Raw genomic sequence first — 144,179 nt, 5'->3', positions numbered from 1 at the left:
AATATTAGCTGCCTCGACAACACCTTTAAATGTCTATGTTTTGCCTAAAACAATGTTGATAGTTAGAGAGGCGATCTCTTGAAATTCAAATTTGCCGGGCTTTGACAAATGTTTCCCTAAAATTGGATTTGCAGTACATTTGTGTGAGCTCAGTAGCGTAGCTACCGGGGGGGCCCCACTGACCATAAGAGCTTACACTCTACAGGAGATAGAGAGGACACTGCTAACCATAACAATGTACACTCTACAGGAGAGAGAGAGAGGACCCCACTGACCATAAGAGCTTACACTCTACAGAAGAGAGAGGACCCCACTGATCATAAGAGCTTACACTCTACAGGAGAGAGAGGACCCCACTGACCATAAGAGCTTACACTCTACAGGAGAGAGAGGACCCCACTGACCATAAGAGCTTACACTCTACAGGAGAGAGAGGACCCCACTGACCATAAGAGCTTACACTCTACAGGAGAGAGAGAGGACCCCACTGACCATAAGAGCTTACACTCTACAGGAGAGAGAGGACCCCACTGACCATAAGAGCTTACACTCTACAGGAGAGAGAGGACCCCACTGACCATAAGAGCTTACACTCTACAGGAGAGAGAGGACTCCACTGACCATAAGTGCTTACACTCTACAGGAGAGAGAGGACCTACTGACCATAAGAGCTTACACTTTACAGGAGAGAGAGAGAGAGAGAGGACCTCACTGACCACAAGAGCTTACACTCTACAGAAGAGGACCCCGCTGATCATAAGAGCTTACACTCTACAGGAGAGAGAGGACCCCACTGACCATAAGAGCTTACACTCTACAGGAGAGAGAGGACCCTGCTGACCATAAGAGCTTACACTCTACAGGAGAGAGAGGACCCCGCTGACCATAAGAGCTTACACTCTACAGGAGAGAGAGGACCCCACTGACCATAAGAGCTTACATTCTACAGGAGAGAGAGGACCCCGCTGACCATAAGAGCTTACACTCTACAGGAGAGAGAGGACCCCACTGACCATAAGAGCTTACACTCTACAGGAGAGAGAGGACCTTGCTGACCATAAGAGCTTACACTCTACAGGAGAGAGAGGACCCCACTGACCATAAGAGCTTACACTCTACAGGAGAGAGAGGACCCCACTGACCATAAGAGCTTACACTCTACAGGAGAGAGAGAGGATCCCACTGACCATAAGAGCTTACACTCTACAGGAGAGAGGACCCCACTGACCATAAGAGCTTACACTCTATAGGAGAGAGAGGACCTCACTGACCATAAGAGCTTACACTCTACAGGAGAGAGGACCCCACTGACCATAAGCGCTTACACTCTACAGGAGAGAGAGGACCTCACTGACCATAAGAGCTTACACTCTACAGGAGAGAGAGGACCCTGCTGACCATAAGAGCTAGTGCAGCGCCCCAGAGTCCTGGTCGTTGCAGTAATGTCGCTCTGCCACTAAGGGGAGTGATGTTACGTCTGATTGCATTAAAGGAGTTTCTCTGACCAGGTAACACTCACACTACACTTCACACTCCGGCCACCAGGGGGGGTGGTTCTATCTAGTAGGCCACTCCTCACACTCTGGTAAAACGGGGTTGGACAGGAAGACAGGGAGAGAAGTAACTGGGAAGAGCTAGTGAGAGGACCTGTCAGGGATGGGATCCTGTCAAACTCCTAAGAGCAGAACTAACCAGTGAACAACGGGAATACAGAAAAGAGGCATTAGGACCAGAAGGAGTCGTGCTGTTAGACCGAGGCAACATCCTTCTGAGGCGCAAACAGTCGGTGGCCGGAACGCCGAGCAAGTAAGAGACTCTAAGTACTACTGCAAACCACGGCAGGACAGCCAATTACAGGTTGGCTGTCTCACACAAATCACCTAAGCAGACAACGGAGGCAGCTGTGGGAGAGGGGCGACTCTAGGGTCCCGGAAGAACTCCAGGCCTACCCCGTCATACGGGTGCGTCCTACCATATCACCTGGGGGACGGAGAGAACGAACATCAGAGACAGACAGAATCAGTTGTGAGGACTATCCCGGGAGCTCAGCAGGGAAGGACTACAATACACAGCGCTAGAAGGTAGACACTGATTCCCACCTGTAAAGAGAACTCCTGATGTGCCTTTGGACCGGCCGGTCTCAAACAGCCCTGTTGACAGCGCTCTGGACTGAGGATTCTAAAACCTTCAGTAAAGAGGTAAAGAGACTGCAACCTGGTGTCCTCGTTATTTACTGCACCGCACCACCATCCACATCCATCATATCTATCACTGTACGCCCCTCAGCAGGGTCACGGACCGGGCCTAGCCACCGTGACAACCCCAGAGCAGAGACTCAGAGGCCTGGTACCGGGTACCCCTCGGCCCTGCGGCAGTGGGGGCGCTACAACTTGGCGTCACGAACAGGATTTACTTAAGCCTGAAGAATCAGGTCATGTGTGCCTTGGAACTGTGATTTATTGTGCTTGGACTGTAACTTATTGCAAAGACTGTGCGTTGACAATTGCCGCCAGGAGTTCCCGCCACGATTCGCCATCGCAGTGTGCGGAGGGAGGAGCCTCAGCTTCGTGGGCGGGACCGGCCAAAAAGAAGCGTGGAACGAGAAAGCGCGGTAACGTGCAGATCCCGGAAGAGGAACTCCGATCTCCAGCAGGTTAGTGGAGGAAGGGTCAGCCATGTCCGAGTCGGGAGGAGCGGAGGAAGAGGCCGCAGCCGGGGACGCAGGGGCACCTCCGGGACCCGCAGCGGGCGAAGCCGCGGCCCTAATACAACCACCGGTTGCCGCAGAACCCGCTGTTCCCCTCAGCCAGTCGGACGCTGCCGCTAACACAAAAGCCATAATGCCCTTCTCTATGCCGTACCTGCCCGGAGCGGCCTGGCTCCCACGATACTCTGGGGAGTCGCATACATTCACTGACTTTAAGGAAGGGCTCTGCAGCCTGCTCGAGTTCTATCCCCTGACAGAGCCGCAGAAGGTTCATATGATAACCGGCCAACTCTTTGGGGCGGCTCTGAGAGAATTGAAGTCCTGGCCCGCCGAGGATAAGGGAACTGCACAGCAGATTTTTGCAAAGCTTAAAGCTACCTTCGATACTCGCACTGCTACAGAAATTAAACTGACTTTCTATGGATGCAAACAGAGACCGCAGGATAGCTTACGGGACTATGCCCTTAATCTCCAGGAGGCGCTGCGGGCCATTAAGCAGAGTGACCCCGGCAGCATGCAGGATGAGGATAAAATCCTGAAGGAGCGGTTCATTGAGGGGCTCCTGTGCAGTCACCAGCGGGGCCAATTGCACTTCCTGGCCATGCAAAATCCAGACTTGACTTTTGCGCAATTCAAAGATAAAGATTGCAGGAGCGACAGCCCAGCCGTGCAGCACCTCCCCGGCGTCCCGCTCTCACATACCACCAGGAGGTGGCGTCGGATGCCCCAGTCGCCGCCGAGGCCGATGCCCAGAACCTAGAGGACGACTCCCCTGCAGGACTTCGTCTCCAGATGCAGGAGCTAACCAAGAGCGTTGCTGCCCTGGCCCGGATGGTGCAGTCCCTACAGGAGGCCCCCAAGGAGAAGATCCAGCTGGCCTCCAGACCAGAGGATGTCCCTTGGATGCGACAGGGGAGGACTCCGCCGACCAGAGGCCGGAATGACGATCGCTTCCACCAGGACGGACGACTCATCTGCCGCCGCTGTCACCAGGTGGGCCACCTTGCAAGGTACTGTCCTTTAAACAAGCAACCCCTTGGGCAAAGGGCCAACCCCCAGGAGTAGGACGGTCAGGCCCGCAGCATTGGAGAACCAAGTACATTGGAGGACGACCAGTTCTCCCTGTAGTGGTTGATGGAATCCCCTTGAACGCTTTGCTGGACACCGGTTCTCAGGTGACGACTATACCTTACGTGCTTTATAAACGGTATTGGGAGGACACTGATATTACTCGTGGCCCTGATGATGATTTCACCATAATAGCCAGTAATGGTCAGCCATTGCCACAAGTGGGGTATAAGGAGGTCACCATCAAGGTGGGGCGGGTGGAATTGAAAGCCCAAGGGATTGTGATTGTTGATATTGATCGTCGAGAATGTAATCCCATGATGACTCTTGGTACTAATGTTATAGAAAATTGTCTTGCAGAAGTTATTGTTTTGTTGCAACAGGTGGCAGAAACCGCTGGCCACAGTGAGCAACGTGCCCTGCAGAAGGAAATCAGAGCTCTGATGCAGAGACAGCAGGTAGAGCTGACTGGTGGTGAGATTGGTCGTGTCACTGTGAGTGATTCAAACCCCATCGCGATACCCCCCAGGAGTGAAATGTTAATATGGTGTCGGGCAGCCATAGGCCTCAGGGGAAAGGACTACCAGGCCTTGGTAGAACCCGTATATTCAGACAATAGGCCTACTATTCTGACAGCCCGGGGGGTGGTCGACGTTCGCCAGGGGAGAGTGCCCGTACGTGTCCTCAATTGTGGGGAGGAAGAGGTTCACCTCACCAAGTATGCCACGCTCGCCAAATTATTCACTGTTAATAATAGTGTGATACAGACACCTGAACCCTTGGTCCCGTCAAACGTGGCGGAGGACAACGGTTCTGCAGAGCACTCGAAAGATTGGTGTCGGGAATTGCATGTGGGCACTGACTCTACCCCATCCCATCAAAAACAGGGGGCCTACAGGGTGGTACACGAGTACGAGCAGGTATTCAGCAAACACCCCTTAGATTTTGGGCAGGTGAAAGGGATCCAACATCATATCCCCACGGGAGATCACCGACCCATAAAAGAGAGATATCGCCCTGTACCCCCAGCTCATTACCAGTGTGCCAAGGACATGTTGCGGGAAATGAAGGAGGCTGGGGTGGTGAGAGACAGCTGTAGCCCCTGGGCAGCTCCGTTAGTCCTTGTTAAAAAGAAAGATGGTACAATGAGGATGTGTGTTGATTACAGGCAGTTGAATCGCATTACACATAAGGACGCATACCCACTGCCCAGGATAGAGTCTCTGGCTGCCTTAAAATCTGCTAACTACTTCTCTACCTTAGATCTCACCAGTGGGTACTGGCAGGTTCCTGTAGCGGAGGCGGACAAAGAGAAGACGGCCTTCACGACACCAATGGGTCTCTGCGAGTTCAATTACATGCCCTTCGGATTGTGCAATGCTCCCGGGACGTTCCAGAGGATGATGGAGTGCTGCCTGGGACACATGAACTTCGAAACCGTGCTGCTGTATTTGGATGATGTCATTGTCTTCTCTAAGACCTACGAAGACCATCTGAAGCACCAGGCCGAGGTGTTTGAAGCCCTGTCCAACTTTGGCTTAAAGGTGAAACCGTCCAAGTGTCATCTGCTGAAACCTAAAGTGCAGTACCTGGGCCATGTGGTGAGCGCTGAAGGAGTGGCCCCAGACCCCGACAAGGTCACGGTGATCAAGGACTGGCCAAGGCCCAGTGACCTTCACGAAGTCCGGCAGTTCCTCGGGCTGGTAGGCTATTACCGGAGGTTCATTAAGGACTTTACCAAGAAGGCCGCACCCTTGCAAAACCTGTTGGTGGGCCAACCAAAGAAGACCAAGGGGAGGAACACCCCCTTTGATTGGAACGAGGAGCTGGAGGGATCCTTCGCTTGTTTGAAGTCGGCACTGACGGGAGAAGAGGTACTGGCTTACCCCGAATACGACCAACCGTTTGTGCTGTACACAGATGCCAGCAATTTGGGATTAGGAGCCGTGCTGTCCCAGGTCCAGAAAGGCAAAGAAAGGGTGATCGCTTACGCCAGCAGGAAACTCCGTCCCACGGAAAGAAACCCTGACAACTACAGTTCTTTTAAGCTGGAATTCCTTGCCATCGTCTGGGCAGTGACAGAGAGGTTCAAACACTACCTGGCCTCCGCGAAATTCACCGTCTTCACGGATAACAATCCACTAACGCATCTGGATACTGCCAAACTCGGGGCCTTGGAACAGCGGTGGATGGCCCGGCTGTCCAACTACGATTTCACCATCAAGTACCGGGCGGGACACAAGAATGCCAATGCCGATGCCTTGTCCCGAATGCCCAATTTGCCAGAAACGGGAGAAGACCCGGAGGCACTTGAAGAGGTGGAGCTGCCTGCATTCCATCGCCCCTAAGCCACTCAGAACTCTCATCATGTGAAGAACAGGCACAGGAACCAACCGGATGCCACGCTGAATCCCCTGCCCCATCACGGGTGGGCGGAGACCCAGGATGGTGACCCCGCGGTCCGTCGGGTGAAAGAGCTCTTGACGCAGGCAGGGTTGCATCCCGGCCCAGATGATCCACAGGAAACCCAACAGCTGTGGAAGGGGAGAAGCAAACTGTTTATCCATGATGGCAAGCTGTGCAGGAGGAGCATCGACCCACGTACTCATGAATTGGTGTGGCAGATAGTGGTGCCAAGGCGAGATGCGCCCATGGTTCTGGGAGCCTACCACGATGGAGCCGGACACTTCGGATGGAGGAAGCTAGAGAGGCTACTCCGAGGGAGGTTCTATTGGATTGGCATGAAGAGAGCCATTGAGAAGTGTCATGGTTCTGAATGGCCGTAGTAAAGCATACAAAAGGACTAGCTCTTGGAAGATGGGAACTCGAGCTGATAGTAGTCTAGGAGCAGGAACATGCAACAGAAAGGCTTCTGGTAACATTGTTGGCCGGCATAGAAATGACTGAGAAGCAAGGCTAAATAGAAACTCCCACATCCTGATGGAAACAGGTGAACAGAGGAGATGAAGCACACAAGTTCAGTACCACCAGTAACCACCGGGGGAGCCCAGAAACCAAATTCACAACAGTACCCCCCCCTCAAGGAGGGGGCACCGAACCCTCACCAGAACCACCAGGGCGATCAGGATGAGCCCTATGAAAGGCACGGACCAAATCGGAGGCATGAACATCAGAGGCTGTCACCCAAGAATTATCCTCCTGACCGTAGCCCTTCCACTTGACCAAATACTGAAGTCTCCGTCTGGAAACACGGGAGTCCAAGATCTTCTCGACAACGTACTCCAACTCACCCTCAACCAACACCGGAGCAGGAGGCTCAACGGAAGGCACAACCGGTACCTCATACCTGCGCAACAATGACCGATGGAAGACATTATGAATAGAAAAAGATGCAGGGAGGTCCAAACGAAAGGACACAGGGTTAAGAATCTCCAATATCTTGTACGGGCCGATGAACCGAGGCTTAAACTTAGAAGAAGAAACCTTCATAGGGACAAAACGAGAAGACAACCACACCAAGTCCCCAACACAAAGACGAGGACCAGCACGACGACGGCGGTTGGCAAACTGCTGAGTCTTCTCCTGGGACAACTTCAAATTGTCCACCACATGCCCCCAAATCTGATGCAACCTCTCCACCACAGCATCCACTCCAGGACAATCCGAAGACTCCACCTGACCGGAAGAGAAACGAGGATGAAACCCCGAATTACAGAAGAAAGGAGAAACCAAGGTGGCAGAACTAGCCCGGTTATTGAGGGCAAACTCCGCCAAGGGCAAAAAGGCAACCCAATCATCCTGATCCGCAGACACAAAACACCTCAAATAAGTCTCCAAGGTCTGATTAGTTCGCTCGGTCTGGCCATTAGTCTGAGGATGGAAAGCAGACGAAAAAGACAAATCAATGCCCATCCTAGCACAGAACGCTCGCCAAAATCTAGACACGAATTGGGTTCCCCTGTCAGAAACGATATTCTCCGGAATACCATGCAAGCGAACCACATTTTGAAAAAACAGAGGAACCAGCTCGGATGAGGAAGGCAATTTAGGCAAGGGGACCAAATGGACCATCTTAGAGAAACGGTCACACACCACCCAGATGACAGACATCTTCTGAGAAACAGGGAGATCAGAAATAAAATCCATGGAGATGTGAGTCCAAGGCCTCTTCGGAATAGGCAAAGATAACAACAATCCACTAGCCCGAGAACAAAAAGGCTTGGCCCGAGCACAAACATCACAAGACTGCACAAAACCTCGCACATCTCGCGACAGGGAAGGCCACCAGAAGGACCTAGCCACCAAATTCCTGGTACCAAAGATTCCAGGATGACCAGCTAACGCAGAAGAATGGACCTCCGAGATGACTCTACTGGTCCAATCATCCGGAACAAACAGTCTACCAGGCGGGCAACGATCAGGTCTATCCGCCTGAAACTCCTGCAAGACCCGTCGCAAGTCTGGGGAAACAGCAGATAATATCACTCCATCCTTAAGGATACCTGTAGGTTCAGAATTACCAGGGGAATCAGGCTCAAAACTCCTAGAAAGGGCATCCGCCCTCACATTCTTAGAACCCGGTAGGTAAGAAACCACAAAATTAAACCGAGAGAAAAATAACGACCAGCGCGCCTGTCTAGGATTCAGGCGCCTGGCAGACTCAAGATAAATCAAATTCTTGTGGTCGGTCAATACCACCACCTGATGTCTAGCCCCCTCAAGCCAATGACGCCACTCCTCAAAAGCCCACTTCATAGCCAAGAGCTCCCGATTACCAATATCATAATTTCGCTCAGCGGGCGAAAATTTACGAGAAAAGAACGCGCAAGGTCTCATCACGGAGCAGTCGGAACTTTTCTGCGACAAAACCGCCCCAGCTCCGATTTCTGAAGCGTCGACCTCAACCTGAAAAGGAAGAGTAACATCAGGCTGATGCAATACAGGGGCGGAAGAAAAGCGGCGCTTAAGCTCCCGAAAGGCCTCCACAGCAGCAGGGGACCAATCAGCAACATCAGCACCCTTCTTAGTCAAATCAGTCAACGGCTTAGCAACATCAGAAAAACCAGTTATAAATCGACGATAAAAATTAGCAAAGCCCAAAAACTTCTGAAGGCTCTTAAGAGAAGAGGGTTGCGTCCAATCACAAATAGCCTGAACCTTGACAGGGTCCATCTCAATGGAAGAGGGGAAAAAAATGTACCCCAAAAACGAAATCTTTTGAACCCCAAAAACACACTTAGAACCCTTTACACACAAGGAATTAGAGCGCAAAACCTGAAAAACCCTCCTGACCTGTTGGACATGAGAGTCCCAGTCATCCGAAAAAATCAAAATATCATCCAGATACACAATCATAAATTTATCCAAATATTCACGGAAAATGTCATGCATAAAAGACTGAAAGACTGAAGGGGCATTTGAAAGACCAAAAGGCATTACTAAATACTCAAAATGGCCCTCGGGCGTATTAAATGCGGTTTTCCACTCATCCCCCTGCTTAATTCGCACTAAATTATACGCCCCACGAAGATCAATCTTAGAGAACCACTTGGCCCCCTTTATTCGAGCAAACAAATCAGTAAGCAGTGGCAAAGGATACTGATATTTAACCGTGATTTTATTCAAAAGCCGATAATCAATACACGGCCTCAAAGAGCCATCTTTTTTAGATACAAAGAAAAAACCGGCTCCTAAGGGAGATGACGAAGGACGAATATGTCCCTTTTCCAAGGACTCCTTAATATATTCCCGCATAGCAGCATGTTCAGGCACAGATAGATTAAATAAACGACCCTTTGGAAACTTACTGCCCGGAATCAGATCTATAGTACAATCGCAATCTCTGTGCGGAGGTAGTGAACCAAGTTTAGGCTCCTCAAAAACGTCACGATAATCAGATAAAAATTCCGGAATCTCAGAGGGAATAGATGACGAAATGGAAACCAAAGGTACGTCCCCATGAGTCCCCTGACATCCCCAGCTTAACACAGACATTGCTTTCCAGTCGAGGACTGGGTTATGAGATTGCAGCCATGGCAATCCAAGCACCAACACATCATGTAGATTATACAACACAAGGAAGCGAATAATCTCCTGGTGATCCGGATTAATACGCATAGTTACTTGTGTCCAGTATTGTGGTTTATTACTAGCCAATGGCGTGGAGTCAATACCCTTCAGAGGTATAGGAACTTCCAGAGGCTCTAAATTAAACCCACAGCATTTGGCAAAGGACCAATCCATAAGACTCAAAGCGGCGCCAGAGTCGACATAGGCGTCCGCGGTAATAGACGATAAAGAGCAAATCAGGGTCACAGATAGAATAAACTTAGACTGTAAAGTGCCAATTGAAACAGACTTATCAACCTTCTTAGTACGTTTAGAGCATGCTGATATAACATGAGTTGAATCACCACAATAGAAGCATAACCCATTTTTTCGCCTAAAATTCTGTCGTTCGCTTCTGGACAGAATTCTATCACATTGCATAATCTCTGGCGCCTTCTCAGTAGACACCGCCAAATGGTGCACAGGTTTGCGCTCCCGCAAACGCCGATCAATCTGAATAGCCATTGTCATGGACTCATTCAGACCTGTAGGCACAGGGAACCCCACCATAACATCTTTAATGGCATCAGAGAGACCCTCTCTGAAATTCGCCGCCAGGGCGCACTCATTCCACTGAGTAAGCACAGACCACTTACGAAATTTTTGGCAGTATATTTCAACCTCATCTTGCCCTTGAGACAGGGCCATCAAGGCTTTTTCAGCCTGAATCTCTAAATGAGGTTCCTCATAAAGCAACCCCAAAGCCAGGAAAAACGCATCCACATTGAGCAACGCAGGATCCCCTGGTGCCAAAGCAAATGCCCAATCCTGAGGGTCGCCCCGGAGCAAGGAAATTACAATCCTGACCTGCTGTGCAGGATCTCCAGCGGAGCGAGATCTCAGAGACAAAAATAATTTACAATTATGTTTGAAATTCTGGAAGCGAGATCTATCCCCAGAGAAAAATTCAGGTAAAGGAATTCTAGGTTCAGATATAGGAGCATGAATTACAAAATCCTGTAAACTTTGAACCTTCATAGCGAGATTATCCAAACCAATAGCTAAACTCTGAGGATCCATTTTAATCAGGTGAAATCAGAACCATTCAAGGATTAGAAGGAGAGAGAGACGAAGGCTGCAGTAAGCAGAGATGCAAGTGAATCAACTAATGAGCAAACTCAGAAAAAAAAAAAAAAAAAAATTCTCTGCAGACTTCTTTTCTCTCCTTTCTTCTGCCAATTATTTTAACTCTTGGCCGGCCAAACTGTCATGGTTCTCAATGGCAAGAGACCGTAGTAAAGCATACAAAAGGACTAGCTCTTGGAAGATGGGAACTCGAGCTGATAGTAGTCTAGGAGCAGGAACATGCAACAGAAAGGCTTCTGGTAACATTGTTGGCCGGCATAGAAATGACTGAGAAGCAAGGCTAAATAGAAACTCCCACATCCTGATGGAAACAGGTGAACAGAGGAGATGAAGCACACAAGTTCAGTACCACCAGTAACCACCGGGGGAGCCCAGAAACCAAATTCACAACAGAGAAGTGGTGTCGGGAGTGCAGTCCATGTAGCCTACGCAGGAAGGACCGTGGCAGCCAACGGGCTCCCCTGCAGCCTATCATCACCAAACGGCCGCTCGAACTGGTCGCGCTGGATCATGTGAAGTTGACACCTAGCCGGTCAGGCTATATCTACGCTCTTACCATCGTGGATCACTACTCCAGATTTTTGGTGGTTGTACCTGTCAAGGATCTAACGGCCAGGACTGCCGCCAAGGCCTTCCAGCAGTACTTTTGTAGGCCCCATGGCTACCCAGAGAAGGTACTGACCGATCAGGGACCAGCATTCGAAGCAGAAGTGTTCCAAGAGTTCTGCCAACTGTACGGGTGTAAGAAGATCCGAACCACGCCGTACCATCCTCAAACCAATGGGATGTGCGAGAAGATGAACCAGGTGGTGATCGACTTATTGAAGACCTTGCCCGTAGAGGAACGGAACCTGTGGCTGACAAAGTTGCCTGACTTGGTGGATATCTACAATCACATCCCAGTAAATTCCACCAACTGTACTCCAGAATACCTAATGAGGGGAAGGCCTAGCCAGTTACCCGTTGATCTGGACATGGGGGTCCTAGTCCCCGAAGATACCTCACCGGATGCAGATTGGGATGCAGAAAGGCAGCGAAGGTACCGCAAAGTACAGGAGTGCGTGGAAAGAAGTCTCGCCCAGGCTAGGCAAAAACAAGAAAGGGACTACAACCAGCACGCTCCTGCGATTCCCCTGTCACCTGGTGAGCAAGTACTTAAACGAAAGAGAAGACTACACAAGCTCGATGACCAATGGGAAGCGGAACCGTATACCATCCTGCCATCCGACTTCGACAACACGAAGGTCTGTCTCATCAGCAAGGACAGAGGGGAGACCTCGACAGCAGTATCCAGGGATCACCTTAAGGTCTGCCCCGATAAGTTGAGAGAGAGGGACACGGCCCCAAGAATCTCCCCGCCGGTGGAAAAGGAGAAGATGATCCATACCGTCCTTGGTGACTTTCCCCAGTCCTGGACTCAGATAAATCAGGCCATCGTGGTACCTGTTCTAACGTTTCAACAGCCGGACCCACCAGAAGCGATGGTGGTACCAGATCATCCGGCCCCGCAACCTCAACAAGCCCTACCTGAAGATGCCATGCCAACCGTTGAACCGGCAAATCCTCCCTCTGCTATTGGTGAATCTGCTGTACCCACTGTTGATAGCAGCAGCTCTGAGAGCCCCAACCTGCCAGTGCTACCCAGACTCACTAGAAGTGTAGCTAGAAGACAGTGCACTACACCAGCGGTAGCAAGCATAGCGGGCCCTGTTAGGCCAATAGCAACCCCTGCGCTGCGAAGGTCCACACGCAGCACTCAGAATCAAACTCCCCTCCGCTACAAAACTTGGAGGTATTAGCGAGGGCTGCTATTTAGTTGAAAATGTTTGTGTGCATATCTTTTGTTACAGGTTTTAAAATGGACAATAGAGTAATGGACGGTGAATTGCTCAAAAACTTTCAAAAGGGGGACCACTTTGTTTACCCGGGGTCCCCGCTGTTTCAACCAATAAACTGAGAGTCATAAACTGTGCATGACCTAACTTTTGCAACGTTCAAGAGTCCTCACCTCCCATAAAGGGAAGCACTGTTATGTTTAATTGTTTATGCTATTTCAAAATTTTGTGTGTTTTCTGTTAACATGTATTGTTGTTCTTGTTTTCCCAGTCCGGGAGTACTGGATTTAACCGGGGGGGAGTGCAGCGCCCCAGAGTCCTGGTCGTTGCAGTAATGTCGCTCTGCCACTAAGGGGAGTGATGTTACGTCTGATTGCATTAAAGGAGTTTCTCTGACCAGGTAACACTCACACTACACTTCACACTCCGGCCACCAGGGGGGGTGGTTCTATCTAGTAGGCCACTCCTCACACTCTGGTAAAACTGGGGGTTGGACAGGAAGACAGGGAGAGAAGTAACTGGGAAGAGCTAGTGAGAGGACCTGTCAGGGATGGGATCCTGGCAGACTCCTAAGAGCAGAACTAACCAGTGAACAACGGGAATACAGAAAAGAGGCATTAGGACCAGAAGGAGTCGTGCTGTTAGACCGAGGCAACATCCTTCTGAGGCGCAAACAGTCGGTGGCCGGAACGCCGAGCAAGTAAGAGACTCTAAGTACTACTGCAAACCACGGCCGGACAGCCAATTATAGGTTGGCTGTCTCACACAAATCACCTAAGCAGACAACGGAGGCAGCTGTGGGAGAGGGGCGACTCTAGGGTCCCAGAAGAACTCCAGGCCTACCCCGTCATACGGGTGCGTCCTACCATATCACCTGGGGGACGGAGAGAACGAACATCAGAGACAGACAGAATCAGTTGTGAGGACTATCCCGGGAGCTCAGCAGGGAAGGACTACAACACACAGCGCTAGAAGGTAGACACTGATTCCCACCTGTAAAGAGAACTCCTGATGTGCCTTTGGACCGGCCGGTCTCAAACAGCCCTGTTGACAGCGCTCTGGACTGAGGATTCTAAAACCTTCAGTAAAGAGGTAAAGAGACTGCAACCTGGTGTCCTCGTTATTTACTGCACCGCACCACCATCCACATCCATCATATCTATCACTGTACGCCCCTCAGCAGGGTCACGGACCGGGCCTAGCCACCGTGACAACCCCAGAGCAGAGACTCAGAGGCCTGGTACCGGGTACCCCTCGGCCCTGCGGCAGTGGGGGCGCTACACTTACACTCTACAGGAGAGAGAGAGAGGACCCCACTGACCATAAGAGCTTACACTCTATAGGAGAGAGAGGACCCCACTGACCATAAGAGTTTACACTCTACAGGAGATAGAGAGGACACTGCTAACCATAACAGCGTACACTCTACAGGAGAGAGAGGACCCTGCTGACCATAAGAGCTTACACTCTACAGGAGAGAGAGAGAACCCCACTGACCATAAGAGCTTACACTCTATAGGAGAGTGAGGACTCCGCTGACCATAAGAGCTTACACTCTACAGGAGATAGAGAGGACACTGCTAACCATAACAGCGTACACTCAAATTGTTTGAATTCACATGAATTTCAGAAAATTCGACTCAAACTTAATGCATGCAGAAATGGGCAAACATGCAGAGGATAATACTTATTAGCATAGATGTATACAAGGACAGAGACAGTATTGAGGTGCTGACATAGCGCTGTGATCACGCACTGGGGGCTTTCTTCCGAAGAGCGACCTGCTTATCCCGTATCCCATAGGTAAACATGGTGTGAATTTACAAAGCTGCATTATAAAAGCGGCCGCTCGCTCTCTAAATAACAGGAGATGTTGATTCTTCAAGTCATATTCGGTCCCGCTACGGGGAGGTTAGCGGCTTGTCCCATTTTATGCATCATTAACTAGAAGTAATAGGGTATTTGCATTGTAGATGGTACAAATAAATATCTTGAGAAGAGAAATTGGGACAGACATAATTATGCAAGAGCACCGAAGACAGATGGTGAAATGTCACAATGCACCGGCAGACTAAGCCTTTAAGGAAAGTTTTAACTACCATGACAGGCGCTGGGCGATCGCCAACATTTACTTTCAAAACATATACTCGGATTGTGTTCCTTAAAAATAAGTTTGTTAAATCCACCTCTGCATATTACTTATATTATTAGACATCGGGAATCTTAAAGCAACAAGATATTGGATGCAGTTTAAGATTTGGGGCTCAGTTGCCCCCGAAGGTTGATTTTAGGGCCAAAACTCTCTGCTGGCTATTTTCATAAAGCAGATCTGTCACCAAATTTCACAGTACAAACTACATACATGTATTGAGTAGTTTTCTTAGACCTTATGAGGCTGTTGTAGTTACTTTGAAAGTCTAAGTCAGAATGTCTGTATAATCCTAAAATTAAAAGAAACATTTTAAGCTCTGAAATGCCCTATTTGAAAGGAGTAATGTGCCTCACGTGCTCCATTCATTGTCTATGGGACTGCCTGAGCTATGACTAGCAGTCCCATAGACAATGAATGCTCCTTTCAAACAGGGTACTTCAGAACACCGTTCTCTGTATTGGTGATGGGACCATCATGGATCACTTAAAGACTATAGATAAGTGATAACCTATTACATTGTGACAACGTCTTTAAAGGGAGTATGTCATCAGAAACTATGTATTGTTTAAATCAAGTTTTTATGCTAAAAGTACTCTTAAAAATAGTTGGGTTTTTTTCCCCCAAATTTTGCAAAAATTAACTTTTTGATGATATTCAAATTTTGTGAGAAGCACCTCTATATTCTATGCATATAAGACTCATAATATTTAATAAGTCAATTATAGTTATATAGTGAGAGATATGGGATAGGAAATTTATGAATTCTGTTTTTTCTAGAGGCCAAAACTATAACTATAGTCCGAGGAGCTCATGTGATTATGACCATCGGGGGTATATGTCGCCATACCGTACAAATAAATAATATCACTATACACTACTGATCTATCACTCAGAGTGACATGGCCATCATATTTCCCCTAGAGTACTCCTTGTGGCAGTATAGAGAGTAAGTGGGGTCTGACTCCCTGTATACATACACGAGAGAGACCTGTCAATCACCCGCAACGTCCAGTGTTTCTATACGAGTGCAAACGGTGATTTTCACAGATAGCACTCATACATGTGATAGTCTATGGGGCCATTAACATGTCCATGATTTTTTCTCAGTCTACGGAGACATCTGATGGCCGGATCAGCATTGGGTCCGTGAAAAAAAAAATCGGATGGCAGTCGGTTAACAACCAAGTGCGGTTCGATTTTCATGGACTCTCAGAATGGAGAAGGTGGATAATTTTTTGTTTTTCAATTTCTCGAGAAAATAGAATGACATTTTCTCTGAGTCCACGGAGACATCTGATGGTCGGATCAAAATCAGCAATGGGTCTGTGAACAAAAATCGGATGAGAGTCGCTTAACAACCAAGTGCGGCTCGAATTTCACGGACTCTCAGAATGGAGAAGGTGGATAATTTTTGGTTTTTCATTTTCTCGACAAAATCGAATAATATTCTCACAGTCAATGGAGACATCTGATGGTCCGATCGAAATCAGCAATGGGTCTGTGAAAAAAAACCGGATGAGAGTCGCTTGACAACCAAGTGCGGTTCGAATTTCACAGACTCTCAGAATGAAGAAGGTGGATAATGTTTGGTTTTTCAATTTATCAAGAAAATCGAATGACATTCTCTCAGTCCACGGAGACATCTGATGGTCGGATCAAAATCAGCAATGGGTCTGTGAACAAAAATCGGATGAGAGTCGCTTAACAACCAAGTGCGGTTGGATTTTCACAGACTCTCAGTATGGAGGTGGAAATTTTTGGGTTTTTCATTTTCTCAAGAAAATCGGATGACATTCTCTCAGTCCACGGAGACATCTGATGGTCAGATCAAAATCAGCAATGGGTCTGTGAACAAAAATTGGATGAGAGTCACTTAACAACCAAGTGTGGTTCGATTTTTATGGACTCTCAGAATGGAGAAGGTGGATAATTTTTGGTTTTTCAATTTCTCGAGAAAATCGAATAATATTATCTCAGTCCATGGAGACATCTGATGGTCGGATCAAAATCAGCAATGGGTCTGTGAACAAAAATCGGATGAGAGTCGCTTAACAACCAAGTGCGGTTCGATTTTCACAGATTCTCAGAATGGAGAAAGTGAATAATTTTTGGGTTTTTCAATTTCTCGAAAAAATCGAATGACATTCTCTCAGTCCACGGAGACATCTGATGGTCAGATCAAAATCAGCAGTGGGTCTGTGAACAAAAATCGGATGAGAGTCGCTTAACAACCAAGTGCGGTTCAATTTTCACGGACTCTCAGAATGGAGGTGGATAATTTTTGTTTTTTCAATTTCTCGAAAAAATCGAATGACATTCTCTCAGTCCACGGAGACATCTGATGGTCGGATCAAAGTCAGCAGTGGGTCTGTGAAAAAAAATTATATGGCAGTCGGTTAACAATCAAGTGCGGTTCGATTTTCACAGATTCTCAGAATGGAGAAGGTGGATAATTTTTTGGCTTTTCAATTTCTCGAGAAAATCGAATGACATTCTCTCAGTCCACGGAGACATCTGATGGTCGGATCAAAATCAGCAGTGCGTCTGTGAACAAAAATCGGATGAGAGTCGCTTAACAACCAAGTGCGATTCGATTTTCACAGACTATCAGAATGGAGGTGGATAATTTTTGGTTTTTCAATTTCTCGAGAAAATCGAATGACACTCTCTCAGTCCACGGAGACATCTGATGGTCGGATCAAAGTCAGCAGTGGGTCCGTGAAAAAAAATCATATGGCAGTCGGTTAACAATCAAGTGCGGTTCGATTTTCAAGGACTCTCAGAATGGAGAAGGTGGATAATTTTATTTTTTCAATTTCTCAAGAAAATCGAATGACATTTGGATCACGTTCTGATCGGGATAGTCAGTCCGTTTTGTTTGTACGTGGAAAAATCGGACGTCTGAATGAGGCTTTAGGGTCCTGGGCACACAGTGAATATAATAGGCTTCACCTGTACACGCCATCTACAATATAAAAATCATCCGCCATGGATAATTTAACGGTTTGATGTTTTCAAACCGTAATGTGAACAGGCGCCTAAAAATTACTTAGGCAAGATAGTAGGAAGGTGTAGTGTTCCATATAGCCTACAAGAAAATGAAAGGTGTTTCCTGAAGGTGATGGCCCTATTAACTTTTCTACCTATCAGGACATGCATTGGGTCCGCGCCATCACCTTTGATTTAGCGTAGGGCCGCGTGAATTGAACGGTGCATTTGTTTTAGCAGATTTTCCTTCAAGATGCTCCTCTAGGGCTTTTCTTCCTCTTGATAAACACTTTAGTCAAGAACAGACATTTTTTTTGCCGGGGCTAGAAGTGACTGTCAGTTCCCATAAACTAGTTTATAAATCAACATGAATAACTGGGAATTGCAGCATGTCCCACTTACAGGCCTCTGGACGTGATACTTGTAATTCTGTCTCCGCTCCCATTTGAAGTATTAAATATTTCTTATGCAATCACCGCAAGAAGAAAGAAAACAGTTTTAAGCAGTATTGATGGGGCGCGGGTTATAATGTAGTCATAGCCGCCATCCTATCCGGCTCATCAAATTTATATCTGAAGACAATAGTCGGCCTTAAACCTTCTACGGCCATTGAAGCCGTGTGAGATGGTATTATATTATATTTTATTAGACTTAAAGGGAACCTGTCAGGGGGGATTTGTATATGGAATAAATGGTATGGATGTATGGATATATGGGGGCTTGTTTTCTCCCAACCCAACAGAATTTTTTTTATTGCAAAATTACGATGTACCAGTCATTAGAAATCCAACATAGAAACTATATGGAAATCTGGGTAGAATTGTTAAATTCAGAGTCAGAGATTGACAGCAACATTTAGTAGGTTAACAGAGACAGATGATGGCTGATTAAATCAGCCATCATCAGCCAGGAAATATGCAGGCTCGGTGTATGAGTCCTCATCAGTAGGAAGTAAATTTACATCATATGTTATGAAGGGGTTAAACCTTGTGCGTGACTTGCCTGACCACATATTCATTTCCATGGGAGAGAGGTGATTGCCAGACCCCTTTGTTATTATCAATCTTCTGTAAAAAACACATTGGATCTATTTGCCTAGCTAAATGCTCAGGAAGACGAGTGGGACAAGTTCACCTGGGTCCTATGGGTTCAGAATGTTCCCATTGCCCATCTCTGAAGTTCAGAATTATACTTGTATGATGGACAATCAATCAATTGATTTCCACTTGTCCCCCTTTTCCTATCAAACTGGCAAATTTCGTGCTCTCCACAGTGTTTATATAAACCATGCATAAAAGCCGGTGATCCCATATGTCGGTGATTCTGCATTGTTTTAGAGGTCCTGAATGAGTCTGAGGTGTTCCCAAATAAAACTTAGAGCTAGACCGAAATATACCAATTCCACCAACACCAGTGCTGGTAAGTATTATTCTTTAATGATTAAGAGGTGACTCTGCTCATTCTACCTCATTCTATACAGGAAAGCCAAATGATTTGCAAAGAACAGGAAGCATCAGCTTATTGTGTGTGAAATAAGGAATGGGGATTTTAGGAATTTTATTTTTTTTAATGGAAAGTCACATACCAAAAAAGTAACTTAAAAAAAAATAAATATATATATTTGCAACACGAAAAAGTGTTGTCCTATATAGGAGGTACTCAATGGCAACCACTAATGGATATCACTGGGATTGTTATTCAGCCATTTTAGCGTTAAGTGTCAGTCATCATGACATGTCCTACTAATAGATGAAAAATATAATTTACAATCAAGATTATAGAGTCCGAGAATCCATATGGAAGTACTAATGGTTCTTATATGTTTTCCAAGCCGGATAGGCACCATACGTTCCGTGTTTTAGGTATAAAAGATGTCTACTGTCTGTAGCTCCAAGTTCATCCATCAAACCGAGACAGAAGGCAGCACATCTACAGATGGAAAATGCCACCTATTACTTCTTCCCATTCCCTCGCCACACAGACGCTCAGCACGCAGGAAGCCAGCGCTGCATTTCATCAGCGTACATATATTAAGTCGACACGTTAAGGTCTGATGTTATGTTTTGTTCCAACAAAGTGACAGGTTTGTAGTTCCCAGATGCCAAGGCCCAGCATGTGACAGATGGGGATACCCGGAGATGGCAGAGAAAACATCTTACTTTGGCATCTTGGTGTCTTGATTAATGAAATATGTTCACCTTGTATTTTCGGTAACCCCGAGCCTGCTGAGACTTGTACACAAACACTTCATTCAGTAAGACTCTATAATTCACTGGTGTTGTCTGTGATCTCAGAAAGCGTGCCATTAAAGCGCACTTATAGGCTAGAACAGTGGGACAAAAAGATTGTCAACAACTCAATATACTGGCGCCAAGACATTTTTTTAAAGGATATCTGTCAGGGCTATTTCATTACCGAAACTAACGGTACGGCGACACAGGTCCTAGTACAACAATAAAAATGCCACCTGTCTTGTAGTAATCCTAGTTTCCAGTGCTGAGAAATCCAGCTTTGCAGCCACATACAAATTAACCTGATAGTGCATTGTTACAATCTGACGCACTCACTATGCACTTCCCACTAGTTTTCACGTGGCCTGCAAAGCTCGATTTCAAAGCGAATTACTACAAAACAGTACTAGGACCATACAGCCATACCATTAGCTTCTATAGTAAAATTGGTCTTGACAGATTCTCTTCAACCCCATCATGTTCGGACTATTTTCCATTTTTTCCTACCCTTCATCAAAGAGTCAGGTAAGTTTTTTCATTTTCCGTCACCACAGCCGTATGGAAAATGTAAGTTAAAGTCATTATTTCAGTAAATTAGAATACTTTATAACACCAGATTGAAAAATGATTTTAAAATCCGAAATGTTGGCCTACTGAAATGTATGGTCAGTAAATGCACTCAATACTTGGTCGGGGCTCCTTTTGCATCAATTACTGCATCAATGCGGCGTGGCATGGAGGCGATCAGCCTATGGCACTGCTGAGGGGTTATGGAAGCCCAGGTTGCTTTGATAGCAGCCTTCAGCTCGTCTACATTGTTGGGTCTGGTGTCTCTCATCTTCCTCCTGACAATACTCTATAGATTCTCTATAAGGTTAAGGTCAGGCGAGTTTGCTGCCAATCAAGCACAGTGATAGTGATACTGTTGTTTGTAAACCAGGTATTGGTACTTTTGGCAGTGTGGACAGGGGCCAAGTCCTGCTGTAGAATGAAATTTCCATCTCCAAAAAGATTGTCGGCAGAGTGAAGCATGAAGTGCTCTAAAATTTCCTTATAGACGGCTGCGCTGACTTTGGTCTTGATAAAACACAGTGGACCTACACCAGCAGATGACATGGCTCCCCAAACCATCACTGATTGTGGAAACTTCACACTAGACCTCAAGCAGCTTGGATTGTGGCCTCTCCACTCTTTCCTTTCATCTGAAAACAACACCTTGGACCACTGACAACAGTCCAGCTTTTCTCCTTGGCCCAGGTAAGACGCTTCTGGCGTTGTCTATTGGTCATGAGTGGCCTGACACAAGGAATGTGACACTTGTAGCCCATGTCCTGGATACGTCTGTGTTTGGTGGCTCGTGAAGCAATGACTCCAGCAGCAGTCCTCTCCTTGTGAATCTCCCCCAAATATTTGAATGGTCTTTTCCTAACAATCCTTTCAAGGCTGCAGTTATCCCAGTTGCTTGTGCACCTTTTTCTACCACACTTTTTCCTTCCACTCAACTTTCCATTAATATGCTTGGATACAGCACTCTGTGAACAGCCAGATCTTTAGCAATGAACTTTTGTGGCTTACCCTCCTTGTGAAGTGTGTCAATGATTGCCTTCTGGACATCTGTCAAGTCAGCAGTCTTCCCCATGATTGTGAAGCTGCTGAAACAGACTAAGGGACCCTTTTAGACGCTTGGGAAGCCTTTTGCAGGTGTTTTTTGCTAATTATTCTAATTTACTGAGATAATTACTTTCATTGGCTGTAAGCCATAATCATCAACATTAAGAGAACAAAACACTTGAAATAGATCACTCTGTAATTACTCTATATAATATATATGAGATTCACTTTTTGTATTGAAGAACTGAAACAAATTCACTTTTTCGTGATATTCTAATTTTGTGAGAAGCACCTGTACTTGGAAAATGTATGTAAACAAATAATATAACGCTCACAGAGGCAAGCTCCATCATGAAACACCCAGGTACAAGGTTTGTATGAAAGGGGTTTTTCTTCACGAAAACAATGACTGATTGGCCACCAAGTGGTCAGTAGCCCAGGTTAGAGAGAGTAGAGATCATGAACGCACTTTGCAGTTACATTCAAAGTCTACGGGACTGACGAGTAAAAGGGGTGTGTGGATAGGTGATAAATCTTTTAGTCGGATAACCCCATATAGTTGAGTGCTCTGTGTTTGCATCGGCAAGGTGTCTCCTCCTCAGTTCCACGGGATAAGAAAATACGTCAGTGAAGAGTTTACATGCAGATATTACGAAACCATTGTATGCCCTTTGGCGGAGGATTGCATTGTGAACCACTGACCACTTTGTTCCTCTGTTTGCCCTGCCATCCTTCCGGAATGATCCTTAACTCAATGACTCCACGTGTTCTATAAACGCAGGTGTATTGCAAAGCCGAAAAACACGCTGTAACTATTCAACATGGCAGATGGTAAATACACTCCATAATCCTTATATAATGACATAGTAAATGGAGATTAATGCACTTTACTGAACTCTTCTCTTCAGATGTGTGCCCTGCGTTCAATACTTCATGTTAGGATATGAATAACGTATTCAACAATGCTGGGTCATAGGATAATGGCAGCTGAAGAACTGTTACCGCCTCTGTTCCATTAGTCAAGGCCACAAAAGCAATGTAATATAAGCTGATACGTGTAGTTCCTGACTCCCTCCAAGCTTCCATATAGATTCGTGTTGTCTGGAAACACAAATGTCCTGATTACTAGACCCGAAGGAGACTACAAATGTCCTGATTACTAGACCTGAAGGGGGCCACAACTGTCCTGATTACTAGACCCGAAGGAGACCACAAATGTCCTGATGACTATACCTGAAGGAGACCACAAGTGTCCTGATTACTAGACCCGAAGGAGACCACAAATGTCCTGATTACTAGACCTGAAGGGGGCCACAACTGTCCTGATTACTAGACCCGAAGGAGACCACAAATGTCCTGATGACTATACCTGAAGGAGACCACAAGTGTCCTGATTACTAGACCCGAAGGAGACCACAAATGTCCTTATTACTAGACCCGAAGAAGACCACAAATGTCTTGATGACTATACCCGAAGGAGATCACAAATGTCCTGATTACTAGACCTGAAGGGGGCCACAACTGTCCTGATTACTAGACCCGAAGGAGACCACAAATGTCCTGATTACTAGACCCGAAGGAGACCACAAATGTCCTCATTACTAGACCCGAAGGAGACCACAAATGTCCTGATTACTAGACCTGAAGGGGGCCACAACTGTCCTGATTACTAGATTTGAAGGAGACCACAAATGTCCTGATTACTAGACCCGAAGGAGACCACAAATGTCCTCATTACTAGACCCAAAGGAGACCACAAATGTCCTCATTACTAGACCCAAAGGAGGCCACAAATGTCCTGATTACTAGACCCGAAGGAGACCACAAATGTCCTCATTACTAGACCCGAAGGAGGCCACAAATGTCCTGATTACTAGAACCAAAGGAGACCAAATATGTCCTGATTATTAGACCCGAAGGAGACCACAAATGTCCTGATTACTAGACCTGATCCAAATCCTGATCCCAATAGACAGCTAAAGCTGGCCTACAGGTTTGATGAATGACGGTGGCCGGTTGTGAACTTGTAAGAAATACAGACTAATATTTGGTTGTCCCAGATCATATTATTCCCACCCCTACTCCTGTCCTAATGTATAAAAATCAATAACCATAAAGCTGTCCTACTATTTTAGATTAATGTCACATGAACCCAACTTGCCATCTAATGTGTTAGGGGGTCCTAGAAATATAGAGCATATTGAAATCCAACAGGTCAGATCCTTTTGTTGTCACGGGAAATAGGTTGCTAATAGAGAGAACTCGCTGCAGCTAATTTCCCATTGAACATGCAAATTGCCTCTTCAGAGACTCTAGCGCTATCTATTGGAAGTAGCAATAATAAAAGTAAATATTGGCCCTTTAAAGAGCCTTAGGATCAAAACCAAACTAGAATATCAATTTGCAGATATGTGTTTCGGGATTTTTTATCTCTTCAGTGCAAAGCATAAGATCTGATTTGGCTATATGAGAGGCCACTGACTGGGGTATAAGTGGTAACGGTTCTCTTTATGGAGAATGACATGTCTGACATGCCAGTGTAAGGAGACTTATAAGCCATGCAATGCTTCTCTGGTAAATTAAATATTCCAAATAGTTTCTTCAGAGAGGAAGAGGACTTGAACTTTAGTGCCACCTATTAGAAGTGGCAATCCTAAAAGTCAATATTCATCCCTTAAAAGGTCATGCTACATGACTTAAGATAAAAGTCAAACCAGAATCTCAATTTGCAGACATGAGTTGAGGGATATTGATCCTACTCAGTGTAAGGCATGAGATCTGATTTGGCAGTATGACAGGCCTCTGACTGGGTGTAACATCCCTGCCAGCAGCGCTGCATGGCTTCCCATCTCCCCTCTAACTCATCACTCTAAGCCACGCTGTGAGTTCTGTCCTCTGCTGGCTCCATGCTCTGGGCCTCATGTCCTTCCTAAGTTGTCACCTGCCAATTGCCAAGAGGCATCAGGTACTTAAAGCATTCCCACCCCTAGGGGGATGCCTGAGCAACTTACTTCCTCAGTTAGTGTCTTGCTGCTGAGGCGCCAGTTCCTGTCTTTCTTTTTCTCTTGCGTCAGCCACCCAGAGGGGCTTTGTACCCTGGCCTGTATCTGTGTCCAGTGCCTCTTGTTTCAGCCACCCAGGGGGGCTTCGTACCCTGGTCTGAGTCTTTGCTTCTGTGCCTTGTCCCGTTCCTGACCCTGCCTGAACCTAGTGCTATACCCTTTTCATTTGTATCCCTGTCTGTAGCCTTTCCGATTCTGATGTGTGTTTCCTTGTGTTCACTCCTTCTCCTCTTTACTCCGCCTACTTTGGGTCTGCTCTTTGCTCCACCTCCTGTGGCTCTGCTCTTGGCTCTGCCTCCTGAGGTTCTGGACTTTGCTCCACCTCTTGTGGTTTTGGTCTTTGCTTCACCAACTGTGCTTCTGCTCTTTGCTCCGCCTCCTGGGCTTCTGCTCTTTGCTCCGCCTCCTGCAGTTTTGCTCTTGGCTCTGCGTCCTGCGGTTTTGCTCTTGGCTCTGCCTCCTGCGGTTCTGCTCTTGGCTCCGTCTCCTGCGGTTCTGCTCTTGGCTCTGCCTCCAGAGGTTCAGCTCTTGACTCTGCCTCCAGAGGTTCTGCTCTTGACTCTGCCTCCAGCAGTTCTGCTCTAGGCTCTGCCTCCAGCGGTTTTGCTCTTGGCTCCGCCTCCAGTGGTTCAGCTCTTGGCTCTGCCTCTTGTGGCTCTGGACTTGGCTTGCAGTTCTGGCTTTGCTTCGCCTCTTGCGGTTCTGGTCTTTGCTTCACCTCTTGCGGCTCTGTCCTGCTCTCCGCTTTGTGTGGCTTGGCTTTGCTCCCGGTCCGCGCCCAGTGTGTCCTTGTCCCTCCAGCTTAGTTCTTACCTGTTCTTTTATGCCTCTAGTCTGTACTGGTCCCTACCTGTTCCTTTATCCCACACGTTCTTGCGTATGCTCCTGTCCTACCCGAACCAGTTCCAGTCCCGGCTAGCCGTGCCCGCCTGCCTAGAGTGCAGCCGTGCCCGCTTGCCTGCCTAGAGTGCCAACCATGCTGGCCTGCCTGCCTAGAGTGCCAGCCATGCCCACCTGCCTGCCTAGAGTGCCAGCCGTGTCTGCCTGCCTAGAGAGCTGGCCATGCCCGCCTGCCTCCCAGAGTGCCAGCCATGCCCGCCTGCCTCCCAGAGTGCCAGCCGTGTCCGCCAGAGTACCAGTGGTGCTCCTCCATAACTGCTCCCACCTGTTTATAATGTTCAGTCCCTCAGTGGGATCAGCTGCCACAGCCAGACACCGCCCTGGAGTGGTACCTGGCAGCTACCTGCCGCACAAGTCTGACCTCACCATCAGAGGCTCCAACGAACACCAAGGAGGCTGCTTAGTCACACCCCTTCCAGGGTAGTCTGGTTTGTGGCACAGTGGGGCCACAATCCCCTCGCTCACGCCACCCAGTCAGGGCACGAGCATAACACTGGGATATAAGGATTCTCCTTGTGGAGAGTGACATGCCTGACATGCCAAAGTAAGGAGACTTATAGGTCATGCAATGCTCCTCTGGGAAATTAAATATGCAAATTCTCTCTTAAGAGAAGAAAAGAACTTGAACTCTAGTGCCAACTATTGGAAGTAGAACGCATAAAAGTCAATATTAACTGTTTAACAGGGCTTACTACGTGACTTATTTCCCATTGAGAGTTCATGAACATGATGGAACGTGCCAGCACACGAGGGGAACAAAGAAAAAGCGTTTGGCCAAAATATATCTAACGTGTAAAGCCACCTTATGGCTTTGTTCTCATCGGCGCTGGAGGCTTTGTTGAAAGTTCAATCATTAAACTTACTTCCATTAAAATGGCAGACACCCGTTAGAGTTATTATATTCATCTGCTAATCTGTATTGCTTGATAAAATATGTTTTGGCTAGATTCACATTGCGGATGAGCAGGCGTGCTGGCAGATTTGTTGACAGTTTTCCATGAGACTGTGACTTTTTGACCTTCTGAAAAACAATGATCCTTCTCTCACAGCGATATGATCTGAAACGTAAAGGGAACCTGTCACCCCCAAAATCGAAGGTGAGCTAAGCCCACCAGTATCAGGGGCTTATCGACAGCATTCTGTAGTGCTGTAGATAAGCCCCCGATGTATCCTGAAAGATGAGAAAAAGAGGTTAGAATATACTCACCCAGGGGCGGTCCCGGTCCGGTTCTGGTCCGATAAGCGTCGCGGTCCGGGGCCTCCCATCTTCTTACGATGACGTCCTCTTCTTCTCTTCACGCTGCGGCTCCTATGACCTTTCCCGGCTCCTGCGCACTGCAGTACTTTGCTCTGCCCTCAACAGGGTAGACAAAGTACGCCGGAGCCGCAGCGTGAAGAGAAGAAGAGGACGTCATCGTAAGAAGATGGGAGGCCCTGGACCACGATGCCCATCAGACCAGAACCGGCCCGAGACCGCCCCTGGGTGAGTATAATCTAACCTCTTTTTCTCATCTTTCAGGATACATCGGGGGCTTATCTACAGCATTACAGAATGCTGTAAATAAGCCCCTGATGCTGGTGGGCTTAGCTCACCTTCGATTTTTTTGGGGTGACAGGTTCCCTTTAAAGGGGTTGTCCAGGCTTGGGGAAGAAGAAGTTTGCAATCACTCGATGTTAGGACTCTCCAGTGCCGGGCGTGTTGCGATAAATATGTGAGTTGCATACATGCGGTCACATGCCAACTAGACGTGTGCTGCCTTGCTCGATACAAGGCGTGGCATGTCTAGTCAGATTGTGGCTGGAAGTATGTAAATTTCATATTTGGTTACATAACCGCCCACTCACGGCGACAGATAATCCTGACAGAGTACACTGTGTCCTGTCACATACAGTCACTGCAGACTTATACCCCAAGCCTGGACAACCCCTTCAAGTGTGTTGTCTGTGTGCTCTCCAGCTGTTCCTACTGAACACAATGTGAAGAGTTGGCCATTTGGGGAGTAGATCAAGCTACCCTAAAGCTGTCCATACACATGATGACAATCGAACGATGAAAAATCAGTGGGATGGAGCTAATGAAATAAAATTTTCAGAATGATCAGCACATACACATTATGCCATGCACGATAGTCGCACAAAAATATCAGACAATTCCGATTGTTAGTAGCCCAAAAGTCGATCACTTGCCACCCGAAAACCATTCAACGAAAAATTGATTTGGTCAAAATTATCTATTTAGTACATCTTAGATCTAATGTGTATGGGGGGACTTGACAAACCCAAATGGAACCCACCAGATCCAATAATAGTCATCAAGTTCCATCAGGAACCAGTTGTGTGCATCATGTTATGGATTCGTTTTCTGCATGAGTTCCATTTTCCTGTTCTTTTATAGTAGAATCTTATTGCAGTTCCGTCCTATTCAAGAAACGACAATACTGGCGCTGTTCCTGCAAAAATAACAGACCTTTATTTCTTGTATGAAACACAATTTTGGTGGGAGTTTGCTGTCAATTAAAGATGTATGGGAGTTACATTGCCTCCCACGGTATCTAAATTCAGGATGCTTATTCCTTCATTTTCCCTACATCCGTACTCAGCCTGCCTAAGAGTATGTTTAGTGGTGGAAAATAGCCATAAATTGAATGAATATTTGGCTAACACCCATTTTAAGCTATTTTATTTTCTAAGACCAACAAAAATATGCTTGAAGGGGCTTACTGGGAATTGAAAAAAAATATAACTAAAGGAAATATAATTATACTAGAAATAAATTCCTAAATACCTTGAATTAGCAAATCACATTAATTTGGTCTAAGTTGCCTGTACGTGCCACTAGTAAACTTGGTCCGGTGCCTAGGGCGGCGTGTTGCAGTGGGGTGCCGGACCAAGACCAGCGACACCCCTCGGACCAGATCGCCCCGCAGGTGAGTATAATAAAAGTTATTTTTCTTCTCTTACAGGTCGGGTTGGGGCAGATATACAGCATTATAGAATGCTGTATATCAGTAAACCTGGCGACAGGTTCCCTTTAATAACCTGTTTACACAGGATGTGACATCACTTTCATGTGCACAGAACGATTGTTAACATGATCGTCCTGTGCACATAGAAAAGCATTGTTCTCAGTGGTACATGTGTGAAGCGATGGCCGGGGGACCACCACGGTGCAGGAAGACTACTGTACACAAGATGAGGTGCAAACAACAAAGGGTAGATTTATTGGAAGGCAAGGGATGAAGTGAATGAGGAAGATGCAAACAGGGGTATACAATGGCAAAAGACAATTTACAAGAGTTATAAACTTTATCTTTTCCGTAAAAGAGCACGGTGCTCCAACTATTACAGACTCAAAATATGTCTAACCAGCAAATGTAAACAATAAACAGGTGATGATGCTACTCTACGTATAACCTCCCTGGCCTTTACTAAGCAGGCCACACGGCTCCCGTGTACTGACCATTGAAGCCTACACTAGGCCCTAACAGGTGCACCAAACAGGAACAAACTCACGGTGATGTTGGGGACTCAGGTCCAGTCCCAGGGGGGCCCCCAGCAGTCTAATATGGTGGTGCGCATGGCTTTCTGTCAGCTCTGTGAAACGTGGTCTTCTCCTTGCTTCTGGATCCTAGGGATGCTCCTGGAAGCTGTAAATCCCTTTCTCTGTATCTTCGTGGCTCTCTTGCAGCTATATCAATACACAGTTCCTCTCTCTTTCAGCTATCAGCACAAAAAGTCCTCTCTGCAGCAGCCTCAGCTCACACACGCTGCTCCAGCTCCACACCTGCACTCTGCACAGAGTAGTTCATTACACCGACTATTGCAGGGGAGAAGCAGAACATTTCATCACGCCAGACAAGGGGGTGCAGCCTCTTAAAGTGACAGCATGTTCCTTACTGTCCATAACAGCACCACCCTCTTACATGTGTACACAGGACAATGTGTTGCTGAGAACAATGATATATAAAAGGAGTCTTTCACCCTCAAAATGCCAATTATTCTGCATACACATTCAGTGTGAATGAGCACACAATGCACTGTTTTCTGTGAGGATTCTCCATTGTCAGCGTAGGGAATGGCAGTCATGTGACTGCAAAAGGTTCCAGGTGTCCACCGGGGAAAAGAGGAAGTTAATGGTCTGGATTTAACCCCTGTTGGTGTGGCCGTAGAACCTTTCCCTTTAAGAACCATTGGCCGGCTGGGGCATCCCAATTAGTGCATCACCAAGGGGAGTGGTGCGAGGGAGGAACTGGGCACTGACAGTATTTTATTGGCGTCTGTTATATGGGCTCCACAGTCAGAGGCGCGCTCGTTATGCAGTACCGCGCCTGCCAATCCAGTAAGTAGAAAGTCACAGTCCTGTCTCCTGAGCTGTGCACTTCTAAGGCTACTTTCACACTAGCGTTAACTGCATTACGTCGCAAATGCGTCGTTTTGCCGAAAAAACGCATCCTGCAAAAGTGCTTGCAGGATGCGTTTTTTCTGCATTGACTAACATTAGCGACGCATTTGCGACGCAATGACACACGTCGCAACCGTCCTGCGACGGTTGCGCCGTGCTGTGGCGGACCGTCGGGAGCAAAAAACGTTACATGTAACGTTTTTTGCTCCCGACGGTCCGCTTTTTCCGACCGCGCATGCGCGGCCGGAACTCCGCCCCCACCTCCCCGCACTTCCCCGCACCTCACAATGGGGCAGCGGATGCGCTGGAAAAATGCATCCGCTGCCCCCGTTGTGCGGCGGGGACAACGCTAGCGTCGGGGACCTCGGCCCGACGCACGGCGACGGGCCGAGCCCGACGCTAGTGTGCAAGTAGCCTTAGAGGTCTTTTGAGAAATCGGTGAGGGGCTCAGGTCCCACTCCTTGATGCCTCTTCTTCACACTGAGACAACTTCAGACTCACATCAATCTGTTGAGAATTAATGGACCTAACACATAGATATCTTCCAAAAGTTAAGTTACGGTTTAAATGTTTAGTAAAGTTCCTGCCTAGGACCAAGCAGTACTGTGGTTCATGTACAGTCTGCAGTCTGATGATGGCTAGTAACAACAACTTCAAGCACCTGCTTACCATTATTAAGGACATACTGGGAGTTTAAGGTTAATGCAATACAATTGTATATGTCGCTGACCTGACACTAGAATTGATTGCTGTGCTAAGCTTCGCAATGTATTCATTTACTGATGGAGGTTCTGGTGATGTATTACTGTACTGACGGTTGTTCTGATAATGTATTACTGCACTGACAGTGGTTCTAGTGATGTATTACTACACTGACAGTGGTTCTAGAGGTGTTTTACTGTACTGACGGAGGTTCTAGTGATTTCCTGCACTGATTGTGGTTCTGGTGATGTATTACTATATTGACACTGCTTCTGTTGATGTTTTGCTGCACAGACGGTGGTTCTAATGATTACTGCACTGACGTGGTTCTGGTGATGTTTTACTGCACCGACGGTGGTTCTGATGATGTATTACTGTACTGACTGTGGTTCTGGTTATGTATTACTGCACTGACAGTGGTTCTGGTAATGTTTTACTGCACTGACAGTCGTTCTGGTGATGTATTAATGTACTGATGGTGGTTCTGGTCATGTAGTCATGTAGATGTTGTAACCTTTAATTTATGAGACTTGATACTAAAAAATATAACATCAGTGTGCTGGAATAAGTGCATGTCCCAGCACATGCATCGATCAGACATTCCTGACCTAAAAGTCTAAAATAGGAAGACCCCTTTAACCCACAAAAAGTACAGGAATATTTCCAGATTTGAACGACCTTGAATTTTTATTTTTTTAGAGATTGTCCTTAAAATATTTTAACCACTGTCCTTTTTTATTTTAGGTCACAGAATAAGTATGTGCGCCCTTAGAATATATAACTCCGTTGGCATCATTCCTCATGTAGCATCTTGGTTATTAGTGTAAAATCCCGGCACATGAGATGATGAATATGTGGGTTATGAAACTGCCAAAGAAAATAAAATAAAATTGCTGTCCTATTTTATCTCAGAGACTGCCAGCTTGCAAAGGTCTTTCCAGAAGATTAATAGATTAGGAATAACAGGTGACATCATAAAAAAGCTTGTTAAAATCACAGGTCACTGAGAGAAATCCCTTTTTAAAATACCACAGGGCAGGGTAAGCGTCTGAAATATGTACGGTGAAATGGCTCGGTGCAGCCGGCGGCTCCGATAGAAATATACTGCCCCAGATAAAACCCTCACATTACGGCCCATCAGTGCTTATACGGCGCCATCTACGGGTAGCATTAAAAGTGACGCAATAAAAACGGCAAAGAAAACCAAACCTAATAGCAAAAATCAGCACACATTGCTCAAGCTCCTGGAGAGTTACCCCAAACTATGAATATCATTGTTTTCTATCCAAAATTCACTGCAGATCAATTCCGGTTCCATCACTGCCAAGCCATTTTTGTCTTTTTCTATGAACAGTCTAATATTCATGATAGCTAGCATTTTTTTTATGGAAACGTTGAAAAACCATACTTGAAGAGTGTTGCGTACGTGGTTGTGGAACCATTATGCCACAGTCTGGGAAGAGCCTGGAGGTACATAACTTGGTGGCCACCTGACTCTTTGCTAGTACCTCTGATGGTGGGGTTGACTTGGCTCTAGTCTAGATGGATGCCAGGTGCTACTCTAGGATGGACCCATGGCATCTGACCCCCAGGGGGGACAGGAAACCTGGACTGGTCAAGAACTGGTTAGCAGGAGGGTATGGCTGATAGATAGGTGCGGGATCAAGCACAACTACGACTGGTACAAGGACACAGGATGGCCTCAGGTATGGGGTCTCGGGTGCCGGAGGAGATCAGGAACAGAACTAGGCATGGTCAGGATAGATATGGGTACAGGTTCAGCAGGACGGACAGGAACAGATGCAGACAGGGCGGACAGGATCAGAGAGCATGGGTGTGGGACCTAACAACTAGACAGTAAGTTACACAGATTAACTAAAGTTGCTAAGGCACCTCCCAATAGAGGAGGATGCCTTATATACCAAACGTCTCCCAGCTATTGGCTGGGGGTGCTTTTAGTAGCGTGCGCTGGCCCGTTAGGAGGCAGGGCGCCCTCACGCCTAAGAACACCCCCAGGAGACCTGTGTGCCGCGCGCAGGCCCCGGGAGGAAGCAGACGTCGAGGGAGCTTGGATAGGTAAGTTAACATGCCGACGTCCCTGCAGGGGTGGAGGAAGAAGACTCATGCAGGGATGCCGGCGCCGCTGTAACAAAGAGGACATGTCACTTGCCATAAATATGTTCATACATTTTTTTTTTATATTCTAATTTTGTGAGAAGCACTTGTATCTGTGTGAGGACTTGCTTTTTTATGGATGAGTTGTCGTTTTTATTGGGACCATTTTATGGTACATCCTGCTTTGGTTTAATCTTTTGGAGAGCAGGGACCAAAAAAACTGCAATTATAGAAAATATTTGTTAGTGCCATTTTCAATGCAGGATAGATAAAATAACTTGGAAATAATTAGGACCTTAAAGGGGTTTTCAACATTCAATGGTGGATACATGGTGGAAAAGTCAGTCTCCGATGGACTCCAAATTTTTTTTATCTAGGATAAGGTTAGTTTTTTCCACCAATCTGGTCATATCTGATGTAAAAAATGACAACGCTGCCTTAGGATTTCTCTTCACAGCCTGTTATACAATAATCCCCGATCCTGTAAAAATTCATTTCCCTATAGAGAGGTGCTCAGTATATCCTCTAAGCCGATGGATCATAATAAATTATTACGTTTTTTACAACTATCATCCAGAAGCAATTGAGAGATCAAGTCCCTGGAGCCAGTTCACTTCAGCTGGCGGAAATGTTAGCGGTGACGAGTTCCTTAAAATGAGATTGAAGGAGACGGCTAATAAATTATCCCAACGATCTCAGGAACAGTTACATTAGGAGGAGGAGAGGTACTGCACGGTGTATCCGCACACTACACCTGATTAGGCAATTTCACTCTACATTGAGCGGTGAGTAATATATATAATACATGCCGAGCGTGAGATGTTGAAGCAGGAAAACCAAGAGGGACGATAATCAGACATTTCTCCTTCAGTTCTAGCCACAAGAGATCATTGCTGTGATATCCAATCCTAAATTCAATGAGACACGTTTAAAGGGGTATTCCCATTTCACTGTAATCTCATAAATTAAGGATAGTATGTGGATTTTTCGTCCTGTATAGTGGAAATATCAATGCTGCTGTGTAAGAAGATCCTGTTCACACTGCTGTCCACTGTCTCTCTGAACTAATACTAGAGATAGCAGGGGTGTTGAGGTAAGAAGAGGCTGCTCTCAGTGCTGTCCACCCTGTCTATATGATGTAATACTGGAGATAGTAGGGGTGCTGAGGTAAGAAGAGGCTGCTCACACTGCTGTCCACCCTGTCTGTATGATCTGATGTTGGAGATACCAAGGGTGATGAGGTATGAAGAGGCTGCTCACACTGCTGTCCACCCTGTCTATATGATCTAATACTGGAGATACCAGGGATGCTGAGGTAAGAGGCTGCTCACACTGCTGTCCACCCTGTCTATATGATCTAATACTGGAGATCCCAGGGATGCTGAGGTAAGAAGAGGCTGCTCACACTGCTGTCCATCCTGTCTATCTGATCTAATACTGGAGATACCAGGGATGCTGAGGTTAGAATGGGCTGCTCACACTGCTGTCCCCCTGTCTATATGATCTAATACTGGAGATACCAGGGGTGCTGAGGTAAGAAGAGGCTGCTCACACTGCTGTCCACCCTGTCTATATGATCTAATACTGGAGATACCAAGGGTGATGAGGTATGAAGAGGCTGCTCACACTGCTGTCCACCCTGCCTGTTTTAATACTGAAGATACCAGTGGTGCTGACATATGAAGAGGCTGCTCACACTGCTGTCCACCCTGTCTATCTGTTCTAATACTGAAGATACCAGTGGTGCTGATGTAAGAAGAGGCTGCTCACACTGCTGTCCACCCTATCTGATGTAATACTGGAATTACCAGGATTGCTGAGGTAAGAAGAGGCTTCTCACACTGCTGTCCACCCCATCTATCTGATCTAACACTGGAGATACCAGGGGTGCTGAGGTAAGAAGAGGCTGCTCACACTGGTGTCCACCTTGTCTATCTTATCTAATACTGGAGAGATCAGGAGTGCTGAGGTAAGGAGACACTGCTCACTATGCTGTCCATCCTGTCTATTTGATCTAATACTGAAGATACCAGGGGTACTGAGGTAAGAAGAGGCTGCTCACACTGCTGTCCACCCTGTCTATATGATCTAATGCTGGAGATACCAGTGGTGTTGACATGCGAAGAGGCTGCTCACATTGCTGTCCACTTTTTCTATCTGCTCTAACACTGGAGATACCAGGGGTGCTGATGTAAGAAGAGGCTGCTCACACTGCTGTCCACCCTGTCTATCTGATGTAATACTGGAATTACCAGGATTGCTGCGGTAAGAAGAGGATTCTCACACTGCTGTCCACCCCATCTATCTGATCTAATGCTAGAGATACCAGGGGTGCTGAAGTAAGAAGAGACTACTCACACTGCAGTCCACCCTGTCTATCTGATGTAATGCTGGAGATACCAGTGCTGCTGACTTATGAAGAGGCTGCTCACATTGCTGTCCACTATTTCTATCTGATCTAACACTGGAGATACCAGGGGTGCTGAGGTAAGAAGAGGCTGCTCACACTGCTGTCCTCCCTGTCTATCTTATCTAATACTGGAGAGATCAGAGTGCTGAGGTAAGAAGAGGCTGCTCACACTGCTGTCCATCCTGTCTATTTGATCTAATACTGAAGATACCAGGGGTGCAGATGTAAGAAGTGGCTGGTCACACTGCTGTCAATATCCAAACAGTCTACCTGATCTAATATTGGATATACCAGGGGTGATGAGGTAAGAAGAGGATGCTCACATTGCTTTCGCGTGGGCGGAGGTCATTTGCACTTGCAGACTAGTCTCAAACGACTTCTATTAATAAAAGATAATTGAGAAAAGCATAGAAGTCAAAAGTGTGTGCCGTCCGATTTTAATGCTAGTCTGTGTCTTCCGGCGACTGTGGTAAGCGGTCACGTTACAGTGTCACCACTCATCACAGCCTCCAGATGTAGGACAGTAGGGGATTGTCGTGGGACATACATATTATGGGTTACGGTGGACCCTGTGGATTACTATTTTTGCTATTAAATGGGTAAAAGAGGGTAATTGTTAGGGAGGGCTTTTTACAATTAAAGGACTTTTGTATGAGTGGGTGTCTCTTTCTTTTGACTACAAGGTCAGTAATAGGGGTGTCTGACAGACGCCTTTCCATTGCTAACCCCTGGGCTTAATAACAGCTGAAATTACAGAGCCGACATCAACCCCAAAACCATTACCCTGATTGCCAACGCACCAGGGCAATCGGGAAGAGCAGAGGCTGTCAGAATTGGTACATTAATGGATGCGCCATTATGGGGGCAGCTGACGGCTGGTCTTATTAGGCTGGGAAGGGCTCAATAACCATGGACCTTACCAGCCTAATAATATCAGCCCCCAGCTTAGCCTTTGCTGGTTATTTAGAATAGGGGGGACCCCACATAATTTTTTTTTGGGGTCCACCCTTAATAACCAGTAAAGCCTATGCAGACAGCTGTGAGCTGTTTATTCATAGGATGGGAAGCTCCATGGACATTAGCCCCTTCTCAGAAAATAACACCAGCTCTCAGCTATCTGCTGTCCCTCACCTGGTTATTAAAAATAAGGGGGGGCCTCACACTATTTAAAAAAGAAAAAAAGTTATTTAGTAGGTTTAGTAAGGCTAAACACCCTTTAGTGCCACATGAAAGCCACTAAAGGGTGCTAGTTTATTATATGTAGAGGAAATGGTAAAGATTCTGGCACCATATATCATATATCCGCCTCAATGTCCTGTTACATTCCAGGATCTATTGAAGCGCAGGAAGGAGCAAAACGGCCGTCGTCCATCATGTGTTCAATTTCTCCTGCATCCATGTTTTAACTTTCGTTTAATAAAGGAGTTTTTAAGGGATGGCGAGTGCCACCTTTCTTTTTCACAATATTATGTGTATTTATGTATTTTTTGGTCTATTTCTGGAGAATCCCTTTAATTGAAGGCATGTCTGATTTTTTTTTTTTTATCATGTAGAGAATGGCACCTTGCCCCTTAAATAGTCAGCATGAATCAGAGGACTGCTCCAGTTGATTGACAGGTCCGTAAAAGTGATGAGCGAACGTGATCGGATAAGGGGCAAACCGAGTCCCCGCAACTGCATGTCTCCCGGATGTTCGATAGTCGCAACACATGCAGGGACTTCCTAACAAACAGCCAGTCCCTGCATGTATTTTGCCTGGAGAGCAGGAATCTAGTGAGTTTCCCTTTAAGGAGTGACATTCATATATTTGGTTAAATCTCTCCACTATTATTACTGCACATGAGCCCAGAGATGGAGAACACATTTTCTGCTGTGATCTTCTATGAAAACAAGCAGATTGTTGGCTGTCATCATAGATGGATAATTGTCGTGTGTTATGGAGATTAAGTATAATATATTACCATAGGAATAGTGCCCTCTAGTGGGAGAACTGGAGAACAGACCCTACATCTGTGGTATAGACATAATGCAATTAACTTAAAGGGGTAATTATAGTCTGCAAAAATTATCCACTGGATAGTAGATAATTTTTAGATGTGTTCCTACTTCCAGCACCATAGACCTGGAGCGGGGCTGCAGGGTCCATACGTTACAAGTCGCTCCTATTCAACTCCTAAGGTCAGGGAAGACCTGCAAACATCTTTCATTTTGCAGACCTCTTCAGCGCCAATGGAAACAAAGTCCATTTAATATGAGGAACAAAACACAGACTAAATGTAAGACCTGCGATTCACAGTATGTAAAGATCGCCTAACCCCACCAACATGCAGAGACCGGAGCAGCGGGAAAAAAGACAGAGCTGGACTAGATGAGACTTGCTCTATTTATAAAAGCATTTGGGGTCCACTTATTTTTTACATGGAAAACCCCTTTAAGAGACAGATCTGTGGTGCTCAGATGATCATTTATTTGACTCCACCTTTGCATCCATTTATTATCCTGCTCCAATGCACTTTAGTTAGCGGCAAAATTTTAAAAAAATCTTCTAGTGTTCTGTATTCTACGCAGGTGTGTGTCTCCACGGTAACAGACTACAAACCGTTCCTGTGTAGTCAGATCTGGCTCCTAACTCCTTGTTATGTTTGCAGACATTAACAAAACTTAGTGGACACATGGAAGGAAGAGAACGACTACAGAGGATTGTTTTGTAGTCTGTTACCATGGAGATAGAATAATATATTCTATAATTAATAATAATAATAATTATTATTATTAATCTATTAATTTGCCTTATAAAAGCTACTCTTAGGTTATACGGAGCCGTAATTTACACAAAGGCCCTTACGACGCTTAAAGAAAGATGAAATATCCAAAGATTTTTGTTTTCTTTTAATCATTTCATTTCTAAATTTCCCAAAACAACAACAAAAAACAAAACAACAACACAAGAATGATTCGATCAGAGATAATACAAGATTCATCAGGAATGGTGCGATACAAGATTGTTGGTCAACAGAACAGAATACAAGACATACATAGAAAATACATAGTAATACTGGAAAAAAAACAACAACCAAAAAAAAAACACCCTTCATATCGCCAGGTAAGAAGATCGACTGATTTAAAAAAAAAAAAACAAACAAACCCTACAGGTGTAATATTGTGATCAGATACGAGGCACAAGCCTAACAAATACATGAAATGTTAAAGGTTTCCAGGACATTTTCATTTTTGCTCATCACAGTGACAGATAGAAGAGTTCCCATCACATTGAGCTCACTGATGGATTTCCAGTTAACTCATTAAAGAAGACAGACGATAAAAGCCAAACGGTATAACGTCATTAATACGAACCAATTGCAAAAATGATTTGTAGACCACAATTCATGCATTTAATGGCAAATATAAGGGGAAAGGAGAATAAAAGAAAAATGGATATTCAGCATGCTCAATGCTTTGTTGTCATGGTTAAGCAGCCGCCTTGAGTCTGGCAGTGCATTTCTCCCCAAAAACATATTGTGGTTCCACCAGTGACAGTAACAGTGACAATTTGGGTACAACGCTGCGGAATATGTTGGTGCTCTATAGGCTATGATAAAGTAAGGAAATTCCCGGTAAATGATCCGATTGCATGGTGGGCTGAGCATGCATTTTTATATATTTCCCTCAGAGACATAGTAAGACCTCAGGGGCATACGGTGGTGTTATTTTTTCCCCTTGTATAACCCGATGGATATATGTAGGAAGTAAATAATCTACCATGACAACAGAACTTCAAGGAAAATTTAAATTTTTCATGAAAAAAAAAAATGGTGAAAGTTATTTCATATTTCAGGATTATAAACATTTTTCCCACATGATGCCGATCAATGTTATGTCAGGCCCTGCAGCCAGGGCATCTACCTCTCTCATTAGTAAGTATGGTGTGGTTTTCAGCCATGGAATCATATACTGTAAATTTTGGACTAGAAGACACACTTTTAAGCAAGGTAAAAAATCTTGCTAGAGAGTTTGCATTTTATAGTCTGGAGGAAGAGAGAACACGGACACAATAGCCTACCTGATCACTACGAGAACTATGCAGCGACGCAGATCTCTCTACCCGCCTGACGCTGATCAGTGCAGGGTGAAAGACGAAGCCACAAGGATCTGCACATCGCTAAAGCTGGACCGGTCTTTATGCAAAGACTCCTTATTTTTCATGACTTCTGCCCTCCGTCCTGGCAACTTGATATAAGCTCCTGGGCCTGATCGTGACTAATGACCGCCCATTCTTATCTAATCAGTGGTGATGAGCGAACGTGCTCGGATAAGGCGTTATCGGAGAATGCTTGAGTGCTAACTGACACGCCAAAGACAATGTTCGAGTCCCCGCGGCTGCATGTCTCACAGCTGTTCGACAGTCACAACAGAAGCAAGGATTGTCTAACAAACAGGCAATCCCTGCATGTGTTGCGGTTGTCGGAAGAGCCGCGGGGACTCAAACATATTATTCGAGCACACCGAAGACACTCCGTTAGCACCCGAGCATGCTCAGATAACACCTTATCCCAGTACATTCGTTCATCACTACTAATCAGGGTAAGACTACGCATGGAGTTTATGACAATTTCTGTGTTTTTGTTAGTCCCCGACGCTTTTTGAGGATTGACCACAGGGTTCTCAATGGGAATGATTGTTGGGAGAAGTTGATCTTGGAGGACATTTAGATCCAATCGTTTATTCATGGCGGTGTTCTTAAAATGAGCTCCCTCCATGGATGAGGGCTGTGGGAACTCAAATGTTAAACTTCAAGGTTACATTACTGACTGTGAAGACTTTGTAACCCGTGTCTACTATAAGGAGCCAGTAACATTTGCAGGCAGCTTGGGATGGGCATGGACATTGGATGGAACTCAATCCACCACACGATCAATAAACAAAAGTATTTGCAAACTTGAACTAAAGATTTAATGTATCTTCTATATTCAGGAGCGCACTGCTCCCCTGCTTCTTGCTTGCCAGGAGTGGTGCGCTCCTGATGATTGACAGTGCGCTCTCCCATGCTGCAATCAGAGGCAGCACCTTGCCTAGGAGATCAGCCACTGCTAAGAACATAGTGGCGGCTGGTAACCGTGGCAATGAGCAGTACGATAGATAGATAGATAGATAGATAGATAGATAGATAGATAGATAGATAGATAGATAGATAGATAGATAGATAGATAGGAGTCCCTCCATTCTTCATAATGGGAGAGGAATTTAATAAGAGGTACATCATTTTAACAAGCACTTTGCAATTTTACCCATTTCAGAAAATGGAGAAACCCCTTTACCCATTTCCGCTGTAACAGGGGTTGTCCAGCCTTATTCTCCCTCTTGGTCTAACATCCGGTATGGAGAGAAACTGCTGCACGGTGAACGGCAACCACCTGCCAAGTCCAATTAAGGGGGCGGTTTACAGAATAGATGACAAGTTTATGATTTTTAGGGGTCCTGGCTGCAGAGACACCCAACGATCCTGAGAATAGGGAGCCCAAAGATCCCTGTGCAAGTAGAGAGCATGTGCGACCACCAATCCTATAGCCATTGATGGTCACGCATGCTCAGTACTCCTCCATTCATACCTCTCTCTAGTGATCAGTGGGGATCCCAGAGGTCAAACCCCCAGAAATAATATATTTATCCTCTATCCTGTTAATAGGTAATTACTCTCTCTCTTCAGTTATACGGTCCGGTGTGCGGCTGCTTCTCTCCATGGTCAATGTCAAGTTGGGCAGGTGGAAATCCCTTTAGAAAAAAAAAAAGGTATTAAAAATAGAGTTCTACTATATCCAGGTGAGCACAATAACTGAGAAACATCATGCGAAGAAAAAAAAAAACTACCAGACATAGCCGGCCATTTACTTATAGGCTTAGAAAAAAAAAATGGCTGCCTTCTTCTACAAACAGGTGGGTTGTATCCGTAGCTCAATCCCATTCACTTGAATGGGGATGAGGTGCAATACTAGAAACAGCCTTCAGACAAGAGTAGCGCTGTTTTGGAGAACAATATATAGTCAACGCTACAAGTAGGGATACCCTACTATAATATAATCTGTAATGACGCGGCTTGGCACAGCTCCTTAATATACTGGAAGGAATGAGGTGGGATGGAAAAGTTCACACTATCTGTAACAGGTCTTCGGGTTCATCACGAGCTTGGGTGGTCACGCGGTGGCTTCGGGTGGAAGGTCCTCATCCACTACAGTAATAACCTCCTCCAGGGCGACTGATTGAGTGCCCTCCTGGGAGTGGTTGGTGTTAATGCTCTGAGTCTCGCACTGGGGATGAACCGACACGTTGACTGCTATCTCCTGCCCTTGCAAGGAGCTGTCCTCAGAGTCACCCGCAGGAGATCCACTCCGGTTCATCCCTGGACTGATGGTGTAGATCCCAGCTACGTGATCTTTTTCAACCTGGTCCGGGTCATCCAGCCGTACGGCTTCGAACATTTCTTCCATGAAAGCCCTGCAGTTGAAGATGAGCGGTGGCAAGGGGATACTTCTAGCCAGTTCCTCTATGTAACGAGCAAACTCCATGGTCTTGAACTGGGTCACCTTGGCCAGCTCCAAGGTTTTAGCCGAAGTGATGATTGGGATCCGTTTTGCGATCTCGAAGGCTTTCTGAAGCTTCTCGGCCCCTTCTGTACGGAAGAACTCATTGATGGCTTTCTCGGTCTTTCGTAGGTGGCTGCTCATCATGCAGAGTCGGGTGATGTTCAAGATGAGGGTGATGGTGAAGGTCACCAAGCAGACGATCACGTAATAAATGCCCATGTCTCCGGAGGTAAAAGTCACACGGAGGGTAACGGTATAATAGGACGTGGTGTTCCCAACCGGACACATACACGTGTACCTCCCTCGGTCAGCAAATGTGACGCTGGTGATATTAAGTGCTCCGGTGGAGGAGATCAACCATTTACCTCCTGCAAGAAACAGAAAATCAGAAAACTAAAAGAGTTAAAAAGTCACAAAATATTCAGTAACTTGACTAAAATATCATAACTGAGGGGAAATAATAAAAACAAACGATTTTTCCCACTTTCATAAATCCTAAACTCTTCTTCCTTGGCCATAATGTTAACAAAGAGTCTGGGGTCTCTGGAGGACCCGTGGTCTCCGGCATTGCACAGGCAGTCATTGATTTGAATAGGCCCTGTGCGATACTTGGCATCCCCTGTGGGGGCACTACAGGGAAACTACACACTTACTGCCAGGTTCTCCGACAGATCCCAGCTGATCGCTAAGGGTTCCAAAATATGGAAATATGCTTTCACCTTAAAGGGTAACTCTTGGAAATAACTGCAGATAGGAGGAGTTATGTCCTGTACTGCAGACCCCTGTGTGACTCCCGTAGGTATCAGCAGAGGATCTCCTCATGTTCACGTTACTCATTAAAATCTGGGTTCAAGCTTCACTCAAAAAATAAAAGTTTCAGGGACGATTCATCAGTTTGTGAACGAAACTTGGCACGTGACTGTTTAAAAAGTCTTGCACAAAAACTTAGAGATTTTTGGAGTTTTTCTACACCAGCTTCACCAACTTTTTCAAAAGTGGGCAGAGCACAGCTAAAGATGGGGCTGAGCGGGCCCCGACAAAATTTAGATTCGTTTTGACCCTGGCGCACAACAGGCCAAGGATAGAATTGGTGCATGTTCCTCCAGATCGAGACTGGAGCATAAAATGCCAGGCTTGATGAATCAGCCCTCAGTTTTTGCCACCAGCTGAGGCAACCTCTCGCCACGGCCATCTTACCTCCTTCCACCTCTCCCAGATGATGCCCTTTGGAATTAAACCACACCACGTCCCCATTCTGACTGGCATTGAGGTTGCACTCTATCACGGTGCTGCTGCCCTCCTTGGCGATCTGGTCTCTGTGGGCAGGAGAGTTGGCAGAGATCTGCAAATGGGCATGTACGGAGGCATTGTGGAGGCTCAGCTGGTGAGTGGTATTGGGTAAGGTTTGGGCATTGGAAAGCAATCCTGCCCGATTGCTGCAGAGGATAAGGAAGAAGAGGGGCAGAGAAGAGAGAAAAGACATGGGCTGTTCCATCTGATCATACAGCTGTATACTCCGGGGTAAGAGGTTCGGACATGGGAGACTCCAGCAGATCTGTCATCGGTGGCTACAAGCTGCAGCCTGGTCTCCACCACCTTCCCGTAGCCGAGATCATGCCTGAAAGAGACAAAACAAGACCGGTTATTCTGTGACCTCAGGGGAGACACTGTACAGGGCACCGTACACACGTAGCTACAGCAAAAAAACAGGTTCAGCCTCATTCCACCCGACAGCCCACACTCAGCGCTCCCATTGTTATTCTCTGCAACCTGCTCAAATACCTCTCGAAATATAGAAATGAGAACGATCATTGCCCAAATTACAGGCTATAAAAGAATTACACCTAAAGGCAATGTCTTCTTAAAGGGAGCGATTCCATTTCTCCCAATAGTGTCAAAGGGAATCTATCAGTAGGATCAACCCCCCTGAGCCGTCTATATGGGCATGTAGATCATAGGAAGCCGAATAAAATGATACCTTGATATCTGCGATCCGATGTCTTATTCCAGAGAAGTCCATGTTTTTCCTAATATGTGATAGGTAAGGACATCTGTAATGATTACCATGTACAACACTTATAATGACGCCATGCAGCTAGAGCACCGGCACTAGAATGCTGAGTGCATAAGAGCACCGGTACTAGAAAGCTGAGTGCATAAGAGCACAGGTACTAGAATGCTGAGTGCATAAGAGCACCGGTACTAGAAAGCTGAGTGCATAAGAGCACCGGTACTAGAAAGCTGAGTGCATAAGAGCACCGGTACTAGAATGCTGAGTGCATAAGAGCACCGGTACTAGAAAGCTGAGTGCATAAGAGCACCATTGGAGACACTGATCAGCTGACTAAGCGCTTCTGCCCAAGAAGGAAGACTGCCTACACTGTGCAGCTGAGCAGGTAAGAACAACTGCCCTGCTAGATAAGAGCTCCGGCACCATAGAGCTAAGTGGGCAAGAGTACTAGATTAGACAATGATTAGCTGAAGATTCTTGCCGAAACAGCCAAAGTCACATGTAATGCAAGACAGTTGTAAAGACATTATACAGCTGGGTAACAGCACCTACATCGTGCAGCTGAGTAGGTAAGAGCACCTGTGACACAGGAGAGTTGTGGATATACTGTGTAGAAGGTAAGAGCACGTGTAATGTAGGACACGTGTAAAGACATTGTGCAGTGGGTAAAAGCACATAATGCAGGGCACTTGTTAAGACATTGTACAGTAGGTAAGAGCACATATACTGCAGGACACTGGTAAAGACACTGTACAGCTGGGTAAGAGCAACTTCACTGTGCTGCTGAGTAGGTAAGAGCACCTGTAACGCAGGACACTTGTGAAGACACTGTGCGGTAGGTAAGAGCACCTGTAACGCAGGACACTTGTGAAGAGACTGTGCGGTAGGTAAGAGCACCTGTAACACAGGACACTTGTGAAGAGACTGTGCGGTAGGTAAGAGCACCTGTAACACAGGACACTTGTGAAGAGACTGTGCGGTAGGTAAGAGCACCTGTAACGCAGGACACTTGTGAAGACACTGTGCGGTAGGTAAGAGCACCTGTAACGCAGGACACTTGTGAAGACACTGTGCGGTAGGTAAGAGCACCTGTAACGCAGGACACTTGTGAAGACACTGTGCGGTAGGTAAGAGCACCTGTAACGCAGGACACTTGTGAAGACACTGTGTGGTAGGTAAGAGCACCTGTAACGCAGGACACTTGTGAAGACACTGTGTGGTAGGTAAGAGCACCTGTAACGCAGGACACTTGTGAAGACACTGTGTGGTAGGTAAGAGCACCTGTAACGCAGGACACTTGTGAAGATACTGTGTGGTAGGTAAAAGCACCTGTAACGCAGGACACTTGTGAAGACACTGTGCGGTGGGTAAGAGCACCTGTAATGCAGGACACTTGTGAAGACACTGTACAGCTGGGTAAGAGCACCTGTAACGCAGGACACTTGTGAAGATACTGTGTGGTAGGTAAGAGCACCTGTAACGCAGGACACTTGTGAAGACACTGTGCGGTGGGTAAGAGCACCTGTAAAGCAGGACACTTGTGAAGACACTGTACAGCTGGGTAAGAGCACCTGTAACGCAGGACACTTGTGAAGACACTGTGCGGTAGGTAAGAGCACCTGTAACGCAGGACACTTGTGAAGACACTGTGCGGTAGGTAAGAGCACCTGTAACGCAGGACACTTGTGAAGACACTGTGTGGTAGGTAAGAGCACCTGTAACGCAGGACACTTGTGAAGACACTGTGTGGTAGGTAAGAGCACCTGTAACGCAGGACACTTGTGAAGACACTGTGTGGTAGGTAAGAGCACCTGTAACGCAGGACACTTGTGAAGACACTGTGTGGTAGGTAAGAGCACCTGTAACGCAGGACACTTGTGAAGATACTGTGTGGTAGGTAAGAGCACCTGTAACGCAGGACACTTGTGAAGACACTGTGCGGTGGGTAAGAGCACCTGTAATGCAGGACACTTGTGAAGACACTGTACAGCTGGGTAAGAGCACCTGTAACGCAGGACACTTGTGAAGACACTGTGTGGTAGGTAAGAGCACATGTAACGCAGGACACTTGTGAAGACACCGCAGTAGGTAAGAGCACCTGTAACGCAGGACACTTGTGAAGACACTGTGTGGTAGGTAAGAGCACCTGTAACGCAGGACACTTGTGAAGACACCGCAGTAGGTAAGAGCACCGACAGCCCCGCTGTGTAGGTAAAAGCACCTGTAGTGCAGGGCAAGTATCCAGCTAGATAACAGCTCTTGTTCCATGGAGCTCAGTGGGTAAGAGCACCATATACGACAATGATCAGATAAAGGTTCCTGCTCAGTAGGTAAGAGCATCCACAGTACATTCTAGTAATGGCAACATACCCCTAGAGCTGAGTGGGTAAGAGCTCCGCCAGCTTCCTATACGAGCGGACACAGCAGGGTGCTGCAGACACACGGCTCTCTCCCCTGACACAGTGGGTAAGTACACGGAGCGCCTACCGGTCATTCCTGACTCTACGTCCCGTCCTCCCCGCGGCGACATCTGCAGCAGCCTCCTCCGCCCCACTGACGGCACCCGGAAGTCCTCGCGGCCTGCTGACAGATCACTTCCGGGTCCCCGCTGCTTCCTTGACCCCAGCGGTGTGAGTGACGTGGCGGGAGAGCTGCGGGCAGCGGTGACGTCACACGCAGGGACTCCGCTCCTCCACACAGGTAACGTCACTCACCGCTGCTCGGGGGGGACTACAAGGCTCAGCATGCCTGCCGCTAGTTATAGCCCTTACGGCTGGTCGTTGTCTCCAGCGCCTCAATACAATTTGTGATGTTCAACTACAACTCCCAGCATGTCCTGCTGTTTACACAGTGATGGAAGTTGTTTGTTTCCCCACTTCTGAGAGTTTTGGGCGAATAATGGCGGCTTCTGTCAGGGCTGAGCGGTCAGTCACTGTGAGACACATGCAGGGAGTGGCTGTAAGGTGATCCCAATATGTGGGAGACATGGAGCCGCCGGGACTCGAGACACTCGGTCAGCACCCGAGCATGCTGAGATAACACCTCGAGCACACCAAAGACACTCGGTCAGCACCCGAGCATGCTGAGATAACACCTCGAGCACACCGAAGACACTCGGTCAGCACCCGAGCATGCTGAGATAACACCTCGAGCACACCAAAGACACTCGGTCAGCACCCGAGCATGCTGAGATAACACCTAATCCGAGCACACCGAAGACACTCGGTCAGCACCCGAGCATGCTGAGATAACACCTAATCCGAGCACACCAAAGACACTCGGTCAGCACCCGAGCATGCTGAGATAACACCTAATCCGAGCACACCAAAGACACTCAGTCAGCACCCGAGCATGCTGAGATAACACCTAATCCGAGCACACCGAAGACACTCGGTCAGCACCCGAGCATGCTGAGATAACACCTAATCCGAGCACACCAAAGACACTCAGTCAGCACCAGAGCATGCTGAGATAACACCTAATCCGAGCACACCAAAGACACTCAGTCAGCACCCGAGCATGCTGAGATAACACCTAATCCGAGCACACCAAAGACACTCAGTCAGCACCCGAGCATGCTGAGATAACACCTAATCCGAGCACACCAAAGACACTCAGTCAGCACCCGAGCATGCTGAGATAACACCTAATCCGAGCACACCGAAGACACTCAGTCAGCACCCGAGCATGCTGAGATAACACCTAATCCGAGCACACCGAAGACACTCAGTCAGCACCCGAGCATGCTGAGATAACACCTAATCCGAGCACACCGAAGACACTCAGTCAGCACCCGAGCATGCTGAGATAACACCTCGAGCACACCGAAGACACTCGGTCAGCACCCGAGCATGCTGAGATAACACCTCGAGCACACCGAAGACACTCGGTCAGCACCCGAGCATGCTGAGATAACACCTAATCCGAGCACACCAAAGACACTCGGTCAGCACCCGAGCATGCTGAGATAACACCTCGAGCACACCGAAGACACTCTGTCAGCACCCGAGCATGCTCAGATAACACCTAATCCGAGCACACCAAAGACACTCGGTCAGCACCCGAGCATGCTGAGATAACACCTAATCCGAGCACACCAAAGACACTCGGTCAGCACCCGAGCATGCTGAGATAACACCTCGAGCACACCGAAGACACTCGGTCAGCACCCGAGCATGCTGAGATAACACCTCGAGCACACCAAAGACACTCGGTCAGCACCCGAGCATGCTCAGATAACACCTCGAGCACACCGAAGACACTCGGTCAGCACCCGAGCATGCTGAGATAACACCTCGAGCACACCAAAGACACTCGGTGAGCACCCGAGCATGCTGAGATAACACCTCGAGCACACCAAAGACACTCGGTCAGCACCCGAGCATGCTGAGATAACACCTCGAGCACACCGAAGACACTCGGTCAGCACCCGAGCATGCTCAGATAACACCTCGAGCACACCGAAGACACTCGGTCAGCACCCGAGCATGCTCAGATAACACCTCGAGCACACCGAAGACACTCGGTCAGCACCCGAGCATGCTGAGATAACACCTCGAGCACACCAAAGACACTCGGTCAGCACCCGAGCATGCTCAGATAACACCTCGAGCACACCGAAGACACTCGGTCAGCACCCGAGCATGCTGAGATAACACCTAATCCGAGCACACCGAAGACACTCTGTCAGCACCCGAGCATGCTGAGATAACACCTAATCCGAGCACGTCCGCTAATCATTACCTTCCAGGAGAAGGCTAGCACGGATGGCTGAGTGCTTACAAGCTCTTCTGTATAGAGCTTGTAAGCACTGAGGCTGGTCGGGATCGTTGGAGCATCGGTGACCACCGCACGTGTAAGCCACCGCTCTCTGACTATTTCTCATATTTGGACGTACTTTTCTGTTTCTGTTCTAGATGTTTTAATAATGTCTGAGAAAGAGAGCAGTGAGTGCACGGGGGGAACGGGGCAGCCCCCGGAGCAGGAAGAAAGCGCAGCTCCTACAGAAAGTAATAGCCCTGAGGAAGGACGAGCCGCCTCCGAACCGGTGGCCATAACTCGCAAACGTCCTGAGGCCAAATCTAACAGTGTGTCCGCCGAGGAGGAGGAGGAGAGCCGGACCCCCGACCAGCCGGAGCAGGTGAGGAATGGGCAAGATGTCGCCGGTGTAAGGCCGCATTCACACTCCCTATTTTAGCATGATATTCTATGGGGCTGTTCAAATTTCCTATTTTTTTTACCCAGGACCAAATGGTCCGCAGAAAATATCGGAGACGTATCTGATTTTGATCTGGGATCAGGAATACTAATTAATGGGTCTGTGATTAAATCTGACCGCACTCAGATGACATTCAAATGCTCACAAGCTGTCAGAATAGGGAAGGTGGAGACTTTTTTTTTTTTCCTAACAATTTCTCCATGTATGACAAAAAATCTGATGACAGCCATAGCACAGTCTGATCCGATCAGAATAATTGGTCCGATTTTCTCATACTCGAAAAAATCGGTTGTCTGAATGAGGCCTAGGCTTTTTTTTTTGCTTTATGTTTTAGGCTCACATTATTATATCTCCTTAAAGGGGTTTTGCGGTTTTGGAGAACCCTTCTCCCTGGCTGAAGTTATTTATTTTTTTTAAATAAACTGTGCTCACCTTCCCTGGGTTCAGCTATGAGTCTCTGCAGCTGCTCACACTTGTACACACAGCACTCCTTCATGCATGCACACACAGCTCTTCTACATACACACAGCTCTCCTTCATGCATGCACACACTGCTGTGCTACATACACACAGCTCTCCTTCATGCATGCACACACTGCTGTGCTATATGCACACACAGCTCTGCTACATACACACAGCTCTCCTTCATGCATGCACACACTGCTCTGCTATATGCACACACAGCACTCCTTCATGCATGCACACACTGCTCTGCTATATGCACACACAGCACTCCTTCATGCATGCACACACAGCTCTTCTACATACACACAGCTCTCCTTCATGCATGCACAACCTGCTGTGCTATATGCACACACAGCTCTGCTACATACACACAGCTCTCCTTCATGCATGCACACACTGCTCTTCTACACAGCTCTCCTTCATGCATGCACACACAGCTCGTCTACATACACACATCACTCCTTCATGCATGCACACACTGCTCTTCTACATACACACAGCACTCCTTCATGCATGCACACACAGCTCTTCTACATACACACAGCTCTCCTTCATGCATGCACACACAGCTCTTCTACATACACACATCTCTCCTTCATGCATGCACACACTGCTCTGCTATATGCACACACAGCTCTGCTACATACACACAGCTCTCCTTCATGCATGCACACACTGCTCTGCTATATGCACACACAGCACTCCTTCATGCATGCACACACTGCTCTGCTATATGCACACACAGCACTCCTTCATGCATGCACACACAGCTCTTCTACATACACACAGCTCTCCTTCATGCATGCACACACAGCTCTTCTACATACACACAGCTCTCCTTCATGCATGCACACACTGCTCTGCTATATGCACACACAGCACTCCTTCATGCATGCACACACAGCTCTTCTACATACACACAGCTCTCCTTCATGCATGCACACACTGCTCTATGTACACACACAGCACTCCTTCATGCATGCACACACAGCTCTTCTACATACACACAGCACTCCTTCATGCATGCACACACTGCTGTGCTATATGCACACACAGCTCTGCTACATACACACAGCTCTCCTTCATGCATGCACACACTGCTCTGCTATATGCACACACAGCACTCCTTCATGCATGCACACACTGCTCTGCTATATGCACACACAGCACTCCTTCATGCATGCACACACAGCTCTTCTACATACACACAGCTCTCCTTCATGCATGCACACACTGCTGTGCTATATGCACACACAGCTCTGCTACGCACACACAGCTCTGCTACATACACACAGCTCTGCTACATACACACAGCTCTCCTTCATGCATGCACACACAGCTCTTCTACATGCATGCACACACTGCTCTTCTACATACACACAGCACTCCTTCATGCATGCACACACAGCTCTTCTACATACACACAGCACTCTTTCATTCATGCACACACTGCTCTGCTATGTATAAACACATCTCTTCAACATACACACTGCTCTTCCTCATGCATGAACCCACAGCTCTGCTATATACACACACACACAGCTCCTCAGGATGCACAACCTCTGTGCTGGTCCCGGTAGCTTTCTTTCCTGCCCTGCACTGATCAGATACATCAGTTTTGGGCAGGAGGAGGAAGCGTATTCGTCTCAGTGATCAATAAAGGCACTGTCAGCCTACTTCTCCAGGAAGCTGCCTCTGGACGTTTAGACACACACTTTTTGGTAAGGTTTTTTTTTTTTTTAAGTTTTTGCTAAAAAAAACTGTCTTATAGTCCAAAAAAATATGATAATCCTTTTTTTTTTTTTTTTCTTTGCAAAACTCTGTATTTAAACTTGATGCTGATAATCATTTATTTAGAAAAAAATAGACAACTGCAAAAAAAAAGTCCTAATTTATTTTCTTTATTCGTTTTAGCTCCTTAATGACTGGTAACGTAGATTTTTGTCATAGGTCCCTAACTCTGGATTCACTAGGCTATTATTGGGTCTGTATTCAAGAATTTTTTTTTCTGCACTGCTGCTCTTTTGGTTACTACACAGCTGTGCAAAGATTTGCAGGCATTTTCTTTTTCTTTTTTTTTTTTTTTATATTTAATTTTCTTTCTTCATTTGTTTTATAATGTATTTTTTCCATCTTTCATTTCAGTTCCCTGTCCCAGTATGGGTGCGGTCAGTCGGGGCAGTGAGGTTTTCTTGCCAATGCCACAGTGTGCAGGATGGTGCCGTGCAATCGTACTCCGCATAGGGTCCAGTTGATTAGTCTACAGTGGGTGCCTGGGAAGGGGTTAATTACAAGAAGGGTACAGGTAGATTTATTGCAAAGCTTAATTCTGCTGATTGTGACTAGTCCAATCTTCAGCTTCGTCATCTGCTTCCATGATGTCAGTATCACATGGCTGCACTGGGTGAAGGTCACCATAATGGGCACAGAGTCATAAACCAGCCTTGTGATGAAATGATAGGGAGAGTTTAGTGTCCTTATAAAAAGCTGATGACATAAACTCGATACATCAAAAACTATATCAATAAACCTTTTATTGCACTTTATATTAGTAAGCGGTACTTTTCCATTATCCGGACGCCACCAGGAGCCCTGTAAACTTGTTGAGGGTTGTGGTGTCTCATCTCTATCCAGATACAACTAAAACACCTAAATTTATTGGTGGAGGGTATCGATGTCCCTGCCATTCCTCTGCCTGCAAGCGGCGCCTTCTTGAGGCTGTATGTTTGGCACCGGACCAACCATCCAAGGCTTTCAGCTTTACATCCTACCCTCAAGACCGCTGAGATGACCCTCTGGCGAAAGGGCTTTTTTGGAGACATACTTGGCACCAAGACACCAGGTTCTTTGTTAATAGAGGGAGAGACCTCTTGGTATGATCCGTTCTCAGAGCAGGGACTTTTATCATAGTGGTGGTGCCCTGTCAGATAGAGGCTTAGACCTTCTTCTCTACTCCCTACACACAGCCTTGAGCTAGTCATTACCTGAAGGTCCTGGAGATGCCTCCTGGCCACATTGGACAGCTCCATGTCCTATGGTACAATCAGTAAAACCTGCTTGCCCCAGGTATTATTCTTCCATCTGGTGGGTGACTCTGGCAGGGGTCTGAAAGATTGAAGCCTTGGAGAGTCAGTCCTCCATCTTGCTGCTCCAGGTAGATCCTTGAGATTGACCTCCTAGGTCCTTCTTGTCAGTTTGTTTTTTGTGTTCCTGATGCTGTCTGGAGAATGAAAAAGTTCTACATGCCCATTTTCTCAGTCGAAAATTCAGGACAGTGATGCCTCTTATTGACTTGGTCTTTGCTTCCACTGACATGATGGAAATCACGTCTGTCCTTCCAAACACTCCGACCCACAAAATATTCATCAAGCACACTTCTCCACCGATATCTCACTTTAGTTCGAAGTGCTGAAAAGACAAATGATCATCAGAAACGCTTGGAAATCTGCCCTCCAAAATCTCCTGTTTATGGCCAAGTTGTGAATAACCCTTTAAGGGCTTAAATTAAAGAGCCAGCTGGATTATTATTTATTTATATATATATATATATATATATATATTAGATATATATATATATATATATATCTAATATATATATATCTAATATATAAAGGTGTGTGTGTGTGTGTGTGTGTGTGTGTGTGTGTGTGTGTGTGTGTGTGTGTCCGGGATTGGCATCTGACCCGTCGCAGCTACAGCCACAAAATTTTGCACAGTCACACGTCTGGACCCCGAGAGCGTCAAAGCTATGTTGTGAGGTGAAATTTTAACCCCGTGCTTTCCAATTCACCAAACAATTTTGCCCCTATCTACATAATGGGGAAAAAACGAAAGGAAAAGTGTTGGAGGCAAATTAACAGCTGCCAGATGTGAACAAGGGGGACTTAAAGAATGACAGCGATGGCGCCAAAGAGTATATACTGTACAGTTGCTAAGGTGGGGCCCCGACATGGGATAATCACCACACCACCACGGGGATATGAACACACACACAAAATGCGCCACACACTACCACGTGCTCGAACACATATACCACCCTCGGCGCACATTTCACCACACATACACCAACCTCGCCACATAAAAGTCGAAACACAAAAGTCGCCGCTCAAAACTTGCCACGCGCAAAACTCTCCACATGCAAAACTCGCCACACGTGCAAAACTCACCTCATGGAAAACTCGCCACACGCAAAACTTGCACACGTGGAAAAATTGCCACATGCACAAAAGTTGCAACACATGCAAAAGTTGCCTCACACAAAACTTGCACATACTCAAAAGGCACCACACATAAAACTCGCCACGCGCAAAACTCGCCATGCGCAAAACTTGCTGCACACAACTTGCTACACTAACCTGTCACATGCAACTCAACACACAAAAATCGCTACATGCATGTCGCCACACGCAACTCAACACACACAACTTGACACACGAAACTCGCCCTAAAACACACACAAGTCTGGTATTATCCTTCAAAAATAAAAATCTGATTAATAAGCAGACAAACTACAAGAGCAACAAATGTACCATATAGGAAATACGGCAGCTGTCAGTCACATGACCAGTCTATTATGTGTATGTGTGAGCTAATATATACTGCCAGGGGGTGGGCTTACTGTTGGCTGGGGATTTATCAGGCTGCCAATTTAGCTTACAAATACTGAGGTAAAAATACTGACCAAATAACGTGTGAACGAGGTCTAATACAGGAGGAGATGACATACAGATATATACTATATACAGGAGGAGATGACACACAGGTATATACTATTTACAGGGGAGATGATACACAGGTATATACTATATACAGGAGGAGATGACACACAGATATATACTATATACAGGAGAGATGACACACAGGTATATACTATGTAGAGGAGGAGATGACATACAGGTACATACTACATACAGGAGGAGATGACATACAGGTATATACTATATACAGGAGGAGATGACATACAGGTATATGCTATGTATAGGAGGAGATGACCTACAGGTATACACTATATACAGGAGGAGATGACACACAGATATATACTATATATAGGTGAGATGACACACAGGTATATACTATATACAGGAGGAGATGACACACAGATATATCTAATATATAAAGCTGAATGTGTGTATGTCCGGGATTGGCATCTGAACCGTCGCAGCTACAGGCACAAAATTTTGCACAGTCACACGTCTGGACCCCGAGAGCGTCAAAGCTATGTTGTGAGGTGAAATTTTAACCCCGCGCTTTCCAATTCACCAAACAATTTTGCCCTTATCTACATAATGGGGAAAAAATGAAAGGAAAAGTGTTGGAGGCAAATTAACAGCTGCCAGATGTGAACAAGGGGGACTTAAAGAATGAGAGCGATGGCGCCAAAGAGTATATACTGTACAGTTGCTAAGGTGGGGCCCCGACATGGGATAATCACCACACCACCACAGGGATATGAACACACACACAAAATGCGCCACACACTACCACGTGCTCGAACACATATACCACCCTCAGCGCACATTTCACCACACATACACCAACCTCGCCACATAAAAGTCGAAACACAAAAGTCGCCGCTCAAAACTCGCCACGCGCAAAACTCTCCACATGCAAAACTCGCCACACGCAAAACTTGCACACGCGGAAAAATTGCCACATGCACAAAAGTTGCAACACATGCAAAAGTTGCCTCACACAAAACTTGCACATACTCAAAAGGCACCACACATAAAACTCGCCACGCTCAAAACTCGCCATGCGCAAAACTTGCTGCACACAACTTGCTTGCTACACTAACCTGTCACATGCAACTCGACACACAAAAAGTTGCTACACGCATGTCGCCACACGCAAGTCAACACACACAACTTGACACACGAAACTCGCCCTAAAACACACACAAGTCTGGTATTATCCTTCAAAAATAAAAATCTGATTAATAAGCAGACAAACTACAAGAGCAACAAATGTACCATATAGGAATCCGGCAGCTGTCAGTCACATGACCAGTCTATTATGTGTATGTGTGAGCTAATATATACTGCCAGGGGGTGGGCTTACTGTTGGCTGGGGATTTATCAGGCTGCCAATTTAGCTTACAAATACTGAGGTAAAAATACTGACCAAATAATGTGTGAACGAGGTCTAATACAGGAGGAGATGACATACAGATATATACTATATACAGGAGGAGATGACACACAGGTATATACTATTTACAGGGGAGATGACACACAGGTATATACTATATACAGGAGGAGATGACACAGATATATATACTATATACAGGAGAGATGACACAAGTATATACTATATAGAGGAGGAGATGACATACAGGTACATACTACATACAGGAGGAGATGACATACAGGTATATACTATATACAGGAGATGACACACAGGTATATACTATATACAGGAGCAGATTACCTACAGGTATATAGTATATACAGGAGGAGATGACACACAGATATATACTATATACAGGAGAGATGACACACAGGTATATACTATATAGAGGAGGAGATGACATACAGGTACATACTACATACAGGAGGAGATGACATACAGGTATATACTATATACAGGAGATGACACACAGGTATATACTATATACAGGAGCAGATTACCTACAGGTATATACTATATACAGGAGGAGGTGACATACAGGTATATGCTATGTATAGGAGGAGATGACATACAGGTATATACTATATACAGGAAGAGATGACACAGATATATACTATATATAGGTGAGATGACACAGGTATATACTATATACAGGAGGAGATTACATACAGGTATATACTATATATAGGAGGAGATGACATACAGGTATATACTATATATAGGAGGAGATGACATACAGGTATATACTATATACAGGGGAGATGACACACAGCAGGTATATACTATATACAGGGGAGATGACATACAGGTATATACTATATACAGGAGATGACATACAGGTGTATACTATATATAAGGGAGATGACAAACATGTATATACTGAGGTGAAAATGAGAGGTGTGAGGTGAAAATGAAAAGGTGTGAGTGCAAAATGAGGAGTGAGGGAAAATAGTGGAGTGATCGGAAAATGACAGATGTGAGGTCGAAATGACAAGTGTTAGGGGGGAAAATAAGAGGAGTGAGGGGGAAAATGAGAGGTGTGAGGGAGAAAATGAGAGATGTGAGGGGGAAAATGAAAGATGTCATGGGGAAAATGAGAGGCGTGATGGGAAAATAAGAGAAGTGAGGTGCTATAGCTAACCACAGATATTTACTATGCCCAGGCAACGCCGGGCCCTTCAGCTAGTGTATATATATATATATATATATATATATACCGTATATATAATATATATATATATATATTTTTTTTTGTGCTGCATTTTCTCGGACTTTATATTTGGGGGGAACACAATAATCATTGTGTCATCCGCCTGCAGGCGTCTGTTCTTCTCTTCCTATGGGCCGCTTAGTCTTCAGTCCACATCTTAGTGGAGTTCTTACCTTTTGCGTGTAGTGATGCAAGTCTTAGCAGAAGGTTACAAGTGTAAGTAACCTGAAGGATTACTAGTCTTCCTTCTGCGGTCTTAGTATTAGTACTCCCACCCCAGAGACCGCCCATGCTTCTTGTATCCCCCAATGAAGATTTTTGGTATTCACTGTAAAATCTTTCTCATAGCCTTCATTGGGGGATACAGTTTCCTCCCTTATTCTTAGTGTCAGCCTCCAGGTGGCAGCGTACAATCTGTGGTTCCTGTGTCCCCCAATGAAGTCTACGAAAAAGAGATTTTACGCTGAGTGCCAAAAATCTTAATTTTTCCGTGGAGCTCATTAGTCTTTGTTTTCTTGCAGGAGTCTGTTGCCAAATCTCCGTCATCATGGGGCTATTGGGGTAACTGGGGCAAGTCCTTAATTTCCACAGCTACGGCCACAGTGGCTACTGTTGGTGAGTATAGATGGGTTCTTGATGTGGTCTATACGCCCCGAGTGCCTATTGTAATGTCTATAGAGTTGTATATGTGTGCCATTGACTACCAATGTAAGCGGGGCGTGAACTTTGCATTAAAAAAGTGTAGGCTACGAAATATAATGGCCAAGCCTACACTAAAACATCATTCTTTTGGTTACATTTGGGCTTTAAAAGTCTACAGGAATGGGTTGGGAGCACTGACTGACTACTGGTAGATTGTCCAACATTCGAAACCAACGTCCGTCAACTGGAATGACTGGGAGATTGAAGAGTTTCTTCGGTAAAACACGAAGCCTCACCTCCATTAGTAATTTTTTTGGGATAAGACAATACAGGGCAGGCAACTCTGTGTAGTCACACCCTTAAAGGGTTGCTCATCTTCAGCAAAGGTACACCACTCCATTTGCTTTCCACTTGCTTGCAGCTGCGCAGTCCTTGATTGACAGTTCAGACAGCGGGCATCGTTGCACTACAGGCCCAAACTGTGCTCTCAAAATGCTGCTGTACATGTTGCAAGCAGAGGCAGGGGCAATGAAGCTGGACGAGATTGGGAGTTAACAGTGCGCTGCAGCGATTCGGCCGTCCTCGAAGAAGGTCATGTAGACGCTGACAGTACATGCTCCTCCTTACAGGTCAAGGCATCTCTTCTGCTATTGAGAAGGCGGAGAGCTCACTGGGAGTCCCAAGTCCTGTAGAGTTGTCATTTAGAGACCGTGCAGAATCCACAGAAGGCAAGTAACGGCCACAATTGGTTTATTTAATTGCTATAATATTTTATATGATTTAGTAGTATTTTTGCAATGTGCTTTTTTTTTTTTTTTTTTTTTTTTTAGCCATTTTACAACTTGACCCTAAACTTTTAAAAAATTCCTAAAAAAAAAAACACCCACCCCACGTACCATAAAAATATATAAGAAAGTTACAGATAAATTTAAAGAGAGCCAGTTTCCAGCTTTGGGGGCACTAGTTCACTGACTTGTTAGTCTGCAGCTGACCTCTAAGGGCTCGTGAAGACGTCCTTGCAAATCAGTCGGTGTCAAGCTGTGACTATAGGGTAGCTAGGACTAGGCTATCCCTGTCCCCAGGATTACCCCTGATGGTGGGGTTGCCTGGGTCACATATCTCGCTCAGCTCTTGCATCATTCTAACCTCTCTCCTCTCCCACTCAGGGAAGAAGGGAGCAGAATTAAAAGGACTAACACACAAAAGACAGACAAGGGAAAACAAGCTCAGTCACACAGGAATAGACACTAAGGGACAAGAGTAAGGAGGCTGCGAGTCAAACTACATGATACAACAAAGGGGAAGGAAAATGTTTTCACCCAAAAACGCACACAACAATCACAGAGCAACTGTGCCTGAATATCCCCACCTCTCCAGACCAGGTTTAGACAAGCTATAGCTGACACTCCCTGTACAGTCCAGCACACACATGTAGGGGAAGAGAGCACAGATTTAACTCTTGGTAACCTGTCTAGTCTAGTCTAGTACAAGTCTTTGCGTGGATGCCTGAGTCTCCCTTCACTGATTACAGCCTTCCTCAGACCCTGACGCCGCCATGACAGTCAGCGATGTTTGCAACAACCTCCTGGTGACAGTCCGATCACGGATCTCAATGCACGGACTGACCGTGGCTCTCCCGACCTATGAGGCTGTGACACTCGGGTTGGGAGAGCCGCGATCAGTCCCTGCATCGCGCTCCAAGATCGGACCGATTGGCATGCGCCTTTATTGTTGTAAACATGCCCAATCGTTTCGCCATTGAGTATTAAAGGGACTTTACTTATCTCCTGGACTTACACATTGCCGAGACGAGATCAGCAGCGGCGGGGATTCGACCATTGTGCAAAGGAAGTGAAGGAGAATAGCCACGCATTGAGGTGCATGATCCCCCGCTATGTCTGCTCAATCCACTTTTGCCCCATTCTGATGGTCTCATTATCTGGGTTATGTTCATGTCCTTTTACTGGTTAAAGCCAAAGTTTTGACGTTAACATTTTGTTTGAATACTAAACCCCAGCTGCATAACGACATAGCCATGCTATTCCTTTTGTCAGATGCTGGATCCGGAGAAAGCAGTGAACCCAAAGAAGCAGAGGGCTCATCCCCCATTACAGGCGCGCTGGGATTCCTCTCCAGTATCTCTACGGCGGTGCAGAGCACAGTAAGTAAAACCCGGGTCTGCAAATGGTGGCAGAATTCCTCGCAAATCTCCTATGGGTTATGGATTCTCTACCATTGGCTGCAGATTTTGCTGCTGATTTCATTCTCTGAATTCCAGAAGGTAAAATCCACAGCAGATTTATAACAGAATTTACATACTGTGGATTAGAAAATCCTTATCGTGTCTACACGTTCACTACATGTGCATGAAGTTTCCGAAATTCCTTCCACGTTTTTTGTTAACTGTTTTTTTCAGTGAGGAATCTGTAGCTTTTCCACGGCATATTGTACTATCAGGATAGCCCTTACTTATATGCTATTTTAGGACCCCTAATCCATTATCCTCACTGCAGAAAGCAGCCCCCATTGTATAGGACTTTCATCTTCTAGATTATAGTCGTTATGCAATACCAATGTAAAAAAAAATGCTCTGTGGGGGTCCGACTGCATCACTTTCACAGGTATGAAGACCCCCCAAATACCATGGCGTTACTCAGGATTTAGGATCTATTCACATCTGTACTGTGGTTTCCGTGTATAAAGTAAAGTGTGGCAGCGTGCCACATCTACTAATTGTGTCCGACTACCCCATTGATTTTAAAGGGGTCCATGAAGTTTCCTCACCGTGTCCATCAGAAAAAATGACACTACATGCATTATTTTTTTTTCAGTCAAATATGACTGAGTCTGCAGTGGTGTGAACAGGGAAGTGATCTGGTTTCACAGCTCTTGAAGACTTGATCTTATGCAATCTGGATCTGATCTCCGGCTGTCAGACACGACTGGAGACCTTGGGGAGAAGACGCAAGTGGTTTATTACCACTTCTGTCTTCTCCTTTGTTGGCTTCATATAACTCAGTGAGCAGTATGCAGCAAACAGAAGCATTGGTACGGCCCATGCTTTCGCAGAATCTAGTGAATACATCATCGCTGAATCTTTGCCGGTATAGCAATCCACAAATTGCCAGAGGCAAATAAATCCCTAACTGAAGACTCTAAAACATAACGTTTAATATAGAAATTAAAAAGGGAAATGCCGGTATAGCAGAACTACTGGAATATTAGCAGACCTAACTCATCCCTACCAGTAATGACAGTTTTCCTGGTTTTCCCCTGTAACTAGGGTTCCTGTGAATTCCATAGTTACAGTGGAGAAAAAAATAACAATAAAAGGAAATAAAAATATGTAAAAATGTGTATAAATCACCTGAAGAGGTTAAAAAAAAAGTTAATATGATGTATGGTGTAATGAAAATGGTATTGTTAATCACCTTTCGCCAAATCTCTGCCGCAGGGGAAGACCGTGCTCACCGGAGGGCTCGATGCCTTGGAGTTTATTGGCAAAAAGACCATGGATGTTATCGCAGAAGGAGACCCAGGCTTCAAAAAAACGAAAGGACTGATGAACAGGAACGCTACTCTGTCCCACGTAGGTTAACGCCATTTACTATTCCAACTTTGTGTGGTTGAGCAGGTCAGAGATCTGCTGCAGCTTCCTGCACAGCCGGATGGTCGGAGCGCCGCTGTGGAGGGAAGAACACTGAATGGAGCACAGTGCTAAAGTTCCTCTTCATTCACAGGATTTTTTGGGGACTCCAGATTATAAAGTGATCATGGCTGATCTGGAAAAATTTGATGTCTTCTTAATTGAACATGATCCGGCCATTCTGGTGTCATTTCTGTTGTATCACTCCCTGTAGGTTTTACGAGAAGCGAAGGAACGTGAAGAACAGCGGGTCAGCAGCGAGGTCTCCGCAGAGACGGAGCGACGAGCGCACTACGGACTATTATTTGATGAGTATCAGGGGCTGGCCCACCTCGAGGCGTTAGAGATGCTGTCCAAGGAGAGCGAAGGAAAGGTAGCTGTACTATCTCTGCTGTCACTACTCACTATCCGGCTGTACTGATCATGTCACATCATGGAATTACATCATCTGTCAATCTACAGAAGGCGATAATGTAAAAACGCGCCTGTCCCCAAATTTTGTAAGACTGGTTATGGTGCACATACCAATCTAATATGTCCAGTAACTGTTCCGATTCTCATATTCTGTAACTTGGCATCCACACTTTTTGAATGGGAGGTTTTTCTTCAGTAGCATTCTGCCAGTGCTATAGGTGCTGGACATTCCTGTCTCTCACTTCCCAGGATACATTGCTCTGTCTATTTTTGCCTTTCTCCAATTGAAAGTGTGATCTTTGTTATGCCTGTATGAGGGATAAGGAGACACAGTAACAGAAAGAAAAAGACCATCCCTAACTTCCTGTAGAGAGAGAGGAAAACCCGCCCCAACTTCCTTTAAAAAGGAAGACCCACCCTCACTTTTTGGTGAGAGGAAGACCAGCTCCAACTTCCTGTAGAGAGGGAAAGATCTGCCCTCCGTACCTGTAGAGACGATTCCACTTCCTGTAGAGAAACAGACTCCCCCCTCCACTTCGTGTTGTAGACAAAGACTCGCCCTACTTTCTTTAGCGAGACAAAGACCCTCACCCACTTCCTGTAGAGAGACAGAAGACCCTCTCCCAATTGCTGAATAACACAAAGACTCGCCTCCACTAACTGTAGAGATACACAAACCGGCCCGCAATTCCTGTAGAGAGACCAAGATCTCTACTTCCTGTAAAGACACATGACCAACCCCCACTTCCTGTAGAGAGACAAAGACCCGCTCCACTTCCTGTAGAGGCAAAGACCCGCTCCACTTCGTGTAGAGAGACAAAGACCCTCCCCCACTTCGTGTAGAGAGACAAAGACCCTCCCCCACTTCGTGTAGAGAGACAAAGACCCTCCCCCACTTCGTGTAGAGAGACAAAGACCCTCCCCCACTTCGTGTAGAGAGACAAAGACCCTCCCCCACTTCCTGTAGAGAGACAAAGACCCGCTCCACTTCCTGTAGAGGCAAAGACCCACTCCACTTCGTGTAGAGAGACAAAGACCCTCCCCCACTTCGTGTAGAGAGACAAAGACCCTCCCCCACTTCGTGTAGAGAGACAAAGACCAGCCCCCACTTCCTGTAGAGGCAAAGACCCGCCCCACTTCCTGTAGAGAGACAAAGACCTGCCCCCACTTCCTGTAGAGACACAAAGACCCGCCTCCACTTCCTGCAAAGAGACAGAGACCCGCCCCCACTTCCTGTAAAGACACATGACCAACCCCCCACTACCTGTAGAGAGACAGACACTCCCCCCACTTCCTGTAGAGAGACAGACCCGCCTCCACTTCCTGTAGAGACAAAGACCCGCCCCCTATTCTTGTAATCTTTCTTGTCACCTCTGCTATTAAAGGCAGATGGCTCTTAACAACAGGCAGTACACAGCAAGTTAGACAGAAGGGAGACACCTTTTGGACGGCACTTTGATCGGATATGTGGGACTGAAAACATCAAAATAATCCTTGATGGCCCCTTTATTTTGTGTTGACTTCAAAGTAGCCGATCCTCTGAGACCCGAACAGAAGAACTTAAATTTGTTATTCGCACCCTCAGGTGAAGTCTATTATTGGGGCGCTATCGGGAGAAGAGCTGGACAGTCTGAAGCATGAGCTGGAGTCCTTGAAGGAAGTGTTCTCAATGGAAGAGTTTGATGATGATGAAGAGGTGGAGAAAGGTAATATCCCTTTAAAATCTCCTAGTGTAAAACTTCCTAGCTAAAATTCCATCCTTAGGAGGACCTGTCACCTGGTCAGATGTGGCCAATCTTTGCTCTTATTTTATTTCCACTGCTCCCCAGATTATTCAATTTTTTTTTTTAAATCCACCATAAGGTTCCTGAGATATTGGCCTTTTTATTATGTGCTAATTTTACAAACCACAGATGTCCATAAATTAACTTATGAGAAATGACTCAGGGGAAAAAGTATTGAACACGTTTACTGCAATGTATTTAAAGGGGTTGTCCACTACTTTCAATTAACCCCCCAATGTATCCCCCCGGGGCCCCTAATGAATTGTGCAAATACCTTTCGTTGCCGTTTTCGCCTGTGAGCGGCGCTATTCCGGCGGCTGAGTCTGGGTCACGTGACCCCCAGGCTGCAGCCGCCGCTAATTTTCGCCGACGTCACGTCAATTTCCAGACTCTGGAAATTGACGTGACGTCAGCAGCAGGCTTGAGCCAGCCTCACAGCCAGCAATCACTCATCAAGAGTGACTGGGCTGTGGGCGGGGCTGGGGGCTGCAGGCCTGTGCTGGGGGCGGGCGGGGCTAGGCAGGGAATCCACGATGTGATGTGCGGGACTCTGCGTGCCGGCACCGGTATGTGCGGGCCGGGGCTCTGCGGGCCGGTATGTGCGGGCCGGGGCTCTGCGGGCCGGTATGTGTGGGCCGGGGCTCTGCGGGCCGGGGCTCTGCGGGCCGGTATGTGCGGGCTGGGGCTCTGCGGGCCGGTATGTGCGGGCCGGGGCTCTGCGGGCCGGGGCTCTGCGGGCCGGTATGTGCGGGCCGGTATGTGCGGGCCGGCGCCGAGGCTCTGCGTGCCGGCGCCGGTATGTGCGGTGCTGGGGTCTGCTGCGGGGGTGGTCATTGGTGTGTGTGTGTGTGTCTCTGTGTGCAGGCATCGTCCGATGGGACTACAAGTCCCATCGGGCTCTGCCTGCTACAGTGACAGTGAGTGACACACTAGCCAATGATGGGACAGTAGTAGTCCCATCATCCGGCTAATGTGTTGAATGTAAAAAAAAAACACATGTACAGTACATACATACAACACACACATGTAACATGTGACAATATGCAACATACAACATGTGACATGCAATGACATGCACCATGCGACGACATGCAACATGCTACTAATGCAACATGCGATGACATGCAGCATGCGATGACATGCAGCATGCGATTACATGCGACAACATGCAACATGTGACATGCGACGACATGCACCATGCAGCAACATGCGATGACATGCAGCATGCGATGACATGCGACGACATGTGACATGCACCATGCGACGACATGCGATTACATGCAACATGTGACATGCCACATGCGATGACATGCCACATGCGACGACATGTGACATGCGACATTCACCATGCGACGACATGCACCATGCAGCGACATGCAACATGCGATGACATGCCACATGCGATGCCATGCGACAACATGTGACATGCGACATGCACCATGCGGCGACATGCACCATGCGATGACATGCACCATGCGACATGTAACATACGACATGCGATTACATGCGACATGCAACGACATGCAACATGCGACATGCAGCATGCCACATACAGTACGTACATACATACAACATACATACAGACATACAGTACATGTAAGATAGAGTACATACTCACCATCACTTGTCACCTTGATCCCCGAAGCCAGTGTCATCTGTAAAAAATATTAAAATAATAAACAAACAATATACTCCCTGATCCGCAGAAATCCAATCAAAATAAGTGTCCCTCGACGATCTCCCGTGGAGAACGGCAGCATCAGCTGATGCGACTGCTCTCCAGGGGCTCCAGGAACACAATGAGGGGAGGAAGGTATCCTTCCACAATGTATTCCTCACAATGTATTCCTACGCCCCTGTGAGAAAATAGTCCCTAGTCTCACTTTATGCCATTGCTGTGTGAGATATTTTCCCAGGCAGCAATTGCCATAAAGTGAGACTCAGAGGTTACTATAGTTCAGTGATGCACTGCAGGAGCCATTGTCTCCTGTCATTGTGTCACTGAGGGTCCTATAGAGTAGTGACATCACCCAATGTCACTGTTCTATAGGGGAGATCGTCGTGGGACACTCGTTATTAATTGGACTACGGCGGACAGGTAGTATACGGTTTATTATTTTACGTTTTTTGCAGGCGCTGAAGTATGGTAAGTATGGTTAAATGAAGAATATTAAAATACATTTTTCCTAATGTGTGTGTTTTATTAACCCTTTATTACTATTGGATTAATAACGGATAGGCGTCTTATTGACGCCCCTCTCTAGGCTATGAATATCAGCCCGCAGCTGTCTGCGTAGCCTTTCTGGCTATAAAATATAGGGGGACCCCACGTCATTTTTTTGGGGGGTCCCCCTATTTTAATAGCCAGTAAAGGCTATGCAGACAGCTGAGGGCTGATATTTATAGCAGGCTACAAATATTGGCCCCCGGCCGTCGGCTTTCCCCCTCTGGCGCAGAAAATTGCGCAGGAGCCTACGCCGTTTTTTTCCATTTTTTTATTAAACGCTCATTAAGGCCTCTTTCACACTTGCGTCGGTACGAGTTCGTCGCTATGTGTCGGGCCGACGTACTGACGCACGTTGTTAAATTTGTGCACGTGGACAGCGGATGCTGTTTTTCAACGCATCCACTGCCAAATCTGAAGTCCGGGGAGGAGGGGGCGGAGTTTTGGCCACGCATGCGCGGTAGAAAATGGCGGACGCGACGGACAAAAAACGTTCACTTGAACGTTTTTTCGTGCCAACGGTCCGCCAAAACACGACGCATCTGTTGCACGACGGACGCGACATGTGGCCATCCGTCGCAATCCATCGCTAAGACAAGTCTATGGGTAAAGAACGCATCCCGCGAGCACATTTGCAGGATCCGTTTTTTTCCCAAAAAGACGGATTGCTAAAAACGCAAGTGTGAAAGTAGCCTTAGAAACATTGACCTTTCTATTATATATCTATGGATATATCTATCTATAGATATATTTATAGATAGATATATCTATAGATACATAGATATATCTATCCATATAAATGGCTGCTTTCACACATCAGGTTTTTGCCATCAGGCACAATCCAGCGAGTTTTGAAAAAAACGGATCCATTTTTTTCCGCTGGATCCGATTTTTTTCTCATAGAGTTGTATTAGCGCCGGATTGCGCCTGATGGCCACACGTTTCATCCGTTTTTTGCCGGATCGGTCTAAAAAGCTGTTTCCGCCGGACGGAAAACACATACAGAGGAACGTTTTTTCTGTCCGGCGAAAAAACACACAGCGACGGATCCGGCAAAAAACATATCAAACTGAGATGTGAAATGATGAATCCGGCCTCGGAATCCGTTTTTTCATGCATGTTTCCTTTCAAATCATGCACATTTTCCGTTTATTTATTTATTTCCAAAAACTGCATCAAAACCGCGCAAAAACCACACCAAAAACAGCATCAAAACTGCACCAAAAACTGCATCAAAACCTGGTGCAGTTTTGCAGTTTTGGTGCGGTTTTGATGCAGTTTTTGGTGCAGTTTTGATGCGTTTTTTATGCAGTTTTTTGCACGGTTTTGAGGCATTTTTTAATTTGCTTTTGGTGCGGTTTTTATGCGTTTTGGAAAGCTCAATAAAGATGTATTATTGAACAACAAAAAAAAAGATTTGTGATGTCATTACTGTCCAACCTCCTCTTTTACATTTGTCCAACCCACACTCCATTACACACACAGATAGATGATAGATGAAATGGATAGACAGATCTACATATAGATAGATCTATAGATGCATACATCTATCTATTCCTATATCTATCTATAGATATATCTGGATAGATATATCTATTGATAGATGTATGGATAGCGTAGGGTGTGTGTCCACTGTCCAGATTACATCCGAATTAGTTGCAGATTGGATGCTGCGTACTTGTAGTCCCATCGGATGATGCCTGCACACACACCCCAAAAGACCCCCCGCACAGCCCCGCACACACCCGAACAGCCAGGCACCCACCCGAAAAGCCTCTACACACACCCGAACAGCCCCGCCCACACCCGAACAGCCCCGCCCACACCCGAACAGCCCCGCCCACACCCGAACAGCCCCGCCCACACCCGAACAGCCCCGCCCACACCCGAACAGCCCCGCCCACACCCGAACAGCCCCGCAGACCCTGCACACACCTAAACAGTCCCGCACAGCGCTGCACACATCCGAACAGCCCGTTGACCCCGTCCGCACACACATACACGCACACCGTCACCGCCCACACACTTCCCTCCTCCCGAACTGCAGCGTTTCTCGGACCCACATCCACAGCAAAACTGCAGATCTTTTTTACATCTGCGGTTTTGCTGCGGATGTGCGCTAATCAATGAAAGTCTAAAGGTTCAAGAAACGCTGCAGATCCGCACAAAAGAAGTGACATGCTGCGGGAAAAAAAAGCTGCGTTTCGGTGCGGCCTTTTCCGCAGCATGTGCACAAGTCTGCGGCTCCCATAGACTTACATTGGTTGTGCTCTACACTGCGGATTTGATGCAATTCTGTGCAGCAAAAAACGCTGCGGATCTGCAATCAAATCCGCAGCGTGTGCACACAGCCTTAGCATTTAGTGAACCTAGCAAAAAAGCCAAGCAAAAAACAAGTGTGGGATTGCACTTTTTTTGCAATTTCATTGCACTTTGATTTTTTTTCACATTTTCTGTTACACGACAAGGTAAAACCAATGATGTTGTTCAAAAGTAGAACTTGTCCCGCAAAAAATAAGCCCTCACATATTCCGCCATATTGATGGAAAAATTATGGCTCTGGAAAGAAGGGGAGCGATAAACGAAAACAAAAAAGCTCCAGGGGTGAAGGGGTTTAGAAACATGGATATGGACATACCTATGGAAATAGACATAGATATATCTGTATCTATCTATCTATCTATCTATCTATCTATCTATCTATCTATCTATCTATCTATCTATCTATCTATCCATCTATCTATCTATCCATCCCATATCTATCTATCTATCTATCTATCTATCTATCTATCTATCTATCTATCTATCTATCTATCTATCTATGTGTAATGGAGTGTGGGTTGGACAAATGTAAAAGAGGAGGTTGGACAGAAATGACATCACAAATCTTTTTGAAGATAGGGGGGGAGAGGAGGGAGGGGTTTGGGTGTGTTTTGGAGTGGGTGTGCCAGGTGCAGAGTTACAGGCGAGTGCAATGCATCATGGAACTTGTAGTATTAGAGCACAGTAAGTCAGGAGAAAGGAAGTTGTCGATTAACCCCATGAGAGCTGGAGCCAGCACTGAGGATGCGCTGCTACAGCATGATAAAACGTAATATTGCTAAAATAAACACAGTAGATGTTTTCAGTGGCACATAATTGCAAGATTTATGAGAGAAAAAAAAAAAGGTTATAGTAGTGGACAACTTCTTTAATACTTCGTACAAAAGCCTTTGTCGTGATGACAACTGCAAGACTCATGCTGTATGGGGAAACTAGTTGCAGGCATTGCTCAGGAGTAATTTTGGCCCATTCTTCCACACAAACACTCTTCATATCCTGAAGGCTCTGTGAGTTCCTTCTATGAAATCTCAGCTTTAGTTCCTTCCATACCTTTTCTATTAGATTCAGGTCCGGTGATCGGCTCGGCCATTCTAGCAGCTTTATTTCTTTTCTCTTAAAACAATTTATAGTTTCCTTGGCTGTGTGTTTGGGATCATTGTCTTGCTGAAATGTACATCCTCGTTTCATCTACATCATTCTGGTAGATGGTAGTAGATTTTTATCAGGAATGTCTCCATACATTTGTCCATTCATCATCATTCCTTCAATGATATGAAGTTTGCCAGTGCCGTCAGCCCCACACCATGATGTTCCCACCTCCATACTTCACTGATGGTATGGTGTTTTTGGGGTAATATGTAGTGCCCTTTGACCTCCAAACATGGTAATTATTATGGAATCCAAAGAGTTCAATTTTGGTCTCAACTGACTATATTCTCCCAGTATTTCCCAGGCTTGTCTATATGTTGTTGAGCAAACTTTAAATGCGCCTGAACATGTTTTTTGTTCAGCAATGGAGTCTTGCGTGGTGAGCGTGCACACAGGCCATGGAGGTTGGTTGAGTGCATTACTTATAGCTTTCTTTGAAACAATTGTACCTGCTGATTTCTGGTATTTCTGTAGTGCTCCACAGATGATTTTTGGCTTTTGGACAACTCTTCTCATAATTCTTTTCACTCTTCTGTCTGAAACCTTAAGGGGAGCACCTGGCCGTGACCAGTTTATAGTGAAATTATGTTTGTTCCACTTCCATATTATGGCCCCAACAGTGCTCACTGGGACGTTCTGTAACCAGTGCCATCAGTAAGTTTTGCAGCAATAAGGTTTCAAAGGTCTTGAAACAGCTCACTGGTATTACCCATCATGAGATGTATCTTGTGTGGCACCTTGGTAATGAGACATCTTTTTATAGGCCATCAGTTGAACCAGCTGATATTATTTGTCACTAAGTGGCAGGATTGCTTTCTAATGACTGATAGATTTCAGCTGGTGTCATGACTTTCCATGGCTTTTTGCACCTCTTTCTTCATGTGTTCAATACTTTTTCCTGTGTCATTTTATCATTATTGCACATAACTTAATTTATAGACATCTATGGTTTGATTTCTTTGTCTGTGTGGATTGGATGTGTTGTTACCGACATCTGGTGAAAATTTCATGTCAATAGCACCTTTAGAAATAGATTTACATATGAATTCCTATGTATATTGTGGGGAAAATAAGCATTTGATGCGCTACAGAGTTTGTAAATTTTACCATCTACAAAGACTGCAGAGGTCTGTAATTTTTATCGTAGGTGCACTTCATTCATTCAATTTGCATTTTATTGCATGAACTAAGTATCTGATCACCTACCAACCAGCAAAAATTCTGTGTCTCACAGACCTGTTAGTTTTTCTTTAAGAAGCCTCCTACTCTGCACTCCTTACCTGGATTAATTGTACCTTTTTGATTCATTACCTGTATAATTGACACCAAAGAGCTGTCTAAGGACACAAGGGACAAGACCTGCACAAGGCTGGGATGGGCTACAGGACAATAGACAAGCAGCTTGGTGAGAAGGCCACAACTGTTGGCACAATTATTAGGCCACGTTCACACCCTGCGGGTTCCTCTGCGGGTTAATCCCGCAGCGGAATTGAAAATCTGCAGGGCAAAACCGCTGCGGTTATCCCTGCAGATTTATCGCGGTTTGTTCCGCGGTTTCCGCTGCGGGATTACTGCTGTACTATTGATGCTGCATATGCAGCAATATGCAGCATCAATAGTAATGTAAAAAATAATAAAAATTGGCTATACTCACCCTCTGACGTCGCGATCTCCCCGGCGCTGCAAGCGGCTGTGCCGACAAGGACCTTCGTGACGTCACGGTCATGTGACCGCGGCGTCATCACGGTCATGTGACCGCGACGTCACCACAGGTCCTGTTCGGCACAGCAACTGAGACCGGACGCCGCGGGCAGCGCTGAGAGGTGAGTATAGCATTATTTTTTATTTTAATTCTTTTTTTTACACCCAAATATGGTTCCCAGGGCCTGGAGGAGAGTCTCCTCTCCTCCACCCCGGGTACCACCCGCACATTATCCGCTTAACTTCCCGCAACGTGGGCACAGCCCCATGCGGGAAGTTAGCGGTTCAATGCATTCGTATGGGTGCAGAATCGCTGCGATTCTGCACCAAGAAGTGACATGGTCCTTCTTTTTTTCTGCAGAAAATCCGCGCGGATTTTCCACAGAAAAAAAGGATCGTCGGCACAGCGGGTTTTGTTTCCATTAGGTTACATTGTACTGTAACCTACATGGAAAAAGGATGCGGACCCGCAGCTGCAAAACAGCTGCGGGTCCGCAGCAAAACCCGCAGCGTGTGAACATAGCCTTAGAAAATGGAGAAAGTACAAGATGACTGTTAATCTTCCTCGGTCTGGGGCTCCGTGCAAGATCTCGCCTCGTGGGGTAAGGATGATTCTGAGAAAGGTCAGGAATCAACCCAGAACTACACAGGAGGACCTGGTCCATGACCTGAAGAGAGCTGGGACCACAGTGTCAAACATTACTATTAGTAACACACTATGCCGATATGGATTAAAACCCTGCAGGGCACGCAAGGTCCCCCTGCCCACACCAGAACATGTCCAGGCCTCATAAAAGTTTGCCAGTGACCATCTGGATGATCTAGATGAGCCACGGGAGAAGGTCATGTGGTCAGATGAGTCCAAAATAGAAGTTTTTAGTATCAACTCCACTCGCCGTGTTTGGAGGAGGAAAAAGGACAAGTGCAACCCAAGAACACCGTCCCAACTGTGAAGCATGGTGGGGGAAACATCATAATTTGGGGTGCTTTTCTGCAAAGGGGACAGGACGACTGCACCTCATATTGAAAGGACAGATGGGGTCATATATCACAAAATTTGGCCAACAACCTTCCACCCTCAGAGCATTGAAAATGGAATGTGACTGGGTCTTCCACCATGAAAATGGACCCGAAACACACAGCCAGGGCAACTAACAAGTGGCTCAGTAAGAAGCATTTCAAAGTCCTGGAGTGGTCTAGCCAGTCTCCAGACCTGAACCCAATAGAAAATCTTTGGAGGCAGCTGTAACTCAATTTTTTTACCCCGAAACCTGAAAGATCTGGAGAAGATCTGTATGGAGGAGGGGGCCAAAATCCCTGCTGCAGTGTGTGCAAACTTGGTCATGGACTACAGGAAACATCTGACCTCTGTAATTGCAAACAAAGGTTTCTGTACCAAATATTAAGTCCTGTTTTTCTATTGTATCAAATGCTTATTTCATGCAATAAAATGCAAATTAATTATATAAAAATCCTACAATGTGATTTTCTGTTTTTTATTTTTAGATTCTGCTTCTCACAGGTGACGTGTACCTACGATAAAAATTACAGACCTCTCCATTCTTTGTAGGTGTGAAATACTTATTTTCCCTACTGTGTGTGTGTGTGTATATGTATATATATATATATATATATATATATATATATATATATATATATATATATATATATATATATCTAGATGCATATTTGTATTTCTTTTGAAAAGCAGAGAAAATGTCAGAAAATGTTGAACACGTCTTCAGATCACTGCTGAATGTAAACCAAGCCCCCGTGCCCTCCTCACGTCTTGTTCTGGCATCTTCTCTGTATACATCGGAGCCTCTTAGGAAATCAGTTCTTCGGGCTCTAGTAGGAATAACCTTGCGGCTGCCTGTGAGGATCAGACGTACTCGGCCATGTTGTGGGATTTATCAGGCAGGGTAACGCCGTGTACAGACCGTGTGAGGTTTCTGTAGTTGGGATTTAATATTAGATCAAAGCCGGCAGCCGCACAGTTGGATTTGGCCTCTCTGTGCTTTTATTTTCCTCCCCGTCCACCTCTTGACCCTCCGTGTGTATGAAAATGCATCGTTATTCGACACGTCGATATTTTCGTGAACTCCCTTACTAGCAAGATGTAGAAGAAATATTAAAGGCTGCAGGATCAGACTACACCACCTTTGTTTGTAGTCTGTTCCCATGGAGACACATAGGCTTAAAGTGGTTCTTCACCTTTAGGGACATTTCTTCTTTCTTACATAAATACATCTATTTTTGTCTAAAAAAATCATTTTTGTAATTGAGTTTAATTGAAAATTTTGCATTATTTGCCTACTCTAGCCGCTCTGTTTCACTGTCTTGCTGGCTGCAGAGTGAGTTAACTGAGGATCTGTCAGTGAGCTCATTCTGACGGTTCAATGGGAGAGTTTGTAACAGATTTATCTGTCTGTTTCAGCTGATTTATGGACCATAGATCACATCTAGGTTGGATAATAAAAAGCCAATCGGGGCAAAAAATTTTAATGAAACCTAATTGCAAAAATGATTTTATTTTTTGACCCAAAATACATGCATATAAGTGAAAATAATTGCCCCCAGACTAGACTGTACTACAATATTCCTTCACTTGTAACACTTCTTTTTACTCCCAGGAGGTTAGAACACCCCCTTTAATAATTTTCAGGGGTCTGATATGTCCATGTTGATCGTGAACTCTATTTTTGTTTCCTAAGCGGATGAAGATTTTGTGGAGGAAATATCTGCTTTGTTCAAGGAGCTGCAGATCTCTGTGCGGCCGGAGAAATTGACAAATGTAAGTGTATGAATGTACACACAATAGCGGAAGGTCTAGCTTCCATAATTAGGTGCCAAAAAGGTCGCCCTGCCATTTTGATGTACTTGTTACGTGTGTCATTGAGCCTGATGAAGGCCCCTTCTGGGGTGGAAACACATTGTACAGTTGGATAAGTAACACATCCCTTCTGTAGCGGCACCATTTGGGAGTTAGGAGCTGCGCCTGTAGTGATTGATAGTAATTTTTACCCCCAAATACATACATTTAAGTAAAAAAAAAATTAGAAAAATTTGATTAGTGCGTAACTGATGTTCAACAACAACGCTATGGGCTGGGAATCATTTTCTCTAGTTACCCGTCCGGCATTAGACATTGATCTTATGTGGACCCTTTTGCTGCCCCTGCGATATTAATCTCTATCCAGGCTGACTTTGAGTCATCGGCCCAGTTTCCTAATTTTGCTCCATGTGGATTTTAGCTTCCTGTAATTTCTTTTGCTCGCTGACGTCTCTTGACATTTCAGGCACGAAAAGCCACGTACAGCTGGATGATTAAAGCGGAGGAGGAGGAGGAGAAAGTGATGGGAACGGAGGAGAACACCGATCCCCAGAGGAAACCCACCATCGAGGTAACTTCAGAGTAACCAGATCTTGGTATATTTTCTATGCCCTTTAAAGGGGTTTAATTTTTTTTTTTACAATGGGCCTAAGAATTACCTACCTGCCTGTTGTGCCGGCGTCAATCTCTGCCGCCACAGACCACTCGTACCGGCGATTAAGCGGCTTCTCCTCCACTCTGCTCTGTTGACAGGGCGGGACTACCAACATCATGCTGATTGATAGCTGGCTCCCTGCTGCCTAACTGCGGGGAGCCAGCTGTCAATCAGCATGACGTCAGCAGTCACTCCCGATCGACAGAGCAGCCTGGAAGAGGAAGAGCAGCTCTGCTGTCGTGGAACAGCTGAATCACCAGCAGGATCGGTCGGTAACCGCTCTGTTCCAGCACCGGGTAGAACAGGCAGATAGTTAGTAACAATCTGCCTGTTAATTTTTTTAAACACTTAATAAAAAAGATAGTCCTGGACAATCACTTTAATGATACAATTTTCTCCATTGAAGTCCTACGTTATTCCGATGGCCTGAGCAGCGATAATCGGATTCCATTTATTTCTAGCTCTTAGATCTTGATGGTTAGGAACAAGAATTGAGTGGGATGACATCGAATCTATACCGGTGTGGCCCATCCTGTGACATCCAGCTTTAGATTTTGGCTGACCTTTTTTTTTATTTTTATTTTTTTTAAGTTCTCAATTTTACGCTGTTGATCAGGAGCTGAGCCGTAGTTTTCGGCATCAGTCACTGCACAGCGATCGGAGCTGCGTTGCTTTTGCTCCATTCGCTGCTGGCGGAGCTGTAAATAGCTGATCAGGTGTAGAACTCCCCCGCCTCCCCCCGATATCGATGATGTAGCCTAAAGAATGGTTATTAGTAACATAAGGCTGGAAAAACCCTTGAAGCCACGGCAGTACAGACCGGTGCTGCGGTAAAGCAAATTTCCCTAATAAGACGACTTGGGAAAAAATGAATATATTGCAAAGTCCTACAGACTAATCGGCTTTCTGGGAATTTGGAGGTACAACTTCATAAAGGGCTACTCCAGCCAGAAATGCTAATGTGGTTAGTAGATGCTGGAGCCCCCTACATTGCACAGATGTATAATAGGGCGACCACCCTGTCTATAACACTGATATATGGCGTAACGGAGGGCGGCATTTCTCCTCCTACTGTACCATATCAGTGGTATCTGCATGGAGCAGTGAGAAGCCCGATTGTGGGGCAGATCCTGGAATACACACTAATGTCCTCTTCTCTTTTGTCAGGATATCCATGAATTTGCCATTCGTAGCCTCGCGGAGCAAACAGCCTGTGCAATAGAAGTCTTCCATAAGACGGCCGCATTAATTCTGCACGGAGACACCCAAGTGCCAGCAGTGACACGGGGCAAAGCACTATCACAGTAAGGGTTTAATCCAGCCATATATCCGTCAGCAATGTTTAAGGCGGCCTGAAGGCTAAATTTATTGATTGATCAACCCTAATAGAACTTATGGGAAAGAATTTTATTTGAAACCATCTCCTTTTAAGATTGCTTTAAATTTCTTAACTTTCTCACCACCAGAATGACTGTTGCACTGTGCAGAGAGCTGTCACAGCTATCAAAGAGGATGACCACCCTCCTGACCACCGCAGGGGTAAGCGGCATGTCACTGCGTACAGTACAGGCGGCTATATAGCATTAATATCGCTGCACAATATAGATGCCGTGTGAGATCGGCGCTCCGAACAACATAAACGTTTCTGTGATTCAGATTTCGGCCGTCGAGAACAGAAGAAATGCACAGGCTTGGAATGTCCAGCAATCTCTAGGGTCTTCCCGGAGTGTTCTTTTTTTTTTTTTTTTATACCTTTTATGAATATAGGCGATCCGTACATACTGAGGTATGTAAAATTCAAACAGTAGAAAAAATGGTGTGCACTCACCTTCCCGATAAAAAGTTCCTTTATTGAGACATGAGCAGTTCAGACAGGGAGAACGTGTAGTGAAATAGGATGACAGCTGTTTCGCGCGAGCAGCGCTTCCACAGATCCTGATAGCCAAAGGAAGTTGGAGGGCCGGTTTATATAGAGGAAGACAAAACCTCCCACCACCTGGCTTCATGGTATAAATTAATACCATCTTCAGAAGGTGAATAAAGACATACAAATAAACATCATTAAAAACATGAGAAAAACATGAAAAAAGAGAAACAAAATACATCTGAAACATAGAAGGGAGATTCACAAAAAAACGGACATATCAATTTTTTCATTTAGACCCATTGGTCCTGTAGCGTTTGTACGCATTATCCATATTGCTTCTCTCATCAAAAGCAATCTATTTAGATTGCCACCATATTTGGGTAAAGTCACTCTTTCCAGACCTATAAAGCGGAGTATCATTGCATTACCCTCATGGCATTGTCTTACATGGTTTATGAGCCGAGGGACTCCTCTACCTGTACGGATTGAATTGAAGTGCTCTCTGGCTCGTCTAAAAAGGGGACGGATAGTTTTACCTATATAGTAAAAGCCGCATGGGCATATCAGCGCATAGACCACGTATGTAGTCCTGCATGAAATAAAATCCCGCACCCGATGATCAATGGCACCCAGTTTAATGGTGTTACCTGTTATATGAAATATGCAAAAATTGCAATGGCCGCATTTATGGTTTCCTTTCGGTATACATGCTTCCAGCCAATTCGTGCGATTGTTCTGAAAATGGTTGTGTACTATCAGATCTTTGATATTTTTACTGCGGCGACTGGCGAAAAGGGGACCCCTATCAAGCCTTTCCAGGATGTCATTGTCTTTACTTAAAATGTGCCAGTTTTTTCTTATAACCGATCTAATGCAATGGGCTAAATTTAAAGCAAAAAACAAATTGCTTGTTTTTTGCCGTTCTTTTACCACTAAATCTATGGGAGACAACATTGTCTGCATTTTCTGCGCTTGTCAGTGCTGCATCCAATACTGGGCGCGGATAACCTCGGTTTTCAAACCTCTTATATAGTTCTTGCGATTGTGTTTAAAACCCCTCCTGCTACTTTTAATTATTTTTACCCTCAAAAATTGACTGTATGGCAATGAGTGTTTGGTGTAGTGGGGGTGAGCACTGTTATAATGCAGTAGTGAATTCGACAAAGTGGGTTTCCGAAAAACTTCAGTGTGAATAGTACCTTCTAATATCTCCAATTTGACATTAAGAAAATCCAATTTAGTATCCCCAAAACAAGAGGTGAAACTCATGTTCATAGTATTTGCGTTCCCCAGGTATTCTACAAACTGTGTGAAAGTGTCACTAGAGCCGTCCCATACGATAAGAATATCGTCCACGTACCTTATAAATAACTTAATGTGTTGTAAAAGTAAGTTGCTTATAGAATAGACAAACTTGTCCTCCAGGGCCGCCAGGAAAAGGTGAGTGCACACCATTTTTTCTACTGTTTGAACTTTGCATGTCACTACAGGTGTTGCACCCTATATCCCACATTTTTTGAAGCATATAAGCACTAGCAGCAGTGGATGGTAATAGAGACGGAGGTACAACAGGGTCAGCACAGCAGCGGTGCGGATTTTTTTTTTTCTTTTTCTTTGAACTTTGAGGTAAGTAAAAGTTTGGGCACCCCAGGTTAAAATGATGAAATGATCTCTTAAAGGCCTAAAATTAAAGATAACACATTTCCTCTGTATTTTAGGCAAAACAAATTTCATCTTTTACATTTTAAAAATTACTTTTGAAAGTATCTCCGCTTGTAAACGCTTTTTGTAGTCAGCTAAGAGTCTTTCAGTTCTTGTTTGAGGGATTTTCATCCATGCTCCTTTTGAGGTCGCCTATTGTGGATTTTGACGTGTGTTTAGGATCATTCTCCATTGTAGTAGCCATCCTCTTTTCAACTTCATCTTTTTTACAGATGGTGTTATGTTTGCATCAAGAATTTGTTGAAATTTCTTTGAATCCATTCTTCCCTCTAACTGTGAAATCTTCCCCGAGCCATTGGCTGCAACCAAAGCATGATTGATCCTCCTCCTTGCTTAATGGTTGGCGAGATGTTCTTTTCCTGAAATTCTGTGCCCTTTCTTCTCCACACATACAGTACAGACCAAAAGTTTGGACACACCTTCTCATTTAAAGATTTTTCTGTATTTTCATGACTATGACAATTGTACATTCACACTGAAGGCATCAAAACTATGAATTAACACATGTGGAATTATATACTTAACAAAAAAGTGTGAAACAACTGAAAATATGTCTTATATTCTAGGTTCTTCAAAGTAGCCACCTTTTGCTTTGATGACTGCTTTGCACACTCTTGGCATTCTCTTGATGAGCTTCAAGAGGTAGTCACCGGGAATGGTTTTCACTTCACAGGTGTGCCCTGTCAGGTTTAATAAGTGGGATTTCTTGCCTTATAAATGGGGTTGGGACCATCAGTTGTGTTGTGCAGAAGTCTTGTGGATACACAGCTGATAGTCCTACTGAATAGACTGTTAGCTGCTTTTTTCTTGCCATAATACAAATTCTAAGTAAAGAAAAACGAGTGGCCATCATTACTTTAAGAAATGAAGGTCAGTCAGTCCGAAAAATTGGGAAAACTTTGAAAGTGTCCCCAAGTGCAGTGGCAAAAACCATCAAGCGATACAAAGAAACTGGCTCACATGAGGACCGCCCCAGGAAAGGAAGACCAAGAGTCACCTCTGCTTCTGAGGATAAGTTTATCCGAGTCACCAGCCTCAGAAATCTCAGGTTAACAGCAGCTCAGATTAGAGACCAGGTCAATGTCACACAGAGTTCTAGCAGCAGACACATCTCTACAACAACTGTTAAGAGGAGACTTTGTGCAGCAGGCCTTCATGGTAAAATAGCTGCTGGGAAACCACTGCTAAGGACAGGCAACAAGCAGAAGAGACTTGTTTGGGCTAAAGAACACAAGGAATGGACATTAGACCAGTGGAAATCTGTGCTTTGGTCTGATGAGTCCAAATTTGAGATCTTTGGTTCCAACCACCGTGTCTTTGTGCGACGCAGAAAAGGTGAATGGATGGACTCTACATGCCTGGTTCCCACCGTGAAGCATGGAGGAGGAGGTGTGATGGTGTGGGGGTGCTCTGCTGGTGACACTGTTGGGGATCTATTCTTAATTGAAGGCATACTGAATCAGCATGGCTACCACAGCATCTTGCAGCGGCATGCTATTCCATCTGGTTTACGTTTAGTTGGACCATCATTTATTTTTCAACAGGACAATGACCCCAAACACACCTCCAGGCTGTGTAAGGGCTATCTGACCAAGAAGGAGAGTGATGGGGTGCTACGCCAGATGACCTGGCCTCCACAGTCACCAGACCTGAACCCAATCGAGATGGTTTGGGGTGAGCTGGACCGCAGAGTGAAGGCAAAAGGGCCAACAAGTGCTAAGCATCTCTGGGAACTCCTTCAAGATTGTTGGAAGATCATTCCCGGTGACTTCCTCTTGAAGCTCATCAAGAGAATGCCAAGAGTGTGCAAAGCAGTCATCAAAGCAAAAGGTGGCTACTTTGAAGAACCTAGAATATAAGACATATTTTTAGTTGTTTCACACTTTTTTGTTAAGTATATAATTCCACATGTGTTAATTCATAGTTTTGATGCCTTCAGTGTGAATGTACAATTTTCATAGTCATAAAAATACAGAAAAATCTTTAAATGAGAAGATGTGTCCAAATTTTTGGTCTGTACTGTACCTTTGATCATTGTGGCAAAATAGTTCTATTGTAACCTCATCGGCCCACTGAACTTGTTTCCAAAATTCATCAGGCTTGTTTAGATGTTCTTTTACATACTTCTGTCACTGGTTTTTATGGTGAGGACGCAGAAGAGATTTTCTTCTGTTGACTTCCATGAAGGCCATATTTGTGCAGGTGTCTCTGAACAGTAGAACAATGTACCACAACTCCGGAGTCTGCTAAATCTTTCTGAAGATCTTTTGCAGTCAAGTGGGGGTTCTGATTTGCCTCTAGCAACCCTACGAGCAGCTCTCACTAAAATTATGCTTTGTCTTCCAGACCTTTTCTTGACCTCCACTGTTCCTGTTAGCTGCCATTTCCTAATTACATTTCAAATTGAGGATAAGGGCAACTTGAAAACACTTTGCTATCTTCTTACAGCCTTCTCCTGCTTTGTGGGCCTACACCATTTTCAGACTGCTAGGCAGTTGCTTAGAAGAACCCATGGCTGCTGTTTTTGGCACAAGGTTAGAGGAGGCTGGGTTTTTATAAAGTGGTGAAATTTGCATCACCTGGCCTTTCCTAGCGATGATAGTGAACAAGCCCTAACCCTAACAGGCTAATTAGGGTCTGAAAACTTGGTCAAAGTTGTATGAGCTCACAAATCTCCAAGGGTGCCCAAACTTTTGCATCTGCCCATTTTCCTTTTTGTATTTTTTAAAATATAAAATATGAAAATATATATCATTTTTGCCTTAAATACAAAGGCAATGTGTCATCTTCAACTTTAGGCGTTTTAGAGATCATTTTATCTTCAACTTGCTTAACTGTTCACAGTAACAGCAGTTTTGACCAGGGGTGCACAAACCTTTACATGCCACTGTACATTTAGGTGGTTCATACATAAGAAGAATTAGCAGAATTTATAGCTCCATGTTTACTCCAAGTCATTTCAATCATCTTCCATACTGTAGATTGACCACTAGGTGGCAGTCTCTTTACCTGTAAGTTTTGTTAGTTTGCAGACTAGAGAAGTGATGCAGAAATGTCGCCTCTACGAGGGTCCGCTCCTGCAGACCACCACTGCTATCCGTCTACAGAGATTGTCAGTGGCAAGATTAATATAGTAGTCCAGGAGCTTGTGTCCTAGGGGTCAGTAATCTCTGCATTTACACCAAAAAGGTTCATTTACTTCCCGTCTCATCACAGATCTTGCGGGGGTCCATACTGACCTTTTCTTTCCCCCATGTTCTGTGAAGCCCTTTAATAGGGGCATTAGGACAGACATTTTCATTCTTCACATAAAGGATCATCTGGTATTTTCAGCTCTTATGTGTGTGGTCGGCTAATATTTATGCTATTTCCAGGCATCTGAAAAATCGGACATCCTGAACCCTTTAATCACAGGAGTATTCCTAGAGGTGAGTCTGTTCCTAGCATTAATTTCCATATTTATTGCTACATTGAGTCGGGCGCCTTCCATAGATGCAGGCTGGAATCCTACAACGGGAGGGAATGCAGGAATATTGTCTGCACTGCCTGCAACCACCACCAGGGGGCAGATGGACCCCGCAGTACCCGAGAACAGCCACTACACTGCGCACTTCCACTTGCCATCTGACCTGGGGGTGTCAGTTGTCAGCTCCACCCTTGATCTGATACTGGTAAAATCATGAGTACCACAGTCCTGGATCACCCCTTTAATATTAAAGAGGATATCCACAACACAAGCTAAACACGTGTGATCAGTGAGGGGTCCGACCCATCATCAGAAAGGGGATGTTACTCGGGCGAATAGAGTGCATTTGTGTTTTCTCCTCTTCATTCACTGTTTATAGGAATGGTGGTCACACATGATCACTACGCCACCCATAGAAGTGAATGAAATGGTGGTAACACATGATCACTGCACCACCCATAGGAGTGAATGAAATGGTGGTCACACATGATCGCTACCCTACCCATAGAAGTGAATGAAATGGTGGTAACACATGATCGCTACTCTACCCATAGAAGTGAATGAAATGGTGGTAACACATGATCGCTATGCTACCCATAGAAGTGAATGAAATGGTGGTAACACATGATCGCTACTCTACCCACAGAAGTGAATGAAGTGGTCACACATGATCACTACACCACCCATAGAAGTGAATGAAATGGTGGTAACACATGATCGCTACGCTACCCATAGAAGTGAATGAAATGGTGGTCACACATGATCGCTATGCTACCCATAGAAGTGAATGAAATGGTGGTCACACGTGATCGCTACGCTACCCATAGAAGTGAATGAAGTGGTCACACGTGATCGCCATGCCAGTCATAAAAGTGAATGAAATGGTGGTCACACATGATCACTACCCTACCCATAGAAGTGAATGAAATGGTGGTCACACATGATCACTACCCTACCCATAGAAGTGAATGAAATGGTGGTCACACATGATCGCTACCCTACCCATAGAAGTGAATGAAATGGTGGTCACACATGATCGCTACCCTACCCATAGAAGTGAATGAAATGGTGGTCACACATGATCGCTACTCTACCCATAGAAGTGAATGAAATGGTGGTCACACATGATCGCTACTCTACCCATAGAAGTGAATGAAGTGGTCACACGTGATCGCCATGCCAGTCATAAAAGTGAATGAAATGGTGGTCACTAGTGTTGAGCGATACTTTCCGATATCGGAAAGTATCGGTATCGGAAAGTATCGGCCGATACCGTCAAAATATCGGATCCAATCCGATACCGATACCCGATCCCAATGCAAGTCAATGGGACGAAAATATCGGAATTAAAATAAACCCTTTATAAACTTGTAGGTTCATTCTACATGAAGGAAAACAACTAAGAATAATGTAGGATGTATTGGGGGACGTGGCGGAGATATTAAAGGGACAGAGGTTTAGCCCAATGTAATAGAATAGCAGGATTTTTAATTTTTTTTTATGAAGTTCGGCGTTAGAAAGAATTTGACTATGTTATTTTTTTTTTTTTTTATGTCCGATATTGATGTTTCACTACTTCCACGCCCTTCACCTTCTTTTTTACTTCTCCCACGCTTTCTTCTTCATTATCCTCATCATCAGCTTCTTTGACATCAACTTCTTCACCTTATTCATCTTCTTCTTCATCTTCTACCTATTATTTTTTGGGTTACATTGTTCATATTCTTTTTATTTTACTATTATCTTCATCATATTCAACTTCTTCATCATATTCTTATTTGTGACAGGCATTCCCGTAGTTGTTATCTATAAAAGTTTGAAGATTACACCTTCCGTTCTGCCTGTCACAAACCAGTTACATTTGTCCGCGTTCAGTTTGGCCTGCAGCATCAGGCTTTATCCAGGGGCACCACGAGGAGGAACGGACTCACCCCCATACACTGCTTAGTCTTCTTCTGCTTATAATTTACATAATATTTTTTTGCTCTGATATTTTGTGTTATGCTTAATGTCCTTCTGCTCTTTGTTCTGCAGCCTCTTGTTCTTCTGCTTCTCGGTCTTCCAGGTCGTCGTCGTCTCCAGGGTCGTCGTCTCCGGGGTCGTCGTCATCGGGGTGGTCTCCGGGGTCGTCGTCATCGGGGTGGTCTTCAGGGTCATCGTCTCCAGGGTCGTCGTCATCACGGTGGTTGTCGTCTCTGGTGTCGTCGTCATCTTAGGGGTGTTCTTCCGGGTCATCGTGTTTAGTCTCTTGAACTTGGAAATGTAGCAGAAGGTACAAGAAGGCTGAGAAAATGCCGAGAACCAGCTGATGGAACTGGAACTCGGATGGCTACCCGAAGGTCCAAGAGCCAATGGAACTACCGAGGACCAGCTGACGTTACTGGAACCCGGTTACTAAGCAGGAGGTACCCGTGCCTGAAAGCACTACCAAGGACCACCTGACGTTGGTGGAACTCGGATACCCAGAGGGAGGCACCTAAGCCAAAGGCTCTGCCCGGAACCAGCTGACGGTACTGGAACCAGGATGGGGAGCAGAAGGTACAAGAGCAAAAGACACTGCCGAGAACCAGCTGACGGTGCTGGAACCCGGATGGGTAGCCGAAGGTCCAAGAGCCAATGGAACTACCGAGGACCAGCTGACGTTACTGGAACCCGGTTACTAAGCAGGAGGTACCCGTGCCTGAAAGCACTACCAAGGACCACCTGACGTTGGTGGAACTCAGATACCCAGAGGGAGGCACCTAAGCCAAAGGCTCTGCCCGGAACCAGCTGACGGTACTGGAACCAGGATGGGGAGCAGAAGGTACAAGAGCAAGTGTCTGCGTGGCTTTTGCAGGACACGATGCCGGCTGCACAGCAGGGGAACAGCTGGCGGTGCTGGACCCCACTGACACATTGGCTGGTGTTTTTCTCTGTGCAGCTAGCACATCTGGGCAAAAACTGGCGGTGTGTTAGAGCCCAGGGACAGCAGGAGGAGGAGCAGGAGGAGGAGGAGCAGGGGGAGGGGAGTGTAGGCCGAAGCCTGCACTGGCGGCAGCTTTGGGTGTGTTGTGTCTGCGTGGCTTTTGCAGGACACGTTGCCGGCTACACAGCAGGGGAACAGCTGGCGGTGCTGGACCCCACTGACACATTGGCGAGGTGTTTGGCTCTGTGCAGCCAGCACTTCCGGACAGCAACTAGCGTTGTTGGAGCCCGGGCTCTGCAGGTGGAGCAGAGTGTAGGCCGAAGCCTACTTGAACCGATTTCAAAGGTCACCTTTAACCCCCCCTCAGGGGTTAGAAAGTAGAAGAGCCACAGCTTATGCAGCAGTAGTGCTGCACAAGTCAAAGGTTGCTCTTTTAATTTTTCTCCTTGCACACGCTGAATGAAACACGTATAACATTTAGCCCTTTATACAGTCAAACTGTGTAATGGAGGCGCGAGTTCCCTTTGTAATGAGACGCAGCACAGGTGTCAAGAATCCCACCTTGGTGCTGGGTGCAGCCTCCCGAGCGTTGTTATTTGCTGTACAGGAGTCTGCGCTGTCGTGTTATCCCCTGGCCTAGCGCCGTTAGCGCTGCCCATCTTCTGGCATCATGTAATGTCGGCCGGTGCGGTTCGCGATGACCATGAATCCCAGCCCCGCAGTGTCTTAACATTGTTAAAACACTGCGGGGCTGGGATTCAGGGCCTGGCGCAGCACATATGTTGGCCTCTCACACTCGGGTCCTTACACCCGCTTCAGACTGTGCGGCGTCATCTGATCCCTTATCGCATGCCACGGCCATGAAGCCGCACAGTCCGAACAAGGCGGAAGGAGAGGAGGGACAGGCGAACTGATGCACTGATCCTGCCCATCAATCACACCCTCGCAGTCCCAATAAATAAGACACCGAGGGGCGTTGTGCGGGTCAGGGCGGCCGCAGAGGCGCAGCCAGCCAAACAATGATGCCAGAAGACGGGCAGCGCTACCAAGGGGGTTGCAGCGTGTCATTACAAAGGAAAGTCACACCACCGGGACGGTTAAATGGTCACACAGAGGACACATTGCGGACGTGTTTTCAGTTCCACATGTGCGAGGAGAATACGTTTCTGAGCCACCTTGCACACATGCAGCATTACCGCTGTACAAGGTGGCTGGATAACGTAAAAACGCCTGGGGGAGGGGGGACAGGTTCCCTTCAATTTCAGTTCTTGTGTCTGCGTGGCTTTTGCAGGACACGATGCCGGCTGCACAGCAGGGGAACAGCTGGCGGTGCTGGACCCCACTGACACATTGGCTGGTGTTTTTCTCTGTGCAGCTAGCACATCTGGGCAAAAACTGGCGGTGTGTTAGAGCCCAGGGACAGCAGGAGGAGGAGCAGGAGGAGGAGGAGCAGGGGGAGGGGAGTGTAGGCCGAAGCCTGCACTGGCGGCAGCTTTGGGTGTGTTGTGTCTGCGTGGCTTTTGCAGGACACGTTGCCGGCTACACAGCAGGGGAACAGCTGGCGGTGCTGGACCCCACTGACACATTGGCGAGGTGTTTGGCTCTGTGCAGCCAGCACTTCCGGACAGCAACTAGCGTTGTTGGAGCCCGGGCTCTGCAGGTGGAGCAGAGTGTAGGCCGAAGCCTACTTGAACCGATTTCAAAGGTCACCTTTAACCCCCCCTCAGGGGTTAGAAAGTAGAAGAGCCACAGCTTATGCAGCAGTAGTGCTGCACAAGTCAAAGGTTGCTCTTTTAATTTTTCTCCTTGCACACGCTGAATGAAACACGTATAACATTTAGCCCTTTATACAGTCAAACTGTGTAATGGAGGCGCGAGTTCCCTTTGTAATGAGACGCAGCACAGGTGTCAAGAATCCCACCTTGGTGCTGGGTGCAGCCTCCCGAGCGTTGTTATTTGCTGTACAGGAGTCTGCGCTGTCGTGTTATCCCCTGGCCTAGCGCCGTTAGCGCTGCCCATCTTCTGGCATCATGTAATGTCGGCCGGTGCGGTTCGCGATGACCATGAATCCCAGCCCCGCAGTGTCTTAACATTGTTAAAACACTGCGGGGCTGGGATTCAGGGCCTGGCGCAGCACATATGTTGGCCTCTCACACTCGGGTCCTTACACCCGCTTCAGACTGTGCGGCGTCATCTGATCCCTTATCGCATGCCACGGCCATGAAGCCGCACAGTCCGAACAAGGCGGAAGGAGAGGAGGGACAGGCGAACTGATGCACTGATCCTGCCCATCAATCACACCCTCGCAGTCCCAATAAATAAGACACCGAGGGGCGTTGTGCGGGTCAGGGCGGCCGCAGAGGCGCAGCCAGCCAAACAATGATGCCAGAAGACGGGCAGCGCTACCAAGGGGGTTGCAGCGTGTCATTACAAAGGAAAGTCACACCACCGGGACGGTTAAATGGTCACACAGAGGACACATTGCGGACGTGTTTTCAGTTCCACATGTGCGAGGAGAATACGTTTCTGAGCCACCTTGCACACATGCAGCATTACCGCTGTACAAGGTGGCTGGATAACGTAAAAACGCCTGGGGGAGGGGGGACAGGTTCCCTTCAATTTCAGTTCTTGTGTCTGCGTGGCTTTTGCAGGACACGATGCCGGCTGCACAGCAGGGGAACAGCTGGCGGTGCTGGACCCCACTGACACATTGGCTGGTGTTTTTCTCTGTGCAGCTAGCACATCTGGGCAAAAACTGGCGGTGTGTTAGAGCCCAGGGACAGCAGGAGGAGGAGCAGGAGGAGGAGGAGCAGGGGGAGGGGAGTGTAGGCCGAAGCCTGCACTGGCGGCAGCTTTGGGTGTGTTGTGTCTGCGTGGCTTTTGCAGGACACGTTGCCGGCTACACAGCAGGGGAACAGCTGGCGGTGCTGGACCCCACTGACACATTGGCGAGGTGTTTGGCTCTGTGCAGCCAGCACTTCCGGACAGCAACTAGCGTTGTTGGAGCCCGGGCTCTGCAGGTGGAGCAGAGTGTAGGCCGAAGCCTACTTGAACCGATTTCAAAGGTCACCTTTAACCCCCCCTCAGGGGTTAGAAAGTAGAAGAGCCACAGCTTATGCAGCAGTAGTGCTGCACAAGTCAAAGGTTGCTCTTTTAATTTTTCTCCTTGCACACGCTGAATGAAACACGTATAACATTTAGCCCTTTATACAGTCAAACTGTGTAATGGAGGCGCGAGTTCCCTTTGTAATGAGACGCAGCACAGGTGTCAAGAATCCCACCTTGGTGCTGGGTGCAGCCTCCCGAGCGTTGTTATTTGCTGTACAGGAGTCTGCGCTGTCGTGTTATCCCCTGGCCTAGCGCCGTTAGCGCTGCCCATCTTCTGGCATCATGTAATGTCGGCCGGTGCGGTTCGCGATGACCATGAATCCCAGCCCCGCAGTGTCTTAACATTGTTAAAACACTGCGGGGCTGGGATTCAGGGCCTGGCGCAGCACATATGTTGGCCTCTCACACTCGGGTCCTTACACCCGCTTCAGACTGTGCGGCGTCATCTGATCCCTTATCGCATGCCACGGCCATGAAGCCGCACAGTCCGAACAAGGCGGAAGGAGAGGAGGGACAGGCGAACTGATGCACTGATCCTGCCCATCAATCACACCCTCGCAGTCCCAATAAATAAGACACCGAGGGGCGTTGTGCGGGTCAGGGCGGCCGCAGAGGCGCAGCCAGCCAAACAATGATGCCAGAAGACGGGCAGCGCTACCAAGGGGGTTGCAGCGTGTCATTACAAAGGAAAGTCACACCACCGGGACGGTTAAATGGTCACACAGAGGACACATTGCGGACGTGTTTTCAGTTCCACATGTGCGAGGAGAATACGTTTCTGAGCCACCTTGCACACATGCAGCATTACCGCTGTACAAGGTGGCTGGATAACGTAAAAACGCCTGGGGGAGGGGGGACAGGTTCCCTTCAATTTCAGTTCTTGTGTCTGCGTGGCTTTTGCAGGACACGATGCCGGCTGCACAGCAGGGGAACAGCTGGCGGTGCTGGACCCCACTGACACATTGGCTGGTGTTTTTCTCTGTGCAGCTAGCACATCTGGGCAAAAACTGGCGGTGTGTTAGAGCCCAGGGACAGCAGGAGGAGGAGCAGGAGGAGGAGGAGCAGGGGGAGGGGAGTGTAGGCCGAAGCCTGCACTGGCGGCAGCTTTGGGTGTGTTGTGTCTGCGTGGCTTTTGCAGGACACGTTGCCGGCTACACAGCAGGGGAACAGCTGGCGGTGCTGGACCCCACTGACACATTGGCGAGGTGTTTGGCTCTGTGCAGCCAGCACTTCCGGACAGCAACTAGCGTTGTTGGAGCCCGGGCTCTGCAGGTGGAGCAGAGTGTAGGCCGAAGCCTACTTGAACCGATTTCAAAGGTCACCTTTAACCCCCCCTCAGGGGTTAGAAAGTAGAAGAGCCACAGCTTATGCAGCAGTAGTGCTGCACAAGTCAAAGGTTGCTCTTTTAATTTTTCTCCTTGCACACGCTGAATGAAACACGTATAACATTTAGCCCTTTATACAGTCAAACTGTGTAATGGAGGCGCGAGTTCCCTTTGTAATGAGACGCAGCACAGGTGTCAAGAATCCCACCTTGGTGCTGGGTGCAGCCTCCCGAGCGTTGTTATTTGCTGTACAGGAGTCTGCGCTGTCGTGTTATCCCCTGGCCTAGCGCCGTTAGCGCTGCCCATCTTCTGGCATCATGTAATGTCGGCCGGTGCGGTTCGCGATGACCATGAATCCCAGCCCCGCAGTGTCTTAACATTGTTAAAACACTGCGGGGCTGGGATTCAGGGCCTGGCGCAGCACATATGTTGGCCTCTCACACTCGGGTCCTTACACCCGCTTCAGACTGTGCGGCGTCATCTGATCCCTTATCGCATGCCACGGCCATGAAGCCGCACAGTCCGAACAAGGCGGAAGGAGAGGAGGGACAGGCGAACTGATGCACTGATCCTGCCCATCAATCACACCCTCGCAGTCCCAATAAATAAGACACCGAGGGGCGTTGTGCGGGTCAGGGCGGCCGCAGAGGCGCAGCCAGCCAAACAATGATGCCAGAAGACGGGCAGCGCTACCAAGGGGGTTGCAGCGTGTCATTACAAAGGAAAGTCACACCACCGGGACGGTTAAATGGTCACACAGAGGACACATTGCGGACGTGTTTTCAGTTCCACATGTGCGAGGAGAATACGTTTCTGAGCCACCTTGCACACATGCAGCATTACCGCTGTACAAGGTGGCTGGATAACGTAAAAACGCCTGGGGGAGGGGGGACAGGTTCCCTTCAATTTCAGTTCTTGTGTCTGCGTGGCTTTTGCAGGACACGATGCCGGCTGCACAGCAGGGGAACAGCTGGCGGTGCTGGACCCCACTGACACATTGGCTGGTGTTTTTCTCTGTGCAGCTAGCACATCTGGGCAAAAACTGGCGGTGTGTTAGAGCCCAGGGACAGCAGGAGGAGGAGCAGGAGGAGGAGGAGCAGGGGGAGGGGAGTGTAGGCCGAAGCCTGCACTGGCGGCAGCTTTGGGTGTGTTGTGTCTGCGTGGCTTTTGCAGGACACGTTGCCGGCTACACAGCAGGGGAACAGCTGGCGGTGCTGGACCCCACTGACACATTGGCGAGGTGTTTGGCTCTGTGCAGCCAGCACTTCCGGACAGCAACTAGCGTTGTTGGAGCCCGGGCTCTGCAGGTGGAGCAGAGTGTAGGCCGAAGCCTACTTGAACCGATTTCAAAGGTCACCTTTAACCCCCCCTCAGGGGTTAGAAAGTAGAAGAGCCACAGCTTATGCAGCAGTAGTGCTGCACAAGTCAAAGGTTGCTCTTTTAATTTTTCTCCTTGCACACGCTGAATGAAACACGTATAACATTTAGCCCTTTATACAGTCAAACTGTGTAATGGAGGCGCGAGTTCCCTTTGTAATGAGACGCAGCACAGGTGTCAAGAATCCCACCTTGGTGCTGGGTGCAGCCTCCCGAGCGTTGTTATTTGCTGTACAGGAGTCTGCGCTGTCGTGTTATCCCCTGGCCTAGCGCCGTTAGCGCTGCCCATCTTCTGGCATCATGTAATGTCGGCCGGTGCGGTTCGCGATGACCATGAATCCCAGCCCCGCAGTGTCTTAACATTGTTAAAACACTGCGGGGCTGGGATTCAGGGCCTGGCGCAGCACATATGTTGGCCTCTCACACTCGGGTCCTTACACCCGCTTCAGACTGTGCGGCGTCATCTGATCCCTTATCGCATGCCACGGCCATGAAGCCGCACAGTCCGAACAAGGCGGAAGGAGAGGAGGGACAGGCGAACTGATGCACTGATCCTGCCCATCAATCACACCCTCGCAGTCCCAATAAATAAGACACCGAGGGGCGTTGTGTGGGTCAGGGCGGCCGCAGAAGCGCAGCCAGCCAAACAATGATGCCAGAAGACGGGCAGCGTTACCAAGGAGCTTGTTGCGTGTGTCAATACAAAGTCAAATCACACCTGAGGGACGTTTTAATGGTCACAGAGGACACATTTTAGACGTGTTCACTTCAACATGGGCAAGGAGAATAAGTTTCTGAGCCACCTTGAACACATGCAGCATTACTGCTGTTCAAGGTAGCTGTAAAACATAGAAACACCTGGGGGAGGGGGGACAGGTTCCCTTCAATTTCAGTTCTTGTGTCTGCGTGGCGGTCGCAGGACACTTTGCCGGCTACACAGCAGGGGAACAGCTGGCGGTGCTGGACCCCACTGACACATTGGCTGGTGTTTTTCTCTGTGCAGCTAGCACATCTGGGCAAAAACTGGCGGTGTGTTAGAGCCCAGGGACAGCAGGAGGAGCAGGGGGAGCGGAGTGTAGGCCGAAGCCTGCACTCGAGCAAGTTGAAAGGAAACCTTTAACCCCCCCCCCCCCCAGGCGTTTGTAGCTGAAAGAGCCATTGTGTACAGCACTAATGCTGGAAAAGGTAAACTTAGCTCTTTTAATTATGGTCCTTGTACATGCGGAACCTAACATTTATGAAATGTGTCCCCACACAGCGTTAAACCGTCCGGTAGGTGGAACTTTCCTTTGTCGTGTGACGCAGCACAGCCATCATTTTTACCCCCTTGTCGCCGTTCGCCCCCTCCTCAGCGTTGTTTGAATCTGTCCCGGAGCCTGCGCTGTTAGGTTAGCCCATGGCTATGCACACATGTTGCGCTGCCCGTCTTCTGACCTCATTTGGTGTCAGGCTGGCTGCGCCTGTGCGGGTGCGTTGGCCGAGATCCCGCCTCGCAGTGTCGTCTCATGTAATCCCACCGCGGGCCTGTGATCTGTGCCCGTGCGCAGTGCATATCCTCTCCTCTCACTCCCCTCCCTACGGCTTTTTCAGACTGTGCGGTGTCACGGCCGTGGCATGCTATTAGGGACCAGCTGACATCGCACAGTCTGAAGAAGCCGTAGGGAGGGGAGTGAGAGGAGAGGATATGCACTGCGCACGGGCACGGATCACAGGCCCGCGGTGGGATTACATGAGACGACACTGCGAGGCGGGATCTCGGCCAGCGCACCCGCACAGGCGCAGCCAGCCTGACACCAAATGAGGTCAGAAGACGGGCAGCGCAACATGTGTGCATGGCCAAGGGCTAACCTAACAGCGCAGGCTCCGGGACAGATTCAAACAACGCTGAGGAGGGGGCGCACGGCGCCAAGGGGGTAAAAATGATGGCTGTGCTGCGTCACACGACAAAGGAAAGTTCCACCTACCGGACGGTGTAACGCTGTGTGGGGACACATTTCATAAGTGTTTGGTTCAGCATGTGCAAGGAGCATCACGAAAAGAGGCACTTTTTCCCTTTGCATCATCATTACTGCTGCACAAGGTGGCTCCTTCAGTAACAAACGCCTGGGGGGGGGGGGGGTCAGGTTCCCTTACATTTAACTTGTTGTGTCTGCGTGGCGGTCGCAGTACACGTTGCCGTATACACAGCAGGGGACCAGCTGGCGGTGCTGAACCCCACTAACACATTGGCGAGGTGTTTGGCTCTGTGCGTACAGCACTTCTGGACGGCAACTGGCGGTGTTGGAGCCCAGGGACGGGTGGAGGAGGAGGAGGTTGGAGGAGGTAGGAGGGATTGCCACACACACAGCAGGGGAACAGCTGACGTTACTGAACCCCAATAACAGAGGAGGGACTGTTGACTGTGCGTACAGCACTTCTGGACGGCAACTGGCGGTGTTGGAGCCCAGGGACGGGTGGAGGAGGAGGAGGTTGGAGGAGGTAGGAGGGATTGCCACACACACAGCAGGGGAACAGCTGACGTTACTGAACCCCAATAACAGAGGAGGGACTGTTGACTGTGCGTACAGCACTTCTGGACGGCAACTGGCGGTGTTGGAGCCCAGGGACGGGTGGAGGAGGAGGAGGTTGGAGGAGGTAGGAGGGATTGCCACACACACAGCAGGGGAACAGCTGACGTTACTGAACCCCAATAACAGAGGAGGGACTGTTGACTGTGCGTACAGCACTTCTGGACGGCAACTGGCGGTGTTGGAGCCCAGGGACGGGTGGAGGAGGAGGAGGTTGGAGGAGGTAGGAGGGATTGCCACACACACAGCAGGGGAACAGCTGACGTTACTGAACCCCAATAACAGAGGAGGGACTGTTGACTGTGCGTACAGCACTTCTGGACGGCAACTGGCGGTGTTGGAGCCCAGGGACGGGTGGAGGAGGAGGAGGTTGGAGGAGGTAGGAGGGATTGCCACACACACAGCAGGGGAACAGCTGACGTTACTGAACCCCAATAACAGAGGAGGGACTGTTGACTGTGCGTACAGCACTTCTGGACGGCAACTGGCGGTGTTGGAGCCCAGGGACGGGTGGAGGAGGAGGAGGTTGGAGGAGGTAGGAGGGATTGCCACACACACAGCAGGGGAACAGCTGACGTTACTGAACCCCAATAACAGAGGAGGGACTGTTGACTGTGCGTACAGCACTTCTGGACGGCAACTGGCGGTGTTGGAGCCCAGGGACGGGTGGAGGAGGAGGAGGTTGGAGGAGGTAGGAGGGATTGCCACACACACAGCAGGGGAACAGCTGACGTTACTGAACCCCAATAACAGAGGAGGGACTGTTGACTGTGCGTACAGCACTTCTGGACGGCAACTGGCGGTGTTGGAGCCCAGGGACGGGTGGAGGAGGAGGAGGTTGGAGGAGGTAGGAGGGATTGCCACACACACAGCAGGGGAACAGCTGACGTTACTGAACCCCAATAACAGAGGAGGGACTGTTGACTGTGCGTACAGCACTTCTGGACGGCAACTGGCGGTGTTGGAGCCCAGGGACAGGTGGAAAAGCAGAGGAACACAATGTAGGCCGAAGCCTGAGAAAGTCGAAAGGGAACCTTTAACCCCCCCCCAAGGCGTTTGTAGCTGAAAGAGCCAGCTTGTGCAGCACAAAAGATGCAAAAGGAAAAGGTGGCTCTTTTCATCATGCTCCTTGCAAACACAGAACTAAACACTTATAAAATGTGTCCCCTGCAACCGTAAAACCGTCCCGGATGGGGGACTTTCCTTCGTAATGTGACGCAGCCCAGCCGTCATTCCTACCCCCCCGGCGCCGCGCACCGGCTCCTCAGCGTTGTTTTATTCCGTCAAGGAGCCTGCGCTGTTATGTTATCCCGTGGCCAGGCACACTTAGCGCTGCCCGTCTTCTGGCATCATTTGGTGTCTGGATGGCTGCGCCTGTGCGGCCGCGCTGGCAGAGAGCCCGCCTCGCAGTGTCTTCTGATTTAATCCCACTGGGGGCCTGGGATCCATGGACATGCGCAGTGCATATCTGAACCTCCACCTCTCACTCATCTCCCTATGGCTTCTTCAGACTGTGCGGTGTCACGGCCGTGGCATGCTGTTAGGGACCAGCTGACACCGAACAGTCTGAAGAAGCCATAGGGAAATGAGTGAGAGGTGGAGGTTCAGATATGCACTGCGCATGTCCATGGATCCCAGGCCCCCAGTGGGATTAAATCAGAAGACACTGCGAGGCGGGCTCTCTGCCAGCGCGGCCGCACAGGCGCAGCCATCCAGACACCAAATGATGCCAGAAGACGGGCAGCGCTAAGTGTGCCTGGCCACGGGATAACATAACAGCGCAGGCTCCAGGACGGAATAAAACAACGCTGAGGAGCCGGTGCGCGGCGCCGGGGGGGTAGGAATGACGGCTGGGCTGCGTCACATTACGAAGTAAAGTCCCACCTCCGGGACGGTTTTACGGTATCAGTGGACACATTTTATAAGTGTTAAGTTCTGCGTGTGCAAGGAGCTAAACAAAAATAGCTACCTTTTCCTTGGGCAGCATTACTGCTGCACAAGGTGGCTCTTTCAGTAACAAACGCCTTGGGGGGGGGGGGACAGATTCCCTTACATTTCAGTTGTTGTGTCAGCGTGGCGGTCGCAGGACACATTGCCGGCTACACAGCTGGGGATCAGCTGACATTACTGAAACCCAATAACACTGGGTCGTATGTTTTGACTGTGCAGACGGCACGTCTGAGCCTCAACTGGCGGTGTTGGAGCCCAGGAATTTAAGTTCAGGTGGTAGAAAGATGAACACAACAGGAGACCTGGATAACGTATACAGTGACCTAATTATTCAATCAGGAGGAGGAGTGGCAAATTCCGGCGAGATCCAGGCCTTGTTCATTTTCAGGAAAGTAAGCCGGTCAACGTTATCGGAGGATAGTCGCATGCGACGGTCAGTTAGTACACCACCTGCAGCACTAAAGACACGTTCCGATAATACACTGGCCGCAGGGCAAGACAGCACCTCCAATGCATACTGGCTTAGCTCTGGCCATGTATCCAGCTTTGAGACCCAAAACTTGAAAGGGGAAGAGCCGTCTGGGAGTACAGCAAGAGGGCAAGACATGTAGTCTGTCACCATCTGACGGAACCGTTGCCTCCTGCTGACTGGAGCCGTCTGTGATGGTGTAGACTTTTGTGGCGGGCACAGAAAACTGTGCCACAGTTCGGCCATACTGGTCTTGCCTTGGGCAGAGGCACTGCTTCTGCTCCCTCTTTGTGCAGAGCCTCCACCACGGCCTGGACGCACTGAGCTGCTTTGGAATGCACTAGCAGCACTTCTCTCAGTTGGAATGGAGAAGATGATGGAATTGACCAGTGTGTCTTGGTACTCCCGCATTTTTCGCTCCCGGTTCAACGGTGTGATGAGGCTTTCTACGTTGTCCCGGTAGCGAGGATCGAGGAGGGTGAACACCCAATAATCAGACATGTTGAGAATGTGGGCGATGCGGCGGTCGTTTCTCAGGCACTGCAGCATGTAATCCACCATGTGCTGCAGACTGCCAACTGCCCAAGAAACGCTGTCCCCTGCTGGAGGCGTGATCTCTGCCCGCTCGTCATCACCCCACCCTCGCTGTACACACTGAGTACTGGACAATTGTGTAACTCCCTCCTCTGGACGGATGTCTTCCTCCTCCATTGACTCCTCCTCATCCTCCTCACAAACGGTCCCCTGCCTACGCGTTTGTGAGGAACCACGTGGCGCTGACTGTCCAGAAGATGATGGAAATGGTGAATCCTCATCCTCCACCTCTTCCACAACATCATCCCTTAGCGCTTGCAGTGATTTTTCAAGCAGGCAGATAAGGGGGACAGTCATGCTGACTAGTGCATCATCTGCACTCGCCATCCGCGTGGAATAATCAAAGGGACGCAAAACCTGGCAGACGTCATTCATAGTGGCCCACTCTGTGGTTGTGAAGTCTGTACGGCGCTGACTGCGACTTTTTTGCGCCTGAAGCAGCTGGTACTCCATTACAGCTTGCTGCTGCTCACACAACCGCTCCAACATATGTAACGTGGAATTCCACCTGGTAGGTAGGTCACATATGATGCGATGTTCCGGCAGGCGGTGTCGGCGCTGCAGAGCCGCAATGCGCGCTTTTGCCGTGCTGGAACGCCGCAAGTGAGCACACTCTAGGCGGACCTTGTGCAGCAGTGCATCAAGATCCGGATAGTCCCTCAAAAAGCTCTGCACGACCAAATTGAGCACATGTGCCAGACATGGGATGTGAGTGAGGTTGCCGAGGCCCAGAGCTGCCACCAGATTTCGGCCATTATCACACACTACCATGCCTGGCTGGAGATTCGCTGGCACAAACCACACATCGCTCTCCTGCTTGATGGCATTCCAGAGCTCCTGCGCTGTGTGGCTACGATTCCCCAAGAAAATTAATTTCAAGACGGCCTGTTGACGTTTGGCCACGGCTGTGCTCATGTCGGTCGTAACAGGTACACGTTCATCACGGGTCCATGTGGAGGTGGACTGTGACGGCTCCTGCAGCGATGATTCTGAGGAACTGGTGTAAGAGGAGGAGTCAATGCGTACAGAATGGATTCCTGCAATCCTTGGAGTGGGCAGGACACGTCCTGCGCCACTCGCACGGTCTGTACCCGGCTCAACGACATTAACCCAATGGGCAGTGAGGGAAAGGTATCGCCCCTGTCCATGTTGACTGGTCCACGCATCGGTGGTGAGGTGGACCTTGCTACTGACGGCGTTCAGTAGCGCGTGTTTTATGTGTCCCTCCACATGCTTCTGCAGGGCAGGGACGGCTTGCCTGCTGAAGTAAAAGCGGCTGGGCACTTTGTACTGTGGGACTGCCAATGACATGAAGTCACGGAAGCTGTCAGTCTCCACCAGCCTGAATGACAGCATTTCCAGTGACAGAAGTTTGGCAATGCCTGCAGTCAGAGCCTGTGCTCGTGGGTGGTTTGACGAGAAAGGCCGCCTTTTCTCCCATGCCTGTACTACCGATGGCTGTAGACTGGGCTGGGAGTGTGTGGATGACTGGGAAAGTGGCGCTGCGGGTGGAATTACAGCGGGTCTCTGGACAACAGGGGCAGAGGTTCTTCCACGGCGATCCTGGGAGGACGCCGAACCAGCTGCGTGTGAGGTAGAGGAAGAGGCAACACGAGCTGAAGAGGTGGTAGCTGCCGCTGTTGGTTGGCCTACCTCTTCAGTGTGTTTTTCTAACTCCGCCGGGTGCCTGTTGCGCACATGTTTCCACATGTTGGAGGTATTGAGGTTGCTGACATTTCGACCTCTTTTGACTTTTTGATGACACACGTTGCATCTGACATAGCAAATGTCATCTGCAACTGTGTCAAAAAAGGACCAGGCACTGCAAGTCTTGGGAGCGCCCTTTTTGGCTTTTGGAAGAGACATGCTCCTAACGGGTGCCAAAGCGGAGGCTGCAGGATCCGCAGTCTTCCCCCTCCCTCTCCCTCTTTGGGCCGTACGGGGAATCTCTTCCTCAGAGCTGCTCCCACCACCTTCCTGTCCCTCACGCCAAGATGGGTCGAGGACCTCATCATCTACACTACCCTCTGCCCCCAACTGCTCCTCCTGGGTAGTCTCAGCAGCAGAGCACGCACCAGTAAGTGGCACCTGAGTGTCATCATCAGCTGATGCGGCCTGCGATGTGGTGACCGGAGCCACTGGCCCACCCGCCTCTTCAGAGGAAGACAGAAAAAGCTGTTGGGCATCACTGCACCCTGCCTCTTCTTCCATTTCTCCAATGCTGCTTGGCTGGCCCCCTGTTTCCAAGCCAAGAGATTCAGAGAACAGAAGTAGAGACGGCTCCTGTCCTGGGCTCTCTGTCTGCCTGGGCAATTTGGCAGGTGGTGAAGAGACAGATGGCTGCTCTCCAGTGCTCTGTGTCTGAGAGGATGTGGCACTAATGGAAGTTGATGCATTAGCTGCCATCCATCCGACAACAGCTTCAATTTGTTCTTCACGCAGCAGCGGTGTACGGCGCTCGGACACAAAGCTTCGCATGAACGACTGTTGCCTGGTGAAAGTGGGTGCTGATGAGTCACCGGTGCCCGCAGCAGGCACAGAATCCCCACGTCCCCTCCCTGCTCCGCGACGGCTCCCACGCCCCCGTGCCTTACTCACTGCCTTCTTCATCTTGGTTGACTGATAAAGATAAGCAGAAAAGTACTAACGGATTTGTGTGCTTATTCCTGAGCAACTCCTCCTAACAGGTATAAGAAGCACTAATTATCTAAAGTGTGGACTAGACACAAATATGAGCTAATGTGGCCTACAGAAATGTAAAGTGGTGTAACTGGTGTGTTTGGTGAACTTTATTATTTATTTATTTTTTGGGGGCTGAACTGACAACAGATAGAGCTGCAGTCACACGGAGACCGTGCAGACAGACGTAAACGGCGCTACAAGGCCCAAAAACCCTCCTCTACTTTATCCTATGTAGTGTTTTTCCACAAATTAGCTGGAGACGGGTGGAAAGACACTAATAGGATTTTTTTGAATAAATTAGCAGCAGACTACACTATTTTGAAAAAAAAGAAAATTGATTTGGCGGTATGACGCAGTGAAAAACCCTGAGCTGGAGACAACCAGGCTACAGCTGCTCACAGATTACAGGGCGAGCTGCAGTCACACGGAGACCGTGCAGACAGCCGTAAACGGCGCTGCAAGGCCCAAAAACCCTCCTCTACTTTATCCTATGTAGTGTTTTTCCACAAATTAGCTGGAGACGGGTGGAAAGACACTAATAGGATTTTTTTAAATTAATTAGCAGCAGACTACACTACTTTGAAAAAAAAGAAAATTGATTTGGCGGTATGACGCAGTGAAAAACCCTGAGCTGGAGACAACCAGGCTACAGCTGCTCACAGATTACAGGGCGAGCTGCAGTCACACGGAGACCGTGCAGACAGCCGTAAACGGCGCTGCAAGGCCCAAAAACCCTCCTCTACTTTATCCTATGTAGTGTTTTTCCACAAATTAGCTGGAGACGGGTGGAAAGACACTAATAGGATTTTTTTAAATTAATTAGCAGCAGACTACACTACTTTGAAAAAAAAGAAAATTGATTTGGCGGTATGACGCAGTGAAAAACCCTGAGCTGGAGACAACCAGGCTACAGCTGCTCACAGATTACAGGGCGAGCTGCAGTCACACGGAGACCGTGCAGACAGCCGTAAACGGCGCTGCAAGGCCCAAAAACCCTCCTCTACTTTATCCTATGTAGTGTTTTTCCACAAATTAGCTGGAGACGGGTGGAAAGACACTAATAGGATTTTTTAAAATTAATTAGCAGCAGACTACACTACTTTGAAAAAAAAGAAAATTGATTTGGCGGTATGACGCAGTGAAAAACCCTGAGCTGGAGACAACCAGGCTACAGCTGCTCACAGATTACAGGGCGAGCTGCAGTCACACGGAGACCGTGCAGACAGCCGTAAACGGCGCTGCAAGGCCCAAAAACCCTCCTCTACTTTATCCTATGTAGTGTTTTTCCACAAATTAGCTGGAGACGGGTGGAAAGACACTAATAGGATTTTTTAAAATTAATTAGCAGCAGACTACACTACTTTGAAAAAAAAGAAAATTGATTTGGCGGTATGACGCAGTGAAAAACCCTGAGCTGGAGACAACCAGGCTACAGCTGCTCACAGATTACAGGGCGAGCTGCAGTCACACGGAGACCGTGCAGACAGCCGTAAACGGCGCTGCAAGGCCCAAAAACCCTCCTCTACTTTATCCTATGTAGTGTTTTTCCACAAATTAGCTGGAGACGGGTGGAAAGACACTAATAGGATTTTTTAAAATTAATTAGCAGCAGACTACACTACTTTGAAAAAAAAGAAAATTGATTTGGCGGTATGACGCAGTGAAAAACCCTGAGCTGGAGACAACCAGGCTATAGCTGCTCACAGATTACAGGGCGAGCTGCAGTCACACGGAGACCGTGCAGACAGCCGTAAACGGCGCTGCAAGGCCCAAAAACCCTCCTCTACTTTATCCTATGTAGTGTTTTTCCACAAATTAGCTGGAGACGGGTGGAAAGACACTAATAGGATTTTTTTGAATAAATTAGCAGCAGACTACACTACTTGGGAAAAAAAAAAAAAAAGGAACAGTATGAGGCAATGAACCACCCTCCCTGAACTGAATACAACCAACTATGGATGGCCTATGTGGCTGCACTCAGACTGGAGACTGGGCTGCACTCACACACACACACACACAGACCCTGCAGATCGCTGTGAAAACAGCGCTACAAGGCAAAAGCAAGGTGAATAGTAGGTGAACACAGCGGTTGCTAAATTAGCCTTTGGAAAGCACAAAGAAGCAAATCGCTATCTCTAAACTGTCCCTCAGTCAGCAAACAGCGTCCTGTCACTAACTGAATTCACAGCAGAGTGATCGCAAAATGGCGCCAGCGACTTTTAAACTGCATCATGACATCATTACACCAGCCAATCACAGCCTTGCCAGTAGTTTCATGCCCTCCATGCTAAACAGGATGTGCCCACACTTGGAATCAATCTCATTGGCTGAATTTCTGCTTTTTGAATCTTAGAACTTCCGATTCCGGTATCCGATACGCGGCAAGTATCGGAATCCCGGTATCGGAATTCCGATACCGCAAGTATCGGCCGATACCCGATACTTGCGGTATCGGAATGCTCAACACTAGTGGTCACACATGATCACTACCCTACCCATAGAAGTGAATGAAATGGTGGTCACACATGATCACTACCCTACCCATAGAAGTGAATGAAATGGTGGTCACACATGATCGCTACCCTACCCATAGAAGTGAATGAAATGGTGGTCACACATGATCGCTACCCTACCCATAGAAGTGAATGAAATGGTGGTCACACATGATCGCTACTCTACCCATAGAAGTGAATGAAATGGTGGTCACACATGATCGCTACTCTACCCATAGAAGTGAATGAAGTGGTCACACATGATCGCCATGCCAGTCATAGAAGTGAATGAAATGGTGGTCACACATGATCGCTTTACTAAAAGGTATTTATTATGACCAGTATCACAGCGTGTTTCGCCTCTATCCAGCCTTCATCTGGGGCATCGCCTTGGTGCTTTCTCCTGATGAAGGCTGGACACAGCTGAAACGCTTTGTGATACTGTTCTTGATAAATATCTTTCATGATCAAGGACCCCCACGGATCATAGATTAATTTCTTGGTGCTGGGTCATCTATGGTGCCCCCTCCGGCAGACCCTGCACAGCCATTGCTGACCTCATTGCTTCCTTATTCCTCCGCAGGCATCGAACAGCGCTTCCTACATCCAAGATGCATTCCAGCTTCTGCTTCCTGTGCTTGAGATCTCCCACATCCAGAGCAGGACGGGCTCTAAGGGGGTCTAGGACGAGACCCTCGCCCTCCAGTCTGGGACACGCGGCAGGTTTAGAAGAAACTAGGAAGCGAAAAAACAAAATTTTGAGGGAAGATTTCTACTTTTGACTTGTATCACTAAAATAAGTGTCATGTGTCCGCGAGCTCTACACTTCATGGTTTACCGTTCTGACGTTAAAGGGGTGATAAGACGACTGACCGGGGGTGGGGGTAATCGAGAATCGCATCTGTCGCTAACATTTTCCGTTTTCCGCACTGAAATCGGCGGCCCCTTCAGAACTGGAAGGGTCCTCTTAGTTGATAAATGAACTTTCACAAGCAATATGGGGCTATCCTGCTGTTATGGAGCTCATAAGCCATTGTGTGACTTGTAGTGCCTCCTACAGACAGTCCTGAGTGTGGCAGGGGCGACTGAACTTGCGCACCACATTTGCACTAGTTTGCATGAAGCCACGGTAAAACTGCACTGTATAATGTAGGACAGCAATGAGGCCGACATACAGGTCCTTCTCAAAAAATTAGCATATAGTGTTAAATTTCATTATTTACCATAATGTAATGATTACAATTAAACTTTCATATACTATAGATTCATTATCCACCAACTGAAATTTGTCAGGTCTTTTATTGTTTTAATACTGATGATTTTGGCATACAACTCCTGATAACCCAAAAAACCTGTCTCAATAAATTAGCATATTTCACCCGACCAATCAAATAAAAGTGTTTTTTAATACCAAACAAAAAAACCATCAAATAATAATGTTCAGTTATGCACTCAATACTTGGTCGGGAATCCTTTGGCAGAAATGACTGCTTCAATGCGGCGTGGCATGGAGGCAATCAGCCTGTGACACTGCTGAGATGTTATGGAGGCCCAGGATGCTTCAATAGCGGCCTTAAGCTCATCCAGAGTGTTGGGTCTTGCGTCTCTCAACTTTCTCTTCACAATATCCCCCAGATTCTCTATGGGGTTCAGGTCAGGAGAGTTGGCAGGCCAATTGAGCACAGTAATACCATGGTCAGTAAACCATTTACCAGTGGTTTTGGCACTGTGAGCAGGTGCCAGGTCGTGCTGAAAAATGAAATCTTCATCTCCATAAAGCATTTCAGCCGATGGAAGCATGAAGTGCTCCAAAATCTCCTGATAGCTAGCTGCATTGACCCTGCCCTTGATGAAACACAGTGGCCCAACACCAGCAGCTGACATGGCACCCCACACCATCACTGACTGGGTACTTGACACTGGACTTCAGGCATTTTGGCATTTCCTTCTCCCCAGTCTTCCTCCAGACTCTGGCACCTTGATTTCCGAATGACATGCAAAATTTGCTTTCATCAGAAAAAAGTACTTGGGACCACTTAGCAACAGTCCAGTGCTGCTTCTCTGTAGCCCAGGTCAGGCGCTTCTGCCGCTGTTTATGGTTCAAAAGTGGCTTTACCTGGGGAATGCGGCACCTGTAGCCCATTTCCTGCACACGCCTGTGCACGGTGGCTCTGGATGTTTCCACACCAGACTCAGTCCACTGCTTCCTCAGGTTCCCCAAGGTCTGGAATCGGTCCTTCTCCACAATCTTCCTCAGGGTCCGGTCACCTCTTCTCGTTGTACAGCGTTTTCTGCCACATTGTTTCCTTCCAACAGACTTACCATTGAGGTGCCTTGATACAGCACTCTGGGAACAGCCTATTTGTTGAGAAATTTCTTTCTGGGTCTTACCCTCTTGCTTGAGGGTGTCAATGATGGCCTTCTTGACATCTGTCAGGTCGCTAGTCTTACCCATGATGGGGGTTTTGAGTAATGAACCAGGCAGGGAGTTTTTAAAAGCCTCAGGTATCTTTTGCATGTGTTTAGAGTTAATTAGTTGATTCAGAAGATTTAGTTAATAGGTCGTTTAGAGAACCTTTTCTTGATATGCTAATTTATTGAGACAGGTTTTTTGGGTTATCAGGAGTTGTATGCCAAAATCATCAGTATTAAAACAATAAAAGACCTGACAAATTTCAGTTGGTGGATAATGAATCTATAGTATATGAAAGTTTAATTGTAATCATTACATTATGGTAAATAATGAAATTTAACACTATATGCTAATTTTTTGAGAAGGACCTGTATACCGTCACATAAAGGAATGTTTTCATGGTCACTTCTATGGTCGTTTAGTGTAATATTCAGATGATTATGGAGGAGGTTAGTGAATGGTTCCCTGGTGGCCCAGAGTAGTGGAGGGGTTATTGGCTGACCAGGGTGGTCCATGAGTTAGTGATTAGTTCACACCTAGTCTACACTTGGGTTGTTGCCTCCATCTGCGCCAGGCTGGGGTAGAAGATTGGGGTCTGTATTTGGTGGTCTAGTGGCTCACTCAGCTCCCCAGGCTTCATTAATGTGTCCCGTCACTCGTGGTGTTCTGCTTCCCTTCCTACCCTGCACATATACAAGTGCCAGGCGGCCATATACAGGACCGTGCGGCGGTTCTCTCTGCGATCAGGCTTAGTGCTTAGTGAGCGATCAGCCCAGTCATTAGAGAGAAGACTGCGGGCGATCCGACAAGACTTTTTCATGCACAAATACATAGTATTTTTTCTAGATTTGCAAATGGTTGATTTATTCCTCCATTAATCGATTTTCCATTTGATCTACAGAAGAAGACGGCATTTCGTGGTCTTAAAGGGGCTCTCTGGGATTGTTCAAAAACGAACTATGGGCTGGAAACTATACATACATGCATTATATAGTTATATATAATATACATAATAAGAAATACTCGCATATAAAGTCCACCTAGTGGACCCTGATGGTCCTGCAGCAAAGAAACCACATGACCACTGCAGTCAATCACTGGCCTCAGTGGTCACGTGCAGCCAATCTCCGGCCTCAATGGTAATATTTGCTATCATTGAGGCCAGTAATTCACTGGATCTGTCCCATAAATGATGGACGTGATGTCATCGCGGTAGGGGATGACATACGCAAGCGTCTGTTGCTTTATTTAGTAATTTATTTTTAATATGCCATTTATAATATATACATGTTCTGTGGATGTGAATAAAGAAAGCAATATTATAAAATCCGTGCAGAAAACGGACGCTGAAATCTTCATTCAGTACAGTTACATTCGTTCAGCATCTGTTGGCACACATGAAAAACTCATTTTCCAACCCATTAAACCATATGAAACAGACAGCGCTCGGCTGACACATGGACGGCATCCGTGTGCTGCCCGTTTTCTTCCATTGATTTGAATGGGCGAGTTTGAACCCTAACTTTTTTACTTTTGTGAAAAAAAAATCGGTCCTCAAAAAACAGACGTGTGAACAGCTCCAGAGACTATAATGGGTTTTGGCTAGGACACGTATGTCGAAAAAGTTGTGTGAGCCCTTGAGGTTCTCATCCTAATATCATTTCACCGGAAAACTCAGTAAAAACCACTATTGGATCGTAAGATCGCTGCGGATTTATCTGTTGCGTAAATGAGACTGATTTATGACTTTGCAATGCAAAGAGTGAAATCTGCAGCGTAATCAGTGACAAAATCTGCATGCAACACGCTGATTTTGGTGCAGATTTGAAAACCGGATTAAGCCTATGTTCACAGTTTGCCGCTTTTTTTATGCAAATTAAAAGCTGCTTTTTACAGAACCAGGTAAAGCTATGAGATTTCAGATATTTCATGCACACACTGCAGCCCCGGGGACTCGGAACATATTTTTCGAGCATGCTCAGATAACACCTCATTCGAGCAGGTTCGCTCATCACTTCTCGCAACAAGCGGTTTTGGTGACTAAAACGTACTTTATTACACATGTCCCGTGCACAAAGCACACATGTAATTTGCACCTTCTAAAACAAATACTGTAGACAAAAATGATGAAAATGCCGCACTTCGGGATGTGTGAAGGTCATATGGATGATGCCCACAATATGCCATCCTGAAATGCGTGGGCAGGACCGCCGGCTGTAGATGACTGACTCCATCTCATCTTTCACACACGGAATCAATAAAGTAGTAATAACTGACACCATGGAGCCACGGACCGCGCGCTGAGCCCAGGGTTGTCAGGGTCTTACTACGGCTATGCCATACGTCACCCCTGCCGCCTCAGCCACTCAGGAGCCAAATCTGTATTTTTCTGTATGTATATTTATATTTGTGTGGCTACAAAACCTGAAATAAAAGCCAATTAACGTTTAACCTTTGTGACTGGTGTGATGGGGGACTGGGGACATCCCATCGGATCTGTCGGGGCGCAGAATTTTGGGGTCTTGGAGTGATTCATTTCTCAGCTTAGGCCTATATTATGGGAAGGGACACCTTTTGGGGACAATTTTAATATATATTTTTTTTTTAAAGGGGTTGACAACTACTAGGACAACCCTTTGAGTTCAATGTTTGGCCACGATCAAATAAAAATGGCTTATACATATCTTCCATGCCGGCGCCGTTCCGACAGTGTCGGCACTCGCGGTCCCGGGACTCTCGTGTGGTGGAACGACACGTGGTGCCTGGCGCCCAATCAAAGCTGGCATCGCTGTACCCTATTTCATAAGACTTGAACATGAAGAAGTCTAAGATCAGCGGAAGTCCTGACTTGATCATCATTTTGTACATTGGTGGGGGCAGTCACACCACTGCTGATTGGGCGCCGGGAACCATGTGTCGCGCAACCGCATGAGAGTCCCAGGACCACGAGTGCCGACAATGCTGGAACCGTGCCGGCATGGTAGGTGAATATAGGCTTTTTTATTTTATCGGGGGCCAAACCTTTAGATCAGGAAAGGGTTGTCCTAGTAGTGGATAAACCCTTCAACTACATGTATTCTTGGCTAAAAATCGTTTTTATCATTGAGTTTCATTAAAAATGTATCATCGCTTGCCTTCTGTAGCTTGTGTGCTGCACCGACTATTGCTGGCTGTATGTACAATGAGCGAACTCATTTGTAACTCTTTTATCTGAACTTTTCTGAGCTCCTCTCAGCTGATTTATGACCACATCAAAGCTGATTTGCAAGGAAACAAAGAAGCTGTAAAAGCAAAATGGTGCAAAATTTTTTATGAAACCCAATAGCAAAAATGATTTTTATACAACGAGCGTACAAGGTATTCCCAAGAAATGTTTCCATGATCTCGCCCCCTGGAGCACAGACCCTATAAAAGTTAATCGATTTATCCTATTTTGTTCGCCCATTATTTGGTAACAGAACCCCAGTGCCGTCCATGCCTGACGCAGGATCTTGCAGGCAGTCTCTGATATAGGGGCCCCAGGCATCCTGCAGCAAAGTTCCAATGACATTTGGAAAATCCTTGTCCTACAGGTAAAACCGGATGTCTATCTCTATCTGTTTTACAGCTGGAGGTAAAAAAGTTTTTCTTAAAAAAAAAAAAAATAAAAATTAAGATTTCTTCTGATTGACAGCAAGCAAAGATGACCATGTTGCTGCTCCACCGATTCTGGAACAGTTTTTCCTTTCCTTCTTTGCCCCTCTGTTCCAAAGTTATGTTCCCTGGTATTAAAGATGGCATTTTTTTTCATCTTTTTTTTCCTTAACATGTTAACACAGTAATATGGAGTCAGCCCGGTTCCAGATATACAGCTTCCATTCTTCTGGTAAGACTTTTCGTAATATTTTGGCGGTGTCTGTGGGAATTTTTTGGCCATTCCTCCAGAAGAGCATTTGTGAGGTCAGACTCTGATGTTGGAGGCGAGGCGGCGCCCAGAATCTCCCTTCTACGTCATCCCAAAGGTGTTGGATGGGCATGAGGTCCAGGCTCAGTGAGGCCGGTCAAGTTCTTTACAAATAAAAAGTATGGGATATACCGTAATCCCCAGCATGTCCAAGCATGGGAGAAAATCCCAAACTCCCCACTACGGTTACGTTATTACTTCACAGTGGGCGATGAGTCTACCCGTCACCACCTGGAAGGTTGGGTCATAACACACTGGGTGGATTCACACCGGCCTTCATTTTCTCCTCCAATTTGCATATCTTAAATTTGCCATAAAAATACCCTGGAAGAATTAACATATTTTAGAGAAATCCAAGAAGGGATGACTGTGCGATGTCTTCTGTTCGTTAAGGTGCCAGTTATTGCGACTTGACGCAAACTGAGAGGGACAGAATCCTTGAAATGAGAGACCTTGTTTTAATTACTCGGGTGGATAACAGTGCACGTAGGCTGTGATGTCTTCACTGTTCAACGTTGTGTGTCCAAGTGGTTGGCAGAACAAAGACGAACCGACCGCAAGACGTGCACAGAGGCGAACCTCTGCATGGACTGATGTTCAGATTAGAAGAATGAGACGTAGTCATCCATTCTACACAGTCAAAGTAATTAGACATCACATACCGAGCTTAAGGCGTCAAACATTGTCCATACAAACCATCAAAAGCTGTTGGCACAACATTGGGCTTAAAGCCAGACTTTCAGCTACAGGTGCCCATTGACCTCACTCCAGCACATGGTGTAGAGCAAGACGGTAAAGGAGGTTTATCTTCCTCTGCTTTGGTCTTGAAAGCAATAATAGCTGGAGATTGGTCTACAGACTACAATGGCAAAGCCATAAAGTGGCCTTCACCGGTCCTGCTCCTGGGATTATGGTATACAATGGCATAATGTATGATAACCGAACCCCTCTAGTCTTTATTCCAGGTACATTAACACTTTGGCATTACATTGATTTGGTCGTGGAACCAGTGGTACGGCCATTTCTCCAGCATGTCCAAGGAGCCATTTTTTCAACATGACAAATACCAGCCCTGCTGTGAGCAGTTTGAGTGGCATAAATGTGCTACCATGGCTGCAGCGTCTCCAGACTTGTCCTCCATCGAACACATCTGGGACGTCATTGGTCGGCAATTGTAAAGTGAGCTGCCAGCAGCGGATCTTGATGATTTGCCCCAGAGGATTCAGCACGGCAGAACGTTCCTCAGACGACCATTAATAACCTCATTGACAGCAGTCAAGGCTGTAAGTGTGGGGATTTCTGCTCATACTCCATACTGAATAAATCTTGAAGTTTAGGAAATTTTGTTTCCATTTTTTCATCACGTGCAGATCAGTAACACGTCTATCCATCCAATGATCTCCATAATTCCACGACTTTTCCTTCTTGGTGCTGCAATTTCGATGTTGAGGAGTGTGTATGATGGGACTGGTTTTATTTGAAAAGTTCTACAAAAGTTTGACAAAAAGTGTTTGGAAAGTTATTTTAACAGAGTGATGCAGAGATTCAGGAGGAAACTCCTTGTGTTACCTGTATGACAAGTTTCCTTGGGTGTTGGCCATTTATCTCGTCCCACCCTGTCAGGTTCCCGGCATCACATTCTGTCTTCAGTGACTGCGGAGAAGCCTTGAAGCCACCTTCTGGGACAGGTAACTACAAAATCTCCTACATTATTATTATTATTATTTTTTTTTAGACAAGAAGGGAATTTTAAGCAGTAAATAGATGTATAATCCTGCACAAAGTGCCGCTGATGAGCAGAGAACATTACTGCTGCGTATACATCACACAGGGTATGCTCGTGTCCTCTGCACAATGACGTGCACATGGCATCCATGCATGTAGTAGGAAAAGGAGCAGCCATTTTGCCAGAGCAGGCACATAGTGTAGGCAAGCAGGCACCTGACTAGGGCACACAATGACAGAGCGATGGACAGAAACTATTCTCACTGCGTCTTTCTATCACTTCACCATATATCCTGGCATTCCTGACTTGGACACCAGAACATATGTGTAGAAAAAAGTCAATGTATGTGGTACAATTAAGCAATGGTGGCCCCAAATATCAGAAGTGTGTACATCAAGGATCAGCAGTAGGAGCCGCAAGGTTCTCCAGTGGGGCCACAAGGACTATCAGTGGGTACATAATGGTTCTGCAGTGGGGGCACAAGGACTATCAGTGGGTACATAAAGGTTCTGCAGTGGGGGCTACAAGGTGCATCTGTGACTACAACAAGGATCTGCAGTGGGTACTACGTTTATCAACAGTGGGATCCGCAAGGTTCTGGAGGGGGTACTACAAGGATCAGTAATGGGGGAACCACAAGGATTAGGAGTGGGTACAAAAAGGATCAGCAGTGGGATACCACAAATGGGGGGCCATAAAGGTCCATCAGTGAGTTTACCAAGGATTGTCAGTGGGGTGCCGCAGACATCAGCAGTGCGGGCCACAGTTTATCGCTGTAGGTTTCACAAGGATCAGCAGTGGGGACCACAAGGATTATCAGAGGGTACAACAAGAATCAGCAGTGGGTACTACGATTATCAACAGTGGGAGCTGCAAGGATCAATAATGGGGGGACCACAAGGAGTAGGAGTGGGTACAGCAAGGATCAGCAGTGGGGGCCACAAGTACCTCGCAGTAGGTTTAACAAGGATCTGCAGTGGGTGCTAAGATTATCAACCGTGGGAGCTGCAAGGCCCAGCAGTGGGTACTACAAGGATCAGTAATGGGGGGGGGGGCCACAAGGATTAGGAGTGGGTACAACAAGGATCAGCAGAGGGGGCCACAAGGTACATCAGTAACTACAACAAGGATCTGCAGTGGGTACTACAATTATTATGAGCGGGAGCCACAAGGTTCAGTTGTGGGTACTACAAGGATCAGCAATGGGGGGGCCACAAGGATTCGGAGTGGGTGCAACAAGGATCAGTAGTGGGTTTAACAAGGATCAGCAATGGGTTCTACAAAGATCAGCAGCGGAGGCCACAGGGATCAGCAGTTGGGAACTGTGGAGACATGAGGGGTCAGTGTCGTCACAGGTACCATAAAGATCAGCAGTGAGTACTACAAGTGTCAGCAGTGGATACCATAGGAACCAGCAGTGAGTTTAAAAAAGGATCATTAGTGGAAGCCACAAGGATCAGGATTGGGTACTGGGATCTGCAGTGAGTTGCTACATGGACAGTTGTGGGTACCACAAGGCAGGGATAGAACGTACAGTGTCAGATACAGTTTTTCCTGATGACCCAAAACTCATCGAGATTGTAAATATATTAGTATATTAATAAGACCTATGTAAGCAGACTGCCAGGGCTAAAACATGGCAGATGAGTTTTAATGTTGCTTTTACAAATCAGAAGAACTGAAGTATTCTGGGTACATGTAAGCTAAACTGCAATACTCAATGCCAGGCAGCAGAATCAAAATTGAATGGGCATTGTCATAGAGAAAAATAAAAATCCATAAAGCCATCTCTGGAAAGAGGATATATCACCCTCACATTGAACATATGGGATTAATAATAACTGGGAAAGAGCTTACACTTCAACCACCATTCAAGTAGGACCTCACATTGAACATGTATATGGGATTAATTATAACTGAGAAAGTGCTGACACTTCAATCTCCATTGTAATAGGGATCTACTGCAGTGACCAGGTAGTTACAGCAGGACATGTGCTCTGAGAGCCAGACACTAAGCCTGTGATTCGTGTATTCAGGGGCGGTGAAGTACACTTCCAAGGCAAGAGCTTCCTTTGTTCAAAGCATTGATCGCAGACCTTTTGGAGCCAGTGGTCAGTGATGAATATTGGGGTTTGCATTGATCTCATATTTATGGGAGATATATTTCCCGTGTTGCAGTAAAAATAACACATTCACTGTCATCACCATAAGGCCATGCTAACCCCTCCAACGTAATACCAGACCGATGGATGATGCTATGCCATGTTTCAACTATATAGAAAGGTAAAATCGTGATAGGAAACATGATGACAATATCTACCGCCTGGGACCTGCAGTGGCAAAGATGTGCTGAAAGTTGTTGTGCAATTTCTCCCAAGTATGCCGATACCCCATATGAGGGAGAAAACTACTGTTTGGGTGCACGGCAGGGCTCAGAAGGGAAGGAGCGTCATTTGACTTTTTGAATGTTACATTTCCGGGAATCATTAGCGGATGTCATGTCCCATTTGGAGAACCCCTGAGGTGCCTAAACAGTGGAAACCTCCCACAAGTGACCCCATTTTGAAAACTAGACCCCTCAAGGAATGTGTTTAAATGCATGGTGAACACCTTGAACCCCCGGGTGCTTCACAGAAGTTTATAACATCGAGCCGTGAAAATAAACAAAATCACATTTTCCCCACAAAAATGTTATTTTGGCCCCCAATTTTGCATTTTTATAAGGGTAACAGAATAAATTACACCATACAGTTGTGCAATTTCTCCTGATTATGCCCATACCCCATATGTGGGGGAAAACTACTTTTGAGGCACAGTGTAAAGCTCAGAAGGGAAGAGGTGCCATATTGGAGTTCAGATTTTGCTGGAATGGTTTGAGGGTGCCATGTCACATTGGCAGAGCCCGCGAGGTGCCAGACCAGCAGAAACCCCCTATATGTGAACTCATTTTACAAACTACACTCCCCAATTAATTTATCTTGTGGTGCAGTGGTCATATTGACACCACATGTGCCTCACAGAATTTTATACCACTGAGCGGTGAAGAAAGAATAAATTATATTTTTTACCACTAAATTGTAGGTTTAGCCGCAAGTTTTTAATTTTTCTAAGGGTTAATAGGAAAAATGTTTTTACAACAAACTGAGGTCCATTTTTTCCTGAGTGTGCCAATACCCTACATGTAATCGGGAAATATTTTTCAGGCACAATGCAAAGCTCAGAGGCCAAGGAGCGCCAGATTTTACTGATATGGTTTGCAGGTGCTATGACAAACTAGGGGAGCCCATGAGGTGCCAGAACAACAGAACTCCTCATTAGTGACACCATTTTACAAACTACACCTCTTAATGAATTCATCTAGAGGTGCAGTAATCATATTGACACCTTGGGTGTGTCACAGAATTTTATACCATTGGGCAGTGAAGACAAAATAAAAACATTTTTACCACAAAAATTTTGTTTTAGCTCCAGATTTTACATTTTCACTCAAGAAGTGGATAAAAATGGCACCAAAATTTGTCCCACAATTTCTACTGAATGTGGCAATACTACATATGTGGCTGTGCAGTGCTAATTAGCCATACGGAGAGACTCGGGAGGAACGGAGTGCTATTTGCCTCCTGGAGCAGAGATTTTCCTTGAACAGTTTGCGGATTCCATATTCTGAGCCCCTAATTGTTAGAAGAGCAGAATCCACCATCAAGTGACCCCATTTTGGAAACTATACCCCTTGGGGAATTTATCTACTGGTGTAGTGACTATTTTGACTTCATGGGTATTTTCCAGAAACAAGCAGCAATGAATGTTGCCGAGTGAAAATTGCAAACTGCCGTTGTAGTGACCAGTACGTTGTAGTGACCAGTACGTTATGCCCAGCCCGTGCTTCTGGAGGCATGCACCCGTAAGTTAGGCGGTCTCTCATCACTTCAGAAATACCAAACGTGGACGCAATATGTGGTTTAGGCACACTGTGGGGCTCAGAAGGGAGTGGACATTTGGATTTGAGAGCGGATTATTTGCTGAATATCTTTTGGAGGGTGAGGAGCCATTTCGCTTTTCCAGAGCCTTTGTGCTACCAGTAACGTGGAGGCCCCTATACTTCTGTTAACACATGAGAGATCTGAGTGAGGACTTGCTTTTTATGTGGATTGAGTTGAAGCTTTTATTGGGAACATTTTACATAACGTTTGGGATCACAGTTATCCGGCGCTCTACGCTGAGCACTTACCTTGGGGTTTCCATCTAAATCTCCAAGTGACGTGACAGATGAAACCCCCGATCCATTCACTATAGTGAGGCAGCAGAGTTAGTTTGGACTCTGTCTAGCCTCTGTGTAATGACCAGAGGTCCGAATAAGATCCAGTGAGTCACAAACCAAGACTAAGGCAGAAATCTCCAACAGTTGTTTACTCAAAGGCAAAATAACTAAGGTAGTATGGAGAATACCAAGGCAGATGCACCCCAAAGATACACCAATTCAGCATCAGCTGAAATCACTGTGCCACTCCAAGGTCTCCTGAGAAGTGTATGCTCCAACAGACTAATAATCAATTTACCTAACAGAACAACTCAATACAAGAACAAGTGTAAATTGATTGTAGTGCAATCAAGGGAGCCCCTGGAATGGCACACTGAGTATAACTTATACACATCTAATATTCAATACACCTCTAAATTAACGATTAAACACTCTGAACAGGGATACCCGGGTATCTATGACTATGGTACCGTATCCTGAGATAGATCTCGTCTCAGGCAGGAATCTGCACAGGCTGCAGCCAGTCCAAATCTTCAGCGCCAATAAGTTACAGCAAGCTCCTCTGTCTTGTCGGCCGATGCCGAGCCCAAACGCCGGGGACTTAGTTTGGTGGCCTCACGATGTTGTCTCTGCTTCTGTAGCTCCTAGAAATGCTCCACAACAACCCGTCCGTCTCTATATCAGCAGTCTGTCCAAACTTATTTCTCCACTCAATGCACAGGGACTCCACAGACTCTCAAATACGTACTGGGTTTCCAGTGAAGTCTCAGTCTTCCAAAATAAAAGGTTAGCTCTTCTCCAGAAAAACGTTAGCAACAAAAAGTCTCTCAAAAGCTTTTTCTCCAACACACTCGCAGTAAATCCACACAGTCTCTTGCTATATCACTGCAGCTTCTTCTCCTCTTCCCGCCTTTTTCTTCTCTTACTTCCTTATCTGACACTTTACACACAGGACACCAGACCCCACCCACCAGCACACATTGTCTCCGGGAGTCTGGCAGTGTCTGTCCCTTGCTGCAGCAGGCAAAAACCACAGGGTCCTAGTGCTCTCTCAGTGGGACTACAGTTCACCCTCTTACATGCCACCCCACTAGAGGTTGGCGTCCTCGACACACCTTCCCACTCAAATTCATCCTGAGCATATCGCTGAGGCGGTATTCCTGCCGTAGATCGTGTAGTTCTCCTGAGTGCTACATCAACAGGTGCAGCCCTAGAGGGAGCTAAAGTCTCTTCCGTGGTCGTGTTAGTGGACGCAAGTGGAGTTGTCTCCTCCTGCGGCTCGTCAGGACCAAGCAGTTGACCTGATGCGCTCTCCTCAACAGCATCCCCCACATTCCCCACATTCTCATGGGGCAAATAAACAGGCGCAGGAGTAAGCACACCATCAAATTCAAGATCATTCAGAGTTCCCGCCCCTTGGGACATGGCCTCTGGCTCTAGGGGGATAGGCGCCGAATCTTCAAACCAGCACCGTTGTAGCATGTTACGGTGCAAATTACGGGTTGGCCCCCCTGTCCCCACCGGTTCGACCTCGTACACTGGAATCTCAGGATTCACCTGTTTTTTTTTATCAGATACGGTATCGCCTCCCATCGGTCACTCAGCTTTCCTGACCGTCGTTTTGTCCTCACCAACACTCTATCTCCTGGAGAGAACAATTCTGTTTGCACGGGTCGCGTGTCCCTATGAAGCACCTGGCGAAGGCGGTCGCCCACTACCTGATGCACCACCCTCAACCGCCGCCGATGCTCTCGTACCCACTCGGATGCAGTCCGAAGGGGAACGGAGGAGGGATCTGGCATGTTCAAATCCTCAATGTCTCGGCCAGGTCTACCAAACATCAACATGTGTGGCGAGTAACCAGTAGTACTGTGCACCCTGTTATTGTAAGCCCACATCAATTCGGGAAGATACTCAGGCCAGCGGGTCTGTTGCTGACTCTCTAAGGACCTCAACATTTGCAACAAGGTCCGATTAAAACGCTCACATGCCCCATTACCCTGAGGGTGGTAAGGCGTTTTTCTCGACTGCTCGATACCATAGAGCTGGTGCAACTCCTTCATCAGCGTCCCCTGAAAGCAGGCCCCTTGATCTGAATGTACTCTCTGCGGACACCCGAACACTTGGAAGAAATGTCGGCACACGGCCTCAGCCGCCGACTTGGCTGTCTGATCTCTTGTCGGCACCGCCTACAGCATACTTGGTAAAGTGATCTGTCATCACCAGGCAATAGGAGTACCCTGACGTAGAGTACCCTATCAACACGTAGTCAATCATGAGTAGCTCCAGCGGAGCTGAAGTCTTAATAGACTGTGTGGGAGCCCGCTGCTCAGGGCTTTTGTTGAGCCCACAAATTCGGCACTGCCGACACGCGTCTGCCACCATCCCTCCCAACTCAGGGCAGTAGAGGACTCGCTGCAACCACTGAAGTGTCTTTTCACTTCCAAAATGGGCCCCCTTCTCATGCGCCTCACGAGCGACCACTGGACCTATCCCCACAGGAATTATCAGTTGATACCGATGCTGCAGCTCCAATGGCAGGTACACCTTACGATACAAAAGACCTTGTTCCACACACAATTTATCCCATTGTCGAAGGCGTTTCATTCCTTCCATGGACAACTGAGCCTTGTCCTCTGCATGGGGCCAGACCTTGTTTTGTACCCAACGGCGCACAAGTGCAATGTCCGGACACTCGTCCTGGACTTTTGTCCAATCTGAGGGTGTTTTACCCAGGACACAGGGCATCCCGGTGGCCACCCCACTTGAGTGTACCACACTTTGGAAGATAGGTATCTGCCCCAAAGCTGGAGTTTCAGTGTCCTCAAGTTGTTCGTCAACATCTTCCCCTGATGACCCAAGGGGCACTCTTGACAATGCATCTGCATTGCCGTTTTCTCGACCCGAGCAAAATTTAATGCGGTAATTGAACTTGGCTAGTCTGGCGACCCACCGCTGCTCCAACGCTCCCAGTTTTGCATTCTCTAAGTGAGCTAGCGGGTTGTTATCTGTCATGACTAGCACCTCAGCTCCTGTAAGATACTCGGCGAAGCGTTCTGTCATTGCCCACACCAGGGCCAGCAATTCCAGCCGGAATGAGCTGTAGTTAGCCGGATTTCGCTCGGAGTCTCTTAAAGACCTGCTGCCATAAGAAATCACTCGCTCTCGGCCGTCCTGCACCTGTGCTAGTACTGCCCCCAACCCATGAAGACTACCATCGGTATACAACAAAAAAGGGGTGTCAAACCGGGCGTATGCCAGCAATGGGGCACTCGTTAGGGCGGTTTTCACTTCATCAAATGCCTTTTTCTGTAGGGGTCCCCATGGAATGGGGCGATTTCGAGGACCCAGCGCTGTCCCTCTCAAAAGTTCGTTCAAGGGACTCACCACTTGTGAGAATTTAGGCACAAACCGCCGATAGTATCCTGCAAGCCCAGGAAGGCCCGCACTTCCCGCAGGTCACAAGGAGGTGGCCACTCTTGTACCGCCTTAATCTTACTGGCTATCGGTAGTACCCCGTCCGGGGTCACCAGATGCCCCAAATATTCAATCTGGTTTCGTAACAGTTGACATTTTTTTGGCTTTATTTTCAGGCCGTAGCTCTTGAGCTGCTGGAGAACTTGACGCAGCTTCTCCAGATGATCTTCAAATGAGGTTCCGAACACCACAATGTCGTCTAGATATATCAGGACTGATTCAAAATTTAGATCGCCTAAGCAATGTTCCATCAGGCGTTGGAAGGTTCCCGGGGCGGTAGCGAGGCCAAAGGGCATCCGGTTGAACTCAAAGAGCCCCATTGGCAAGACAAATGCCGTCTTGGCCCGATCCTTTTCAGCCATTGGGACCTGCCAGTACCCGCTTGCCAAATCCAACGTTGAGAAATACTTGGCCCGACCCAGGGCCGACAGGGATTCTTCAATACGGGGTAAAGGATATGCGTCCCGTACGGTGTGGGCGTTCAATTTCCGATAGTCCACACAAAATCGGAGTGTCCCATCCTTCTTGCGGACCAAGACTACAGGGGCCGCCCAGGGACTCCGGCTCTCTCGGATCACTTGGTTGTCCAGCATACTGGCCACCATGCTTTTCACCTCTTGATAGAGCGCCGGAGGAATTTGACGATATCTTTCTCTAATGGGTGTAGTATCCCCCGTTGGAATCTCATGCTCAATCGTCTGGGTACACCCGAAGTCCTCTCCATGTCGGGAAAAGGTCTCTTGATGTTCCCACAAAACTCTCTCCAACTGCTCCAACTGCACGGGGGTCAGCTTCTCCCGATCCACTCCCATCTGCTCCATGATCACATGACCATTCCATTCCTCCGTAGGAGGCTCAGTCCGGCCTACCTCGACCGCAAATGTCCAGGATGACTGTTGGTCTGGTCGCAGTTCGAATCCTGCATTTTCCGGCACCTTCTCTGCCGGCACAAACAGTTCAGCCAGTATGGTTCCAGCGGGAATTGCAACAGCTTCATCTAAAACATTGATGCATCGGACCGGCACTCGTCCATTCTTCACAATCGCCAACGACCGGGCCACATGTACCTTGGCAAATGAGGAACTCTCTTGGGCGGGCTCAAGTAGCACTTCAAGCCCATTCAATCTCTGTGCAGCTCCCACCGGCAGCATTAAGAGTTCCTCTTGTCTGGGTCCCAGCAGGATCGGGGCCCACGATGGCACTCGAACCCGGCCACCTGGGACCGCACTTTTCAGCAAGTCGCAACTCAGCACTAGACGGTGTAGAATTCTCTGTGTGGGTCGGTGTCTTGTCGCACGGGCCCAGTATCTGGGTCCTTCACTGGCATACATCTGGTGATTCAAGTCTCGCAGCACGTTCATTCCGAGCGTCACCTCCATCCCTCTTCTAGGGGGGTGATCCACCAGTACTACCCCTTTCTGCCCCAGCTCTTGACCAAACATTTTTAGTTGCATCCACACGATCCCCTTGACTGACAGTTGGCCATTATTTGCGGCGGTCAGTCGTATCACTTGGCCATCCTCTGGAATCAGTAGTCGACTGAAGTATCTCTCATATACTTCTAGAGGCATTATAGTACATTCGGATCCCGTGTCAACCAAGCACCTCATCTTCCGCCCTTCAAACTCTGCTTCTATCACTGGACTACATGCAAACAAATCTTGCTCATTCCGTCGAGGGCTTTGTTCGGGTGGGGCCGCTGCTGCTTGCCCTCTCATGGCAGCGGCCGGAAGTTTAAAGCCGGCGACGGGGTTTCTGGGGACGCAAGCGTCCGGCAGTAACGAGAGATGTGTCCCTGGCGCCCACACTTCAAGCAGGTGATTGTTCCGCATGGACGAGGGCTTGACTCATTCTGATAGGACGACCTGGTCATTTGTGGGGTCACCGTTCCAGGGGGTGGGGCAGGATGCCCCCGTGAGGGGGTAGAGGCGGGATCAACTGTCAGTTGAGACAATTTTAGCTTCAACTCCTTCACCTCAGCACGCAAAGCTTGTACCACGCTTACCAGCCCCTCTCCCCCTGACCCTGATGATCCACCTTCCTCCAGCTGGGCACTGTTCACTGACCCCTCGGGCACATGGGTAGATTTCTCTTCCCTTTCCACTGCAGCTCGGTAAATCTGCCAGAAAGATAATTCTGGTGCAACCCGGGCCATTTCCAACAGTTTGTCCCGGAGAAGTCTATTGGCTAAACCGGTGATGAATTGATCCCAGAGCAAGCGGTCTACCTCCCGGAACGCTCCCATGGCCCCCGGGTCTAGTCGCTGCATCTCATTCAACGTCTCTTGCAAGATATTAGAGTACTGCATCAGGGACTCACACTCTCTCTGGGGACGATTAAAGAATAGAGACCGAAGCTGGGCTACACGCGCTCGGCCCCCCAAACTCCCCTCTAACAGTTCCAAAATCTTTTCTAACGTATCCCTCTCTGATTCTGGGCGCACCATCACCATACGCCTAATATCGCCCTCCAGTGCATTCAATGCCAGCTCAGCGCATAACGCGGGGGTCAATTAACACTTTCGCAGAATGCTCCGGATCCTCTCGGCCCAATCTTGCAACGCCATATTGCGCCCGTCGTTTTTCGGCATGTGCTGAAGTAAAGCTCCTACAGGCACATACCCTCCCGGAGTCGCCACGGCTGCCAGGGGAACCCCAACCCCCGAGGAAGATGCGGATACAGCGGGGTCATTTCTATCCTCGCCCTCGTCCATGACAAACACTGGATCCTGCCGACTACGCCAAAAATGTAATGACCAGAGGTCCGAATAAGATCCAGTGAGTCCCAAACCAAGACTAAGGCAGAAATCTCCAACAGTTGTTTACTCAAAGGCAAAATAACTAAGCTAGTATGGAGAATACCAAGGCAGATGCACCCCAAAGATACACCAATTCAGCATCAGCTGAAATCACTGTGCCACTCCAAGGTCTCCTGAGAAGTGTATGCTCCAACAGACTAATAATCAATTTACCTAACAGAACAACTCAATACAAGAACAAGTGTAAATTGATTGTAGTGCAATCAAGGGAGCCCCTGGAATGGCACACTGAGTATAACTTATACACATCTAATATTCAATACACCTCTAAATTAACGATTAAACACTCTGAACAGGGATAAAGTACAATGAAAAGAAAAAAATGAGCGGCACAGTCCCATCTATTGAACACACGGACAATCACTTCTGTGGGGAAACCCAGATCAGGAACCCCTTGATGCAAAAACTAGTGCGACCACGGTGCTCCTCATAGGAAAACAAAGTCTATGTGAAAATGCTGGGAATGAGATGAAGCAGAGAGGGCACTCACCGGTCTTCTTTTAAAAACACTTCTTTATTAGAAACTAGACATCCAGAGTAAAGGCAGCGGCCGGGGGAGAGAGAAGGAGCAGGGGTGGACGACGGCCGTTTCGCGCTTGTCCTGCGCTTCTACGGGTCACTTCTAATAAAGAAGTGTTTTTAAAAGAAGACCGGTGAGTGCCCTCTCTGCTTCATCTCATTCCCAGCACTCTGAACAGGGATACCTGGGTATCTATGACTATGGTACCGTATCCTGAGATAGATCTCGTCTCAGGCAGGAATCTGCACAGGCTGCAGCCAGTCCAAATCTTCAGCGCCAATAAGTTACAGCAAGCTCCTCTGTCTTGTCGGCCGATGCCGAGCCCAAACGCCGGGGACTTAGTTTGGTGGCCTCACGATGTTGTCTCTGCTTCTGTAGCTCCAAGAAATGCTCCACAACAACCCGTCCGTCTCTATATCAGCAGTCTGTCCAAACTTATTTCTCCACTCAATGCACAGGGACTCCACAGACTCTCAAATACGTACTGGGTTTCCAGTGAAGTCTCAGTCTTCCAAAATAAAAGGTTAGCTCTTCTCCAGAAAAACGTTAGCAACAAAAAGTCTCTCAAAAGCTTTTTCTCCAACACACTCGCAGTAAATCCACACAGTCTCTTGCTGTATCACTGCAGCTTCTTCTCCTCTTCCCGCCTTTTTCTTCTCTCACTTCCTTATCTGACACTTTACACACAGGACACCAGACCCCACCCACCAGCACACATTGTCTCCGGGAGTCTGGCAGTGTCTGTCCCTTGCTGCAGCAGGCAAAAACCACAGGGTCCTAGTGCTCTCTCAGTAGGACTACAGTTCACCCTCTTACACTCTGTTCAGCGGTGTCCTTCTTTTCAGAAGTACACAAAACTGTGGCTGACAGCACTTTTATGCAATCCTAAACAGACAGACTCCGCTGGATCACAGGTCAGACGGCGCCCACAGTACCTCCATCTGCCTCATTATAGGGAATCTTCTGCCAGAGATTGTGCCTGAATCACGTATTTCATAGATTTACATGGAAACCCCGGTGCAAGCACTCAGCGCAGAGCGCAGGATAAATGTGCGCCGATCCTTACTGCGATCTTTGGGAGGCAGAATGAAAAAATCAACAGCATGTGAAGAATTGGTTTTATTTATTTTTCACGCCAATCCTCGTGCAGTATAAGTTATTGGGCGACTTTATTTTTTGGGTCAGTGCCATTACAGCGATACCAGATTTATATTGGGTTTTCATGTTTGGCTGCTGTCACAAACTAAAAGACTTTTTTACCACATTTTGAGAGATATAATTTTTCTATATTTTGTCCCAAAGTCATGTGAGGGCTTGTTTTTGCAGGACAAGTTGATGTTTTTATTGTAACCATTTTCTGGCACATTACATTTTTTGATCGCTTCTATTCCAATTTTTGGGAGGCAGAATGAACAAAAATCAGCAATTCAGGATTTTTTTTAAGGGGGGTTATACTGTTCTGCGTGTGGTAAAATTGATAAAGCAGTTTTATTCTTCGGGTCAGTACGATTACAGCGATACCTCATTTATATCTTTTTTTTATGTTTTGGCGCTTTTACACAATAAAAACTATTTTATAGAAAAAAATTATTATTTTTGCATCACTTTATTCCGTGAGCTATAACTTTTTTTATTTTTCTGCTGTTAATGCTGTGTGGCGGCTCGTTTTTTTGCAGGACCTGATGACATTTTCAGCAGTACCATGTTTATTTACATCTGTCTTTTTGATCGCGTTTTATTCTACTTTTTGTTCGGCGGTATGATGATAAAGCATTGTTTTTTGCCTCGGTTTTTATTTTTTTATGGTGTTCACTAAAGGGGTTAACTAGTGGGACAGTTTTATAGGTCATATTGTTGCACACGTGGCGATACCAAATATGTGTACTTTTGTTGTTTATATTTTTTTTTCATACAAATATTTATTTATAGATACAATCTTTTGATTTTTTTTTTTTATTAATATTTTTTACAATTATTTAAAAAAATATATATATTTTGTCCCACTATGGGACTATAATTTTTTGTGTGCACGGGCGATCGAAATGATGTAATAATCCATCCCTGGTCAGATAGGCCCAGGGCACAGGGATGTATTATAATGACAAATGTCAGAAAGGGGGTTAACACTGCCTACCTTTCCGGATTATATATACATATAATGTAATCGCTCTGTTCCTCTTGATCTGTAAACCGCATTCTGAAGCCATACGCTACCTGTAACGGGTGTCCAATCGGCCCGTATAAACGATTGGTGGTGGCAGCTGGTGGTTGCTTTTGTTATTGTGAAGTTGCCAATAATCATAACATAGTATATATATATATATATTCCATGATTTTGAAATCGGAGGTGTATATACCATACTCTCACTGTGGGTTCCCCAATAACTGGCCTGGTAGTGTAAGCCGCTGTGGCCGTTTCCATCACTCATCAGTCAATTGCGTAATTGTCCTGGTGATTGGAAGCAGCGGAGTTGTGTCTCCTGACAAAATGGTCGCAGTGGTCGGATCTGCGTGACCTCCCTGATGTTATCCTTGACATTCATGGAAAACAAAAATCCTGTAAAAGTCAAATAGTGCAAAAATGTGAATGAAACTCAATTGCAAAAATGATTTTTAGTACTAAATACCTGTATTTAAGTTTAAAAAAAAGAAAAAAAACTCCCCAAAGGTTCACAACCCCTCAATTTAGGCCCTTATTCGTACCGCTTATATGACTAAAAATGATTCCAAATAACATATCTGATGTACCTAATTTGGCATATGCGATGTAATCAATTTTTGTTAATTTTTTTTAGAGTTAGCATGTAGGAGATTTACCAAGCAACATGAGGATAAAATTTACATGGTGCAAATTTAATATCTGATTTTGACAGGGCATATTGAGACATAGGTATTTATCGTACCATGTACCAGGCCTTCATGTAGGACTCTATTGATCAGGAACTGATGGCAAGTAGAATAGAAATGCGCTTATTTAAACAAATTAAAGGGGAACTGTCACTTGCCCTAAATATTGACTTTTTTTTACCTTGTGTAAATGTCGCTGTTCTCCTGAATCAGGCATTGTTTTTCTTTTCTTCCTATGACTTTCCATTCCTGAGAAATGGGCCTATCTTCCCTGTATGTAAATGTAATCTTTTTAGTAAAGTGGGTGGGGTCCTAAACTCTTCTGTGGGCGTGTTTTTGAGGGCCACACCTACTTTGCTAAAAAATCACAATTTTTAAACACAGAGAAGAAGGGGCCATATCTCAGGAATGGAGAGGCACAGGAACAAATGAAAAACAACGCCGGATTCAGGAGAACAGGAGAATTAACATCAGGTAAAAATATTACATATTCATGACAAATGAAAGGTCATCGTTAACGTAAAATATATTATTGATCCTGTAATGCCATTTATCAAGGACAGCAGATCCCTGGTGTATGAAATCCACCAAACAGCTGCTGATGTCTAAGCTTCTCTGACAAAAGGGAGGATATATTGGGTACAAGTGAGTGCCTAAAATGATCTATTATTTATTTCCAGGAGTAAAACAAGACTTCATCCAAGATGTCTGCTGTTATGAAATGTAAGTTTGTGGAGAAGTCAAACAATTTATGATCCAAACTCATTTCTGACATTAGTGATAAGTATAATTATCATTGCACGTTTTATTATAAAATTATTACATTTTGTACTAATTAATAAGATATTAATAAGATATTTCCTTTATACAGAGATCGTTTCTATCTATTCGTAGATTTGAATGAATTTCTGTAGCACAAAGCAGCCACCAGGGGGAGCAAACTGACAAAGAATTTTTACCAGCCCCTGGAGTTTGCATAAATCCTTCACTTTCCCTAGTGGCCGCTTCCCAGCTGTTCACGAAACTGAATCGCTATATGTTTGTGATATTTAAAAAAAAAAAAAAAAAAAAAAAAAAAAAGTGTTTTTTTTTTCTTTCACTGCCAGCAAGCAGATATCTTAAATAAGCCCTTGAACCATAGATTGTATCAGAAGGACACTTGCATTTTCAGTTTGCAATGAAAACATCCAGATTTTCCCCTGTGACTTGTAGGTTGGTTTGACAATGGCGCTGTACCTTGCTTTAATTTTGTTGTGAATTTTTTCTGACTTGCAATACCACCGGGCACCACAAGGAGGCAGTTTACTGTATATTGATGACCAAGGCTTCCACTAATACCAGTGGGAGCTAGCAAATGCAATAATCGCCCTCTAATGGTGGCTACATGCTACCAAGAATTTAATATTTAAAGAGGTTTTCTGAAAATCACAAGTTATTCCCTACACATAGAATGGGAGAAAACTTGCTGATCACTGGGGACATCCAGCAATCCTGAGAGTGGGACTTCAATTCATTGTCTATTGGACTGCTGAAAATAGAAAAATTTGTCACCAGCATCAAGCTTCTTACACCTCGCAACTGGAATTTTGATCCACTTTTCTTTTGTAAACTGCTCCAGGTCTCTCATTTTTAAAGGCCCCTTCTCCCAACAGCAATTCTAAGATCTCTAAACAGGTGTTCAGTGGGATTTACATCCAAACTCATTGCTGCCACTTCAGAACTCTCCAGTGCTTCATTTCATCCATCCACTTCTGGGTGCTTCTTAAAGTATGTTTGGGGTCATTGTTCTGCTGGAAGACCCATGGCCTAAGATGGAAACCCAGCTTTCTGACACTGGGCAGTACATTGTTACACAAAATCCTTTGGTAATCTTTAGATTTCATGATGCCTTGCACATAGTCAAGGCACCCAGTGCCAGAAGCAGCAAAACAACCTCAAAACATCTCTGAGCCTCCACCATATTTGACTGTAGGTACGGTGTTTTTTTCTTTGTAGACCTCATTCAATTTTCAGTAAACAGTAGAATGATGTGCTTCACCAAAAAGCTCTATCTTGGTCTCATCTGTCCACAAGATACTTTACCAGCAGGATTTTGGTGTACTTGCATACATTTTGGCAAACTGCAGTCTAACTTTTTATGACAGGGTCTCCTGCCATAGCGTTTTATTTCACTCAAATGTCGACGGATAGTTCAAGCTTACATTGCTGCACCCTGAGCCTGCAGGACAGGCCATTGCGCGAAACAATCGTACTGTTTGGTGATTCCACATGTCACTCTCCTGACCTGGATGTTTTAATAATTTAATAAAGTGAATTTTAAGGACGGTGAGTGCCACTCTTTTTCTACTTGCCACGTGTGAATGCTATGTGAACATCGAGCTTTTTAACAAGTTTTTTAAAAGAGATTTTCTTCAAAAAAGGTCTGAAAAATGGCTTTAAAAACGCCTGAAAGACTCCTAGTCACTTCTATTGCAAAATCACGTTGTGACTTTGCTGTTTATATTTTTAGTCTTTTGAGCATTTTTTTTTTTCTGCTTCAGGTTTTGAAAAATCCCTGAAGAAATTTTAAGTTACTTCTTTGGAGCAGCTCCTGATGGGATCTGCTCCAAACTAGGCACTGTCCAATCAAAAGGCTGAAAAGAACATCCAGGAAAAAAAAACTTCAGGAAACTCGAAAAACGCCAAAAATTGCCCAAAAGAAGGAGCTTTTCCAGAAACAGTTCCTAAGAGAAAACTCTTCATTTTTTATATTCTCCCAACCTCCCCCCCAAAAAAAACCCTCTAGTCTAATGCTCTGTGTCCGTCAGCATTGCCCAAAAAACCAGGCTGCCCATACTCGAATATCTCATTAGGTACAATAGGTTTGTATTATAAAAATAGTTTTTCTCCTGGTATCGGTTTTGTAAGATTTGACTTTATACTTTGGCTATGAAACTGCGGATCCTAAAGATCCCCCCAAAGTTCCAAAAGTCTTACTTTGCACTGATCGGGGGCTCCTCCGGGGCTTCCTTAGTGCTTTACATAGAGAATACAACAGGACAAGGTCCCTTCACAGAATATGTCCTTCCTTCCTACTAGAGAGGAGCGCAGTCCTCCATGTTTTTACTGTTATAGGCTCTGATTTTTGGAGATTAACCAATGTCTGTTAACCCCTTCAGTCTTTGGAAAAGACGACGACAAAGATAAGGACAAGGATAAGGACAAGAAAGAAGATAAAGACAAAAAGGATAAGAAGGAAAAAAAGAAGAAGGAGAAAAAGGTGAATATTTCCAGAAATAAACATTCGAACACAAACTAACAGGTGATAAATGTCCGAAAAGTGAAAACCACCATAGAATTTCTTCTTGCTTCACTGACGAGACCATAATACCATATTGTGACTGATGTCCCGGTAGAGGTTGGGGGTACGACCAAAGACTGATACTTGTCACCTATCCCCGAGATAGGCCAAGTGCTCACAAGAATGACTCCAGGTAAACTCCATGGGACCCCTGGACATGGCCGAGTGCAGCCATAGGTGACCTCCTGCCGTCACTTACAGCTTGAATAGAGGAGCAGTGCTTGTGCGTAACCGCTACGCCATTCATATGGTGCAATGGGGACCTCCATCTCTGTGAGCAGTGGGGACCCCAGTAATCAGACCCCTCACCTAGGTTGGATCGGTGATAAGTGCTCATTATAAGCCAATCCCTATAAGAGGTTAATGGTGACAGCTCTGCTGGTCAATGGTAGAGGAGAGCGTTGTACCAACATCTGTGCTCGACTGGGGTGATAGGTCAATATACACTTCACAAAAAATGTAAGATAGTGAGGAAAAGGGGGCAATGAAGGAAGCAGGGAGAGAAGAAGGAAGAGGGGAAGGAAGGAAGTTAGAATAGGAAGGAAGGAGAACTGAAAAGGTTAAATAAAGGAAAGCAGAATGGAAGGAAGGATGGAATACAGGATGGAAATGAAAAAGGCAGAGGTAAAAGGACAGTAAAGAAGTAATTAACGGAGGGAGGAAGGAATGGAATGAGGGAAGGAGGAAGGGAGGGGGAGGATTAAAGGTAGGGAGAGAGGAAGAAAGGGAAGCAGGAAGGAAGGGAGGGAAGGAAGGGAAAAAGAGCAATTGAGGGAGGAAGGGAAAAAACGGAAGGGAGAGAGGAAGGAAGACGGAGAAAAGGAATAAGGGCAGAAGGAAGGGAAAGAGGGAGGAAGGAAGACTGAGGACGAAAGGAAGGAATAAAGGAAGAAATGGAGGGTGGATGAAAGGTAAGGGAAGAGAGGAAGGAAGAGAAGCAGAAACAAAGCAAGAGGAAGGAAGAGAGGAAGGATGAAAGAAAGGGAGGAAGGGAGGGTGGATGAAAGGTAAGGGAAGAGAGGAAGGAAGTGAGATAGTAGAATGAGGAAAGGGAGGATGGAATGAAGGGAGAAAGTAAGGGAGAGATGAAAGGAGGCAGGGAGGAACAAAAGGAGGGATGGGAAGAGGAAGAATGGAATAGAAGAAGGGAGGAATGAAGGAGGGATATAAAACGAAAGTAAGGAAGACAGACAGGGAGAAAGGAGAGGAAAAAGGAAGGAGGAATGGAGGAAGGTAGGAAGGATTACTGATTGGAAATAATGTTCTTTGAATGACTAACATACTGTAGGTATTTCTAAATCAGATATATTAAGCCTGACAAAGACTGAAAAAAATACATGACCGTTCTGATCTGTTTTAGCAATGATACCACTGAGCTCCTATTTTTTTTACTTTTTCTTCTTTTAATAGGATGGAGATAAGTCCGGCAGCAGTTCCAGCTCTGACAGTGATTCTGATGTAAGACATCCTCCACCTTACCATAACGAGTCCTGATTTCTGTGTTACCTGAATCCACCACTAGAGGGCGGTCACTGCACAGTGTGGTATTATTGGCATTCAGTTTATAACAGCAGGCGGTTGTCTCCCTCTAGTGGTTATTCTAGGAATCCAGCATCTTATATTATTATGAATCTTTGTCAATGCAAAAACGAGTTTCGACTGCTATAAAAAATATATTTATAAATTAATCAGCACAAAATTTGAAACCTTTATAAAAGGAAACAAAAGTGCTGACATTTATTTTCATCTGTGCACAACTTTTTTTTCTCTTTGTCATTTACCTGATGGGTTAAATAACATTTTTTTTTTAAACATCACATTTTTATAAATTCAGCAATGCCCAGTATATTTTTTATTTTAAAACTGGGGAAAAGGGAACTATTAGATTTTTTACATTTTTAAATATTTTTTTAAAGAGGTTGTTCGGGACTTTAACATTGATGGTCTGTCCTTAGGATAGGTCATTGATGTCTAATCGGGGGAGGTGCGACACCCGGCGCCCTTCCAGCAATCTTCGCTGCGACGGTGGTTGACGCACGACGCCGCTCCTTTAAGGTGCTAGGGACGCACTGAGAGGTTCTCTGTGATGTGGCAGTGGGCTTCATGCAGTCTGATCAGAATGTTAACCCCTTTCCGATGTGGGGCGTAATAGTACGCCCACGTCAGAATCCCTCCCTTTGATGTGGGCTCTGGCACTGAGCCCACATCTTTCTTGGCACATGTCAGCTGTTTTGAACAGCTGACATGTGCCTCTAACAGTCACGGGTGGAACGCGATCCACCTGCGGCTGTTAACTAGTTAAATGCCGATGTCAATCTCTGACAGCGGCATTTAATGTGATCGCGCCGGAAGCGAATCACTAATGCCGTCCATTGGTGACCCCGTCACATGATCGCTGGTCTCTGATGGGTTGAAATGACAACCAGAGGTCTCCAGCAGTCCTCTATGGTTGTCATAACCAGATTGCTATGAGCACCACCCGGTGATTGGCGCTCATAGCAAGTGAGCATTTCTGCTGCATACAGGCAATCTGATTATTGGAGAAGGCATTTGGTGGAATTATCTGTGTGACTGTTGCTAGGTTTTGAGGGTGTGATAATTCCCTTTCTTCTACTTTGGTTTAACCCCAGCCTCCACTTTCCGCTGCATTTCTCTGTTGCATGCGTGTATATTTGTATGATTGGTATTTTCCTTTACCCCTGTTCGTATTACCTTGTTAGTCTGGTTGGTCTATTACAGTACACTATTACTCTCCTCTTCCCTGTGTGAGGGTAGGGTACAGACTGAGGGCAGATTCAGGGCTAAGGCAAGGTACATGGCCCCGGCGTCTTCACCATTAGAAGTAATCCATGGAACAGGGCGAGCTAAGGAAGGAACACCTGATCATGGGACACCTGAAAATAGAGTCATGACACTATCCATACAGTTTCTTCAGTTTTATGTCTTTCTTTCCCTATCTCTTTGGCTAAACTGTGAGCTATGACGTCCTCTTACTATCCACATTCACTACAAAGCAGCTGCTGCCTTCCCTGCCTCTGCTTTTATACAGGTTATGATAAGCGCTCCTGATTGGCTCTGGTTTACCATGTGATGTAATAACTACATAGAGTTTTGAAAAATCCCAAAGTCACATGATCCTTCTCATGCAATCTTCTGCAGATTCACTCAGTAGGGCGAATTCCTAAAAAATCACCATCAATTTGAATTGCTAATCTCTTTATGAGTAGAATAGAAGTTAGAGGTATCCTCTGTGCCAGATACCATGGCCCCTTGTGTACCTGCTGTGGGTGTCACTTACAGTCTCCAGATATTTTCACCTGATTTAACATTTTCGACTTTATGAAAAGTCATAAAAAGGTATTGCAGTCCTCCCACGAGTGATTTATTGTACGGCAGAACTTTTTACAACGTTTTGGAAAATGTGCAACTTTTTTTGTATTAAGAAGTTGTAAAAAATGTTAAAGAGAAAAGTAAAGAGCGTTTTTGACTTTGTACAAAATTCATGAGCCATTTTGAAAAATTTGGCGCAGAAACTACAACAAACCGAGTCAAAAAATAAAAGTGACTTAAAAAAATGCAAATGATTATTCGCAGCCGAATAGAAAGATATTCTGGTCTAAGCAAGTTATCACATATTTATATCATTCCTGTCTATTTCCCAGGGAGGAAAGAAGAAAAAGGATAAAAAGGGCAAAGACTGACGCCTGAGAAGTCCGTAGCTGGAAGAAGCCTTTATTACGACTGTTGTTGTGTTTTGATATTTCTGTGTACATATGTTATATCATACTTTCTTAATGGTCACTCGGAATTTCCTAATAAAGTTAGAACTCGATTGTTACATTTGTCTTCGGTCCATCTGCATCCTGATTTGATCAAAGTACTGCCTAATATCAGTGTACATAACACACAATACACAGTGTGAGGAGACTTTTAGGCCACAATGCTCTTCTGGGAAATATGCAAATTGTCTCTTCAGAGAGGAAAAGGACTGGAACTCTAGTGCCACCTATAGGAAGTAGCAATCCGAAAAGTCAATATCGACTCTAACGAGCCTTGTCACATGACATGTAGGATCATTAGTCACGATTTTCAAAATCACAGTAAAATCACAGATTTTGACAAGAATTTGGGGAAAAACCATGGCGAATAAAACGCACTTTGGTTAAAATGCATCTATGGCGCCCCAGGGTCCTGGTCGTCGCAGTAATGTCGCTTTCCTCACGGGGAGAGTGATGCTACGTTTGGAGGCAAGAAAGGATAACTGTAACCAGGTACCACAAACATGCAACACATTCACACTCCAGGCCACCAGGTGGAGCTTTTGATCCTATTTGCTAGGTGACTCCCCATCAGTGGCGGATTATAATGAGGTCAGTCTGGGCGGTAGCCCAGGGCCCAGTGGTGTGGAGGGGCCCTGGGCAACCGCTCAGATTGACCTCGGCCGCCATCAGGGCATTACTGCCCTGACTGGCGTATGGGCCCGGTGGGCAGAGGGGGCCCACATCAGAAATGCTGGACAAGCTGGGGGCAATATGCTGGACACCCTGGGGCAGAATGCTGGACACACTGGGGGCAATATGCTGGAGACACTGGGGCAATATGCTGGACACACTGGAGGCAGAATGCTGGACACACTGGGGCAATATGCTGGACACACTGGGGGCAGGATTCTGGACACACTAGGGGCAATATGCTGGAGACACTGGGGCAATATGCTGGACACACTAGGGGCAGAATGCTGGACACACTGGGGGCAATATGCTGGACACACTGGGGGCAGAAATGCTGGACACGCTGGGGGCAGAAATGCTGGACAAACTGGGGGCAATATGCTGGGGGCAGAAATGCTGGACAAGCTGGGGGCAGAATGCTGGAGACACTGGGGGCAATATGCTGGACACACTAGGGGGCAGGATGCTGGACACATTGGGGGCAGAGATGCTGGACACTGGGGGCAGAGATGCTGGACACATTGGGGGCAGAGATGCTGGACACATGGGCAGAATGTAGATACGGGGCATGATTGGAGACATGGGGCAGAATGAAATACATGGGGCAGGATTGGGGACAGATCGTGCAGGATCATGGGGCAGGATGGATACGATGGAGGCTGATGGGGCAGGATGAGGAGATCATATGGGGCAGGATGGATACTCATGAGGGCAGGATGGGAGAACATATGGGTGGAGCCAGGAATGAGATACACGGGGCCAGGATGGGGGATATTATTATTACCATAGGGGCTAATTAAGGGATATTATTACTGCAGTGATGTATTTATTTTATTTTTGGAGGACACTGTTTTAAATGGGGGGGCGGTCCTGTTACTGTGTAGAGTGACACTATGTTGCCTATTTTTCTTCATGTGGTGTAATGTAGAAGTTGGAAAAAATTAAGTAATGTGTTCTGCAAGCAGAGCTCTAGATAACTGTGTTATTTCCTGCAGAGACGACTCCTGGCTGGATGAAGTGATGGTGGTCTGTGCTGGATGAAAGATGAAGGACTTCACCTAGAGATGTCACTGGTGAGTCAGTGTGACCTATTGTTATGATCCGGTGACCTTGGAGCCGCATGAGACTTTCTCAGGAATAGGTGGAACCTGTACTGACCGCAAACCCTAAACTGTCACCGCAACTAGAAGTAGCCGTGGGGTGTACCTAACACATCCTAGACACCTCGACACAGCCGGAGGACTAAATACCCCTATAGATGGAAATGGGAATTCTATCTTGCCTCAGAGCAGAACCCCAAAGGATAGGCAGCCCCCCACAAATATTGACTGTGAGTATTAGAGGAAAGACACACGCAGGCAGAAATCAGGATTTAGCAAAAGAGGCCACACTAGCTAAATAGGAAAGGATAGGACAGAATACTAAGCGGTCAGTATTAAAACCCTAAAAATATCCACAGCAGATAATACAAAAATTCCACCATCTAACTAAAGACATGGAATGTATATCTGCATCTCCTGAGAATCCAACTTGACTGAAATATCCAAACACAGTCTAAGCTGGACAAGAAAAAACATTGAATAGTACTGAATTGTAAGCACACAGCATGTGTGCTGTAGAAACAAAACCAGACACTTATCTTTGCTGATTTGGCAGCAGGGCAGGAGGAACCAGACAGAGATGCAAAACCTCCAAGAACAATGGACAACTGGCAAGGGCTAATGAATCCTGCACACCTAAATATCCCAGTCAGAGCTGCAATCAGCAGGGACACCTGCCCAGGATTGCAACCCAGGGACAACTGCATTACTACCAACAACCACCGGAGGGAACCCAAGAGCAGAATTCACAACAGTACCCCCCCCTTGAAGAGGGGTCACCGAACCCTCACCAGAGCCCCCAGGCCGATCAGGACGAGCCAGATGAAAGGCACGGACCAAATCAGCAGCATGGACATCAGAGGCAAAAACCCAAGAATTATCCTCCTGGCCATAACCCTTCCATTTAACAAGGTACTGAAGCCTCCGCCTCGAAAAGCGAGAATCCAAAATCTTCTCAACCACATACTCCAACTCCCCATCAACCAACACAGGGGCCGGAGGATCAACAGAGGGAACAACGGGCACCACATATTTCCGCAATAAAGATCTATGGAAGACATTATGGATAGCAAAAGAAGACGGAAGGGCCAATCGAAAAGACACCGGATTAATAATCTCAGAAATCCTATAAGGACCAATAAAGTGAGGCTTAAACTTAGGGGAAGAAACCTTCATAGGAACATGACGGGAAGACAACCAGACCAGATCCCCAACCCGAAGCCGGGAACCAACACACAGACGACGGTTAGCAAAACGTTGAGCCTCCTCCTGAGACAATTCCAAATTGTCCACCACATGAGCCCAAATCTGCTGCAACCTGTCAACCACAGAATCCACACCAGGACAGTCAGAAGGCTCAACCTGCCCCGAAGAAAAACGAGGATGAAAACCAAAATTACAAAAGAAGAGCGAAACCAAGGTAGCCGAACTAGCCCGATTATTAAGGGCAAACTCGGCCAATGGCAAGAAAGCCACCCAATCATCCTGATCAGCAGACACAAAGCATCTCAGATAAGTTTCTAAAGTCTGATTAGTTTGCTCGGTCTGGCCATTTATCTGAGGATGAAATGCAGAAGAAAAAGACAAATCAATGCTCAGCTTAGCACAAAAGGCCCGCCAAAACCGAGAAACAAACTGGGACCCTCTGTCGGACACAATATTCTCCGGAATACCATGCAAACGAACCACATGCTGAAAAAACAACGGAACCAAATCAGAAGAGGAAGGCAATTTAGACAAAGGCACCAAATGGACCATCTTAGAGAACCGGTCACAAACAACCCAGATGACAGACATCTTGTGGGAAACCGGAAGATCAGAAATAAAATCCATAGAAATATGCGTCCAAGGCCTCTCAGGGACCGGCAAAGGCAAAAGCAACCCACTAGCACGGGAACAACAAGGCTTGGCCTGCGCACAAGTCCCACAGGACTGCACAAAGTACGCACATCACGCGACAAAGAAGGCCACCAAAAGGACCTACCAACCAAATCTCTGGTACCAAAAATACCAGGATGGCCAGCCAACACAGAACAATGAACCTCAGAAATCACTCTATTAGTCCATCTATCAGGAACAAACAGTTTCCCCACTGGACAGCGGTCAGGTTTGTCAGCCTGAAATTCCTGAAGAACCCGTCGTAAATCAGGGGAAATGGCAGAAAGGACCACCCCTTCTTTCAGAATGCCGACCGGTTCAAGGACCTCAGGAGAATCAGGCAAAAAACTCCTAGAGAGGGCATCAGCCTTAATATTCTTAGAACCTGGAAGATACGAGACCACGAAATCAAAACGGGAAAAAAACAAGGACCATCGAGCCTGTCTAGGATTCAGCCGCTTGGCAGACTCGAGGTAAATCAGATTTTTATGATCGGTCAAGACCACAATACGGTGCTTAGCTCCCTCGAGCCAATGTCGCCACTCCTCAAACGCCCACTTCATAGCCAACAACTCCCGATTGCCGACATCATAATTGCGTTCAGCGGGCGAAAACTTACGGGAAAAGAAGGCACACGGTTTCATCAAGGAACCAACAGGATCCCTCTGAGACAAAACGGCCCCTGCCCCAATCTCAGAAGCGTCAACCTCAACCTGAAACGGAAGAGAAACATCTGGTTGACACAACACCGGGGCAGAAGTAAATAGGCGTTTAAGCTCCTGAAAGGCAGAGACAGCCGCAGAGGACCAATTCGTCACATCAGCGCCTTTCTTCGTCAAATCGGTCAAGGGTTTAACCACACTGGAGAAGTTAGCAATGAAACGGCGATAAAAATTAGCAAAGCCCAAAAATTTCTGAAGGCTCTTCACAGATGTGGGTTGAATCCAATCATGAATGGCCTGAACCTTAACCGGATCCATCTCTATAGATGAGGGAGAAAAAATAAAGCCCAAAAAAGAAACATTCTGCACTCCAAAGAGACACTTAGACCCCTTCACAAACAAAGCATTATCACGAAGGATCTGAAAGACCATCCTGACCTGTTTCACATGAGACTCCCAATCATCGGAAAAAATTAAAATGTCATCCAAATATACAATCATGAATTTATCAAGAGTAGTCCGGAAGATATCATGCATGAAGGACTGAAAAACAGATGGAGCATTAGAGAGCCCGAATGGCATCACAAGGTATTCAAAATGGCCTTCGGGCGTATTAAACGCAGTTTTCCATTCCTCACCCTGCTTAATACGAACAAGATTATATGCCCCCCGAAGGTTAATCTTAGTAAACCAACTAGCCCCCTTAATCCTAGCAAACAAATCGGAAAGCAGAGGTAAAGGGTATTGAAACTTGACCGTGATCTTATTCAAGAGGCAATAATCAATACAGGGTCTCAAGGAGCCATCCTTCTTAGCAACAAAAAAAAACCTGCTCCCAACGGTGAAGAAGATGGCCGAATATGTACTTTCTCCAAGGACTCCTTAACATAACTCCGCATAAAAACACAACCTATTCTGACGTCTGAATCCCTGATGTTCCGTTCTAGACAGAATCCTATCACACTGCATTGACTCAGGCATCTGCGCTGAGGACAATGCCACAGCGCGCACAGTTCTGCGCTCCCACAAACGCCGATCAATCTGAATGGCCAGAGACATAGGATCACTCAGACCGAAAGGCGTGGGAAACCCAACCATAACATCTTTAACGGATTAAGAAAGACCCTTTCTCAAAATTGCCGCCAAAGCATCATCATTCCATTTAGTCAACACAGACCATTTTCTAAATTTCTGACAATACAATTCTGCCGCTTCTTGACCCTGAGACAGGACCAACAAGGTCTTCTCCGCTTGATCCACAGAATTTGGTTCATCCTATAATAATCCTAAAGCCTGAAAAAAGGCGTCTACATTAAGCAAGGCCGGATTCCCAGATTCCAGGGAAAATGCCCAATCCTGAGGATCACCACGCAGCAGGGAGATGACAATTTTAACCTGCTGAATGGAATCACCAGAGGATCGAGGTCTCAGAGCAAAAAACAATTTACAGTTGTTTTTAAAACTCAAAAATTTGGACCTGTCCCCCCAAAACAAATCAGGAGTAGGAATCTTAGGCTCTAAAACTGGAGTCTGAACAATATAATCAGAAATACCCTGTACCCTAGCAGCAAGCTGGTCTACACGAGAAGCTAATCCCTGAACATCCATGCTAGCACAAGACTCCTCAGCCACCCAGAGAAAAAGAGGGAAGAAAAGACAAAGCAGGCTACAGAATAAAAAATGGCTTTCTTCCCTTCTTCTGAGATGCATTTAACTCATTGTTGGCCAGTTGTACTGTTATGATCCGGTGACCTTGGAGCCGCATGAGACTTTCTCAGGAGTAGGTGGAACCTGTACTGACCGCAAACCCTAAACTGTCACCGCAACTAGAAGTAGCCGTGGGGTGTACCTAACACATCCTAGACACCTCGACACAGCCGGAGGACTAAATACCCCTATAGATGTTAATGGGAATTCTATCTTGCCTCAGAGCAGAACCCCAAAGGATAGGCAGCCCCCCACAAATATTGACTGTGAGTATTAGAGGAAAGACACACGCAGGCAGAAATCAGGATTTAGCAAAAGAGGCCACACTAGCTAAATAGGAAAGGATAGGACAGAATACTAAGCGGTCAGTATTAAAACCCTAAAAATATCCACAGCAGATAATACAAAAATTCCACCATCTAACTAAAGACATGGAATGTATATCTGCATCTCCTGAGAATCCAACTTGACTGAAATATCCAAACACAGTCTAAGCTGGACAAGAAAAAACATTGAATAGTACTGAATTGTAAAGCACACAGCATGTGTGCTGTAGAAACAAAACCAGACACTTATCTTTGCTGATTTGGCAGCAGGGCAGGAGGAACCAGATAGAGATGCAAAACCTCCAAGAACAATGGACAACTGGCAAGGGCTAATGAATCCTGCACACCTAAATATCCCAGTCAGAGCTGCAATCAGCAGGGACACCTGCCCAGGATTGCAACCCAGGGACAACTGGATTACTACCAACAACCACCGGAGGGAACCCAAGAGCAGAATTCACAACACCTATACACTGACACTATACACTGTATACTATATACTGAACTGAAGGGTAAATTGACTAGATCAATGGATGTTTCACAGGTTACAGTTTCACACAGCAACTATTTTTCTGGAATAATCTGGTTCAGATATGATGACCCCGTCACATGACCCCGTCACATGACCGGGGGGCCCACAGAGTCTGAACAACCCGGGGCCCTGGCTACCCTTGATCCACCCCTGCTCCATATATATATATATATATATATATATATATATATATATATATATAACTGGTAGTCTGTAGGGAAAGTTAGAGAGAAAGTTTCAGATAGCTGTCTGAGGAGGACAGAGGGTTCATGGAGCTGTGCATGCCCCCAGAGCTGCAGCTCCTGGAAAGAGACATTTAGAAAGCAGAAATGATTGCAGCGAGCATGCAGAAAAGCGGAGCACAGGAGAGCATACCAGAAGGGGACCAGCCCCGAGCAGCCTGCCTCCTTCTGAAGTGCAGAACACCGGTAGCCAGAATACCAAGGTTGTAAGGACCTCCACGCTTTACATCAGAGACCGGCAGGACAGCTAATTTCACGTTACCTGTCCGCACCTACACCCAGGAGGCACGGTGACACCCCACAGAGCCAGGTCATCTAAGAGACCCTATAAACAGGCTCAAGTCACCAGTCATACAGGTTTTGTCCAATCCTAACCGGGGGACAGAGAGAGAGAGATAAGATCTGTGAGGACCTTATGTGAAGCTTCTAGCAGTAAGGGACTACACCACTACAGCGCAAAGGTAGGCTTCTATTTTCCACCTGGATAAGGGGACTCCAAGCCGGCCGGACCCTACCTGCCCTGTGATCTGGTACCCTGGACTGTGGCTGCTGAAGTCTTCAGTAAATGAGGTAAAGAGACTGCAAACCTGTGTCCTCGTTCCTTACTGCACCTCTCACCATTCTTCCACCTTCCATCTACACACTGGGAAGCCCTGGGGATATACTTCACCTGTGGGAAGGTATACCATCTAGCTACCATAACATCACCCCAGAGGACCCCTTAAAGCAGCTTCGGTCACCCTGACCGAATACCACAGGTGGCGTCACGAACATAAACTTTATCCCTTTAAAGTCCTTCCCTTTTACACGGGCACCCTGAGCCACGGACCGGGTCGCAGCCACTGTGAGCTCAGGACCCGGTACCAAGTACCCCTTGCCCGCGGGGTGACTCATATCCACAACGTGTTTCCTGAAAGTTGATCCTTTTCCCGTAATCAATTTTTCCATTTTGAATTTGATTTGCCACCATAAAAAATGTTAAGGCTTCTTCTATAGACAGATCTTGGAGGATCCCTTGGTTTTCTACATCCACATCATAAGATTAACTAAATATTCTCATGTTGTAACCCTCTAAGGCTACGTGAACACAACATTTTTCGAGGAGTTGTTGAAACAGAAACTGAGCGGAAGCTCTGTAAATCTTCTTCCAAATCTCAAAACTTATCAAAATCTTTGAGTTTCCGCTCAGTTTTTGCTTTGAAAAGTCATCCAAAAGATTCATTGTGCGCATAGCCTTATGTAAATCAATAAATGCCACCTCTGATGGAGATTACAGGATGCAGGTAAGGGGTCACTTATTTCTGAGAATATTGCAGATGTTTATGACTATTATACATAACACGTAATTGTTATATCGTGATGGAACCTGCCCACCTCTATTGTACACACTTCTATGATGATTAGATCTAGAAATGGTAGCCTGCAGCAAGCTAGGCGTAATGGGAGCTGTTGGGTAACATGGGTGAGTTATTACTTCTAAATAAATTACCTTTCATTATTTCACTATGAACATTCCCGTCCTGCACACAAGGCTCTATTATAGTGCGAAACAGCACAAATTATCTGAAAAGTGTTCCCTCTATGCAGAATAAGCAGGGGAGGACACTGACCATAATGGTGCCCTGCTCCAGAAAGGTGTCTGTGCCTTTAATAACATGTCACTCACACATAGAACATATGGCACACGCTTATCACTTGCATACATGACACACGTGTCAGCAGGTTACTGGGATGCAACATCACAGACAGTAAGGAGACAAAGTTATATAAAGTTATATGCATTTATGTGAATTGGACTTTAATGCTGTGAAGAAACGCATTAAAAGAGACTTTTGTGTTTGAATTTGTGGGTCACTGCCTCTTCACTGCGTACGATGCTACTGCAGCCTTACGATATTTAATAATTTGTGCTAACAATGTTTTTATCGTGATTAACTTTCTCCCTTTCAGATCAGTAAGAACAAGAAGGGACAATGTTTGGACTCTGAGGTGTTGGGTAGGTGAAAGAGGAGGCAGGAACTACACCACCGGGACAAGGTGACCAGCCAAAGGAAGAAGCCAAGCCCAAGACACGAGCAGCGCATCTACGCTGTCGTTGGACATCCCCCAAGGTGACCCCGTTACCACTACATCACTCCCCCTGCACAAGAATACAAAGTTTTACGTGGGACATTCCCAGGCCAGTCAAGCTGCAAGCCAGGTCTGCCCTTCAAATTGTGGTGTCCGCTTCTACCACACCCAAGGAAAGGAAAGGTGGTAGCTGTCAGACCAGAATCACCTTCACATGACTCTGCCTCAGGACCAGTGACTTGAGGCAGGTAATCCACCTGCACTGCCTCTGGCCCAACCAGCAATACCACAAGCTCCCACACAATACAGCAATGCACAATACAGTCAGTTGTCCCATCAGTTGGTGGGAGAAGTGTACCTGCCCCCTTCCTTCAGCCATGAGCACACTGTTGGCCTCCTTCATCACCATTGGGACAGCCATCAGCCTCATGAGATGTGATATTATGGTAGAGGTGGATCATATGGTGGGCCTCCTCATCTGATGCTTTGTTCCTCTCCCAAAACCCTCTTATCTCCATCTCATCCTGTTCTATCAGCTCATGCATCAATCCAAGCTCTGTCTTCCCACAATCCTGACCCTCAGTCTAGATCCCCCTACTTATTGTAACTTATCTTTTTTTGGTGACAATATACAAGTTTTTATTTTTTAATTTTGGGTTTTTATTTCTGTTCGCTTCCCATATAAAAGCAATATGGCGCATGTTGCCATTGTTGCCTTTATTGGCTTCATTAATAAATACATAGAATTTCTTCATGTGTTATTTGTGTTTTATGTTACTTCATCCTCAATGTTTGGAAATCAGCACAACATATCACTAAACACACATTTTGCCTAGGTGACACTATCACATGAATAAAAGGGTATTTTACAAACATCTCTTAAGGAAAAGCAACATGAGTGTATTGGCGGAGATAAAATCACCATGGAGTTATACAGTTCGAAGACAAAATATACCAAAATTTAATGTGAGAAGGGGCTTGATGTCTCGATCCAACATGTGGAATTGGGTCCGTGGTCTCGGTCTCCATGTTCAAACATATAATCAGGCCTATCATGGATTTGGCTACAGTAGTGGAGGTTCACACATGCCATATTCACACAAATGTAATTTTGTTGTATTAATTGGAGGGCACCCATCAGTACCCTCCATCTTGGGGCCAAAATGCTAAATGAACATTCTACCAATCCCTGTGCATGTGCTAGACGGTATTTGAAAATTAGGTATCAGTGGTCCATACTGAGCCATGGAAAGGGCCTCCAAACTTGTAGTGATATCTGGAAGACCTCTGACACAACCACTACATAAGTTGGCATCACGCCAGTGGATCTAGGTTGGAGATGTGGAGGTGGGACATCAAGGGCTTTCTGATGGTGCCGCCATCTCGAAGCATTGATTACAGTAAAATGGTCAACACACGATGACAAAAGAGCTGCTCAGTTTGGTAGCATGTAAAATGGCATTCAAAAAATAAATCTATCTGGCCCTTTAAGTTACCGATTCTGGCGTTAGACGCATGTTTGAAATTGCATTGCATGCAGATGACGTATGGATGCAATGCGAGAAAAAAATCGCACACTCTCATGAATACCATACGGATTTCACTCGTTCTACTTTTCGAGATAAGGCTGGGACTGATTTTTTATACCCAAGACTATTGACACGCCTTGTAAACGCCCATTTTACATTGGGTCGCCGGGGACAGATTTGGGGAATGCTCGACCATGTTGGACCTGTGTGGGAACATTTTTTGGAATAAAATGGTGAACGAGGGACAGTGTCTTGTTATTTTTTCTCTCTTTTTTTGTTTTTCAGGTATCTATTTGTGGACTACTTCGGATTTGGTGGACTTACGGTGGACCTGCATGGCAAATTTATTTTTCATATAAATTAGTGAACCAGGGAACGTGTCGGGGGAGTATTTTTCATATAAACTATTTTTATGTGTGTGCTTTTATTTTTGATTACTAGGTTAGTAATGGTGGTGTGTGTCTGATAGACGCCTCTCCATTACTAACCCCAAGGCTTCGATAAAGTATTGCTATACTGTTTTACCCTCACTCTGTGTTGTCTGCGTAGTGTTCTGCCCACAGGAATGGGGAACGAGCGTTCAGTGGAATGAGCCCTGGTCCACGCGGTTTTTCTAAAACCACAGTTTAATGTTCAATTTCAATTAACCTTTTATTTCCCTTAGAAAATGAAGCTTTGGAAACGTATTTATTTTTATTTAGTCCAGATTAAGTATAAAAGAAAATTCCAGTGTACTGGAGGGGGGGTGGTGGTGGGGGGGGCAATGAACCAGGGTTGTTAAAGTTAATAAATAAACTGTGTTACATAATAATCAGGTTGTTATAATGATGTAATCTCTCTAAATAGTTGAAGACCCATTACATTACGTTAAAGGAATAGTAAAATAGAAATAAGTAAAGAAAGAAATTCTTCCCATGATGAGCACAAATGGTGCCTGATGGATCCCATTGATAATAATGTATCTGTTAGGCTAGGGTTAGGGTTAACCTATCCCTAACCCTAAGGTGATCCATCTTTTTAAAGGGAAAATGCTATTTAACTGCGGATGCATGTTATGGTTAATATGCATGTAAGTAGCGTAACAATGCTGCCAGCTTACTGAAAGTTCGAATACTGGGAGAAAATAAACTGTTTTCCTCCCAGGAGCCGCCGGCTTTCAGTTGTAGGAGCGTGCACAGAGTGGCTGCAGTCACCGCTAACTATATTGTAGCACGCAGTAGGACTTTGATTGACAGGTGTCTCGGCGGCGCATCAGTGCAGAATGAGCTGTCAATCAAAGATCTTGGACATGCTTAAGCCACAGGTTATATTATAGTGAGTGGTGCTGTGAGCAGTGACTGTATCCGTTCCCTGCACCATCCCTTGATTGAAAAAAAAAAGTAAATTTTCCCCTGGTCAACATGCTTTCATTAAGCTGGCCGGGCATAACTGTAGCGCTATATATCTGCAGATTAGCCATATATATGCAGGTAAAGAGGATTTTCTGACCTGGCCTGTTCACTTTAAAGGAAAAAAAATAGGACTGCAGCTGTGCTTTTTGATTCCAGTAAAAATGATAGAACTTGAGACTGAATCTAGTCATAAAGGGAGATCGCCATTACATTATTGGTAACTACTCCGGCGATAGGTGAGGATATTAACACACTGACACTTACACATATACATAGATTTAGAGGGAGGGGTTCTTTAAGGATCCAGATGTTGACATTTTGGATGCTTTGAATAAATCCACCTAATACAGAACATGGTACCAATTTCGTATTGCGATACCCAAAGCGTAGTTGCTGAGATCAGTCATCCCTGTTTCAGATGTGCAACTTTTTGTAATAGCTTTTTAGACAAGAATACATACCGTATATACTCGAGTATAAGCCGACCCGAGTATAAGCCGACCCCCCTAATTTTGCCACAAAAAACTGGGAAAACTTAATGACTCGAGTATAAGCCTAGGGTGGAAAATGCAGCAGCTACCAGTAAATTTCAAGAGTAAAAATAGATACCAATAAAAGTAAAATTAATTGAGACATCATTATGTTAAGTGTTTTTGAATATCCATATTTAGGGTTGAGTGACCTTTACATTTATAGGATCGGGTCGGGTTTCAAGAAACCCGACTTTTTCAAAAGTCGGGTCGAGTGAAATCGGCCGATCCTATAAAAAAGTCGGGGTCGGCCGAAACTCGAAACCCAATGCAGTGCATTGGGTTTCCAATGGTTCCCAGGGTCTGAAGGAGCGGAAACTCTCCTTCAGGCCCTGGGATCCATATTTAAGTGTAAAATAAAGAATTAAAATAAAAAATATCGCCATACTTACCATCTGATGCGCACTGGTACTAAGCGGGAACCTTCCTTCCTTAGAATCAGCCTTCCAGGACCTTGCGGTGACGTCGCGGTGACGTCGCGGCTTGTGATTGGTCGCGCGGCCGCCCATGTGACCGCTCGCGCGACCAATCACAAGCCGCGACGTCACCGTGACGTCACCGAGGGTCCTGGAAGGGCTGATTCTTAGGAAGGAAGGCTGCCGGAAAGAAGCCGAGGGTGAGTATATTCCTATTAGGTATATACTCACCCTCGGACATGCCCTGCTTCTTTCCGGCAGCCTTCCTTCCTAAGAATCAGCCCTTCCAGGACCCTCGGTGACGTCACGGTGACGTCGCGGCTTGTGATTGGTCGCGCGAGCGGTCACATGGGCGGCCGCGCGACCAATCACAAGCCGCGACGTCACCGCGACGTCACCGCAAGGTCCTGGAAGGCTGATTCTAAGGAAGGAAGGTTCCCGCTTAGTACCAGGGCGCATCAGATGGTAAGTATAGCAATATTTTTTATTTTAATTCTTTATTTTACACTTAAATCTGAATTCCGATACCAATTCCCGATATCTTAAACATATCGGGAATCGGTATCGGAATTCCGATTCCAGATTCAGAAGATCGCCGACTTCATGGCCGACCCCACACAGGGGTCGGGTCGGGTTTCATGAAACCCGACTTTGCCAAAAGTCGGCGACTTCTGAAAATTGCCGACCCGTTTCGCTCAACCCTATCCATATTGAATCAGGAGTCCCATATAATGCTCCATAAAGTTTGATGGGCCCCATTAGATGCTCCATATTAAAATATGCCCCATATAATCCTGCATAAAGGTTAATAAGGGCCCCATACAGACACTTGCCCCTTATAGTGCTGCACAAACATTATGTCCCCATAGATGATCCATACAGGCACTTGCCCCATTTGCTGTGGCTGCGATAAAAAAAAAAAATCACATACTCACCTCTCCATCGCTCAGGCCCCCGGCACTTTTAATATTTACCTGCTCCTCTTTCCTGTGTGGCTCCGTCTTCAGCGTTCTCCGCACTGACGTTCAGGCAGACGGCGCGCACTGACCATGTCATCGCGCCCTCTGACCTGAGCGTCACAGCCAGAGGACGCCGAACACAGAGCCACACCGGAATGGAGGAGAGGTGACTATCGCGCAGCGCTCCCCCTCCCCGTATACTTA

The 144,179-nt window shown here is 46.5% G+C and overlaps 2 protein-coding genes and 1 long non-coding RNA gene across 4 annotated transcripts; 2 read left to right on the top strand and 1 right to left on the bottom strand.

Annotated features, from left to right (window-relative positions):
- Positions 1-38,208: 38,208 nt before the first annotated feature.
- Positions 38,209-46,535, bottom strand: MFAP3 (microfibril associated protein 3). 2 transcript variants are annotated; one of them, XM_077266394.1, is made up of 3 exons: positions 46,415-46,535; positions 43,114-43,534; positions 38,209-42,284 (listed from the first exon to the last, which is right to left on the bottom strand). In XM_077266394.1, the coding sequence occupies exons 2-3, from the start codon at positions 43,409-43,411 to the stop codon at positions 41,527-41,529; spliced, it is 1,056 nt and encodes a 351-aa protein (XP_077122509.1). In that variant the 5' UTR covers positions 43,412-43,534; positions 46,415-46,535; the 3' UTR covers positions 38,209-41,526. The 2 variants fall into 2 exon arrangements, with proteins under 2 accessions (XP_077122509.1, XP_077122511.1); XM_077266396.1 differs by having other exon boundaries at positions 46,298-46,436.
- FAM114A2 (family with sequence similarity 114 member A2) lies at positions 46,476-105,702 on the top strand. Its single transcript, XM_077266393.1, has 14 exons — positions 46,476-46,627; positions 48,844-49,067; positions 57,468-57,561; positions 58,218-58,316; positions 59,643-59,749; positions 61,043-61,177; positions 61,449-61,607; positions 63,234-63,354; positions 73,543-73,622; positions 74,128-74,232; positions 75,484-75,620; positions 75,783-75,855; positions 81,280-81,333; positions 101,424-105,702. The coding sequence occupies exons 2-14, from the start codon at positions 48,855-48,857 to the stop codon at positions 101,523-101,525; spliced, it is 1,479 nt and encodes a 492-aa protein (XP_077122508.1). The 5' UTR covers positions 46,476-46,627; positions 48,844-48,854; the 3' UTR covers positions 101,526-105,702.
- A 3,068-nt stretch (positions 105,703-108,770) lies between these two features.
- On the top strand, positions 108,771-130,020 carry LOC143776712 (uncharacterized). The gene is made up of 5 exons (XR_013215895.1): positions 108,771-108,884; positions 123,523-123,565; positions 126,001-126,101; positions 127,593-127,640; positions 129,845-130,020. It is a non-coding gene; the product is annotated as an uncharacterized LOC143776712 (long non-coding RNA).
- The last annotated feature ends 14,159 nt before the right edge of the window (positions 130,021-144,179 follow it).

The sequence above is a fragment of the Ranitomeya variabilis genome, chromosome 5 (assembly GCF_051348905.1).
Source record: "Ranitomeya variabilis isolate aRanVar5 chromosome 5, aRanVar5.hap1, whole genome shotgun sequence".
Lineage (NCBI taxonomy): Eukaryota > Metazoa > Chordata > Amphibia > Anura > Dendrobatidae > Ranitomeya > Ranitomeya variabilis.
This window is presented reverse-complemented; position numbering and strand designations above follow the sequence as displayed.

Bases quoted from the DNA above. Each gene is read 5' to 3' on its own strand.
- MFAP3 (XM_077266394.1), bottom strand. From the start codon at position 43,411: ATGGAACAGCCCATGTCTTTTCTCTCTTCTCTGCCCCTCTTCTTCCTT. The intron at 42,285-43,113 runs GTAAGATGGCCG...TGTTTCTTGCAG, and splicing joins TCTGGGAGAGGTGGAAGGAG to GAGGTAAATGGTTGATCTCC.
- FAM114A2 (XM_077266393.1), top strand. From the start codon at position 48,855: ATGTCTGAGAAAGAGAGCAGTGAGTGCACGGGGGGAACGGGGCAGCCC. The intron at 63,355-73,542 runs GTAATATCCCTT...TTGTTTCCTAAG, and splicing joins TGATGAAGAGGTGGAGAAAG to CGGATGAAGATTTTGTGGAG. The intron at 75,856-81,279 runs GTAAGCGGCATG...TGCTATTTCCAG, and splicing joins CCCTCCTGACCACCGCAGGG to GCATCTGAAAAATCGGACAT.